General features: G+C 38.0%; 1 long non-coding RNA gene across 1 annotated transcript; it reads left to right on the top strand.

Annotated features, from left to right (window-relative positions):
* The first annotated feature begins 75,708 nt into the window (after positions 1 to 75,708).
* LOC128858413 (uncharacterized) lies at positions 75,709 to 127,155 on the top strand. The gene is made up of 3 exons (XR_008454006.1): positions 75,709 to 76,106; positions 83,383 to 85,300; positions 127,075 to 127,155. It is a non-coding gene; the product is annotated as an uncharacterized LOC128858413 (long non-coding RNA).
* Positions 127,156 to 144,179: the final 17,024 nt, after the last annotated feature.

Below are 144,179 nucleotides of genomic sequence, written 5' to 3'. Positions count from 1 at the left end.
TTTTGTTATGTTAGTCGCAATGGATTCCTCATCAGATGATGACCTGCTGATTGAGCAAAGTTTATATTTTAAATTAAAACGTATAAAAGTAAATAAAAAAGTACACCCTATAAATTTGGGAAGAGAAGCATTTGGTGAATTTCATTATTTGTATGATGAGCTGCGTCACGATGAAAAGAAATTTGTTTAATATACCAGAATGACAATTAGCACATTTGATTATATTCTAAATAAAATTGAGCCACTTATTATTAAAAATTGGACTCATTTTAATAAAACGCCAATTATATGTGCTGAAAGGCTAATTGTGACGTTAAGGTAAAAAATAATTTAAAATATATTTAGTTTTATGCCTTTTATTGATTATTACTTGTCATTTAATTACTTGTTTATCGACTGTCTTAACTTAATTAACGTGCCAAAGCATAGACAGAACAAACAAACAAAAACCACGGTAACTAGTAAGCGATTCGTCTTCAAATTCAGTACAGCAGCGTTTGAAGCTGATTGCTTGCGTTTCGTCTTCATCTTCGTCTTCGTCACAGCGCGCACTATGTGTACGAGCGAGCGAATTCATACGATTTGTTCTGCACTGTTTTTCGTCTTCAGCTTCGTCTTCATCTTTGTCTTCATCTCAGCGTGCACTGTGTTTGCAACCTAAGAGTCTTTGTCTTGCAAGGCTCACATTCGCAGTTAATATGCTCTGTAGTTTGATCAACCAGTTCGCAAAAACAACAAACACTTGTTGCTACTAAATCTAATTTTCTGAAGTGATAAGAAAGTCTTCATTGCCCCATGTAGTGTCCATTGAGAGTTCGTAAGCCATTTTTACACAGATTTAGGAGCCTATTTGATAGTTTTCTGGGGGGAAGAAAAAACTATTTAGCCTATTTGGCCTGCCTCCTTTGAGGAGGAATCGAGATAGGTATAGGCATATGCTATATAATAAAATGCTGAGAGTGAAGAGAGAATTCTAATTGGACGCGTCTCTCCGCCTGTCCATCCGTGCGTATGAAAACTCGAAGTAAAATTATTAAATTTCAATGAAACTTAGCACGGAAATTACACTTTGTCGAAGGTGATTTTTTAGGAAAAATGGGCGAAATTCGTCAATAAAGGCGCCCACATATCAAATAACGCTAATTAAAAAAAAATGGTGATCTATTCTTATGAATTAAGCAAAATTACTCGCATTTAACACAAATAAAGAACAAAAAATAGGATTCGGTGCCACGCCTACTTTTTGCTAAATGTGTCTGTTTCTTAATAAACTCGCCTGCACTTGTAATATGTACTGCTTTCTCTCGGTAGGTAGGTAGAAGTGGCAGTCGGTCCATTGATCTGTCTGACACTTACGAAGTTTGTTCAGAAAATAAGGTGACATTTTAAATTTTACGGGCTACGTGCATTCGACTTTCGATTATTATTTCTTTTTATGTTGGCACACACGCCTCAAAAATATATTCACGATATTAGCAGTATAGCAATTTTAGTTTGTTTGTGAGGGGCTTAACTAAGGCAAGTGTTTTGCGTGCTCGGCGATTTTCTGCTATCGAAAAAAATGGATCAAAGAAATTGCATCAAATTTTGTGTAAAAATGGAATTAAGTGTTCAGAAACACTTGAAGTGTTGACAGTGGCATGTGGTGAGAGTACTCTGAGTCAAAAAATGCTTACAAGCGCTACAAGCTTTTCACAGAAGGTCGAGAAGATGTGAATGACGACGCTTGTTCCGGACGTTCCAGCACATCAACAACCGATGAAAATGTGAAGAAAGTGCTTGTGGAGAATCGTCGAATCACAATTAAAGACGTTGCTGAGGATGACGGCATATCGGTTGGCCCATGCCATACAATCTTTTCGAAAATTTTGGGTATGAAGCGTTTGACAGCGAAGTTCGTTCAAAAATTGCGGAATTTTTACCAAAAACAACGTCGCATGAGCATCGCTCAGGAATTGTTGAATGACGTCAACGATGATCCAGATTTGCTTAAAAGGTTATAACTGGTGACGAATCCTGGGCATTTGGTTACGACATCGAAAGCAAAGCCCAATCGTCCCAATGGAAGAGTCCAGGAGACCCAAGACCAAAAAAGTGACACCAAGTTCGATCAAATGTCAAAGTTTCGCTCACTGTTTTCTTCGATTACCATGGCGTAGTGCATCAGTAGTTCTTACCACAAGGTCGTTCGGTAAATAAGGAGTATTGCCTTGAAGTTGTTCGCCGTTTGCGTGAAGCAATACGAAAAAAACGCCCGGAATTGTGGGAAAAAAATTCATCGCTTTTGCAACATGATAATGCACCTGCTCACTCATTTTTGCTTGGCCCCCAGATTTGGCCCCCATGCGAATTTTTCTTGTTCCCATCATTGAGGAGACCCATGAAAGGGTTTTGCGTTTTGCGATGAGCTCAAGGACATACCAAAAGGTGCACATCAGAACTGTTTCGAGGATTAGAAAAAACGCTGACACAAGGGGACTTCTTTGAAGGAGGTTAAATAGAAATTGATGAATAAATAGATATTTTTTGAGAAAAATGTAAATTCCTCTTATTTTTTAACACACCTCGTATATCCCTAAGGTCATTCGTATCATTGAAGAACAGTGGGCTAAAATATCTAAATCTAGTGGCATGCCACGAACGTCAGTGATAGAGAAGATGCTTGACAGACTCTTCCTCCCCCTGATTCTTGCAGCTTCTGTGACCAAACTGACCTGTGATCAAAGAAACTAACATAATGACGTTTTTGCTTGACTGATTAAGTACGCGGAGGATGGTTCCATGTGTAGAAGTCCACGCAAGTGGGGAAAGTTACTGATCGCCATTCACTTGGGAGTGGCCAGGACGATTCTTCTACATATGGTTCAAGCAGCTCACAACGGCCGGGATTAGCCCACGTATCCTCTGGGTAGCTTCCGAACACCCGTTCGGGAGTGAGCTAAAGTGAGAAGGCGAAACATTCCAGGATAGCTGGTTGTGCGTTGGGTTTGGGACCCGCCACTTAAAAATCGCCCCCAATGAAAACTTTAAAAAAGCCTCGGATGAGACCTCCCTATACTGATGACGACCCCTGCAAACGAACTAAGGACTATGATTTGAGGGCATGCACCTGGAATGTCCGGTCCCTTAATGGGGAGGGTGCCTCTGCCCGGCTGGTTGATGTCCTCGTGAGAGTAAAGGCTGACATCACTGCCATCCAAGAGATGCGATGGACGGGGCAAGGAAAGAAAACCATAGGACCTTGCGACGTCTACTACAGCTGCCATGTAAAGGAGCGCAAATTCGGTGTCGGATTTGTTGTGGGAGAGAGACTTCGTCGCCAAGTACTGTCGTTCACTCCGGTGGACGAGCGTCTCGCAACAATCCGCATCAAAGCCCGTTTTTTTAACATATCGCTAATTTGCGCCCACGCCCCGATGGAAGAGAAGGACGATGCGACCAAAGATTCTTTCTATGAGCGTCTGGAACGTTCCTATGAGCGCTGCCCCCGCCACGACATAAAAATCGTGCTTGGCGACTTCAACGCCAGGGTGGGCAAGGAGGGAATTTTTGGTCCCACAGTCGGAAAATTCAGCCTACACAACGAAACATCCGGTAACGGACAGAGGCTGATCGACTTCGCCGGGGCCCGAAACATGGTAGTCTGCAGCACCAGATTCCAGCATAAAAAGATACACCAAGCTACCTGGCTGACCCCTGATCGAAAAACGCGAAACCAGATCGATCATGTTGTGATAGATGGAAGACAGGCTTCTAGTGTATTAAATGTACGTACGATCCGAGGACCCAACATTGACTCGGATCTCTACCTTGTTGCAGCCAAACTGCGCACACGCCTCTGTGCAGCAAAAAACGTGCATCTACCTACGCAAAGAATGTTCGACCTCGAAAAGCTGCAATCACAACAGACAGCCAGAAGATTCGCCACTCGACTCTCACTCCTGCTCTCAGAGAGTACTGCCCAACAAACCGGCATCCACGAACAATGGAGCAACATTTCTCGTTCTCTACGTACCGCCGCCGAAGAAGAAATCGGATTCCGGCGAGCCCGAAAAAACAATTGGTACGACGAGGAATGTCATGCTGCCGCAGAGAGAAAGGATGCCGCCTATAGAGCCACGCTGCGATCGGGCGCAACGCGAGCCATGTGGGATCGCTACAGAGAGCTGAAAAAGGAAGAGAGACGTAAAATCCGACAGAAGAAACGAGAGGCCGAAATACGTGAGTGCGAAGAGCTTGAGATGCTGGCCAACAGGAACAACGCCCGAAAATTCTACCAGAAAGTTCGGCGGCTTACAGAAGGTTTTAAGACCGGGGCGTTTTCCTGTAGGAACAAAGACGGCGAACTGGTGACCGACGTACAGAGCAATCTTAAATTATGGAGGGAACACTTCTCGAACCTATTAAACAGTGACAGCTGCGCATGTCACCGAGAAAGTGAAGATCCCGATACCCCAATCGTTGACGACGGAATTGTCGTTCCGCTACCCGATCATGACGAGGTGAGAATAGCGATAACGCGGCTAAAGAACAACAAAGCCGCGGGCGCCGACGGACTGCCGGCTGAGCTATTCAAACATGGCGGCGAGGAGCTGGTAAGGTGCATGCATCAGCTCCTATGCAAAATATGGTCGGATGAAAGCATGCCTGCCGATTGGAATTTAAGTGTGCTCTGCCCAATCCATAAGAAGGGCGATCCTGCAATTTGTGCCAATTACCGCGGGATTAGTCTTCTAAATATCGCCTATAAGGTTCTAGCGAGCGTATTGTGTGAAAGGCTGAAGCCCACCGTCAACCAACTGATTGGACCTTATCAGTGTGGCTTCAGACCTGGAAAGTCTACCATCGACCAAATATTCTCAATACGCCAAATCTTGGAAAAGACCCATGAAAGGAGAATCGACACACACCATCTTTTCGTCGACTTCAAAGCTGCATTCGACAGTACGGAAAGGAGTTACCTGTATGCCGCGATGTCTGAATTTGGTATCCCCGCAAAACGAATACGGCTATGTAAGATGACGTTGCTCAACACCAACAGCGCCGTCAGAATTGGAAAGGACCTCTCCGAGCCGTTTGATACCAAACGAGGTTTCAGACAGGGTGACTCCCTGTCGTGTGACTTCTTTAACCTGATGTTGGAGAGCACGTCACTGTTGACAGTTATAATTTTGAGGTTGTAAAAGACTTCGTCTATTTAGGAACCAGCATTAACACCGATAACAATGTCAGCCTTGAAATCCAACGAAGAATCTCTCTTGCCAACAAGTGCTACTTTGGACTAAGTAGGCAATTGAGTAGTAAAGTCCTCTCTCGACGAACAAAACTAACACTCTACAAGACTCTCATCATGCCCGTCCTAACGTATGGCGCAGAAGCTTGGACGATGACAACATCCGATGAAGCGACGCTTGGAGTGTTCGAGAGAAAGATTCTGCGTAAGATTTTTGGACCTTTGCACGTTGGCAACAGCGAATATCGCAGACGATGGAACGATGAGCTGTATGAGCTTTACGACGACATAGACATAGCGCAGCGAATAAAGATCCAGCGGCTACGTTGGCTGGGTCATGTCGTCCGAATGGATACAAACGCTCCGGCTTTGAAAGTATTCGATGCGGTACCAGCTGGTGGTAGCAGAGGAAGAGGGCGGCCTCCTCTGCGTTGGAAAGATCAGGTGGAGAAGGACTTGGCTTCACTTGGTGTGTCCAACTGGCGCCGGTTAGCACGAGAAAGAAACGACTGGCGCGCTTTGTTAAACTCGGCCAAAATCGCGTAAGCGGTTATAGCGCCAATTAAGAAGAAGAAGAAGAAGATTAAGTACGCCCTTTGAGTGTCTGACACCAGACTATCAACCCATCTCGTGTTAGCTGAAGTGACCCTGATACTTGTACCACGCAGATTGTAGGTTAATATGTTGGAATTTGTATGGAAATATGTGGCAAATGCACCCCATTTATATTATGATTTATTTTTAAATATCGCCGGTACTTATTTTCAATTTCTTTACTTTTTCATTGCATTGAGCTACCAACAGAAGTAAAAATAATCGCTGAAAATATTTTGGTTTGTGAAAAAAAAAATTTGTTTTGATCTTTATTTTGGATTGACAAGAAGGTTGAAGAAAAAGAAGTTGAATGAAATTTATGGTAAAATATGATATATTATAATATTTATCTATGGATTCGGTGGAAGTCAAGAGATATTTGAGTAATGCTGCCATACTGGATTCTTACATGCAATGCAATGGAAACGAGTTTTCCGACGGAGGCTTTTGCCTCCTTATGAACAAAGACAATAATCACTCTTCGCTGTGAGTCTATCGGATCCGGTTGGTTGATTGACTACAATGTTCCCAGGGATAGTAATGGGTTTGTTGACAAATGGGTTTGATAGCCAAACGTGTAGTGGATTGAGAAATAACAATTGTTGTATTCACACGATTTCCAATGTTTGCAAGGACCAATCTGTTCCATAAAGTCGTCAAAACTTACGTATCGCATCACTTTTCTTAAGTCCATCAACATCCTTGCAAATACAAAACGTTGCCAATGCCATGACATCCAACATGTTTCAAAAGAAGGCAAAGGCGCATCGACATGCATGGCCGTTTTGATGTGAAATGTGTGACCATTTGATCCATGCAGTCGACGCCGGATCTGTGTGTATTATAATAGATAATGGGCTATGGGTGTTTTGCTTCGCCTTCGCAATCTTTGGTATAATGAACGGTGGAAAGTAAGTTAACCACCCTATTCATTGTTGATACATAGCTGCTGATTGTAATAAGGTTTCCATGAATATTATTCGTCTGCGAAGAATTGTGTGTCCATGTACTTTATAAACTCTTAACGTGGAATACACCTATTTATTAATTTGAGATGCTGATATCGGTGAAATCACAGAGATCCCATAGTCAAGTTGTGTCAAAGTATAATTACTTAAGCTGCTCTGGGCTATTTTCATTAACGCGATCAGTCAATGAGTCAATAAAATTTGGACTAGACAGATTCAACTACAGTACACAAATATATTAATATTCTAAAATTTTTTTATATCAAGGCATTTTAGAATATCAAGGCATTTCAATATCCTCAAACTTCCTGTATTCATTCTCATTTTATCCTCACTACCTTTTCTATTATTACAACTACAACTTTAATGTTATTTAGATTTCAGTTAATTACTACTAAAATTTTATCATGTGAAAATTTACTGGTATATAAGCTGAGGTACACCTAAAATACTATAGTCTTACTTTGTACTTCATGAATAAGTAAATGAATAAAATCCGAGTACTTTTTTTAACTGAGTCATATGTCAACTGGGTTAAATGCTTGCCAAACGACCACAAAGCAATAACAAAATATGAATAATAAGCAACAACAATAACACAATAATACAACATCAACATCAGAAAGCAAGCACCAGCAGCGCATTAGAATGCAACACCAAACGTGAGCGCTAAATAAATCCTAAAGTACATAGAGGAAAGGGACCGCGACAAAGTCCAACAATTGAAGGGGCCTTTAAGCAGCCAAAAATTATGCGTTGGCATCTCAACTCAACTCAAGCTAACAAAGCGTAGGATGATAAACAACTGGAAGGATTGAAACGGGTATCATGACATCCACCATTACTCTTCTTGCTCTCTACCCATTCATTACATAATATTTAAGTAAGTGGCAACAATGAAGGACAACATCAAACGACGCGCACAATGCATGTACATACTTGTCATACACATTCGTACTCGTATGTGTGTATGAAGTGTTGACTGCTGCGAGTTAGTTTAGTGAATAATGTGACAAAACCAAGATTTGTGTAAATTAGTGTAAATATTCGTTTTCGCACGAGCACTCATTGTCGCTGTACTTGTTTGTGTTCATCAGTGACAAGAGTGTGCAGCTAGTGCGCTGCTCCCCTCAGCCATGCTTTTTCTCCTTCGGTTCGAAATTTTTGCACAAAATATGTTAATCATATGACTGTTTGAAGTGTGCGTTTAGGCCCATTGAAAATCGTCATTGCTAAATGGTTCTTACATTATGCAAAACTGAAATGCAAATGAGAAATTTATATACAATATCCTTACGAAGGAATGAATAATGCGTTTAATGAATTAAGCCAAGTTGTTTGGCACTGAGTTCGGATACAAAGTTTATTACAGCGCTACATTTTGAATAAATTTAATATTTCTCTTTTTGTGGCGGTATTATTTCTTATATTTATAATGAAAGCAGATATTTTTCTTTCTAAAACGATTGCATTACTTTCGAAAATGCTCCCCTCGAAAAGCTATATTTGGATTTCTGTTTTGAGGCAAGTTGTGAAAATGTTACCGAGGGAAAAGGAAAATGTGTGTATTCAAGCGTTGAACGTAAACGGACGTGTTTTTCCAACCTCCCGCGTTAACTAAGTTTATTGGTAATATACCTAATCGTTCGTGCGACAGTGACTCGATTTAACCTATCGTTTTACTTGGACACTTTTTTATCCACAATGCCATGCATATGCGGTCAAAAGGTTGACCGTGGGCAGCCAAACAAAAAAATTCAGTGTGGTAAGTGCAGTGAATTTTACCACCTTACTTGTGAAAATTTATTACTTGCTGACATTGAGTACCTGCTGAAAATAAATAAGCAGCATTGTTGTAAACAATGCACAAAAGCGCGCCGTAATTCGATCCTACTGTCGCCTCGCTCAGTTTCTCCGCCAATAGATGCAGACAACAACAATGAAAATATTTCTGAGACCACCAATATTTCATCGCTTCCAGCTACTTCGGTACCCGTAAGCCCGAATCCAACAGCGGAGTGCAGCTCCATCAAATCAACCTGCAAGCTGTTTTCGACGAAATTAAATCTCTTAGGTATGCTCAGGAGAAAATGATAGCTGTAATTAGCTCTTTGCAAACCGACAAGAGAAATCTAGTTAAAAAGGTAGAAGAACTACAGTTTGAGGTAAAAGCCGTTCGTCACAAACTTTGCGATCTCGATGTCGCTGCTACTATTCCCCCTAAAGCCCTTCACAACAATTTGCATGTACTACACAACAATAATTCTGCAACAACAAAAAACAAGGATCGAGTACTTGTTTCTCTCTCCAAATATACTAGACGTGAGAAGACTTTCGAGGGATTCATAATTTCGCTAAAGGGCGAATTGTTACAGTAAAATCATATGTGGAAGACTTTTAGGAAAAATGTGCAAAAATTGAAGCCAGTTTCAAAACTCCTTGCACGACACATAAAAAGCTTAGATCGCGGTTCAAAAGAAAATCGTTCCACGACTAAGTTTGTCAAGTACTATGCATCAATTTTCTGATAAAAAAATTGAATAAAGAAGAGACCATTAAATACATCGAAACTAAAAGTAACACTATACTACCAACAATGCTTAATTATAACTCCACAATAGAAAACATTCCCACGCACATATAAAGGGTGCGCCATCTCGAGCTTCGGTATGGAAATATTGAATAACTTTGCTATCCATTGTCAGAAGGACTTGAGAAAAAATAATTTGGAAACGTCAATTCAGTACAATTTTAACGATAAATAACTTTACACCTAAAGAACGCGCGGAAATTGTGACCATGTATTTGGAAAATGGTCGTTCAATTGTGCTTGCTCAACGTGCATACCGTCGAAAATACCGCGGTCGTAAAGTGCCTTCTGTTAACACCATACGCAATCTGACTAAAAATTTTGAAGAATCGGGGTCTGTAGCAAATCATCAACGTGTTTCAGTTCGTAAAAGACGCTTCAATGACGCCACACGGCGATCAAAACGATGAACTTTTTGAAGCTAAAGTTCCCTGGCCGGTTGATGTCGAAAGGTGGCGATGTTGAGTGGCCTCCAAGATCGCCGGATTTGACGCCGCCGGATTTTTTTTTGTGGGGCTATTTAAAAAGTAGAGTATACGCCAACAAGCCCACTATATTGGAAGCGCTCAGGACCAACATTAGATCTGAAATAGAGGCAATATCACCCGAAATGCAAGCAAAAGTAATGGAAAATTCGAAAAAAAGAGCACAATATTGTGTGGCTCTTAAAGGTGGTCATTTGTTGGATGTTGTGTTCTAAGTGCAGTTGAAACAGATTGTAAAGGACAAAATCAAATAAAAAAACACCAACTAACATTCAATTTTGCTAGTTGCTAAAGTTATTCAATATTTCCATACCGAAGCTCGGGATGGCGCACGTAGCTGCAATAACTACAACAATACTTAACAACCAACATCCTATACCACAACATAATAAAGCATCTAACCCTGGAAAATGTAAGTGGGAAAACAAAAGCGGGGAAAATTAGGATGACTCACAAAAGACAAAATAATGGACAGCCATAAACAAAAACTTCAGGTGCGCGTGGCCAGACCAGCGCGTTATAAAGAATCTAACCAAATGAAGACTGATAACAAACTTTTCATAAATAACCAAAAAAAATTTTACAAAAATTAGCAACTACAGAAGAGTTTCATATAATTCCTCCATCCAATGAACAAATAACAAACTAGTGGAAAACATATGGTCAATGCCTGCTTAACACAATGACTCAGCTACGTGGATTCGCCAAGAGGAACACCGACAAAAAGATCTCCAACCACAACACAATATCCCACTGACAACAGAGGATCTAACTAACATAATCAATAAAATCCATAATTGGAAATGCTCAGGAATGGACAGCATTCAAAATTTCTGGTACAAGAAATTTACCTCAACACACCATCTTATTACACTAACAATTTTTTTCAAAATTCGGTAGTTTAAGTATTCAAAAAAAAAAAAGGATTTTTCAAAAATTCGAATTATTTTCGAAGTTAAAACTATTTCAGTGACGCGACAGCTAGACTGGTTTGAGCGGGCGGCGAACTTTAAACGTGTTTTTCTCGAAACTACTTCTTTCGATATGGTCGGCACGATATCTGTTGTTATTCCCTGACCAATTATGAAGAGAAACTGAGTTATCCGGTTAAAATATATTCATTTTCCAGGTTTTTACATGAAATCTACGAAAAAGTATTTTTTTCCCATGCAAAATACATGGGATATTTCAAAGCCCCGGCGGCACCATTAAATATGGTCTGATTAAAAAAAAAAAAATACGGGTCTTTTTATTTTTCATTCTTTACTATTTTGGGGGGCGGCAGCATACAAATTTTTTTTGGACCACAGTAATACACATAGACACAACGTAGTTACAAAAATAATATGGTACATAAAGAAATAACCAATAAAGAACATTTAAAAGAAAATAAAGATCCATACTAGCAATAATCCCCTTCAAGCATGTTAGACAGTGAAGAGTATACCCTATACTGGGACACTACAATACGCCCGGATAAAACTATAATGAGCAATAATGAGCAAAAAAAAAGAGGTTGTCTATAAAGTCGGTTTACTGACGATAGTTTAACGTGATAACGTCATAAGAAAATACTGATTGAATGGTTGCATTTTTCAAAAGAAAATGTTAATTTTATTTGTTTGATAGATATTTTGTATGGATATAGAGAATGAGTTAACATTAACATAACATAACATAACATAACATAACATAACATAACATAACATAACATAACATAACATAACATAACATAACATAACATAACATAACATAACATAACATAACATAACATAACATAACATAACATAACATAACATAACATAACATAACATAACATAACATAACATAACATAACATAACATAACATAACATAACATAACATAACATAACATAACATAACATAACATAACATAACATAACATAACATAACATAACATAACATAACATAACATAACATAACATAACATAACATAACATAACATAACATAACATAACATAACATAACATAACATAACATAACATAACATAACATAACATAACATAACATAACATAACATAACATAACATAACATAACATAACATAACATAACATAACATAATATACGTACATATATACGCTCACTTAAGTAGGAGAGAGCAAGATGTCGAACGTTGCCGTTCGTTTGCTTTGTTTGCTTTGTCGTTCGTTCCGCGCTTTCGCTTGCAGTTCATTCAATGCAATGAGCAAGGTAACGACAAATGAGCAAGGTAACGGCAATGAGCAAGGTAACACTAATGAGCAAGGTAACGACATATGAGGAAGGTAACACTAATAAGCAAGGTAACGACACATTTTTTCGTGCGTGCAGCCTGTTAAATCGAATTATAAGACGTTATCACGTCAAAAAATAAACGTAATTACGTACTCAGCCACCCAAATGATACCAACATACATGAAAAATATCTAGAAAAAATTTAAAAATGTAGTCAACTAACTCAAGAAATAAAACGAATATGTTAAACAATCACATTTGTGATCTCAGCAACTGAATTGCTCCACAAAATATTTATTAAAAACTTAAATGAACTCAACATCGAACCAGTTATACATCACAAGATGCAAATAGCAGTAAGTTTAAAACCACGCAACATTGTTAGAAAAACACTGACATACGTAAATATGAATAAAATAATATAAAATATAACAAAAGAAAAAACAATAGTCGTTGTGTTCGGTGGACCCCGGTTGGCGCGGTATGCTTGGGACAGCCTGCTCTGGCATAATAATAATAACATGCTTGCCTTATGCAATTACCTTTGATCCTACTGATCCAATCACTCAGTCAAAGAGTCATGGAAGTAATGAAATCGAAGGAGTGCTCATCAACTTAGAACATTTTAGACCGACACATGTGGCCCTAGTCGAAATCAATCAAACAAAATATATCCCCAACCATTTTTGATGTCTATCTCATTCCGGTGATTCATTAGTGAGGAAAATTATGACAACTTCTGCAATAATTGCAATTGAATAAAATAATCCCACAAGCATTAATTCGATATAGGTATACACTTGAAAAGTAATTACAAATACAACTTTCATGAATGTATATTCAACTGCTTATTTTTTTAAATAAACCTTCTTCTTTCACCTTAAGGTGCTATAACGCAGGAAATAGAAAAAAATGTACCATCAATGAAAATCTAATCAACATCAATGCAAAATTATTGAATTTAACGATGCGTGTGTCGTTTAAAATGTAAATATTTTCGCACAAATATTAAACAAATAAACGCCAAAATGATGTACAGAGGAAAGCGTGCAAACAGCGTAATTGCCTAGAAGTATTTGTGTGAGTGCCTGAAGGTGCGACGCTTACGAATGTCACAGGTACTCAAATATAATACAATCAAATACGTAGACATTTGAAATAAAAAGTTCAAAACCTGTCATCCATGTAAACAAAAAAATATTATACGAGTATACAGTAGTGAACAAAAGCGTGCAGCTAATATAGAAGTGTGCAAACATTTTTGAAATGCATCAAAATTATTTTCCCTAATATAGAATGAAAAAAAGAATTACTTGTACTTAATTTAAAAAAAATTAAAAATCAAAATATTTGATATAAATTACAAATTAAAAAAGGAAATATTTCATGTGTACTGAAAAGTGTTTTTTTATTCGATAAAAGGTGCAAAAGTGATTGGGTAGAAATGTTTAGTGTTTATATGAGGAATCTTGTACAGAGTTTATATACTATATATAGGTATATAATTGGCGCGTACACCCTTTTTGGGTGTTTGGACGAGCTTCTCCTCGTATTTGTGGTGTGCGCCTTGATTTTGTTCCACAAATGGAGGGACTTACAGTTTCAAGCCGATTCCGAAGGGCAGATATTTTTTTCTATGAGGAGCTTTTTCATGGCAGAAGTGCACTCGGAGGTTTGCCATTGCCTGTCGAGGGGCGATCGCTATTAGAAAAATGTTTTTCTTAATTTTTGGTGTTTCACCGAGATTCGAATCGGCGTTCTCTCTGTGAAATCCGAATTCTAGTCGCGTCTAGTCTAGTTTAGAGTGATATTATTTCGTGTAGAAATTTCTTAGGTTCAACTCTGGTCTACTTGTATTTAAATTTTCCCTGAGGATATTCACGCGCTCAAGCCCTTACGTCTATCTAATCTCTGCATTGGTTTCCTTTATATTTAGTTTTTGTTGTTGTACTTGTATATACTAACGATTAAGCGTAGTTTGATTAAGGCATAAAAATGGTCGCTTCTCTAAGTTAACAAAAACAAAGTCGGCCACCTTAGTTTTCCTGGTGTCGTTGACTTCACAGTCCTCTACAAATCGCAAATTAAATTTTACATATCCTGCGACCGAATTTACATGTCCAGCACCTTTTTGAATGTTCCGCATGATGATGTGTAAAATTTGTATTGCCGAAAGCGATAAGCGATAACGAAATATATGAACTCCTTCAGAATTCGTTGACAACGGAAGCTAATTCGTTGACAACGAAAGCTAATTCGTTGACAATGAAAGTTAATTCGCTGACTACGAAAGCTAATTCGTTGACAACGAAAGCTAATTCGTTGACAATGAAAGCTAATTCGTTCACAACGAAAGCTATTTCGCTGCTAATTAGGAGGTAGCGCAAAATTAATCATACATTTTGGCTTTTCAATAACTTTTTATTAAATAAAAAATAAAAATGGATCTCCGGAGCATAGACCGTTCATAATCTCTCTTAATGTTTGCAATCATTCGATATATCCATAGGTAGACCGTTTCTTGTAGATAAAGCAACACTTACTTCCGGAACAGTTACTTCCAGCGAACGCTTCTTCATAGGAGAATTAAAACATACTTACCTAATAAAACGGTGGAACAAAGATTAAATGATTTAGGTATCCCTAACATCTACAGAAATATAGAAGTTAAGAACGAAGATTTATTGAATAGATTGGCAAAAACAGCAAAACGCTTAAATATAACTTCGTAACTGCAATTTTTCCTTTTAAGGACGAAACATGAAAGAAATATTTATAATTTTTTCATTAAAAGAATTCATAAAATATTTGAAATATAACACGAAACACTTATTTGGTGAAACTGATTAAATGGAAAGAAAATAGGATCATGGAAGAATTTCGCTCTTGCTTTCAGTCGATGGTGAAAAGTTCGCATAATAGTTTTTGAGCTTTTGCTGGTTTTTTATATTCAAATATAGAATTTAATTAGCAGCCACAGCCAAACTATTTAACAGTGTTAAAAGTGAAGGGACATTCTGATTCTACTTAGCAAAGATCTTGGATTTCAGATGGCAACGCGATCTGTTCTGATGATATTGATCTGGACAACGTTTATTTTCAACAAGACGGCGCTACGTGCCACACAAGCAAGGAAACCATTGATCTCTTACGGGAAAAGTTTCCGGACCGTGTTATCTCCCGAAGAGGTGATCAGAATTGGCCACCGAGATCTTGTGATTTTCACCTCGTTATTTTTTTTCTTTGGGGCTAGTCTACGCCAACAGCCCAGGGTCAATTCAAGACCTCAAAGATGGAATTCGTGAGGCTATGGAGGACATAGGGCAGCCACTTTGCTATTCGTTTATGTTAAAATTCATGAAAAGGATATTGTCCTTTAAGCGTGGTCGTGGTGGTCATTTGCCTGATGTTATTTTTCACTAGTAACGGCATAACTTCCTCTTTATAATGAAATAATATTATTCATTTATATTATCATTTGAATATCAAAATAACATCTCTTATTGGAAAATCCTCTATATCAAGGGGCTTATTAATCCAACTTCGTGGGTATGAGATTCTATTACATATCCCATTAACGCTTCATACAGTTTTTTGCAAACTGACCATCATTTTCTTTTCTGCGTCTTCTCTGACAGTTTTGAACCTGCGATTTATACAATAGATTAACTTATATGTTTTAAAAAATGTTAGCAAGGCTAACTTTTCACTGGATTTGGTCGTTGATTGTAAGGGAATTTAGCACTGCGACCTAAAAGATCTATTGTGCCCTTTGAATTTAGAAATGAAAAAAATTATGTTGATTTTTGGACTGACGGACTGATTTTACATAGGAAGATTATATTAGTAATATTGGTTACAACATTTTTTTTAAATTATATGCTCGAACCAGAAATATGTAGCTTACCTATAAGAGGAACTATAGCAAAATGTGCCTTATGGAGAGCCATGGAGATGTTTATAAGCTTTTCTAAGGGTTTTGATAAAAAATTGCTTCAAAGACGTCTCCATGACCGAAAACAGAAACAGGTGCTAGTCGAAATTTGGAGGAAAGCTTCAGACTCTTTTATGAACTGGCTTGGACGCCGGATCAGAGTCTGCAGTGACTGTCAGACAGCCCTAAATACACTGGAATATCTCTTCAAAAATAATCTAGTAATATCAGCTGAGAATAAGTTTCGATGCAAAGCGAGGAAATTTAGTGCCAGTGGATTATGGGGTTCATGATAATGAAGGTTCTCGGCTCACCCTTGGGACCGGAGCTAATTATAAGTAAAGGTTTTGCCCAATTTCTGTAGTCGGATTTGGGGTCTGATGTAAAAAATACGGTCCCTGTGTTTTGTGTCTGTTGATACAGTTGTCGTATAGTCATAACAACTAATTGCTTCTTAAAAAGGGCGTTATCAAGCTGAGATGGAATGAGGTGTGGTAACTGGTTGGATTTATTATTAGTCCAATCCATGCGTACAACATACGGGCAGCACAGGCATCATTGACAACCCAATATTTGTCTTTTGTCGGGCGGAAGATGACAATTCAGAGCACTTTCTCAGTTTTTGCCCCACTTTAAGTAGCATAAGGAAGCTCGTTTTGGTCAAAGTGTATAGAGAATAGGACAGTTCTAAGAATCATCAACGAGCCAGGGAAGCTTGAAAGCAGTTAATGATGTCATGTTCTCCTCCTTCTCCAGTTTCTCTATGCATACCTCTCGTTTTTCATTTTAGGTCGTAAATATTATGCATAAACACTAATGTCTTGAGTTTTGAGTACTGGAGTTTTCACATATGTTCTCCCGGCCAACTCAAATCCGTCCAACTACAGGGTGGCTGATGAAAGCCGCTACCAAAAAAAAATTGAATAACTTTTTTTCTTTTTAAGTTATCTGTTCCATTTTTGTTTTAATTTGTAGATTGATCTTTAACATTTATTAAAATGGATAACTGGGTCGCGCAAACAAGAATTTGGATAGTCCGCCGCCATCACGCACTGGAGTCCGTAGTTTTGGTACAGAGAGAGTACAGGCGGATGTTTGGCGGCGATCCCCCGAGCAGATGGACCATAATGAGACTGGTGAATAATTTTGCTGAGCAAGGAACAGTCGCAAGAAGGCCTTATCATCGAAACCCACCAGTTCGGACGGAGGAAACGATCGCTGCTGTAGCTGCAGCTATACAAAGCAATCCAAGGGTTTCGACAAGAAGCTTGAAGAAGTTGAGCAGATAAACTTGGTGTCAGCCGATAGTCTTTGCAAACAATAATGCACAAAGATTTAGACTTATTTCCCTACAAAATTCAAATGGTTAACAAACTGAATGCAGCAGACTTGCCGATTCGCTTGGAATTTTGCCAGAAGATCCTGCAAATGGTGGAAGAAGACCAAAACATGTTAAACTGCCTTTTCATGTCTGATGAGGCCCATTTCGATTTAAACGGCAATGTGAACAAACAAAATTGTCGAATATGGAGTATTTCTAACCCACAGATACTCCACGAGGCGGAATTGCATCCTCTTCGCGTGACAGTGTGGTGTGCGGTTTCTTCACGCTGTATTGTCGGGCCTTATTTTTTTGAAGAAAATGGTCACACCGTTACGGTTACTGGAGACCGTTATTTGAAAATGCTGAAAGAATTTTTCTATCCAGAACTACGCCGAAAGAGAATTCCTTTCAACTCTGTGTGGTTTCAACAAGATGGGGCAACGTCTCACATAGCCCAGACTGTTATGACAGAGTTGCGACGAAAATTTCCCAATAAACTGATTTCAAGAAACTCCGAATTTCGTTGGCCCCCCAGGTCGCCTGACCTTACTGCACCTGACTTTTTCTTGTGGGGTTTATGTAAACAAGAAGTTTATAAAACAAAGCCAACAAATTTGGATGAACTAAAACAATCCATTCGGGCAACAATTGCGGCTATTCCTGTCGCAACTCTCAAAGCAGCAATGAACAACTTTTTACTAAGACGCCGCACTTGTGTCAACGAGCATGGGGGGCATTTAAATTAAATTATTTTTAAAACTAGTTAAGCTACATTTAATAAAATTTAATGACCTTCAACTTGAAAAAAAAAATGAATTCCACACACTAAAAAAAAAGTTATTTGAGTTTCTTAATGTAACAAAATTCAGCAGCCACCCTGTACCTCTCAATTCATGGAATCCACATTGTAACGTCGCAAACTTTTGTTTAGCACTGTTTATAAATATAAATCTATATGTATACATGTATATGTATGTATGTACGTATGCGCATGGTTGTGAATGGGTGTGAATGGGTGTTAATGTGAAATGTAAAGTGAAGCGATAAAAAGTTGTGTGATAATAAAGAAATAAAAGCCGCTTCGCAATGCTTTGCATTTACAATATTTAATTTCTTTCTCTGGTGGTTCGTACATTTTTCCGTGCCAATTTTCTTTCATACGCTGTATGGCAATAAAAAATCCAACAACAATTTTGAGCGCAAAAAATGTCACCAATGCGCAGAAAAAATGTTAGGCAGCAAAATAAAAGCAAGCTCAAATCGACAAGAAGCCACGTTTGCAGCATTTCCAGCGAACTGATCAAATCAAAGCTTCATGCGCGCGAGTATTGACAGACACATCACAGCGTTGCGATTTCGATGAGCCGTTGTGGGTTGCTGTTTACTGAGAAAAAGATAGCAGTGTTGGTGTAACGTTAAGAATAAACTAAAGCAGCGATGCTTACTACCTACTACCTACTACCGCCACTTAAGCCCACCGACTACCTGCCACTGTTGATTTAGATGTGTGCGCCAGACAAATCCATACACACACACACACACACACAAATGCAGAAAATATAACAATTTTAAGTGAATCAGCAAAACTCTGAGGGTACAGCGTTACGGCATATGCTGTTGGGGTTGCTCTTCCCAAACCCTGATGACTGAAGGTTGAGCGTTGATACGCTAAAGCTGACAAGGCCGAAACGCGTATTGCGAAAAGGAATGCGAAAGTAAACAAGCAAACGAAGTAAAGCGCCAAACGCAAAGAAGCACAGTTAAACTGAAGCGCTGATGTGTTGTGCGAGCTGGTGTAAAAAGAAATGAAACGTGATTGCCTCAAATTGAAAAATAGATTTTTTGATGTCTTCATCTGCCACAACCAACGGATAAGTCACCAACGATAAGCGAGCAGCAGGACGCGGAGCACCAAGGCATGATTCTCATCTCGAAGATATTTGCGCTGATTACACAATGTATACATGCATTCATACAAACTTCTACATGTACACACACACACAAGAAATAATGTAAGTGTAGTAAGCAGGATTCATAGGTACAAACGACACGTATGATATGAGCTGGAGTTGCTGCAACTGAGGCGCAAGAAAATCAAATAGTATTGCAAACTAAAATCTATCACATGTACGAGTATATACATATATATACGGTTATAAACATTAAGGTGTGTCAAACTTTTAAACAGCGACAACTGCAGAGATTAGAAAATTCCAAAAAAATTTTATAAGAAGCAAAAAAATGGAGCAGGTTTGTCAAAAAAATGTGATTTTTCAAATTTCGTGGGTTTCCGAATTTTTTTTTATGTAAGGTGCAGAGATATTATATCATTTCTGACATACACTGAAGAGCAAAAGTGGAACAATAAAATTAAGTTTGAGATATACAGATATGTTTTGATTCTATCCGAAAATTTTCGCATAGTTTTTTTCAAAATTTCTCTTTTATTTAGTTTAAGTTATCGTATGACCATCAAAAATAGTTAAATTTAATATGGCAGCACGGTCTAAAGCAGTTGGAAAAAAATAACTGCATTGTTCCAGTTTTGCTCGACCATAGTAACGGATGAATTTTTAATCTCATTTGACATTTTCGTTAATGTGCGGTGATTTTTTCTTTGCAAAACGTGTTAATTTTCCAAAATGCGTTCTCTTTGTGCAAATTTAAAAAAAAAGTGCTAGAAGGACTTTACGACGGGCCTTAAGGCAAGCAGGATACAAAGCAAAAGAGAAACAAAAGAAGCCTGCTAAATCAGCTAAAAACATTTCTGCTAGAAAAGCCTTTTTAAGACGTCAAGAGTATTGGACAGTTGATGACTGGAAAAGAGTGCGGACAAATTATTTTATTTTATAGGAGCTTTCTAATTTCTCATCTTTTTTTTTAAGGTAATTTGGTCCGATGAGACTAAAATTAACCGTTTCCAGTCTGGCGGGAGGTCCTGGTATTGGACAAATTCCAATGGACCACTTCAAGCACACCAAGTTAATCAAACGATTAAATTTGGAGGTGGTTGTTTGATGGTTTGGGGATGCATTACTCCCTTTGGAGTTGGTCCCATTGTGAAAATCGACGGTAAAATGAACAAGGACCAATACTTAAGAATGCAAACGAATTTGACGGTTGCTGTCGATATGTTACGTATGCAAGAGAAGCGTGTTATTTTTCAACAGGACAATGATCCAAAACATTCGTCAAAAGTAGCGCAAAATTGGTTGAGATCCCAAGCTTTTTAGACATTGGAGTGGCCGCCGCAAAGTCCAGATATGAATCCAATTGAAAGCTTGTGGAGTTTTTTGAAGCGTCTGTTGGCAAATTACGCAAACCCACCCAAAGGCATGCAAGAGCTTTGGGAGCGGATACAGGAGGAGTGGTTCGCGATTCTACCAGACTATACACAGAACTTGTATGAAAGCATGCCTTGTCGACTCCAGGACCTAAAAAAATCGAGAGGGTTGTGGACAAAATACTAAAACTTGTGGAGCATCTAGAAGTTTTCATCCAGAGCAAAACTGGAACAATCCAGTTAATTCCATATTCAAGCGATTTTTTTATTTTCATCTGTATACTTCACTCTTTTTTTGTGAATTTATGACAAGAAATATATTAAAAAACCGAAACAAAAAAATAAATTTGAAAAAAGTTAGTTAATAAAAACAATATACTACTTCGAAAAGAATTGTTTAATTTATTGTTTCACTTTTGCTCTTCATGTACACAAGTGTTCAAAATAATAGGAGCGTAACGAGTTTTTTCTTTAAATATTTGTTTTATGTTTGGTAAATTATAGTACAAAAACTAATATATATGACTCAAAGCTTCAAATTTCCCTCTAGTTATTTTTTTCATGAGTTGGCAGCACTGTTAGTAACATCTGGGCCAACTTTCATGTGAATGTCATTATAAGTAATATATTTACGCATGTATTTACCAAACGACCAAAAGTGCATTTTTCGATTTTTACAATGTCTGATTTGATTGAGCAGAGAAGTGCCATCAAATTTTGTTTGCGGAATGAAATTTCGGCTGCGGAAACGTTTAGCATGTTGCAGAAGGCATTTGGTGATTCCACCATCTCGCAGAAAAATGTCTATAAGTGATACAAAGACTTCAAAGAGGGTCGAGAACGTGTTGATGACTTGGAGCGCTCCGGACGACCATCGACGTCAACAGATGACCAACCCGTCAATAAAGTGAAGTGAAGTGCTCAAAAATCGTCGGTTGACTGTTAAAGACCTTACTGATATGACCAGAATATCAGAAGGATCTGTGAAAACCATTTTGAAAGACCATTTGGGCCTACGAAAAGTCAAATCTCGTTTGGTACCGAAAACACTCAATTTCTTCGAAAAAAGTCGTCGTGTTGGTGTGTGTGAAACAATGCTTTCAGACTATCAGGACAAGCTCAAATGCATCATTACGGGAGATGAGACTTGGATTTATGCTTACGATCCTGAAACAACCGACCAATCAAGCGAATCGTGCTAAAGGCGAGGCCAGACCGAAAAGAGCACGTCAAAGTCGTTCAAAAATCAAGGTCATGATGACAGTTTTTTTCGATTTTCGTGGTGTGGTGCACTATGAATTCCTTCCACCTGGCCAAACTGCTAATAAGGAATATCATTTGAGCGTTATTCGTCGTTTACGTGAAGCAATTCGTCTAAAAAGACCAGAATTATGGGCCAACAACTCTTGGTTTTTGCATCACGATAATGCACCGTCTCACACTGCACTCGTTCTTCGTGACCATTTCGCCAAAAATTCCACGCATATCGTTCCGCAACCACCATATTCGCCTGATTTGGCTCCGTGTGACTTCTGGCTATTCCCAAAGCTCAAGAGACCACTCCGGAGAACTCGTTTCGAGTCGATTGAGGAGATAAAAGCTCAATCGAAGAAGGTGCTGATGACTATACCGGAAATGGACTATTTGGTATGTTTCGGTGATTGGGAAAATCGTTGGCATAAGTGTATTTCATCGAGAAGGGATTATTTTGAAGGGGATGAAATTGATTTACAAGAATAAATAAAGATTTTTAATTTTACAACCAAATTCACCTTTTTGCCCATGCGATATAAGTATAACAAAGTGCAAGTTGGAATAAGCTCAAAATTCTCGTTCACATATTTTCTTTTGACAATTTTTTTCACAGAGGTTTGAATATTTTATTTCATATAAAAAAATTTCGAAATTGTATTTTTATAGAAAAAATCTCAAGCTCGTATGCAAAAACAAACACAAAAACAAAAAATTGTAAAAAGTTGATGAGGTTTTTGAGCGGCTTTCAACTTACGCCTTCTTATACTAAAATTTAAAAGGTATTGATGATGCTCTATACGCTGAAATTTTGATGAGAATTTTCTTTCTTTTATTGATTAAATTTTTATTAATTTTGCACAAAGTTTGGAGTTTGGATTATATGTTTTTTGTTGAAATGCATTATACTTTCCTAAAAAACATAAAAATATATATTAACAAAGAATTTCTTAAATTGGTGGCATGTCACACACCTTTTTGAATACTACTTTGTAATTTGGACGTGTTTTTGTGTGCTTGGGCGATATTTTTCACTGCACCACCATATATCGGTAGCTCACACCACATTGTTTGTTTGAGAGTTTTTGGCAAAAAGCAATACTGGCTGAAGTTTATTAAATTTGAAGCGAGAAAACTAGATTAGGTTAGGTTAGGTTAGCCAGGCCTAGGACAAGACACTCGGTGGCGCAAAGGTCCATTGTCATATTTGCATTTGATTTCCATCCTCTAACTAAGTTGCTTAAACCACTTAGATCTTTTTAAGATGGTAACTAATAACTACAGTGAGATTTTGTGTATTTCATTTTGATATGGCTTTTTTGAAGAGCAGCACATTCACAAAGGAGGTGTTGTACCGACTTAATTTCTTTATCATCTTCACAACTCTATTAGTCTTATCGTTTTTCTGCTTTGTCTATAGCGTAGGTCTCAGCTTGGAAGGCCCTACATTGGTTTGGGAGTCTCAAGGAGCAATTTAAGGATAATGTTCCCAGTACACTCACGATCCAGTACCATTTTCAATCTTTGAGCTGTCAGTATAAATATGGTGAACACTATCATCTGATTTGACTCTAACCTGTCAATTTTTTCTCTCGATTATTTGTATTTTATAGTCTTAGTTCAGATCTATTTAACCAGATCGACTGTTCTCGATGCGCCTTCGGATGCGTCGATCGGAGTACACTTGTTATTTCTACACAAGCTAATCGTTCGACTTTTCTAAGATTCTTTAGGTAGGATTGTGTCTCCACCGCCTCCCGCTATGCGAAAGCTTCATAAGTCCAAACGGTTTCTGACCCAATTTTTTGCCAAATGTCCTCTTACAGATGTAGGCATTACAATCCTTTCCTCAGTGACCCTGAGAAAACTAAAAACCATCCCCTTTTACTTTTTACGTATTGGTCATTGCTGATATTTTTCGAAATGGGTGTTTTACATATTGACATAATTTTTCCTGCCATAAATAAAGCCCGTGGCTCGATTTTTATTACAGTGCACTAATATTAAATAATTAACGTAGAAAGATCGCAGCGCAGAAAACGATTGGCCTCTAGAAGTAAAGTGCGGAAATAGCGTGTTCTAAATAATCAGGTTCTTGTAAATGTTCTTGTTTGTTGAAATGTTTCTCGTTTGCGCTATTACGCTAGGGGCTTGAAACTTCTACGCAATAGACTAGACTCTCTTATTATATATAAATAAAGATACATTTTGGTTCCAAGTAAATTTATTAAATGTCTCACTGCTGGTAAATACTCAAACTGTGGGACTGGGGACATTTTTCAGCTTTTAGCAGTTAAATTTCTTCCGTTAACGTTAAGGTGCTGTTGTCATTTCTGACGGTTTAATTATCATTATTATTATAATACTGAAAATACTTTGGAATCATTTTTTCCTTAGGGTATAGACTATAAATAACACAGGCCGACAGCATCTCAGACCCAGAAACCGGACTATATATTTTCTGTAGTGTAGTGATGAGGCAAGAACGGCAGGCAATGGCAAACCTCCGAGTGTATTTCTGCCATGAAAAAGCTCCTCATAAAAATATCTGCCGTTCGGAGTCGGCTTGAAACTGTAGGTCCCTCCATTTGTGGAACAACATCAAGACGCACACCACAATTACGCGCCAATTATTTATTTATTTTATTTTTAGTGGTGAGTCAGCACACTTATGGTGTGAAACAAAATTTTAAGAAAAATAAGATTCAATTCAAGAAAATTAGTAATCGACTATATCATGTCTATGTTATCTCAATCGATTTTCAGGTGTAGGAAAATTTAGAAACATGAAAATTTCAAAATGCGATATCTCAGCGAAAAAAAATGATATTTGAGCAAACTCAACGCCATTTGAAAAAAGAAGGCTTGTATTTAAAGATGCCATCCTTTAATTTTGGTGAAAGAAAACATCTGCAAGGCTACATAACCTCAAATATGGGCAAAAACGGTGTTTTTTGCACTTTTAGGTTAGGTTATCTCGAAAACCAGAGCTGATAGAGCAATTCTGAGGCCAGATTTGGATTCAGCGCATCATAAACATTCGGAAATATAAAGTCTAGTTTCTGGGTCGGAATGTTGGTTAAATTTTGTCGGCCTGTGTAATTTACGCCAGTTTAGGAAACTTTTGTACGTCTAATCCAAAATCTAAATTTTGCCGCGTCTACTTTGTTTGTGCAAATTAAAAATCTCAAATCAGTTTTGTTTGACTTGTAACAATGTTGCCACAAGAATGTTGTAGTAATATGGTATTTCTGAGTGTTTTTATTTTTCTTTTAAACCTTTTTTTAATTTTGCCTAATTTTAATGTTGTTTAGTTTTTTGAACTTGTTTTTAGCTTTTTTTAAATTTAAAGTTTTGTATAAATTTTATTTGCAGTTTTTTTTAATTACAAAAATTTTTTAATACAATTCCTTCAGATTTCACCATTTCAGTACAAATCACATAATTTCCAAATTATACGTGTCCACCATGAGTACGTCTACATGTCGCCAAATCCGCCAAACAATCGATTCACGAATGCCTGATTATTGAGAACGTTGAGATATCGATGTTGAAGGTTGTTCGGCAATACTTATTAGTTTGAATATTACAGCAGCTAGATCATAAACAGAGGGAGAGGGCTATACCTACAGTTTAAATACGTCAGATATTGATGTGGAAGCACAATACTCGTAAAACCTCATACGCTTCCATTGGGCCTAGCCGATAGGCAAATGGTTAAAAAATAGAATAAAAAAACATGAAAAAGGACTAATTTTATGTAAGTAAAAGTTTTTTAAACAAAATGGTAAAGTCAATGCGAAGGAATTCAGGGATTTGCAAAATATTATTCCAACGTTTCAAAGATGACACCTACTGTATATTTTGCGCCTTTGTAGGTAGAATCACACAAAGATATTTTTCTAAATATTTTTTGTTTGAAAACGGTGAAGAGGTTTGTAAACGAGACATTTCGGAAGGTAAAAAAGGCAGAAAAAATCACAGATAATCTAAGAGAAAGAGATAAAATATTCTTTTCATTTTTGCTAAAGATTGCAGTAATGAAGACCACACTTAAATTCTTGGATTCAAACGAAAGACATAAGTTGGAAGATATAGAAAACGAAATATAAATTTTAAGATTCTGTAGAAATCACTTATTGCAGCAGCAGTAGCTTCGCCATACTTACGAGCTATAGCAGTAATCAAATCTGACATCATGTTTAATAGATCCTTTTCTAAAAAATTGTTGAATTCCAAACCTACAAGTTATAGGTCCTTAAAAAATTCTTAAAATTACCCAATGTACTAAGAATTTTAAATAAAAAAAGATAGCGAAAGCATGCTCCAGAAAATTTTAGCCACCCTATTATACATTCCTAAATACGTATTTAGTATGCACAAATACTCGTATGGTACGCGCGATAAATCGCTGCTGTCGTAGTTTGCAATCTGCCTTCAATTATTTCGCTGAAAAAAGTGGTTTCTTGGTTTGCATTTGGTGTACGGATGATGTACCTTTTTAGTGAACTAATGTAAAATTAGAAAAATTAAAGTGTGCCATTTTATGAGAAAAAAATCTACTCTTGACGTTAAACTACTTAGAGAAACCCAAAGGAAGCTTTCATTGATTAAAAGTAATTACCTAAAATTTTACAAAACTATTTGGTTCAGTTAGGATGTTGCGGGTGTCCAATATGGGACCTGGTACCCACCAAGCTGGGATCTTCCAACTCATTCGAGCTTGGAACCTGAATAGTAAATCTGCGTCTGGATAGAGACAGACAGCAGCACAGAAGGTGTTAACTCGTCTCTTCCTCTTCCTCATCTAGACAGCTTCGGCAGAACGTGTCACGTGTTACAACTCAAAATCATCCCTTTTCAGAAATTTCAGTTACCTTCCTTTAGTGTACTCGTTAAATAGTTTCTGATGTTCGTGTACGAGGAATCCATGCCCTCCTTCGATATCCACTACACAGACAGCGTTGTCTGAGTTCCACTTTTCCTTCAATTCTTTGAATTAATACATTTCGAAACCCAGCCATATTCTTACCCCGCATATGCTAATAATTAAACAAATTGATAACCAAATAATATCTAAATAATTAAATATAAAATTTTCTACGGTTTTAAGTTAAATCGGCTGTAATCAGAAAATAACTAAAAATATTTTTTAAATTTTTATCTACCTGTCTGAATCTATAAGCACATTTCAATCATTCGATCAAATAGGTGGTACCACCAGCTAAACACATTTTTTTATTAAACCTTCTTTAAACTATTTTGTTCTGTTGTTCTGTATGGATACAAGTTTCCGCCCTCGTAAAAGAGGTTTCACTGCTGATACTATTTTTGTGGTCGTCCTAGTAAATACTGGCGATTTGAAGGTGTATATGTGAGGTCTCGATCGCAGTAGTTGACATTCATTTGAAGTGTGAAGATGCCTTTTTATCTGACGCCAAAAATGTCTACGTTCGTCCCGAAAAAACAGCCTTTTTGGGGAAGACATGTTTCATTATTACTTTTTAAAGAAAAGCGCAGCTGAAACGTGTCGATTGTTGAACAATATTTACGGTAATTACGCTCCATCAAATACAACATGTAAAGAGTGGTTTCGACGCTTCCAAAGTGGCGATTTCGATGTGAGTGATAAAGATCGCGAAGGGGCACCGAAAAATTCGAAGATATCCTACTACAACAATTATTGGATGAAGATACATGTCGATGATATGTTTTAAGAGTTGGATGTTGAGAGATCTACCGTCGGTAAACATTTGCACGCTATGTGAATGGTCCAGAAAGCAGGTAACTGGGTGCCAAATCAATTGAAAGAGAGGGATATCGAGAGACGTTTGGTGACGCGTGAGAGGCTTCTTGAACGGCAGAAAAGAAAAGGTTTTCTGCATCGCACCATTACTGGCGATGAGAAATAGATCTATTATGATAACTCTAAGCGACGAAAATGTTAGAGCCTGCCAGGTGAACCAGGTCCATCGACAGTGAAAAAAAATATTCATGATTCAAAGGTTATGTTGTGCATCTGTTGGGATCAGAAGAGTGTCATCTATTATGAACTCCTTAAACCATCTGAAACTATCACTGGCGTTCGTTACCAACTGCAGCTAATGCGTTTGAATCGAGCGCTTAAAAAAAGCGGCCGGAATGGGACGGCAGGACGGTAGACAGGACAAACTGATTTTGCTGTTCAGTCAAACCACACGCTGCTAAATCGGCCCATAAATATTTAAAGGGACTGAATTAGGAAATCTTGCCCCACTCGCCGTATTCCTCAAATATTGTGCCCTCGGACTACTATCTGTTCCCGACAGTGCAGGCAGCCCTTATTGTAGAGCGGTTCACTTCTTACGAGAGCATCGCATACTGACTAGTGAATGGATCAAGTCAAAAGAACTCGAATTTTTCGTCAGAGGAATTCGTATGCTGCCTGAAAGATGCAATAAAGTTGTGGCCTCAAATGGCACATACTTTTTATTTATTATTTAATTATTTAAATAATTCGTAATTTTGGCTAAGAAAGAAGGGAAACTTATTCCCATACCCAATAAATCTGTTAAAATTTGAAATTTTTGCAATAAAAATCAGATGGCAACACCATATAAAAATAAATATTTTTAATGCTTGTTCAAACACTTTTCATTGGATACTTATTATATGATACAATATACAGTACAAGCCCGATAAGTACAATTGGAAAATATCAGCAATGATTGCACTTAGCGAAAAATTGCACTTTTGCGAATTTCTCATGTGGATCGAGGAATACCTAGGGAAAAATATTTGAACTCTATTCAATGCAATTAATGAACTCAAAAAGTCGATATTCAAGAAAAATGAACACATATTTATTGAAATTAATACAAAGAGATCAATGCGGAAGGACATATGAGTGTGTGCTCCAAAATTCAATTCTTTTTTTTGGAAAACTTTGTTATTTTCGATTGCGTTTTCTCGTAACACTTTTCAAGTGCTTTTGATCGGATATCATGCAAACAAGCGATCTGATTGAATAACAGTACATCGTTCTGTTCACCCCATTTCAAAATTGTATTGACACAGCCAAAAATCGATTCATGCTGGAATTTTTTGGTTGTTTCTTCTTGGGTAGTATCTTCGGGCTCATTGGCTTCACTATCACCTTCATCTATTCCTAATTCCAAAACCCAATTGCGGATTTCATCTGTGTCTGCTTCACCCACATAGTTTTCGACCATCTCATTTAACCGTTGTTATCCTCCACAAGAAGGGGGTCGTCAATTTCGATATCCAATGGCATATCGTCTGGATTAGATTCAATAATCGCGTCAACTGTTGGGCTTGTACCCAATACGCTTTTCCAGCATTTAGCGATCGTTTCAGGGAGCAATTTCCCCCATGCTTGGCTCAATATGATCACGGCGGTTTTCAAATAAATTTTCTTCAATAGTTCATGTAATGAAGAATCTTTTTCACTAATTATGGTTTCCATTAGCAATGTTTTGTATTGAATTTTTGTCAAGTTAATAACACCTTGATCGATTGGCTGTAAAATCGCTGTGCAATTGGCCGGAAAATACATCACTTCGATCTCACCACAAACTAATTCTTCTTCGAGCGGATGAGATGGGGCTTGATCCAGCAAGAGTAATGCTTTGGGTGGAACATCATTTTCTTTGGCGAATTTTTTCACTTCTTCGACAAAATTATCAAAGAACCACTTTTTGAAAATATCCCGCGTCATCCAAGCAGTCTTGTTGCTAGCATAATTCACCGGTAGACGAAAATTTTTAAAACAACGCGGATTCATAGATTTGCCGATCGTTAATGGTTTTATTTTGTGGCTGCCATCACCATTTGCACACAAAAAAAACTGATTCGATCTTTTGAAACTTTGTGGCCTGGAGCACTCTTTTCATCTTTCGAAACGTAGGTTTTATTTGGCAAAAGTTTCCAAAAGGGCCCCGTTTCATCAGCATTATATATTTGTGATGTTACATATCCTTTTTCAGCGATTTTCGCCGTCAATTTTTCCTTAAATGGCTCAATGGCTTCTGGATCACAAGATAATGATTCACCAGTCACAGTCAAATAGCGAAGTCCGAAGCGTTTCTTGAATCGCGAAAACCATCCATTACTTGCATTGAATTGTTCTCCATCCTTTTTTATATTTTATCAAATATTTTTAATGCTTTGCTTTGCAATATCAAGCTAGAAACAGGAGCATTTCGTCGCCGCTGATTCATGAAAAACTGGCACAAACGCTTCTCGAGCTCTGGATGATTGCCAAACCGCAAAGTTTTCCGTCTATTCCCAAGTGAAAATGAATTGTATGCATTTTCTTTTAATGAACGGGATTGTTTTTTTATTCGGCAAATCGTTGCGCAATCAACTTTGTATTCGAATGCAAGATCTCGTTGTTTAACGCCTTTTTCAATTTTTTGGAGAATCTCATCTCTTTCTTTCAATGTAAGAAAATGTAGATTCTTTTTCACTTTTCCCATGATTTTATTTGATGAAAGCAAAAAAAAAATGATTCAAACTCCGAACGATTGTTTTACTCTCAAGAACCAGCTTGAAACTAACGCGTGTTGAATGTCACAAACGATTCGATGCCATATTTTATGATATCAATTACAGTTATTTGTAAAAATCAAAAATCACAAAGCGTGAGAACAGTGTTTTTGGTCGCAATAATTCCGAGAACAATAACTGTGCACAGCTATAAAGCAGTGTCTTCGCGCGTGATGAACGCAAATACATTGCCGTATTAAGTAAAAAATTTCTTCGAACAAGAATTCTTTTGCGCCCGAAAATTGCAATTTTTTATTGCTCTTTTCGAGTTTTCTATGGACTCAAAATCGAATTGCACTTTCCGCGAAATTGCAGTTATCGGTATTGCACTTATCGGGCTTCTACTGTATTATTATTCAATTGATGTTTGTAATAAGTTGCTATTTTTGCAATAAAATTCAGGTGGCAAATATTGTTTTCGGGTAGCCTTGGTACTCCTAATATAATGCTTCCTTTTTTTAACATAAATAGGTGGCAATACTCTGCAAACATGAGTGATACACAAAGCATCTTCGACCCGTAGATGAAAATATTCCACGGTGCTGCAGGAGGTAGAAGAGGGGAAAAATGTTCAATTGTCCCAAGTGTACCAATATTCCTAGTGGCCTACCTACCTTCTTAGAGTCTACCCTTAAAGAGGACTAATGGTAAATCGGCAGAAGAAAATGTTTCGATTCCAAGAATTTCTGTGATACAAACAAACCGATTAAATAAAACCTAAGCGTTTACAGTTCCGTCAGTTTTACTTTTTCAAAGAAGACAAATAAACTCAGCAACTAAAATACTTTTGATTAATTCTGGGAAATGAATTATTTTTCAGAAGATAGAAAAACAAAATTTAATATATATACAATTTAATATATCTAAAATCTACAATGGAAAAAATGTCGTAGGTCGAGTTTTATCAAGTATAATTGCTTCTCTTATTTCAGCTCTTAAAATCAATGCTAAAATTTGATGGGCTGTAATAACAACAAGAAGTTTCGATGTTATTTTAGCATAAAATAAAAAATTATGTGGAAAAATTTGTTACTGGTTTTAAGTTGCTTAAACAATTCTTCAAAAAACTTCTGAAAATTATTGATTAATCTTGCATAAATTAATCTTTAGACGCCTTTTTTTTAAACTATGTAAAAAAATAACGAACTTAATGCACCATTTCGATCCCAATAGCAAAATTTTAATCTCATTTTAGCACTTATCGGATCCGCCTTACTACTGTGGGCAAAAAGTAAGATGAATTTATTTGTCAAACTTCGCGGGATTAAAATTTCGCTCTAGTTATTTTTTTCATGAGTTGGCAGCACTATTAATAACATCTGGGCCAACTTTCATGTGAATGTTATTATCAGTAATATATTTACGCTTGTGTTTACCAAATGACCAAGAGTGCATTTTTTTGATTTTTACAATGTCTGATTTGATTGAGCAGAGAAGTGCCATCAAATTTTGTTTGCGGAATGAAATTTCGGCTGCGGAAACGTTTAGCATGTTGCAGAAGGCATTTGGTGATTCGACCGTGTCACAGAAAAATGTTTATAAGTGGTACAAAGACTTCAAAGAGGGTCGTCACGTCAATAAAGTGAAGGAGTTAGTGCTCAAAAATCGTCGATTGACTGTTAAGGACCTTACTGATATGATCGGAATATCAGAAGGATCTGTGAAAACCATTTTGAAAGACCATTTGGGCCTACGAAAAGTCAAATCTCGTTTAGTACCGAAAACTCTCAATTTCTTGGAAAAAAGTCGTCGCGTTGATGTGTGTGAAACAATGCTTTCAGACTGTGAAGATAAGCTCAAATGCATCATTACGGGAGATGCGACTTGGATTTATGCACTATGAAGCAATTCGTCTAAAAAGACCAGAATTATGGGCCAACAACTCTTGGTTTTTGCATCACGATAATGCACCGTCTCACACTGTACTCGTTCTTCGTGACCATTTCGCCAAAAATTCCACGCATATCGTTCCGCAACCACCGTATTTGCCTGATTTGGCTCCGTGTGACTTCTGGCTATTCCCAAAACTCAAGAGACCACTCCGGAGAACGCGTTTCGAGTCGATTGAGGAGATAAAAGCTGAATCGAAGAAGGTGCTGATGGCTATACCGGAAATGGACTATTTGGCATGTTTCGGGGATTGGGAAAATCGTTGGCTTAAGTGTATTTAATCGAGAGGGGATTATTTTGAAGGGGATGAAATTGATTTACAAGAATATAGTAAATAAAGATTTTTCATTTTACAACCAAATTCGCCATACTTTTTGCCCATTATCAATACAAAAATAGGCCAACATTTTTTTTAACTGCACACATATAATACAAAATTACCTGAATCAAAAAACAATACAGAAGAAAAAATCAAAGGGACCAAGTTTTTTTCAAAAATTTACGTATACAATTTTACATCAAAAATGTTATTTGTAATACAAAAGAAGGTTGAATGGAGCTTTCTTTTTAGTTCATGCTACTTTGATTAAATTGAAAGGTGATTTTCTTCAGGTAGTACTGTTATTATGCAATCAAGGCTTTATGAGTCGATAGCATAAAGCTATTTGCAAAAACAGCTAGCTAGCTCCTGGCAGCGACGTCTCAAAATGTATTCATACCTCGTAACCTTCTGGTTAAATACCTAACGCAAATATTATAGTCCTTGGAGCCCCATACTTTCTTGATTAAGTTCTGGCTATTTTACAAACTAAAGATATTAGTTCTAAGATATCGTTTCGAGCTCTTAGTAGTGTTTGAACGTAAAGCGCTGCGTAAACTAAAGAGCTTTCCGGAAATTGGTCTTAACAGTGGTTTCGAGAATCAGAAACAAACTATGAGAAAAAAATTTTATAAATGTCGTCACCCTTCAACTGATCACAGTGGGTATCGTATTTTAAATCCCAGTATACTTGTGACACATTTGCAATGCACAATTTATGCAACTAGCCGCTTAACAACATAAGAGTATGTATAGGAAATACTATATAAAGTAATTCTCATTCAGCTTAGCTCTGTGACAGCTAAGCGCAAGCAGAGTTACCTTTTTCGAATCGCGTAATGCTGCTCCCACGCACCCGCGAGCCAAGTACTTTCGCGGCGTTGTCGAGATGGAAGCACGAGAAAATGTAGCAAACGTAATCAAACACTTAAAAGGAAGCATATCGGCACATATAACAACCTACGCTTTATAGCCGTGCTGTGCTCTACAGCTTCCGGAGCGTTGCAGCAGAATTAAATACGATTATGGCTAAAGTTCTGCGGCGCGTTGTCGTTGCGTGATGGTGGTGCGGCGATGCGGCAGGGCAGTATGCCATAACCTAAGGGGTTACGTGCATATATTTGTATGTCTGTGTGTAGTTAGCTAAACGCATGCTTACTGCTGGCATAGTTGGCTATTACTTTAAACATTAGTACGCCCACTGCGAATACGTTTGCACATAAGCATGTCTACATACAAAAAGGGAGCTTTCCTTTTGCCGGTGTTTAAGAGATGGATTTATTCTCACGCGCTAACAAGCAGAGTTGGTGCAAACGCAACCTTGAGGGGTGGTTAGTAATGGCATGCAAATGGCAAAGCTGCTTTTGCGATAACAAACAAGCGAGACTTATAAGGATTTCAGCCGAAGCAGGGTATGGGAGGCTTAAAAGGGGAGCAGTGGCAAAGCATTTACTCGACTCACTTCGATTATCTTTTGGCCTGTGTGTGTATGTGAGTGTGTGGTGACGAGGTGCTAATAAAGGGTTGGCCAACTTGCTATAATCAGGGCATAGCTCAACCCAAGTAATGTTTACTTTGTTGTTGCCTCATCTTAGACTGAATTTACTTTGCTTACTTCAGTTTGAATACCCTTGATAAGATTTACCCATTCGACATTTACGGTCATAATGCTTTCAGAATATTTTCGTGCATTTTTTTATTTTTCTTGTTTGTTGTCTGATTTTTGTTATTTTACTTATTTCTGTACAAACAGATTTCGGGTTATCTTCAGTTTTACTGAATTCATATTGCACAGTCAAGACGGCAACGTAGGCGTTGGTGTTGAGGAGGGTGAAGTAATTCGGTAAATTCGGAAAAGGCGGTGAAAGCGATTTGCCAGCTGGCATTTAAAGGGTGGCTCAAATTATTTGCAACACCCGAGCAGCAAACGACGGCAGGGAGTATGTTGTTTCGAATGGTAATAGGCAAGCGGGTTGGTTAAGTGCCAAGGTGGGATTTAGTTTAACCTTCATGGATGTTCGTGCAAATGTTGCTGTTTTTGCTTCTGTCATTACTGCTGCAACAAAAGAAGAAAATTACGATAGGAATTGATTGCAAGTACGAGTGCGGCAAGTGGCAAGTGGCAAGCAAACGACGATTATTGACAATTGCGAATGATTTCTATTACCACAAATACACGAACACTGCTGTATCATTCAAAGCCACATCACCTCCTTGCCACACCACTAACCGACCGATAGCTTATTGAACGCTGAAACTCTTACGTGCGTGTGCGCCCTAACTTAAGTGCCGCGTATCAAATCAATTTTCAAGCAAAGAATATTGGTTGCTTATTTCCTTCCCCTGGCTTTGTGTTTGCCAAATCACCAATTCGTTTCACTTCCTTTTGCACACGAAAAGAAAATTGCCGAAAGAGTTAATGTCATTAAGCGTTTGCTATCGCATAAAGCGAAAGGATGCGGCGGAAGGAAGATAATAAAATTGTTATCGACGTGTGTAAGGCAAACACCTCAAGCGGCGTCTGTCTGGCTGTATGGTGGCTGAGCTTGTCATGCCCGCCGGCACGTCGTCAGGTGCACAACGCACCGCTTAATCGAAAATTTATGTCAACGCGTGCATATCTAATTTTAGAAGAAGCAACCAGTTCGTAAAGCACACGTTTTTCATTAAGTGTTGTACTCGGTGTCGCTGCTGGTATTGCAGTGCTACTGCTACGTAGCACCACAAATTGCCAATCATAATTTTTCGCATTTCGCAAACCCCAATAACTTGACGCTATGCAACAACAACACAATCACCAGCAATAGCAACAGCCGCCTATGCCTTCTCTAACACTACCAAGCAGCTAAATTGACAATATCATACGAATTATTGTTGTATAGGACAACCCAGCACAAGTTGAGGTTCATAGTTATCGTGGCATGCCTCAATGCGTAGCACATCATCTTAGTGATGTCGCATGTGTGCATCTGTAACCTTTTGCTTAGCAATCAAATAATTTTTGTCGTTCAATTCACTTATAGCCGGTACATTGAATTTAAACGATTTTTTGTTGGCGTTATTGAAATTTAGCGAAATGGTTCAATCAGGATATTTCTTATATATATTTTTATTAGGGTAAACCAATGTGTATGGAACGATTTCTATCGACAATATTACTAGCAGATTCAGACACCACATGTAATTCTAGGCAAACATTTCATTAGAGTGTAGCTGTAAATTCTATTTCGAGCCCACCATATTCTAAAAGAAAACTACCTATGTAACACATGGGCTGAAAAGTCCTGGCCCTAACACGTAGATGGCACTCGTTTTGTTGCATTCACTTCTTTTACAGTTATTATTAACTTTAAAAAGACAGTCGTTAAAATTTCATCATATTCTATCTATTAGCTCCGGAGTTATTGTATTAAGAGTGACGCTGCTTTTGTTATTTTCAAAAAAAATTCTAATGCTTGTATTCTACAGAAAGAACAGTAGCGCTTTTTCAATGCGATTAATTTTAAGAAATCTGAAAATTAAATTTGTCTATTTCTACTAGGATTTCCTAACTTAAGAAAAGTGGTGGAACTTTTAGATAACCACTCGTACCACACAGTACGATAAAAGCTACTTACCTCCCTATTTCAACATTCCATTCGCTTTACTTCTTTATCCAGTTTGGAGAAGGCAGAACTAACATGAATTAAATTTTTCAGAAAGCAGTCACTGATGTTTCCAGTGTGAATGATAAGTTTAGACTAAAAGTGGCAAATTCCCCTAAATGGTAAGCAGAATGCGAAATATAACGCTGATAATAGAATAAAACCTAAATTTTAGCAAAAGCTTACGGAATGGTGAATTTATTCAATAAAAGAAAATAAATAGTTAGTCAGATTTTGTCGGCCTCTAATGATGGTATATGAGTCACCGAAAGCCATCTTAAAGCAGAAGTGTAACATAGAGATATCAAACATATCGATAAAATTTTCTTATAAATGGTAAAGTATTAAATACTATTATTGATATGCCATGCTCAAATTGTTTAAACATTTTCGAATAATCAAAAAGGGCTTTTCTTACCGGATCCAAAATCTTGTATCTATTGAATTTACCCATTATATGCGTGGATTAAGGTGTTCAGTCTGTTTGGGAAGCTTTTAGTATGTTGAATATCTACAGTTAATCAAAAAACCATGTTTTCAGGAAGAATGATTCAAATTCAAGAAAAGCCAAAAGCCGAAAGCAGCAGATTTTAGAAATATCACAGATGGTAACATTGCTCGGTGAGCATTCGGAAATCTATAAATATTGGTTAAATATTATGCAATTGGCTTTGAATTATAGAAAGAGATAAAGGTAATTTTGATTGCGATTTAAATTCATGGGCCAGTAGATCCTGCTAAATTTCAAAGTGTTTGTGATTATGCTCTTATGATATGAAGAAGCATCTGAATGCTGAGATAAGAGCTATACAACTTCAGACTGAATCCCGTAAAACAACAACGAATCAGCCGTAAAAACAACAGAGAATCTCTTCTTCAAGCTGCTTTTTATGGGGCAAAGGATACATCAGATACAAAAATATCCAGTGTGGGTCTCAAAATACGTCCAAAACAAAAAAGTTGTTATCAATTTTTAAAAAAATTAGAGTTTTGCTAAGTTCTAGAATATTGAATTCAATGAAGCGGAAGATAAAGAGGAAGAAATCAACGAATGATGTTGATGAGGGAGAATAAAATATCACAGACGACTTATATCCGGCAGTATATGCCCAAAGCCGGAGCGCAACTAACAATAATAATCACGATTCACCACAATTTCATTGAACTGACTTAAATTCAAAATTAATTGGATGAATTACACTAGTCTACAAGGAAAAGTATCCGAAATAATTTAAACTAATATCTGCTTCTCTGTCCATGCAAAATTCGGATTGATAACTAAAATTAATTTATTAGTTTGAGTTTTTACGATAATCGTATCTTTCGTGTTTAATGGAACTAGGCCGACAAAATTTAACCAACATTCAGACCCAGAAACCAGACTATATATTTCCGAAGGTTTATGATGCGCTGAATCCAAATCTGGCCTCAGAATTGCTCTATCAGCTCTGGTTTTCGAGATATCCTAACCTAAAAGTGCAAAAAACACCATTTTTGCCCATATTTGAGGTTATGTAGCCTTGCAGATGTTTTCTTTCACTAAAATTAAAGGATGGCATCTTTAAATACAAGCCTTCTTTTTTCAAATGGCGTTTTGTTTGCTCAAATATCATTTTTTTTCGCAGAGATATCGCATTTTGAAATTTTCATGTTTCGAAATTTTCCTACACCTGAAAATCGATTAAGATAACATAGACATGATATATCAGGGCAAGTGGAACGTTTCAATGTTAGCGGATTACTGCTGGACTATTCATCGAGATACTCCAGAAGCAGAGTACAAAAGGGCAGCGAAGAAACCACGTCGCAATTCTACTAATGAATAAAATAACGGTATAATTTCTGTTATTTTTTCAAAAAACTTTAAAATTTTTTTTTTAAGAAATGGAAACTAATTAAAAAAATATAATTGTAATTTCGTATGCAGTATGTCAACATAAATAAATAAAGCTACTTACACAAGAAAATACTTTTTCAAAATCAAAATTTGTATACTAGTGTTATTTTAATACCTTCATATACTTTTTATTAAGTATTATTAAAACCCACAAAATTTACCTTTGCAAACTTGACTATATTGCCGGAAAGTCCTTGACCAAAACAAAAACTGTTTTTATTACACAAACGGCATGTAATGGAAGAATTAACAAATACAGTGCAGCCGCTAGGGGAAGCTTACAAACAAATAATGGGTTCACTTATAAATAGATTATCTACATTTTCAAGCTTAACTTCCAATCAAAACTGAATAAATAACTAGATTACCCATATACAATTTCTCTCCTAAAATTCGAAATTATAAACCAATCTTAGATTATGGCTACTCTTTTTTCGTATAACCCTATGTTTTCTGTGTTCTCGATAATTATTATAACGAATGTAAGGAGAAACGTCAAAGTAAAAACTACATAAAATGGGCGCCGTCAAGGAAAGGAGGTTTGTAAGGATAATTCTAATAAATTTTTTATTAAATATTATGCATCATGCGGCCTCGGTGGTCTAGCGTGAGTGCACTAGCGTGCCATCCCAGAGCTTGTGGGTTCGAATCCCACGTAAAGCATGGTCCTTGCACTTTTCCAAACTTACCTACTTTTCTAGTTTCAAAAAAAAAAAAAGATTCATTCCTCAACCCGAAAAACCTTTTCCCTCCAATCCTTATATAATATATATACATATAATTGACGCGTACACCCTTTTTGGGTGTTTGACCAAGCTCCTCCTCCTATTTGTGGTGTGCGTCTTGATGTTGTTCCACAAATGGAGAGACCTACAGTTTCAAGCCGACTCCGAACGGAAGATATTTTTATGAGGAGTTTTTTCATGGCAGAAATACAACACTTGGAGGTTTGCCATTGACTGCCGAGGGGCGACTGCTATTAGAAAAATGATTTTCTCAATTTTGGTGTTTCACCGAGCTTCGAACCAACGTTCTATCTGTGAATTCCGAATAGTAATCACGCACCAACCCATTCGGCTGCGGCGGCTGCCTTCCAATCCTTACGCCCGCACAAAAGTCACCGCATTACTTGCATTGTGGCTGCTAAAACAAGCAAAAAAAAAGAAGAAGACACTGTTTCACATTGCATCAGTGGCGCCTACAAGAGGGAGTGGGCAATCACGGTATTAGCGCAGACACACCAACATTTAGCGAAGTTCTCAACCATCTGCGAGATCCTTCTGCCAGAAAAATGTGAAACACAGATGGCGCTCTAAACAGTTAGAAGGTGTTGTTTCTTAGCAACGACAGGCGGGCATTCCCACTGTTTAGGATTAGTAGCGGCAGGCTAATCACCTACCCTGCCAGAAAGAAAAATAGATTAAAGAAACCAAGACAGGACTGAGTCTTGTTGAGGTCCTATGCTCCCGAGTGGAGTAAAAAAAAAATGTATTACAGAAAAAAGCGATCTCAAAGGCATAAAGAAGCAGTTGAAATTCTTCTGGACTTGTGGCAGGAGAAGCTGCCACAACTACGAGGCTGCAAAAGTAACTCTCATATAGCACTTTGAAAGATTTGATTCTCGGAATATTACTCAATAAACAGAAAAAAATGGCAGGGAGCCATATCGAGTAAATTCGATGGCTGTTGGATGGTATTATTTTCCTTCTTGATCAAAAATTCACAGATAATGGTGGAACTGTGCGACGCTGAGTTATCATGACGCAAAACCCACGAGTTGTTTTCCTATAAATTCTTTCATTTTTGGCGAATTGCTTCACATAAACGTCTCATTACGCGTAAATAATAGTCCTTATAAACTGTCTGCCAACAATTCATGGTGTACAATACCACTGTATTCTATAAAAACCATGAGCATCGCTTTCGCTTTTGACTGTAAAGGACGTGGTTTGTTTAGTCTTGGTTCATTCGGAGCTCAACACTCATTCGCCTGATGTCCGGATTGCGCGTCGTAATCATAAACCCACGTCTCGTCTCTAGTTTGATGAATTTTGGGTGGGATACAGCCTTGGAAATGTTGGAAATCTTTGGCGATATCAAACACAACCCCTTGTTTGCATGAGGTTCAAGTCTTTGGGACCACCTTTGCAGCAATACGGCGCACACCCAAATCATTTACTACAATGTCCTGAACGCATCCATACGCAAGATTCAAGTCCTCTGCAAGCTCGCTGATAGTTAATTTGTCGTTAATGATACACTTTTCTTTCACTTATTGATGTCTTTATGAGCTTTCGGTGTGAACGCTCAGTCACTATGCTTGCCATTCTCGATGGTTCTCTTCTGAGGCGTTCATACCACTCGAAAGCGGCTGTTTTCTTTAGAGTATCATTACTAAAATCGGTATCAAATTTTCTAGTGTTTTCACACCACTGAATCCATTTTTAACTCAAAATTTAATACCAACTTGCGAGTTGCAAATTCTAATCCATTTTTGGAACACGTGCAGAGGTAAATACAGGGTAGGCCATGTAAAATTTGCTTTTTGAATCGGCTATAAAAAAAAACTAATCAATATTTTTTCAAACCTTTTTTTTATTTTGAAGATTGAACATTGTCATTTATGAATGAAAAATAATATCGTTCAAATGACTGCCACGACTGGCTTTACAGTAGGCCATTCCATCAACCCAATTTTTAAGCACATTTTCGATTGTTTGGGCTCCAATTTCATGAATGGCAACTTCGATTTCGTGTTTTAAAGCATCAATCGTCTCTGGATGGTTCGCATAGCATTTGTCCTTAACGGCTCCCCACAAAAAATAGTCCAACGGGCTTAAATCACAGCTCCGAGGGGGCCCATTGATATCGGAATTTCGGCTGATCATTCGGTTTTCAAAAACGGTAGCCAAAAGTTCGAGTGCAACTTTGGCAGTGTGACAAGTTGCACCCTCCTGTTGAAACCAAATGTCGTCCATGTTATCCTCTTCAATTTTTGGAAGCAACTCGCTAAGCATGCCACGGTAACGCTCGCCATTTACTTAACCGCGGCTCCTCGTTAATTTTCGAAAAAAAATGGCCCGATGATGCCGCCAGACCAAAAATCGCAGCAAACAGTGACTCGTTGTGGATGCATTTGCTTCTCTACAGTAACGTGTGGATTTTCTGAGCCCCAAATCCGACAATTTTGCTTATTGACGTAGCCACCGATGTGAAAATCAGAAAAGAAGAAGAAGACTCACCACTTTGGAAATAGGTTTTCAATATTTCCCAATTTGGTTGAAGCGTATAGCGTCCCATTTCGTAAATGTCAAACCTTTAAGTAAATTATGAACACATTTGACATGTCATTTGTGTTACCATTCTCAAAAAATAGGTGGCTCAAAAAGCAAACGCTATATGGCCCACCCTGTATATCAAGGCGACGTAACTTTTATAAATCTCAAACAATGGTTAAATTTTGGTAGAAATATTAATCACCGATGTGGCAACCTGTCAAAAGAGAAACAGAAATCAAATCAGTTGACTTAGAGCGTGACCTGCGATTGTTCCGGGAACTCTTTTATCAACGTGGGCATGGCAGTGGAAGGGATCCTATTGCGGAACGGTAGGTATAATAAATTAAAAAGTATAGTCTAAATTTTTACTGTAACCTTCTCTTTGTAGGCTGCCGAAACTATCTTTGGGTAGATTAACTATAGGCGTGTTTTTTACGTAGGCCGTACTAGGTACTAGATCCCTAATTTTTGAAATCTAACTTCAGATTCATGATCAATGACCAGAAAAATACCAGAGAGCAAATTCGAATATTTGCCAGCTTTGGTTGCCTGCTACCTCATAGTGGAATACAGCAAAACGTCAATAACATTTTCCTTTGAATTTGTATAAGCCCTTTAAATGCGCTTTTGTACCACCGATTCTCGGTACTTCTTTGACAGGATATACAATACCAATCGGCATTGTCGTCTCCAAGAACAGATCTGAACTGTTGTATGTTGCTGTGTGCATGCACTTGCACTGGACAAAAGTGCTTCAGGCAACAAGGCGCAAATAACGGCAACAATGGAATGGCAACAACAGCAACCAAAGCTTTGCGAAGTATTCCAAGTTTCTGGCTGCCGAAGCCAAGTCCGAGAATCTCGTTGTCATGAAAGTGCTGCTCACACGCACACACACGCACCCAAGCAAGCATCCAGTAATGCAACCACAGCAATATGGCACACCTGCTGAATTGTACAAGTACTTTTGGCGGTGGGAGGTAAAGCAAACCACCCAACAAACCGACGGCTAACAATGCACAAATGTTGAAAACTTTTTGATTTGTGTGAAGGAAAAAAAAAACAAGAAACAAATAGAATAAAAATACACAATGCAAGTAAATGAAAAGTGTTGGCGCAATTAAAATTGTCAAATAGCAAAAGCAAAAACAACGGAAAAGTGTGGTGTTGACTATAATAACGCCACAAATAGTAATAAAAATCATGTGTAAATTAACAGCAATATTGATGAACGAAAATTTAAGCAACTGCAACAATAGTAAAAAACCATGCACACATACTTACACAATTCAATTGCATGAAAACATGTACGTAAACAAAGTGTAGAAGAAGGGGAGAAAAAATGCGCATAATAATGGAATACTTTTAATTAACATGATTTTTGGCAAAGTTGCAAACGGCAACGGCAACGACAACAAAAACAATAAACAACAATAACAAAGGAACAACAAGATAGTGACAACAAACATTGCTGTTCCAACTGTCCTAGGGACGAGGCTGAATGGCAGAAGGTGTTGACGGGCGGGCGCACTGTGGGGGCGTCACTGCTTGTTTGGTGCGTGTTGCAGCAGACATTTTTCGACAACAATTAATTTTAATCAGCAAAGTTTGCATGATTTTCATGGTAATTTGCCTCCGACGTTGCAACGTGTTGTCTCCCCTTCGACGACACTTCAACTGACTGTTTGTTTGTTCAATTGCTTGTTTTTGTTTGTCGCTAGAATAATTTCCCTATTTTTTGTGTCAAAGAGTTTTCGCAACTATTTTTACAGTTAGTTGCGGTGTGTTTTGTTGGCGGTGGGAGAGTTTGAATTTTAGTAACTAACATTTGCTTCACCATTTTTGTGATTTTTGTGTGATTGATGCTGTTGCCAAAGTAATTGCTGTTGCCACAACTTGTAGCAGTATTGAAGTAATGAAAGGTGACACAAATTCATACATTCATGATTTTTGACAGAAATTTTATTACTACAACGATTTCACACTACTTGCGTACACTTCAGAATTGTAAAGTGTATTTCAGAAAGCGTCAAATGTATGCCATACATTTTACATGTCTTTTGCCTGGTGATTGAGGTTTATCACTTGATATCTACTAATTTGAATTTAAATTTTTCTAGTTAACAGCTGAATTGGTGTTAGTTGTTGGAACTGCCTAGAGTTTGCTCTTTCTGTTGATGGGAGTTGTCGCATGTCAGTACTCGTATGGTTCGTAAACGGATAATATGATCTGTGCTACGTTTGCGGATGATTTCTGCTACTGTATCGATGTTGAGGTAGCGATGGATATCTTCATTTGAGACGTACTAAGGAGCTTTGGTTATTCTTCTCAGTATTTTCGATTGTAGCCGTAGAATACGTAATGCTAAAGTTAGTTTAATTTGCAGTTCCCCATATTTCTAAACCGTATGCCCAGATTGGCACAACCATTTAATAGTTATATATAATTGTATATACATAATTATTTTAGTCAGGAATGACAGTTTCGAGTGCCTGCCAAATAGCCGATTTACTAGTCGGAATCTGTTTTTCAACTCACTTCTCTTTAAAATGATATGTTCTTTCTAGAGCAGTTTAGATGCCATAGTCAATCCAAGGTATCTTACTTTTTTGTCTATCGGGATTTGTGAATTGAGATTCAGATTCTTATGCCCAACTTTAGTTTTAGAATAAACTACATGCATTGTCTTACCACTACCAATACGTATACATTTGTATAAAAGTCATGACTGGTAATTTTAACGCTGGGGTAGGTAAGAAATTTGCAAGTCCTGAAACTAAATGTCAAAACGCGGTAAAATTCTCTTTCCATGTAATGGTTAATGGTTAATGGTAGTAAAGGGTTAAGGTATGGCCTTTAGCACTGCGACCATATTGATCTATTGTGCACCCTTTGCTGTCTATTGACTGTTAAGTATGCTTATGAATTGTACCAGCCCTTTCTGAGGGAGTGATTGAAGGTCTTCATCTGTAAGCATGAACTTGTTTAAAAACCTTTTCCTTCTATGCGTCAACCCCGGATATTCGATGATGAGATGTTCACTGCATTGAAATCTTCTTTCAAAGTCTCTCATTTAATTTTTACTTAATTAAAATATTGTAATTTAAATTAATTATTTTGACGAAAGAACTAAAAAATGGGTATTGGAAAGTCGCAACTGTGCTCAAAATTTCTTTAAAATAAAGTATTTCCGCATAGTTTTCGCTTAAAATCAGTATTGAAGTACAAACTCAGAAAATGAGCCCGGCAAACACTGTTTTCGGGACCGAGCATGGCTCCGGCTCTGGGGTCTACGTGGAATCCAGCAGGACAAAACTGCACTTTGCTCTGTATGCGGTTCAAGAAGCGATGAACTTTGCTGTGGGAAACCGATGGAGAGGCAGATCAATATGTGTCTGCAGCAACAGCCAAGCTGCGCTTATGGCCTTAGACAGCCCCCCAAACCCCATCAGGGGTACTCGAGTCCTGTAAATCCAGGCCGAACTATGTCGGCCAACTTCTTTGGCCCAGAGCCCGTTTTGCCACTCCCTTCTGCGGCCATCAAAGCCATGGTTAGCTAATGCGTAAGTACATCCCACAATCGTGCTTGGCAGGCTGAGAGAGGCTGCAGATGGACTAAACTGATGTTACCTGTCATGTCCGATCGACCGTCGCAAACCTTTCTGTCATTAAGCAGAGGGGAGTGCAGACGGCTTGTTGGACTGATGGCGGGCCACTTTCTGTGGGCGAAGCACATGGAAGGGGTGGGCATCTCAGACAGTGTACTCTGCCCAGCTTGTGAAGAGGAGGATGAGTCGGCGGACCACTTCCTGTGCGTCTGCCCCGCCTTTGCTCGAATCAGGTTAGAGTTCTTTGGCACTGATGTGTGAAGAAGCGACCATCTTGGCTCCTTGGCACCACAAAATCTACTCAGATTTCTTCGGAGATTGGGTAGATTTAAAGAAAATTAAAAGGGAATCCAAGTGTAGTAATTAATTAATGTCTGAGTACTGCACTTGCTCGTTGTCCCGACAAAAAAAAAAAAAGTATTGAAGTACCTAACTTATCTAATTTTCATGGTTTATATACATGGCAACCCTATTAAAATATACTAGGTTACCAGAAAAGTCATCCTAGATACTAAGAACATTATTCTTTGGGTCATGATTACACTAAATGATATCCAAAACTTCACCGTTTTCGAGACTCGATTTTAAAAATTATTTTAAAAAAATATTTTTATTTTTTTCGTAGCACAATTTTTTTCTCAAATGCTAGTTCAAGGGACGAATTCGTTGACTGATTTTAATTTAGTAATATGCCAATTATCATGAATACAATTTTAATGGCACCGTGGAAGTTGAAAATGGCTGCTTGATAAAATTTTGAATTAATGATTTTTCATTAAGTGTTTCGTATTTCACGTCATTAAAAAACAGAAACAGAACTCTTTGATAAATTATTCTAAAACTAATATGTCTTTTTAGCTATCCAAAAAGGTATAATATTCTACGAAAAATGTAATTGAATAGATTCAGCAGGCAGTCCGACATAAATACACATCGATTCCTTGCCTGCAAAGGTTCATTGACTGTGACACGCTTGCCGCAAATGAGCGATATACAGTAGAAATTCGTTTCTTGCACATAATGAAAACCGGGTTCGGTGCAAATTTCGAGGATGTCGCAAGTACTGCGATTTTCTCCATATAAATTAAAATAGTTTTTTTACTGATAGCAATCCGAGTTTATTTGTTTTTCATATATTAATTAAAGCGAAACACTTTAAAGCGAAAAGTTTAATTTTAAATTAAAGAATTTCCGATTTTAGTTCGCTTGTTTAGTTACAGACTGTTTCTGAGCCTCAGCAAAGCCATAACATCGTTTAAGCAAGAATTATTTTGCTCTGCCCAATCCACGCATATATTGAATGCTGCTATTCTGATATAATTTGTTCGTATTTAGCATCACATCGTTAGTTCCTTCGCCGAATGTTTCGTTATCTGCATGAAAATATTCTTCATTTAAAGCTGTGGGCTCCAAATGAGGTTCATTAATCCATTGCTCGATTTTAGATTCGGAGACTTGCTGCGATGATTCTAGCCATCTTTATTTATTTACATAGATAATGTTTGTTAATACGCGGGTCGTTTGAAAAGTACGTGCAACATTTTTTTTTTTTTTGTCGGGACAACTAGCAAGTGCAGCACTCAGACATTAATTAAGTCCATTGTACTATACTAGGATTCCCTTTTAATTTTCTTTAAATCTACCCGATCTCCGAAGAAATCTGAGTAGATCTTGTGGTGTCAAGGAGCCAAGATGGTCGCTTCTTAACACATCAGTGCCAAAGACCTCAAACCTGATTCGGGCGAAGGCGGGGCAGACACACAGGAAGTGGTCCGCCGTCTCATCCTCCGCTTCACAAGCTGGGCAGAGTACACTGTCTGAGATGCCCAACCTTTCCATGTGCTTTGCCCACAGAAAGTGGCCCGTCATCAGTCCAACCAGCCGTCTGCACTCCCCTCTGCTTAATGACAGAAGGGTTTGTGACAGTCGATCGGACATGACAGGTAACATCAGTTTAGTCCATCTGCAGCCTCTCTCAGCCTGCCGAGCTCGCTTGTGGGTGGTAGTTACCCATTTGCTAACCGTGGCTGTGATGGCCGCAGAAGGGAGTGGCAAAACGGACTCTGGGCCAAAGAAGTTGGCCTTAGAGCCCATCTTAGCTAAGGAGTCAGAGGTCTCGTTACCCGCGATACCCACGTGTCCCGGGACCCATGTTAGCATCAGGCTATTATGTCTACCGACATAGTTCAGCCTGGATTTACAGGATTCGAGTACCCCTGATGTGGTTGGAGGGCTGTCTAAGGCCATAAGCGCAGCTTGGCTGCTGCAGACACATATATATCTGCCTCTCCATCGTTTTTCCACAACAAAGTTCATCGCTTCTTGAACTGCATACATCTCCGCTTGAAACACAGATGCATGCATTCCAAGAGCAAAGTGCAGTTTTGTCCCGCTGGATTCCACGTAGACCCCAGAGCCGGAGCCATGCTCGGTCCTGGAGCCATTCGTAAAAATTCGAAAACAGTGTTTGCCGGGCTCATTTTCTGAGTCTTCCCACAACTGAGCCTCTGGCAGCACTACACTTTATCTCTTTTCAAGTACGACTCTTGATGGCATGGAGTCAATGGGCATGGAGTCAAGGGGCATGGAGAGAATCGTTGGATCGATGTCCATGCCTTCTCTGTGTTCCAATGCCGGACAAGGGACGTACCAGTTCCCACTGTGTTTCAGTCTGCAAGGCCTCTCCTTGGATGAAAGCATCAAGTGATGGCAAACCAATCAGAGCATCTAGTGCCGGGCCTGAAGTAGTCGGAAAAGCTCCGGTGCAACAGATGGCCACAGTGCGTTGTAATCTCGATGAGGTCCTTTTGACTCCCACTAGAGAGAGTCTATTCATCCAAACCACTGATGCATAGGTGATAATGGGTCTTATCATAGCCGTGTAGATCCAGAGGACTTTGCTAGGAGAGAGACCCCACGTTTTCCCAAAGACACCTTTGCACTGCCAGAAAGCTGTCAATGCTTTGGATGCCTTTGTTTCAACGTGTGATTTCCATAGAAGCATACTATCGAGGACTACACGTGCAACATACTCTTATAGGTTTGTAAACTTCATTCAACGCTGGTCTAGTTATCTGATCCCTTCCAAATAATAGGATTTGTACAAGTCCGAAAAATGGCCATTCCTTTCTGCAAGCACCTCATCGTTTGAACAAAATCTTTTTCCCGCCAGCCGTTTCTTCAAATTGGGGAGAAAATAGTAGTCCGAAGTATCCGAGGCAGCCCAGTCTGGAGAATAAGCTGGATGTGAAAAAGGCTGCAACCCCATTTCCATTAATTTTACGACCACAACTGCTGAGGCTTGAGCTGGTGCGTTGCCGTGATGGAAAAGAAAACTCAGTCGACTTCATTAACTCAAACTAACGCCAAACACAAAGAAATATACCGATCTGCCTGAAACTGGGTGTGTTCTTCCGAGAGATGCAATTAACTAAACCTAACCTCAATACGCGCCTGTAGTGCCGTCTCTCTGGCTTTATGGTACACGGACTTTTCAAACGACCATCGTAATTTATATTAAATTATAAGATCAAGCAAATGAAAGAGTTAACGCATACATAAATACTTTAAAGTAAATACTTTAATTGGTGTGCAAAATCTATCTCAGCGTGCATAATTAATGTAAATATTCGAAAATTCAATTAAGTGGTACCTTTCGAAAAAATCGCGCCTAAATTTTAAGTCGATATAAAAACAAGCGGCGAGTTTCTATTGATCTCTAATTTAGTTTTCGCTCCAAGGCAAAGGATGCAATGACAACCGGAAGGAAAAGTCTAATAAATTGTTCAAATTTGTGTGCATGCATGCATGTACATAAATACATACACAGGCATTCATATGTACATTATGGATAACTAAATGAATTTTCCTACGTGTTAAATCGAAATGCTATACGACGTCAGCAGCTACATATTTACACATACAGACATATGCTCGTATATAAACATGCATATGTACATATAATATCCCATCAGAGTTGTAAATGAATACGAACAAAATATCTGTATATGTATACAAAAATATGTATAGACATACACCACGAATACATACATAAATTGTATGCTTCTGTGGTTTCAAGTGTCTAGCCAATAGTTCCACCAACTGCCATACAACAAGGTCCACTTTCGATATTTGCACTGCAATTTATACATAGAAAGTGCAATATAAATTCATATACACACATATGTATACGTGCCTATGTATATTTGTGCAAGTGATTGGCCGGGCAGCTTACACACTCGAGCTTACGTACATACTCGTACATCCAAGCGCTGCTTACTGACCGAACCGTGAACGAGTGAAATGAGGTGGTCGCCGTATCGCTTGCTCGCTACTTTGCTGCTGCTGTTGCTCTGTCCATTGCCAACCGGATTGGATTAATTTTAATGAAATTTAATGAAGGACAAATATAATGTTTTATTTATGCCACGAATTAAGGTCATTCACACACAATTTCTATGTGCACGTACACTTTCGTAACTACTCATTCACCTAAATAACTACAAACTCTCAGGGTAGCCACTTAAATAACATACTCCACTTCCAGTACTTCAACTTCCACTAGACTCGACCTCAGGCTTCCCTTCGCTGTTGAAGTAGCATCACAAACTTGCCTGCATATATATTATATTATATTTAAGCGTACATCCACCTAAACATTTACATATGATTTATGCATGTATGTAATGTGCGTGTGCAAACAAAAATACTAATTCTCACATATTGCTCATTGCACGCAAGATTGTGTATGTTTTCTTGCAGAGGGAGCTGTCGAAGGCAGGTCTTTTTATTATGGACTACTAGCAGTTGTTGCAATCACCACTACACTGACCAAGCCATTTATTTGCTATAACCACTTGACTTTGTTTTACATTCTCTCTATTTTCATTTCTAGTATTAATCCCTTTTTCGTAAATTTTTTGTATTTATTCACCACCATTCTAACTGTTTTAGTAGGTGTAGTACGAATTCCCTACTCTTTCGTGCTTATCCATTTAAATTCAGTCGGTATTGGTATTCATGAGGCTTGACTTGCGTCTGCATAAATACCAACTTATTTATATCCCAGCAGACAATAGGGATATTACTCAATTAACCATGAGCGCTTCTGGGATAGGAGCTGTAGATAGGAGCGATCTTTTACTCTAGGCACGAAAAATGGAACTAAATATGCAAAGTTAACTTCGATAATTTTCTACGATTATCGAGATGGATCGAATCAATAATAGTGTTCCGATCAGTTCACTTCGGCGTTGACTTTGATGATGAGGCACCATCTTCATCACGCCACTTTGTTTGTTACTTTTCATATTCAATCGTAGTTGCACTTCGTTGCAGGACGAAGTTCGTCAAAAGTCAACTAAAGGGTGGTTAAGTTTTAAGAGCCGGTGTTGATTTTGAATAAAATACAATCTTTTTAGGAAATTATTATCATTTTTCTTTATTATGATAATATTGGTTTGGCTCAATTACGTATGATATAAAATATTTGCCAAACGGCCTCGGCGGCACACCTCCATCTGATGGTCCAAATTTTCGATGACGCTGAGGCATAATTGAGGCTCTATGCCGTTAATGTGCCCAATTATCTCATCCTTTAGCGCTTGAATTGTTGCTGGCTTATCAATGCACCTCTTTTCCTTCAAATAACTCCAAAGAAAGAAGTCCAACGGCGTCAAATCACATGATCTTCGCGGCCAATTGACATCGCCGCGACGGGAGATTATTCGGCCATCAAATTTTTCGCGCAATAGAGCCATTGTTTCGTTAGCTGTGTGACAAGTGGCACCGTCCTGTTGAAACCACATATCGTCCACATCCATATTTTCCGATTCGGGCCATAAAAAGTTCGTTACCATCTCACGATAGCGAACACTATTCACAGTAACTGCCTGACCGGCCTCATTTTGGAAAAAGTACGGCCCAATGATGCCGCCGGCCCATAAACCGCACCAAACAGTCACTTCTTGAGGGTGCATTGGTTTTTCGGCAATCACTCTTGGATTATCATTCGCCCAAATGGGGCAATTCTGCTTATTAATGAATCCACTGAGGTGAAAATGTGCCTCATCACTGAGGATAAAGTGCGCGATATGCATTTTGATTTGAATGCCCGTTTTCATATAAGCCTGAATATCTTTAACGCGTTGCTCATTATGTATCTTTTTAGGGTTAAAATTGAGTTAGCCCTAAATTGAAAAATGTCAAATGAAATGCGGAAAAAAACTTAACGTTTAGATGTGGTTCACATTCCACATCGGTCTTTGAAATTTAACTACCCTTTATTATGCCAAAAAAAAAAAACTTGTTATGTGCGTGAGCTGATATTGCAAGATCGTCAAGTCACATACCACAATATTGAGCCATGTTTGGGCATTTAGTCGTCGAGGCACTTTACTCGCATTGTAAACCACATAATTTCAAAATCGCTTGCAAAACAAGGCTGGTGCAAAGATTGTTGCTAATATTAGTTAATATTCGCTTCAAATGCATAAAAAAGTATTTTTATATTCATTGTTGTCTGTTGGAAAATAACAAAACCGTCTTCGATTGCAAATATTCCTTGTCATTCACCTCTTTTAAAATTTTGTGGCATTCCTCGTATAATTCGAGATTTAATTTGGTACGCTCTTGTAGAAAAATATTCGTGCATCTTTCAAATGATAAATTTCCGATACTTTTTGAAAAGAATTTTCAATTACGAATTTAGTATCAACTAATAAAACTGAAAATATCGCATTCTCTGACAGGGGAAAAAATTTATAATAATACATATAGGTATATATATATATATATATATATTAGGCCGGGTCGATTTGTGGGAAGGCAAAAAAATCGCCCATTGCTCTGTGAAAATCATATTCTAGGGATCAAAATAAGAAACTTTGCCGAAGGAACCATACCTCTAAAACGAATTCTGATGTCAACCAATTTGGGTCGAACTTTTTAGTTTCTTTTCTATAACTCACTTAAATTAATTTTTTCATTTACATATGTTCTGACTAAATAAATTTCTTTAGAGAAAAAATAGATATTATTATAAATAAATAATAAATATTATTATAAATAAATAAAAATAAAGAAAAAACATAGCCATTTAGATGATTTTTTCATGTAAAGGCCAAAAATGGTGATATTTTGAAATGATTGTATGGGGAACCCCCCAGGGGGTATATATATATATATATATACATTCGTATAAGCCCGCTCTTAATTTTAGCTTTACTAATATATCTTCTTGCTCTCTTTTCACAATGCATTGCTCACAATAACTTCTAACTCATATTGTTTGTCAAACTAAAAAAAGTGTATGTAATACGGGCACAGTTTTAACTAAATAACTCTTTAAAGGGCAGGAGTAATTGGTGAAAGATACTTAAATCGATGAATTCATCCAGCTGGCGAAACTCGAATGTCTCCTGCGTTCTGTTGGTCGATATTATATCAATTCAATATATTTTCGTTTGCTTTACTTTCTTGAAGATTGTTACAGGAAAATCTACAGGCACTGAAGTTAAAATATTTAATTCTGAGATGGCGCAAACAAAATATTTAATTCTGATAAGGAACAAACAAAATATTTAATGCTGATAGGGCTCGCGAACTTAATTTTGCACGGTAGATTAACGATCTATGTTCCGTTTTTCCGGATCTCTAAAAATATTTTGATTTTAAGCTTGAATTGTCTCTAATTTTTCCAAACTTAACACTCAGTAGGCTACAACTAATTTTCCAACTTTGGGCAGTTTTTGATTTATTTCTATAAATTTGTTGTATAAAAATTCCTATCTCGAATTAATAAATTGTTTTGGATCGGCTGCTACTGTTCTCGAACACACTATTGAAATATCGCATCTACGACGAAAAGACTGTCCCCGTTAGTTGGAGATATGTAGCCTAATGGGCTAACAGGCAGATAAAGTAGATTAGGATATAAAAATAGGAAAATCATTCTGTCTCCTCACCAATAGAAATTCGGAAGCGTAGAGTCACATATCTTACCAGCAATTGCTATTTCTTTCATTAAAAAATAATATTACATGCGAATTATTGATATATCGCCTCAGAGATAATGTAACTTAAAACCTAAAAAATTTGAGAAAATATCCTGATACAGAAAACGAGAACACAGATCCATAATCTGCGACTGCTATTTAGATTTGATTTTTGTATTTCTTTCCGAAGTAAAAATAATTACTTTTATTAAATTATTTGAGTTGCTTAACAAATTTTTAACCCTTTGCGGTCGATGGCACCACAATGGTGGAACTTGCAAGTCGTCGCATGCCGTCGGACATCTTGGAGTCTCCAGTCTGGCGGCAATATGTCATTCTGAGATCAGTGGAGCTGGGATCAGTAGAAAGCTATTTAGGAAGCACAATAAATCCCTTTTGGGTGTTTGGACGAGCTCCTCCTCATATTTTGTGGTGTGCGTCTTGATGTTGTTCCACAAATGGAGGGAGCTACAGTTTCAAGCCGACTCCGAACGGCAAATATTTTTTATGAAAAGCCTTTTCATGGCAGAAATACACTCGGAGGTTTGCCATTGCCTGCCGAGGGGCGACCGCTATTAGAAAAATCTTTTTCTTAATTCTGGTGTTTCACCGAGATTCGAACCTACGTTCTCGCTGTGAATTCCGAATGGTAGTCACGCGCCAACCTATTCTGCTACGGCAGCTGCCAATATCCATATCTTTGCTTTAAATCACTAAGGGATATTCCCATCAGAGAAATTTGCCAATTGCAAAGGGTTAATTAGGACTTGCAAGTATGATTTTTGTTCGCTAAAAATGTGTAAACATTAGATTGGACTAAGCTTTCTTGCACACTCACCTTAACCCGCATGAGTTTCTTCTCTTCGGTGACCCGCAGTAGAATTGTCTGCTTAAAATTTTTGTGGAACCATTTAACCACTTTTAACTGCCTTTTTTATTGAAGTTTTATTAATCCTGTCTTAAAACTTTGAACTATAGACCTTTGCCTTCGGTAAAAAATCAGATCCTGTCTTCGATAAATTGATCCTGGGTATATGCTTCTTAATAATTATTAGTGTTTGTTCGTGTTTAGTAACATTTTTACAAAATTGTGCGGCTTTGTTATTTGCTGGGATAGAACATGATGTACATACAAAATACATGTGTGCGAGTATATATATGATGTACTGCTGTAGGTTGGAATATTTTTGGTTTATTTAGTTGGTTTATTTTCAGAAAATTTTGCCATTCCGAATTATTCCACTTTCCTTATTCAACATTCTACTCCATTGCATCTCGCATTTCTAATTTCTAAGAAATTCATGCTTCCTAAGAAATATACAATAGCAATTCTCATACCTACAAACTTACATATACTCACATACAGAAATATTTGCTTCCAATATCCCATTTTCAATTTTCATACAATGGAATTTTTACTATTAATACCTGTACCATTAATTAGATGGCTTCCTTCTCTTAAATGTTAAGCTTTCTTAATCAATTATCGAATAGTAGAAAAATGTAATATTCCTCCATATTTATTAAACACTTCAGAGATACATTTTGGCTTTGACTTCAGTAAATTTTGCAGCAAAATACTATCCAAATCTTCCCAAGCTTCCGTAGTTGCCAATTTGAGCTATAGTACAGTCTTATACTGGCGTATTTGTGCTTTTTGTCCATAAAGTTTGCGCGATATGCAACCCCACAGGTTCTCCAGTGGATTGAAACCGGGATTGCCTATGGGCCATTTCATAAGCGGTATGTTGTGCTTTTCTCTGTTTCAATGATTCTTTGGAAAAATCGTGGAGTTGCCTTCATCCATTTGACAATCCAAAAATGAGATGAGTGCATCGTCCAAAAATTCCCTTTGTATTTTAGAGTTCATTTTGCTCGGCACAAAGCAAATATTTTCTTTTTCCGTTAATGGAATGACGTCCGTTCTTAATGACGCGACCACCAAAGTTTCTTTTTAAATATCGGCTGGGATAGGACGCATAGCGCTCCACGCACCCACCACCGCTGGCTGAATAAGCGACGCCTGGCTGGGCGATTGACTCTTTCAAGCCCTTCAAGTCACCTGAGCCCGATGGCATTATACCGGCTCAACTGCAGAAATCTGCTGGGGTGTCTTGTCATTGGCTTCTTCCTATCTACGCGAGCTGCATAGATAGGAGCTACATACCTAGACCTTGGAGGGCTGTGAGAGTAACTTTCATACCCAAGGCAGGAAAGTTTTCACATGCATCCCCTAAGGATTTCAGACCAATCAGTCTCTCCTCGTTCCTGCTAAAAACCCTAGAGAGGCTGATTGATCTGCACATAAGGAGTGTTTCTCTCCTCAATATCGGGCGCTCCGTTGGTGCTCTCTGACAAGGTGAAGTACCTGGGACTTATCCTTGATAGAGGTCTTACATGGAAGCCAAACATTGAGGAGAGAATCAGAAAGACAACAGTCGCCTTGTATGGTTGCAGGGGCGCTATCGGCAAAAGATGGGGCCTCTCGCCTAAAGTCCCTTTTTGGCTTTATAACACGATTATAAAACTAATCTTGCTATACGGAGTCCTTGTCTGGTGGAACTCGCTAGAAAGGATGGTATCAGTTAAGGAGCTGGAGAGGGTACAAAGGTCTGTCCTCATTGGAATCAGTGGGGCTCTCCGTACCACTCCTACTCTAGCGCTTAACGCTATGCTGAATGTGGCGCCCGTGGACATTGTAGGAAAAACTAATGCTGCACGCGCTGCAATCAGATTAAGGTGTTCGGGCCATAGGCTAGACTTAAGTTACGGACACTCTAGCATTCTTAAAAACTTTGAGTTCATCTCTATAGTGCTGGACCACTGTACACCCACGCTAGGCCCGAGCGGACCTTTTTCTACTCGCATTCCCTCAAGGGATGAGTGGGCGGGGTGCAACATTCAAACATGTTCACGGATAGCTCGAAGTTGGATGGAAGGGTTGGTGGGGGAGTATTCTGTAAGGAGCCTCCCATCAAACTTAAATTTGGGTAGTGTTTTCCAAGCTGAGGCATCCGCAATTAAGGAAGCGGTGGACTGGTTGCTTAATTCGGTAATTACTGTTAAGGAAGTCAATATTTACTCCGATAGCCAATCGGCAATTAGGACCTTGGGCTCGCTGTTTGTGCGTTCGAGATTGGTCGGGCAATGTCTGGCTTCTCTCTCGATTGCATCCCAATACTTCATCATCAGGCTCATTTGGGTTCCCGGGCACAGCGGCATAGAGGGAAACTGCTGGGCTGATGAGCTTGCTAGACAGGGAACTTTGGAGACGGTTTCGTCGCGAAGCGAGAGAATTGGGGTTCCCCTGAGAACCTGTGGTCTGCTCCTGAAAAGATGGGCCTCGAGTCAGCTCAGCGAGCGCTGGGCTAGTGCGCAAACGTGCAAGGTCGTGAGATCCTTCTGGCCACGGGTAGATCGGCGACGCTCAAGGGAACTCCTAAGGCTAACAAAGCCGGACATTGTCCGTTAAGTGTTCACGCCGTAAGATTTGGGATTGCCTCAAGTCCGTTCTGCAGAAACTGTCTGGAGGACAAGGTGGAATCATCTCAACACCTTCTTCTCAGCTGCCCTGCTCTCGTCTGGTAAAGACTTAGAAATCTGGGCTCTCACTTTTTCGCTACGCCTGCGGATATAGCCGGAGTAAATATCATAAATTTGGTGAAGTTCATTAGTAGCTTGTTACGGCTAACTACGAACGCAAATCAGCCCCCGTCGGCGCCGTCGTAAAATGTATGGTCATCATCGTATGTAATCCCAAGGCTCCTTCTTCCTTCCCATCTCCTTTCTCCTCTCCAATGTATGGCACCTCAACGGACGAATTTCTTAACATTTGTCCAAGTGAGCCCTTTAGCTAGGGCAGCCATTTAACCTAACCTAGTTTGGAAAATCACTTTTATTCAATTCCAAGTAAAAGATGTGCGGCAATAATACAAATTTAAAAATCAATTTACTTTTGCCCGATATGACCACCTTTTAAGACGGTCCAAAAACGAATCGCAAGCTGCCCGAATGGGACTTGCAGGTATTTTGACCCACTCGCGGAAAATGGCTTTTTTCAGCACCTCGAGACTGGTGAATCTTTTAGTTCGGACCTTGCTCTCCAAAATGGTTCAAGGAGAATAATCCATCGGATTCGTGTCTGGTGAATCTGACAATCATTGTGTGGAAGTTATGAAGCTCAGAACGTTGTTTTTTAGCTATTCTTGGTTCACTCGAGCTTTGTGAGACGGCGCTGAGTCCTGTTGAAACGTCCAAGGTCTGCCACCGAAATGTTTGTTTGCCCACGTCTTCAAAGCAACCTCCACAATACTTTCCCAATAATATTTCTCATTTACCTTGATGCCAAGCTCGATGGAAACGATTGGGGAGCGCCTATCTGCGGTTACAGTGGCCCAAACCATTACTTGTGGCGGGTGCTGCCTCCTGGTGGCCAATCGATGACTCAAATTCTCATATGAACTGTCGGTCAAATAAATCCTATCCTTTTGGTAGTTTCCGAATTGCTTAATTTGAAATTGTCTCGTCAGAAAACACAATGCTCGGAAATTGATCGCATTCTGCTTCGGCCAAGCGAAGCACTCCTTCTCTCTCTCAATTTTTACTTGTTGCTGCTTTGGTTTGCGCCTTTTGGATCATGTAAGGCATGTCTTTGAGATCATTTTGCAGTATGCGGCGGATGTTATGGTCAGTTATTTTCGGTTCTTTCGGTATTAGATTGGGACTTCATCGGGGATTTCGCTCAAGTCGCTTCTTCACTTTTTGCACCATTTCATTTGACGTTGCAATCTTTTGATAACCACCTCCATGACGTTTGGCGATGCTGCCAGTATCCTTGTAGCAAGTAATGGTGCGATAAAGAAAAACTTATTTACTTTAAGGTGCTCGAGCTCACGAACAATCGCTGGTTGTGATTGTCCATTCAAATATAATGCAATCACAATATTACGTTTGAAATCCATTACTGATTTTCTTTTTTCGCGTTTACTCTTTGCAAAATGCTTTCGCGCGCTTGTAAACTATACTGTGGACTGTCATTTAGCCAACCAACAGACAGCTGATGCCTGTGTATCAGCTGCACGAGCGGTCTGAAGTAGGTTACACTTCGAGTGCCGGACTCTGTAAATCTGTTCGTGAAGTTCATAGAGCGAAGTGTTGAAAAAGACGAAATGTCGTTTCGCCGTCGCTTGTCAACTTGTTGGTCTTTGTCCTCCGACTACGTGGGGAATATTACGTAAGGATCTTGGATTACGTGCCTAAAAAATACAGCTCGTGCAAGAATTGAGGCCAAATGACCGCTTTTGGCGTCGTATTGCCAAATTGGACTGGTCGAATGGACCATGTAATTCGTAGCCATGGCAGACATATGCCAGATATCATTCAAAAAATAGATGCCATGAAATTATCTTCTTCCTCTTAATTGCTGCGATAACCACTTACGCGAGTTTGACCGAGTTTAACAAAGCCTTCCTCTGCTATCACCAGCTGGAATATTTTCAGTATTCAATTCCACTATCTACCAGATTATAATAAAAAAAATTCATTCCAACATTATTTCTGTTTTGTATTATCACTTTAAGTTCTCAAGCTCTAAAAAACTCCCTTTACATATTTAAAGGCTTAATCTTTTTTATACATGCATGTAGACATATGCAGATATGCATAAAACGTACGGAAAGAAAATAAACTATTCACTTTTGATTTGAGTTCGTTTTTATTTATTTTCGCATCAGCTGGCAAAAAAGCTAGCCAACTCAGAAAAAAGACGATTACGAGAATCTTTAAACTTTGCATTTTTTTTATATATTTATAAACCGTTCCACAAGCTATTAAACTCACAGGAAACTACTATATAAATAATTCAGCAAAAATATTTGTCAATTTTCATTTAAACTTAAATATATGTAAAGAAATTAGAACTCATTGCTCCCAAAAGTATATTGTATTCCTCTATTAGTGGTGTGCAAATATACGTGCATGCTATTTGATATTTCGTATGAAAAATATTATGTTTTTATTATTAAAATGAACAGAGATTAAAGCTGCAATATTTCTAAGCGGCACTCATCAATGACGACCACTATTGCTGAATATAATCACTCAATGGACTCGTCAAATTCACATAAAAACCAATTGAATTCCAGAACGACAACCAAATAAAAGAGTTTGTGATCGAAATTGGGGACGTATAAGCATTGAAAAGGATTCGGATACATACGAGTGATGGAAGTTGCTGTTGTTAATACATGAAGCACATTTTCGTATATTATGATCAAATCTTACATAGTGGCAACAGTAAATACCCTACAGAAAATGCAATTAGTCCGGACATGTCCAGGATTTGTCGAAAAGGAACCCGCAACTACTGCCTCTTTTATTGTCTTTATTTAGAATGAAATGTTCCCTACTGTTTGAAAATACTACGAGAGCCTAATTGCATTCTTTCATACTCGAATGAGAGTAGTCATTTTCGAAATCCAAATTTAATATGAGTGTAAGACTAAATTGAGGTTTGGCTTAGTAAACTGTTACCCATGTAATAGTTGATAGTACCGTGTATTGAGCATGTAGTACGCATACGAGGTCTGGAGTTGAAGTTTAGCCACAGGCAAAGATTTAAAAAATGTTAATTTTTATTTTTCCGTTGAAAATGCTTTGTAAATAAATTTTATTAATTCAAGTGCAAGGTATATTTATATTCAATTAATTTGAAATATCTACATGCCCGTTAGCGTACTAGCACCATCTAACAGTGTGCTGTTTCGACAATGTTGCTGGACGAATTTTTTTTTCTTTTATATTTTTGGTTATTAAATGAATCGTTTGGGGTGTAATGGTGTGAGTTCATTTTTAAAGCGCAATGTACTTCGAATAGTTTCTTTGTGGTGAAGCGTTCCAAAGACGAACAGCAAAAACGAAGAACTGACATTCAGAACTAAATAGGTTAGGAGCCTGGTTTATGAGGTCTAAATATTGCATCCCTTTGCGATTTTTTTTTAAAGAAAAAACTAATTTAGCACTGCAAAGATTTTTCTATCTTTTAATGAACATTCAAAAAGTATAAAAAGTTTTTGTACTGGTTAAAATAAGTTGAAAAAAAAGTTTAACATAGAAATTAATAGAGCGCTGCAACTGATTTTTTATTCTAGATGAACTAAGAAAACTGAAAGAAATTCCAAAAATTTCAACTTTTTGGAGGTTTTAAAGAAAAAAATGTCTGTCTAACGCTCGCCTACCTTTGGCTTTGTATCTACGGAAATATTCAGAATTAGGCTCTATAACTTTGTGTGAATATTCTGAAATATATTAAGAATCACTTAAAATGAAAAAAACAAAAAAAAAATTGATTTTTTTGACCTTATAAACCAGGCTCCCCCCTTAAGTGATCGGGACGATCTAGTGAGTTAAATTTGTTTGGCAAGATATTTGGGCTCACTAGAACTAATAACCTTGTGAAGCAGCATTAGGCATTTTACTTTTAATAAATCACCAAATTTTACACAAAATATTTTTAAGGCAAAAACTGATATGTGATCACGACGTTTTTCACAATACTCATATCTGGCGATGTTGATGGAGAGGACATTAAGTTTCCTACGACACAGATTATCACAGTTGGCATATAATTCTCATCCACACAATAAAGTTGGTAACAGATATGTTTTAACTAAAATCAGTCGAATTTGCATTGTACTAAAGTGCTGAATAGCTCAAAATGAACGGAGCATACCATAGACCTTACCTGTCGCACAGTTCATGTGGCTATGGAAAATTGTTCCTAGATTACTGGCAGTGTTAACAAATTGTATAACCGTATTGTTCACTGTAGTGTTCGAGTTCGAAAGCCTTCTTGTAAATAACGACACACTGAGTAAAAGTAAACCATTGTCACAGGCCTACTTGCTGACGCGATCTAAGTGTTGCGATTATTAATGCACTTATTGACCGATATAAAAGGGCAACTGACAGAATTATAATCTAAACACTTTGTAGATCATTTAAATATAACTCAAGCTATAGAGGGTCGAGGATCGAGCCTAGGGAGAAAAATACCTTTAGTTACGGGTAAATAGTTAGATATACTCGTATTGTCACCGGCCCAAACAGCTTGTGAGCGATCACTAAAATATGATTTTATTAAATGTAATGCTGTCGATGACAAACCTGTTTTGAAACCTTCAGGAAGGCCAAGGTTCAACCCGGACCATCCCGCACACACTAGTGATGATGAAATGATCGATTATAATTATAATTATAATTAGGGGTTTTCAATAAGGGCGGGTAGAGATGCAGAATGTCAATCGTGGCGTTTGCTGTGTGGCACGTAGCGCCGTCCTGCTGGAACCACATGTCGTCTAGGTCCATATGGTTCAATATGGGCCATAAGAAATTGGTTATCATCGTTGTGTAGCGCTCGCTGTTGACGGTGACCGCCTCACCAACGACGTTTTCAAAAAGGTACGGACCAATGAAGCCGCCGGCTCAAAATCTACACCAAACGATAACTTTTTGAGGATGCATTATCACCTGGTGAACCTCGTGTGGATTGGTGTCGTCCCATAGAGGGCAATTTTGTTTGTTAACACAGCCATTCATCCAAAAATGAGCCTCGTCACTAAAGATGATTTTTCGGCCAAAACTGGCCCAGTCAGCGAACAAACGGCGTTGTCTATAGTCATCAACTTTGAGCTTCTGGGTCAGTGGGATCTTGTACGGGTATAGGCCCAAGTCCCGACGCAAAATTCGCCAATTTAAAGTCTGCGAAAGGCCAAGTTCTTGTGCACGGCGAGGAATAGACTGCCTCGGGTTCTGCTGTACACTTTCACGGACCGCGGCCATGTTCGTGGCTGATCTTACGTTCCTTGAACGTACGGGTGTTGGCTGATTGTTTACTGACCCGGTCGTCTCAAATTTGGCCACCAAACGTTGAAGAGTCGACTTTGAAGGGCCACCACGTCTACCGAAAAATGGGCGCAATGCGCGCAACGTTTGCGTTAATGAACACTCATTTTGATAATAAAGTTTTATCATTTGAATGTGCTGTTCAATCGTGTAACTTGCCATGATAATTTGGCATGAACAACTGAATAATAAACAAAAGATTTGACAGATGTCACCAAAACAAAATGGCTGCCACAGGGCGCCAAAATCGACCCGCGCCAATTGAAAAACCCTTTAGATAAGAAAAATTAAAGATATACGATTAGTTTTATTTGAATACATTTCAGAATAATATTGATATTCAATACATTTCAGTTCAATACTCGTATAAAAATATTCTAAATGTGAAGAAAGTCTAAAAGTACGTTCACATATGCATTCATTACCAATAAATCCACAAAATTAATCTACCCGTTCACATATCGCAGATTACCTGCACTGACAATCAGCTGTCAATACTGCTGTGAAAGGTTTTTCTTCATAGGTACGATTTTGGTGAACTATCTCGGTATTTTCGGTTTGTTTAATTAGTACTAACGATATGAGGAAAAGGCAAGGAGAAGGAATAGCTAATTGAATTGCGCAATTGGCTGCTAATAATAAGGTAGGTAAGGTTGACATGGTTGCCTAGGGAATGGGCACACTTGGACGAAGAAGGATTCGTCCTTTGTGATGCCATTATGGAGGGGTGAGGCGGGAGAGAAAGACCGATGGGATACAGGGCGAGGGCGGGGAGAGATGGTGCTGGGATGGTTAGGAGCGTGCAGATTACGAACGATGACTATGTTTGCGTCGACCGCTTAATGCTGCTTATGAAATTCATCATGTTTTTAATGTCAGCACCAGCTATATCAGCAGGCGTGGCGAAAAAGTAGGAGCCAAGATGCCTAGATCTTAGCCCCGCCAGAGCAGGGCAGCTAAGGAGAAGGTGCTGAGATGATTCCACCTCATCCTCCATACATCCAGCGCGGAAAGGACTCGAGGCGATTCCAAGTCTCACAGCATGCATTCCTCGCGCATTGTGTCCTGTGAGAGAGCCCACGAGATTAGAGAGCTGATATTTTGTCAGCCTCAGAAGCTCGCCCGAGCACCTCCGGTCCACACGTGGACAGAAGGATTTCGCAACCTTACACTTTTGTGTACTTGCCCAGCGCTCGCTGAGTTGGTGCGATGCCCATCTTTCCAGAAGCAAACCGCTGGTAGTCAGGGGGATCCCGATTCTCTCCCTTCGCGGGGAAATCACCTCGCATGTCCCTTGTCTGGCCAGCTCATCTGCCTCACAGTTTCCAGCAATGTCGCTGTGACCAGGAACCCAGATGAGGCTGATGTTAAAGAATTCGGACGCAGTCGAAAGCGAGGTCAAGCATTCCTTGACCAATTCCGAATGCACCGTCATAGACCCGAGGGCCCTTATTGCCGCTTGGCTGTCGGAGTAAATATTTACTTTCTTGACCGTTAATATGCATTTGAGCAGTCAATCGCCTGGCTCCTTGATTGCGGCTACCTCTGCCTGGAACGCACTGCAGTGGTCCGGTAGCCTGAATTTGAGTCTGATGGGGGGGAATTTGAGTCCTCGCAAAAGACTCCTCCGCCAACCTTTCCTTCCAACTTCGATCCATCCGTCAACAAGTTCTGCTAATAATAAACAGTTGGAGGAAATCCGTAAGCGGCGTTTACTGAGGTTTCAAAAAATTATGGCAGTAATACGCATTCGAAATTCGACATTACATTTTATAATAAGTAATAAGGCATCCATTTTATTTAGTTTTTACTTTGACGTTTTTCTTTACACGGGTAAAAATAATGATCTATTACACAGAAAACACAGAGTTGGATGTCAAAAAGTATGGTTATTATCTAGGAATATTTTATAATCTCAGATTTTGGGAGGGAAATTTTGTAGGGGAAATCTCGTTTTTTCATTACAGATTGTTAGTTAAGCATGAAAAAGTAGATCATCTACTTATATGTAAACGTATTATAATACTAACTTACGAAGAATCAACTAATGAGGCAGTGATATTTTGGCAGTCTAGATGGACAAAAATATCTTCATGTTTGTTAAGTAAACATACAGGTATTGTGAAATACTCAACAAGATAAAAAAAATAGTTTATTTTTATTACTGTTGCACAAAGCTATAAATAACTGAAAGATACTCTACTGGACTTTTTAATTGCGGTTCTTTTAAGAAATTCAATGAGGTGTGATTTGAGTAAGTTGAGGATTGACTGAGGGTAAAGCGCTTGCAGGGCCTTGCCAATATGTTCCACTTGGCTTGAAAGCAAAAAGGCCGAATTTTATGTTTTATGAGTGATGAGAGTAAAATTGGGTCTGATACTCTTTTATGTAAGTAGAGGCATTTACTTTTTGGAAAATTGGGGTATTAACCCATACATAAAATGAAATCCGATTAGATATTTTTAGAGCCATTTAAGCACCACTATTTTCAAAGCACCGGATTTTTTCTTCAATTTTTAATGGAATGGATAAACACAGCTTTTGCGAAATGTAAAATCAAAGTTTCACAACGCTTAATACCTATTAAGATTTAATTTTTTGTTCACAATAACAAACAAAATTTTATCCGATGACGCAAATTCACTTATCAGAAGTTATTTGAAAAAACTACAACACTCCTCAAATAATTGAAGTGCACATAAATCACATTAAATTGCACTAATGATTCGCATAAAAAGATTTTGTTTTAATGAAAATTTTTGAAATATCTTATTTGCTAATAATCAATAGATTATTTTTATGTTAAATATGCACATATATAAAAATTCAGGGTATACTTTTTAGACAAGTTTCTCCACCTAGATTGTTGAAATAACGCACTGTGCTTTGCCCTTAGAATCGCAGGCTGCACTCTTCATACAGGTATTATACCATTGTCGGTATGCGCGAGTGGATTTAAGTTTTCTTCTCAGCCTCATTACTTTGAATTTTCGAAGAAGTGGTTCAAAATTGTCCAATTACTACCCAATCACCCAATGGGTACTAGAACCGGGATACTCTCTTTGAGATAAGGCTCACAATTTTTTGGCAGGGTATAAATGTTGGCTGCTGCGGGCGACAAATAGTTCGTAACGAACTACTTACAATCCAGGTATTTATGGGAGTGTGTGTGCGTGTGTACGCGCCAAGTGGACAAATTCTCTGTTGCCATTTGGGCACCCCGGGAACTGCACGGCACCGCAATACTCGAGTAGTACAGTTTGCAATTGTAGTTGTTGTTTGGTGTTGTTATATGTGTTGTTGTTGTTGTACGATGTTGCTCCCGCTCAGCGCATTTATGTATGCAAAATACACGCACTCCAAAAACACTTGTGCTGACACGAAACAATTACAACATACTACAAAAACCAACAAAAAATGTGATAATATTTCACTATGAGAACAACAGCAATGAGTGGTAAGTAGCATCAAGCAGTAAAGTTGCCACATGCCATAACTCTTGCTATGCGCACCACTTCACCAGTGTCATCGCTCTTTTATTACAACTACATATGTATGTATGGATGTGTGTACATAAGTACGCATTTGAGAATGCATCGGTGTATACGAATGCTATATGTGGATGTGTGTCTTGTGAGGATTTGTGCTAATGCAGCCAGGTGTGTGTGTGTGTGTATGTATGGGGTTTGTTGCAACATGCGCTTAATATTAAAAGATTTATAAAATCACGCTCGCATCTAATAAGTTGTCGTGATGAGATTTCTAGTCATAAGGCGAGTAATTGTGCCAGAGCTCACAATTGTATTGTCAGTATACTGTAAGTTTGGAAGAATTTTGAAACCAAATGAATAAAATTAAATAATAATACTGGTTGGTTGGTTGGTTAGAGTGGTGATTCATCCAGAATACAACTAGCGCTTCCGCACCATTTTGTTGCCACATCCTCGTTACCAACTTGTTTACGAGTTATTTACAGCATGGCTATATCCAGTCTGTGCGGTTTAGGAACCTTATCAGGCTGTCGACGTCTATGCCAGACAGCTGTTCCAGACACTCGAACAACGGTTTGCCCAGGGTTAACATTCTGTCCTTCCATAGGGCAGAGCATTCACAGAGGAAATGGAAGACTGTTTCCTTTTTCTGCGGTTGTTTACAACTATGACAGTATGTGTTGTGAGGGATTTTCCATTTGGCGGCTTGTTCTCCGATAGACCGGAAGCCAGTTATGACTGCCATTAGTCTACGGGCGTCCCGTCCTTCATCTACAATCTGCGATTCGAAGGTATTTTAGGGAAATTGCATTCTTGACTGCACCTAATGGTGTGAATACCTATTCTGCAAGAACGTTATTCATGGCAGATCCCCCTCTTGCCAGTTAATCGGTTTTTACCTTCGTTTCCTTCTATGTTCCGGTGTTCCGGGACCCAAATTACCTGTAAGGTTACTTTATGGTTTTCATTAAAGTTGGTGAGGCTATTCCTACTTTGCTCTACCACTTTAGAGGTTATTGTAGCCGATTCCAATGCCTGGATTGCTGCTTGGCTATCCGAAAGAATAGCGATATTGCCCTTAAAAGATTGCCAGTACTTCCGCCTGGAAGATACTGCTGGTATTAGGGAGACGCACAGATTTTTCAATTCTAAGTCTGTGAGAATATATACCAGCTCCAACACCACAATTCATTTTACTGCCATCTGTATAGATTGTGGTGTCGAAGTTGTTAAGAGAGAATACCTTATTCCATTCTTCCTTAGATGGAAAGAACGTGGCAAAATTCCTATTGAATGTTACCGTCGGCACGATGTAGTCAGTTCTCACCGAGTTTAACTGAGTTTGTTGCAATGATAGACTAGAATGACCATATGTTTTTTCTCTCCAGCGACCCGTTTCATTAAACCTAAATGCACTCATGGTTGCCGTCTTCTTAATATGTAGGTCAATTGGAATAACGTGTGTCAGTGCAATGAGACCCTCTCTAGGACATGATCTAATTGCACCGACCGTTATTGCACAGGCTGATCTTTGTATTCTGCCAAGTAGTTTGGTATTGTACTCTCTCCCTAGAGCCTTCTTCCAAACTACCGAACCATACGATAAAATAGGTCTTATAACCGTCTTATACAGCCATAATGCATGCTTAGGTTAAAGACCCCATCTTCTTTCAAGCATACGTTTATAGGCATATAGAGCAATTTATGCCTTCCTTACCCGTTCTTCAACATTTAATTTCCAGCTTAGTTTGGAGTCCAGAATTATCCCGAAGTACTTTGCGCTGGATGATAGTGAGAGAGTTTGTCCATTAATATTATATTCGGTAGGGAAAAAGTTGGTACCTTATATCTGGTGGTAAAAAGCATAAGTTCTGTTTTACGTGGGTTTAAGCCTAGGTCACAGCCTGTGGCCCAAGAGTTAAGCTCGCTTAACGCCCTTTGGATGATCCTACTGATCGTATTAGGACACAGTCCTGACGCCATTAGCACCACATCATCAGCGTACGCCACCACTTTCAGCCCACCTCTATTAAGTTTTATCAAGATTTTGCTGATTACACATAGCCAAAGAAGTGTAGATAATACTCCCCTCTGTGGACCTTCTTGGTTGTGTTGATATTATCCATATTAGCTTTGATGATTCTGGTTTCTAGCATAGAGATGATCCAGTTACTAATGCAACTGTCCACCTCTAGGTCTATCAACGCTCGTTGGATGGCATCTGTACTAACATTGTTGAAGGCGTCTTCTATATCCAAGAATGCCGCCATGCCGTATAATGTTTGCTCTCTTGAGAGCCCTCTATTGTTCGGATTACCTCGAGAAGCGCTGTCTCCGTAGATTTGCCTTTAAGGTAAGCGTGTTATGCAATTGATATACCAGACTTATTGGCCTGAAGTCCTTTGCAAAAAAAAAAAAATATATACTGAAGTAAAATAAAAAAATTTTAAAATAAAATGAAAAAGAATACAATAAAATAGAGTAATATTAAATAAATAAATTAAAAGATCGGAAATTACACAATATAACAATTAATAAAATAAAATAAATTTAAATTAAAAGTGAAAAAATTCAATTAAAGTAAAAAGAAATAATTAAATTAAAAAAATACAGAACAAATAAAAATAAAACAAATTAAAATCAAATAACATAATATGACACGAAATAAAGGAAAATAAATTCATTTAAAGGAAAATAAAAAAACAAACAGTACAAATATAAGGAAATTTTAAAATAAAGTAAAATTACTTAAAATAAATTACATTGACGTAAAACAAAAGGAAATGAAACAAAATTAAATGAAGTAATTTTAAGATAAAATTAATAGAAATACTATAAAGCAAAATGAAATGAATTAAATTAAATTTAAAAAATGCAATAAAAATAAAGTAGAATAAAATAAAACGAATAATTACAATAAGAAATTTATATTACAATGAAAGAAAAAAAATTAAAAATAAAATAAAATGAAATAAACCTATTAAAAAAAAACAAATGAAGTAAAATAAATTCAGTTAAAGCAAAATAAAAAATAGGAAAAAATTAATTAGAACAAAAATTAAAAAAAATAATGAGAAATAACAAAAATAAAATAATATGACTTAAAATTAAGTTAAACATAAGCAAATAAAATTAAAATAAAACAAAATGAAACAAAATAATGACTTGTTCGTCCGCACTTCGGGTCGTTCTTTCATTTTCCTATATACTCAGTGACGGTTAAACCTTGCCAAATGATTTTGTTTTTCAATACAGGCATACCTGAGCTAAGCAAACCTTGTTTAAGCAATACAAAACATTAGTACAAAAACGGGTTTACGTTTCAGGATTACAAAGAAAAATGTTTGGACATTTATTTTTCGTTTCAAATAATAAAAAATAATATTATAAAAATTAAAAAAAGGAAAATTACTTTGCTTTTATTCAGCTCAGTAAATACATTAAAAAGCTCTAAAGTAATAAATAATGAATACATTAGGGCGGGTCGATTTAAAAATCGCTCATTGCCCTGTGAAAATCGTATTCTAGGGATCAAAATAAGAAGCTTTGCCGAAGGAACCATACCTCTAAAACGAATTCTGATGTCCCCCAATTTGGGTCGAACGAAAAATCCCACTTTGACCCATTTAGAGTGCTCCAATCGAGTCCAAATGTATGACGGACCCCCACTAACTTTGGACGGCCGATCCATCCATGCCAGTGGCACACACCCTGGAACTCCCCTGGGGGGTTCCCCATACAATCATTTCAAAATATCACCAATTTTGGCCTTTACATGAGAAAAGAAACTAAAAAGTTCGACCCAAATTGGGGGACATCAGAATTCGTTTTAGAGGTATGGTTCCTTCGGCAAAGTTTCTTATTTTCATCCCTAGAATATGATTTTCACAGAGCAATGGGCGATTTTTTTGCCTCCCCACAAATCGACCCGGCCTAGTATACATATATACACAATATAGGTATATGTATGTAATACCTCATATTCTTCACTACTAACATATAGCGTGACCGTATTTGAGAAGCCTCGGTGCCACTTTTGTTATAGAAAAAATCTGTTCTCTGCTTAATTGTTGGAAATTGCGTCGTAAACCTCCTTTTAAGGTAACAGATTATTCAAGGAATGCCGATCATTTTCGACTTTCGTTGGCACAAACAGTTGTAAATAAATTAAGGAACTCCAGTAGCAGCTTTTCCCATTTTCAAGTGCAATTTGATAAAAACCCGCTGCTCTATTGTTTCACATATTCAATGCGATGAAGTCTATGGGATATACTGATTTGCTACAAATGAGAGAGATCCATCATTTGAAAGAGAAAGTTTCATGCTAAGCAATTGGTTTTTAACGTGTGCCTACTATCAGTTCCTTCGAGGCTTGTGGATGTGGTTACTGTGTCTGATCGTATGTTTTGTTATTTTTTTTAATAAATAGCAATATATCAATATAACAGTCATACGTTCTACCACTTGTAAGTACCCATTGTGCATATATTCATAATTAGTATCTTTTTTAAATAAAGAACATAACATACATACTACATACATACATACAATAAATTGTAAAATGCCATTCTGGGTCATATATAAAAGTTTGGTGTGCTTGACATATGAAATCGATAGCATAAATATTTTTCTAAAATTTTAATTTGCGTTGCGGAATTCCCCAGATTTTTACTTTAATGTTGCCCCATTCTAAATTTTAGTCTAATTTATGCCATTACGCATGCTAAATACGTGAAGATGTCAGTTTTTAGCCACCTAATCACCAGCAGTTAAAAAAACTAGAGCACAGGGACTTATTGACAAGTTTTGACAATTTATTTGATTTTGGCTTAATAATAGAAATTTTTTTAATCACAATTTTTTGACGTGATAACGTCTTATAATTCGATGTAGCCTGCTGCTCGCTCCAAAAAATGCGTCGTTATCTTGCTCATGCGCCGTTATCTTGCTCATGCGTCGTTATCTTGCTCATTCGTCGTTACCTTGCTTGAACTGCAAGCGAGAGCGCGGAACGAACGACAAAGAGACAACTATGGTTTGATAGCTTAGAATGACAAACTGTCCAGTTAGGGTTGGTAAGTCATCATGCATTGGTTAACGCCATTTAGGTGTACAGGTGCATTTCAAGCATTGTAATTAATATGGATGCATTGGTAATACTTAGTATCCTCTCAATCAATAAATGAATTAAAAAATTGAATATATTATAGAAATATCTGCTAAATGATAGTTGAGAAAGTTATCTGTCCAATTATGAGAGTAATTGGAATAAATTGGAGTTCGTTATATCTTTATTTGGGTGCGTCTTATATTTAACTTTCAGAGAGTTACCACATTTCTATATATGTACATATATGAACTGTAGGCCCCTCCATTTGTGGAAAAACATCCAGACGCACGCCACAAATAGGAGAAAGAGAAGCTCAACCAAAAAGGGTGTACGTGCCAATTATATATATATATATAAGTTAAACTTCTACATAGTGTTAAGATTAAAAAAAATTAATTTTAGGGGAGCTATGCTCCTTTATTGAGTTGCATTAAAATCGAACTGAACTTAATACTTATTTCTACCCTACTTATATCTAAATGTAGCCGATGCCGCTCGATGACTTTCTTTGCTGCTCTCGTTGTTCCCACGGGCGGAGTTGTTTACTTCAACGTGACCACCTTCTTCGTTGTCCGTTCTCACAGGTGATATTCAACGTGACCAAATAATTCCGAATGTGGGAATTGTAGGTGCAATACGTTGGCTTTTCGTAAGGGTGTCCTATGGCCAGACGTATCGTCAGCAGTTTTTGAAAATGCGCGATCGATAGAGTTTGGTGCTTGGCTCTGCACGCGCTGCAACATCAGCGGTTTTGTTTGTAGATTTATGTTGTCTGAGATTGTAGATTTGAGGCTTATTTATATAACTTAATTATGGAGTTGTTTATATTGGTTATTTAAATGTGATAAGGTGTGAACGCCGCAGTAAGTTATTATCCCTTCCCCGCAAACATTGACATGCTGTAACCTGCGGTAGGTAACCTTTTACTGGGCACGTGGGTGTTGTTTTGACGGGCATTGCGTTTCATGATTTTAATACGAGGAAATATACATCAATAGCAAAAATAACTTATCTTTTCTTCTAGTAATTTTTTGGTTTATGTTACATTGCCCTTTTAATCAAAATCCTCAAAACAAAATTTTTTTGGTAATTTTTCGTTTGATGGCAGCGACCCTTAAATACTACTTTAGAAATGCGAAAAAAATACTACGCCTTAAAATTTAATAAAAGTATCGCATGTTTTTATAAGAACTTCAGAACTTGAGGTGATAATACAAAACAGAAATATTATTGAAATATATTTTTTATTATCTGGTAGATAATTTGATGACATTTGTTTTTTGTAATATTATATCCGTCATATGCCCACTGCGGCTACGAGTTACATGGTTCATTCGATCAGTCCAATAAATCGATTGCTTAGTGGGATGTAGGACAAGTGGCGCCTCCTTCTTTGAATCAAGTTTCCTCGGGGTTTAGCTCTTTAATTTTTGGAAATAAAAATTCAGTCAGCATGGCTCTATAGCGCTCACCTTTCACCGTAAATTTCCATAATTTGTAGGCACTGTTCTAGCGTTAAACGATTCGTGATGACTTGCCAGGACTTACTGAACAGAAATGTCAACACAGTTTGCCATTCTCAGCGGTCAAACCGCAGCTATCGTTATCGAAAGTTCTCATGCAGCTAAAGAAACACCCGATTTTAAAAAAGTCATTAATGCTTAAGTTAATCTAAACACGTCTCTTCAAAGATCTGTAACTTTTTATTGGATTTTATTTATTCGAAATATACAATTTCTTCACTTCCTTTCTTTTGGTGTATTTTGCCCATAGAATTTCCCACTTTTCTTGTCACCAAACATTGCATGCACCCCATACACTTTTCTACTCTGCTCTCTTTCGAAAAATATTCTCTTCAACCTGTCTCGTCCTGTTCGGCTTGTTCCACTTCTGACTGATAACAAAATTGTGTGACGTTTGTAGACTTGCACCTTAATGAATGGAGACTTAACCAGTCCACCCACCCTTTCGGACAAGCACTTCACAATCCAGCTGAAGTTGGCCCACTTTTGTGGTGCTCGTGTGATGCTGTGCCTATGACAGTGGTTATGCTCAGTCGACGCAGTTTTAACACTCACGTCACAGTTACACAGTGAACGGTGAAAAAGGCGTGTGTGTTTACTTAGCGCTCAGTAGAGCTGAAGCAGCAGTGACAGCGGCAGAGTGTTCTTTGCGCAGCTCGCAAATTTCTGCAGGTGATAAGCTCTTGCTCTCACTGAAACACAGAAATATGCTCCCGTTCAAATCATACTACCCTCGTAAAATCTCTTCAGAAACAGTTGCTCGGTTAACACGAATGCTCAACTACTGTTTCCCATTCATATTCTTCTTCTTCTGCTCGTGCTTGCTACGGCTATCGACGCCACAGCCGCTGCTGTCAAATGCGAGTATGTGTCACTGTGTCAATTGTCTGCGCGCGGACCGCTACTGGCTGCATCGTCTTGCGGAGTTCAAGAATTCGAACATTCCTAAACAGCAGAAGCAGCAGCAAGCAGCACGGCCATACCACTTATGCTGCAGACGATGTCGATACTTATTGTGTTTTGGGGTTGGTTGATAGGCTAGGAGTAGTGAAGAAGGTTGAATGTCATAATGATGTTGGGATGGTTTGAGGATGAGGTATCCTTTTTTTGGTTTTTCCTTGTGTGCTGTTCTTGACCGTTCAACATTTTTGAAACTTCATTTAAGTTTAGTGGTATGGATCGACTTTTCAGCGAGCACCATTTTTTTTAAATAAATTAATTTGAAATTAAATTGGAATTAAAAGTTAGAGACTTAAAGGTAAAGTAAATTGCCGTTAAATGTTGCTCTAAGTACATCTTTGAAGGCCAGAAAGTGATACTTTTTACTTACCACTGCGTTTGGAGAAGAAAATATGTAAGTTGACTACTACTCCATTTTAGCTTATTAACCCCACTCGAGCTCTAAATTGTGCTGATGTCTCGATTGGTGTATCTTCAACTGAATGCTTTGGACTTTCTGCATTTTTTGGACACACTTTGCAATTACATTCAATGAGAGAGAATTTTCAAAAGAAGTTTTCACGTTTCCGAACTTTTCCACTCACAGCCGGTCTTTTAAGTTAAGTGTCAGTTCGGAATAGTTTCACTTCAGAAGCTTCATTAATTCAGAAAAATATTCAGACACTTTCACCCTTCGACACCTCTTCTAACGTGTGCTTGAGGGCCGCCCATCTTCCACCCCAGTATTAGATGTGGGCGAGCATTACTATCAGCGAGATGGTGGTATGCTGAACTGATGTGGATCTACCAGTGGATCTTCTGAGCACTGACTTCGATAATCTTCTGGTCAGCCGATCTAGTGAGGCCAGATGGCCCTTTGAATGATGTTAAAATCAAGAATCTTTGAAAAAAATAAAAAAATCTTTGAAAAATATTGAACAGACTCTATAGGAATTTGAATTTTTTTTAAAGAAAAATCTCCTAGGCATTAAATATGTACATATTAATAGTGGCACAGCATAAGCGAGCGTTTCCACGCAGGAAAAAAAAAATATTGTAATTGGCGCGTACACTTCTGTTAGGTGTTTGGCCGAGCTCCTCCTCCTATTTGTGGTGTGCGTCTTGATGTTGTTCCACAAATGGAGGGACCTACAGTTTCAAGCCGACTCCGAACGGCAGATATTTTTATGAGGAGCTTTTTCATGGCAGAAATACACTCGGAGGTTTGCCATTGCCTGCCGAGGGGCGACCGCTATTAGAAAAATGTTTTTATTAATTTTGCTTTCAACGAGATTCGAACCAACGACCTCTCAGTGAATTCCGAATGGTGATCACGCACCAACCCATTCGGCTACGGCGGCCGCAGGAGCTATTTATATTTTCATTCCACTTAGTTTAAATAGATCTCGTAAGTAGTATACACATTATTCTGGTCGAGACCTACAGTATCTCTTAGAAGCAGTTAACGCCAATAATTCGCTTTACTGCAGCAAGGGTGTGGTTGTTTTGGTACTTTGGAATATTTGTAGTCTTTCGGATAGAAGAAAACGTTTTAGAAGTTCGTTTTGCTCACCGTGGTAGGTTTATTTTCCATATAAAAATATTCGAGCAAATACTTTGGAAGAAAAGGCGTCACAGCTCAGCCGAAAAAAAAAAAATTAACGGTATTTTATATTCACTTCCAGCTTGCTGGTTATTGTAAGCGTTGCAAAATTCAGTGAGATATGAAACTGCATTCCCAAAAAACTTCTAGAAATACTGAGAGGAAGGATCCCTTATTTGATTAGTGGCATAACATGACAAGCGATACGGGGAATCGTGAGTAGCACATTTGCCGCCCACAGTTCTAACGCTTGGGGAATTATAGCATTTTAGTATAGAGTGAAGAAGATTACAAGTCATAAATAATTTTGTTGCCTGGTTTTTGGGACAGCATGTTTTAGACCGACACAAGACAGTCAGTTGTAGTGGAATCCGTGTGAAAGGTTCTTGCTTCGCCAAAAATATATTGCAAACCGGGTCACTTGTCATCTCTGCTGTTGTCGAAGTTGCAAAGTTGCCTCAGCAATGATAGAAGGGTTACCAACTCACCAAATAAAATACGACTGAGTGATAATGAGAGTTAAACAAGCAAGCAAGTGTCTTGTAATGAACGAGTATGTGTGTGTGTGTACGATAATGTTGTTTGTGTAGAATTTGGGTGCGACGCACTCGACACACAAATACATTGCAACAAAATAGAAGATGTGAATTGGTCATATGGAAAAGTCGGTTAAATGAGAAAATGAAAGATGACTTCTGCGTGGAGATGAAATTGAAGCATTTCAAATTGACAGCACGTGAGCGACGAAAGTGAGTATGAGAATGAGAAAACCAACACGTTGCTGCGTTGAAACTTCTCTTCATTGCGTTGGCTTTGGACAGAATCTTTGACACTATTTTACACTGTAACTAACTTGTGTAAGGATGCTCGGCATGTTCATGCTCCCGCTCTGTCTCTCTCCCACCTTACAACAAGTTAACCGAAGGATATGGTTTATATTGAGAGAGATTTTGGAGTCAGCAGCAGCATCTCAGCTGAGCAAGATTGGAGCATTTCAAATGAAAAACTGATTTTGGAAGGCTGAGCAGTGAAATTTCCCAGCTGCCAAAGCAGAAGTGTGTGGCAGACGTACGCGACCGCTTTGCTAACACTGTTTGTGGCGCGGACAGTGGCGGATACCAACTAGAAGAATAAAAAAAGAGGAAATTTTTACACAGAAGCATTGAAGAAGAAAAGTTTAGCTAGAGATTTCATTGTGAAAATGGTGCGGCAGTGAAAATTGAAAATATTTAAAGCCTAAAAAATATAACAGAATTATGGAAACTAATGTGAGCAGATAGTTTAAGGCGCGGAGGCATTAAAGAAATGCTGCAAATCGCGAAAATTTTGAAAGTGCAAATTCAGTGAGAATTATAGTGAAAAATTTGACAGAATTGTTGGTCGGTGGCTGTTGTAATACATAGTGGGTGTGATAAGCGTGTGCAGCAACAACAGTACAAAAACAACGTCTGCGTCGAAAGCGAAGGTGCAAAATATACTTAGAGCTAGCTGCGAATTCATAAAAGAAAGGATAGCAAATGCGAAAGCGTGAATGCTTTGAAGGAAAATTCTAAAATTAGCATTTTCCTACAACTCATACCTTTCTGGCTTCATGGCTTACCAAATTTTTTTCTATGTCAATTTCGTGCGTTTGTGCTTACTTTTTTCCACTCGTGGCGGTTTGCGTCGTCGATAAGGGACGCGGTGGGCGGACAAAAGGCGAATTGGTGAAAGTCTCCATTCTAAGAATTAGCAGTCGCCCCTTTTCAACACAGTAACAAACAGCATAACACACACACACACACGCATATATACACCATCAAGTGTACAATTGCAATTTGAAAATCGTAAATCTACACTCAAATTAAGTTTTTATAGTTTGTTTGTAATTTGCTGTCAAATTTGACTTGAAATGCACACATAGTCACATTCCCATACACATACACGCGCACATACATTCCCTCACGCACCACAGTTATGAACATGCGCAATGCAACAACAACAAAGAGAGATTTCAACACAATTGCAAGAAGTCTCCACGATACGTTGGGTATACTCGTACATGCGTTGAATGAATGCAGTAGAGATTGATGTGGCGGGAGTCGGCGGGGAAAGCGAATAGAAGCACTGAGAGTGCTTACAATTTGACAGCTGGCACTGGGTGGTTGGTTGCTTGCTATACTGGCTGATTGCGAGCGAGCGGGTTGCGTGCCGTTATTTGACAGCACTTGCGTTTCTATCGAAAGGGTTTGCTAGTTGCGTGCTAGTGGCAACTCTGGTACGCGAGAAAAGAGGAAGTATTAATATAGAGGGGAGACACGTTTGGCATTCCGGCGCAGGGGTATGTGTGTATGCTTCTGTCAAAAATTCCAATTTTTATTTCGATGTGTAAAGGATAAACAAAAGTGGTGAAACAACTGCTTTGCGAGGCAGTGATAAGGCCATTAAAAAATGATAACTAAATGCAAGAGGAGATAAGGTAACCTATAGCTATTTGGGTTATATTATGCATATTGTCTTTGGAAAACATTCGGGAAAAATAGCAATATTTAGCAGTAGTTTTTGGAGTAAAAACAGAATTTTTAGTTTTACGTGAAATATTATTATTTATTTACATGAGGTAAATACTTATGAACGTAAATTTGGCAAATGTTTCACATTTTTTAGCTTCTGCCTTGAATTGAATCATGGCTGATGCGTTCTATTGGAAACAGAGCCTTTATAGGGCTTTAAATTGCGTTATGAGAAATAAAATTTTCAGTAGAATATTACCAAAAAAACAATCATTTTATTCACGTTTAGAGAGTTTATTTGATGGAACTTTTCAATGATAATAGTTTTGCAGCAGGTTAACTTTTATAAGACTTAAACAAGATGAAAATGTTGTTGTTGTGTTATTTAACATGAGGTATGTTGCTAGTGGCGCCTCCTCGCTATCTTTAAATATTTAAAAGCCGCTTTCCTCCTTCCGTGGAACTACCTCTAAAGTCTAATTTGCGGTGGCGTAGTGGTTGATTGCCTTCTATGAATATCCGCAAACTTGTATTGTGTGACGAAATTTTATCAATAAAGTGTATACAGGTATCGAGCTACCTACCTGCCTTAATGCCCAATCGTTTCTTTGCAAACCAGGCACTGGATCTGCCATTAATGAAACAATCTTCACGGAAAGTTCGCCCTCACTATCTGGGTTTTGTTCAAATTCTCTTTGAGTCTATTAAGCCGTTTGCTTTTAGCCGGAAAGGTCTGCACGTGCAACGCCCGGTAGTTGCACGGTTTTCACAATCTCACCATTACTGCGAATATGTCATATCTCGTGAACTCATATTTCTAGGTGTATCATCCATTCCTCTGCCCACCAGGTCAGCAGACCATCTATGCCTCGCTTTAGATGTCAAGCTAGAAGGTATAACGGACGAAACTTGTAAGGTTCTAGGCGAATTACTATAAAACATCACCCGAGCGATTTCACATCAAGTGATTTATGTATTTTGAACTGTAAATTAATAATGTTTGAAACATATTATAAAATTAAATTTAAAATACTCTATGCCTATATTTCTAGAATTGTTCTCAAGACTATTAATTTTTTTATCAATATTATTTTAGTGTACTTTATATTGGTTTGCCCATATTCGACGGACCCATGTGTTTTTTTTTTAAATCAAAGAAAAATAAATTTTTTTTGATGTTGACGATAATAATCATTTTACTTGGTTCAAGTAGATTTGTTGGCCAGTCAAAATCACCATTTTTCGACATCAAACGACGAGGAAACAATTTCTTAAAAAAATTGATTGTGGTGCGAGCTGTGTGTGGTGAAGCGCCGTCTTTTTGAAACCAGAACTGCCTCATATGCTTTCGACGAATAATTGGCATCACAATTTTCTTCTTTTCTTCTTCTTCTTTTCACAATTGACTTCTTTTGTTGAATGTAAATTTCAACAATTTGGGAGCGCTCGCGTGGCATGTACTGTTCCATGGTAAAAATCTGCTTGGACTGTCGCTTCCAACGCGGTATGTTATTAAGCGATCTGACGTCTCTGTCAAAAGATACAGGGTTACCAGATGGGTCTGTCGAATATGGGCAGCCCTGTATTGCACTGCCAACCAACAAATACACAAATTTTCAGAAAAACTTACGACATTGAACATTATACCTAGAAGATTTGCATCATTTCGCATGGGAACACTCACCTGTATTATCCACCAGACGTTCCGGCCAGGATCTAATTGTGCTATTCTTCAAAACATATTTGGAGTATTCACAGATGGGATGTAAGCGTCGTATTGTTGTATATCGGTAGATATTTCCAAATCATGCTGTGAAAAAATACATTTTCATACATTGAAAGAAATAGTTAGTTGTAAATAGTGTTGGTCTAACACTACCTGCCGTGGTGAATTTCTGACTCAAGAATAGCTACGGAAAGGCACTCACTATCGCGTAAACTTCCAAATCGCCACAGTGAGAAAAATGAATATCCAAATATCATACAGTATATGATGTAAAATAGTGTTGATCGACCCATCGCACTTAATAGTATTAACATAGGAAAACCATCAATAGATAAAGTTAATTAGGACAAGTGCAACAGGTAGCTTCAGTGTTTGTCATAGGACAGGTGCGGGTGCACCTTGAACATCAAAATTTCCTTTCAGTAGGCATTAAAGGTAAACTTAAAGCTAATCACAGCACAACAAGAATGAATAGAACTCAGTTCAGGAGAGGCCTTAGCCTTTGATACACAAAAGCTCTGAACTTCGTTTCTAAGACTTTTGCATATATTTTTTTTGGCTATCATCGATGCTGCACAGGAATCACTTAAAGGGTGGATTTAAAAAACGTCACATAATAAACTTAAGATCCATTATCAAGTGAAGACTAAACAATTGGGTAGATAGTACAATAGAATTTACCAGAATTAGTAGAATTAATTTAGTAGAATTCGGGTATGGATCCTAAAGCTATGGAACATTTTATTTTTAGTGAATTCAACTGCTGAAGCAATTATTTATATGATATACTAGTATAAGCTCGATTTGATAATTCGTCCCAAAATGCGGGCATTCCATTACTTTGCTGTAAGCGTTGGCTTAGCTCGTGGTAAATTGGTTGTGGGTAATTGAATTCAGATTACTATCGCAATCTGGCCAATGAGCAATGAAAAAGGCCTCGGTCATCTTTTCATAGATTCAATAGTTGGCATTAAAACAGTAGAGTATTTAATGAGTGTACGATAAGAAGGCGAGCTACCCTTCCATCGAAGGGAAGAAGACCTTAGACGTAGTCCATAGGCGAAGAAATGCAGTAAGCCGAAAATTTGTTGTTGCTACTCATAACTGGACCGCATGATTCAAACCACTTCTTTACATGCGCACTACCGTCTAACACTACTCTCCTTCCAGTTTTACTCCGTCAACGTAGCCCGTTTCCTGGGTTCACCGCAAGCTGATACTGACGATGATGACTGAAAGTTCCATTGGTAGGTGAATTTAGTAGCTTCTACAATAATAAGAACCTAAGTGAGCTAAAGGCGGCCATCGTAGCCGAATAAATTAGTGCGCGACTACCACTTGACAGATATGAAACTCCAAATGGTAGAAACCGTGGTTTCTAATAGCGGTCGTTCTTCAGCAGGCTATGCCAACCGCCGAGTGTATTCCTGCCATTAATAAAGCCCTCATAAAAAACCATCTTCCATTCGAAGGCGGTATGAAACTGTAGGTCCCTTTCTTTTTTTGGAACAATATTAAAATGCACACCATAAAAATTCGGCAAAAAATGGTATAATCGCCAATTATAGATGTTTACGCGTAAGTGATCTTAAACGAGCTTTGCCACTTTTTTCACAGATTTCATAATCCTCATAAGTTTTTGAGCATGAGCTGTCTTCTGCCGCAGCTGTCTCTTTAATTTCTGACAGCTTCTTTCGTTTTCAGGTAAACACTCGTATTCGTCATATGCTTCACTAATTGCAGAAAATGTATAGTTTTGCACCACTTTCGGTCTTTCTATCTCCAAATAATTTTTTCTCTACTAAAATAGCTTCTGAACTTCTTAATTAGGAATAAAATTAAACGTTTCTATAAATGTTGATTGCTTAATTAATAATAAAATAATTCGAATTGTGAGCTAACATTCAGTTTGTCCCGGATTTCATTGCTGATTCGAACAGATAGCATCGAATGATAGAAAAAGTTAGTTCTAGAGTGGCCTTTCAGCTAGCAATGTCAAGCCGCCTAGTGCTTGTCAATCAAGCAAAAGTTTCTCATGAAAACTATCTGTATTTCAGAGGCGGTATAAAACAGCAGGTCCTCGACTTACGAAAAGCAAATACGAAAATGAGCAAATATGAAAAAACAACAAAAAAATGGAGAAGAAACTCTGTCAAATACATCGGTAAAAGGTGTATGATACAGACTGTGTGCAGTCTTCTATGTATATTATTCCACCATTTGCATATAAGCACTTAGTTAAGCACAACACTGATAAGGTTTTTGCCGAGTTTTTGTTGGTGTTGAATTTATGAATTATAAGAAGTAAAAAGGGAATGCATGGAAAATGTTTTGATTCTTTATTCTCTTTTCTCATGCAAAATTAAGCGAGTAGTTGTGCCACTCTTTTTGTTTGCCTTAAACTCTCCAAAATCAACGAAAAGCTGGTATAGAAAAGAGTAGATGAAATCAAAAAAGTTGTATCTAAAAAAGAGTTTACATTAACCATTGACACTTAAATTTAGTTTTAGTATCTGATGGATGGCGGCCGCCGTAGCCGAATGGGTTGGTGCGTGACTACCATTCGGAATTCACAGAGAGAACGTAGGTTCGAATCTCGGTGAAACACCAAAATTAAGAAAAACATTTTTCTAATAGCGGTCGCCCCCGGCAGGCAATGGCAAGCATCCGAGTGCATTTCTGCCATGAAAAATCTCCTCATAAAAAAATAAAATATCTGCCATTCGGAGTCGGCTTGAAACTGTAGGTCCCTCCATTTGTGGAACAACATCAAGACGCACACCACAAATAGGAGGAGGAGCTCGGCCAAATACCCAAAAACGGGTGTACGCGCCAATTATATATATATATATATATATATATCTGATGGATTTTTCGTTTTTGGCTTAATTGGTCGTATATATAATATATGTACGTTTTGAAATAATATAACTACAGCTGATATATCAAGAAACCGGGTTATGCCACAACATTTCATTTTGCCTTCGGCAGCAACTGTTAATGAATGATTTTGTGCCCTACCCTCACTCTCTGCACTCTGCTGGACTGATAACACAAAATTGTAGGTAGTGGGTGGTCTTACTAATGCTTCTGCAGACATCCAAGTAAGCGCGTGTTGCTATCACGGCGGAGTCGTGTCATTGCAACTGTGTATCGAGCAACATTGTTGCTCAACATTTTCAATTAATTCATACGTGATGGGAGTTGTTCTCTTGAGAGCGGCAGCGAGAGCAGGAACGTCGTTACAGAAAGAGCAGAGTGAGTAAGAAGAAAGTACAAGTGGCGAACGAAGTTTTCAATACATGCGACGTATGCGATAGACTCGCTTGATAGAGTGCGAGCGCGTAATTCGCCTACTCCACCGAGTTGCGTATACGTGACGCTGTTCAATAAGCACCTTTGCTGTTTATTATTTGCTTTCCTGTTTTTGGTTTCGTCCTCTCACCGTTCTCGCTCAACGGATGCTGTATGCGTAGGCACGATTCTTGTAGCCGACGCTGAAGCTTATAATTGTAAGCATTTGAGAGCTGGCGGTTGCAAACAATAACAACAACAACAAGTTAATTAACAACAAAATGGACAATTCGCAAGCACGAAATTTCGACCGAAAATCTCAACTTGAGATTTCGTGCGTTGTGTGTCAATGCCGGTGGGTGTGTGTGTTTGTGTACATGTATGCATGACTTTGTAAGCGTGGCTGCTTCCTTATAGGATATCCTTCGTGTTAGCGGTGGTATGGGCAAAATAATAAAACGAAAAACTTTCCACTACCTGCAAAGGACTAGCGATGCTTATGCTGCGCTGTAACGATGTGGCGCAAAGTGATGCTACGAGCATTTTATCGTTGGCGTCGATGTTAAACATCGTTCGCTCGTAGTGTAACGACACGCCGACACAGAAACGATGACGACGATGAGGGTGACGAAGTCTATGAAGGCGACTGTGTTAACGGCAGCGGCGTTAGCGTTGGCGAATGTGTCCGCTGAGCCTCTGTATGACTCCAGATTCGAGCAATCGAGGTGGTGCGTCTGTCAGTATACAGACTTTCGTCCGTTTTCTTAGATGATTAAACATTTTTACGCGCGCGGGTGTGTGTGAATTGCGGAATGCTGAAAATTATTTTATTTTAAGAAAAAAAGAGGAGCGAAAATATTTAATCGGGTAAAATTAATGAAAAATTGTAGGAGAGTGCTGCCTGATGAAAAAGTATTCGCCTCAAGTTGATGATTTTTTGTATACAAAATGGGAACAAGTGGCTTTACTCGACTGACGCTTTGAGGCTGCCTTTTGTGGCCGTAATGGCTGGCTGTTTGTATACGCAGCGCGTCAGTGCAGTGTGTCAGCGTACGCGCTCTGCAAATGTGCTGGAATTTATATCAAAAATAGGGGGTTTTTACGTCCTTAGGCTCGCCTTTGTCACGCGACGTCTGGAAAGGAGTAAGCAAACAAGTGATATTAATTTTTTGTGTTATGAAAGAGTGCATTTTTTGAATTTTTTCTCCACACTTTTACAACAAAAATAGTGCATATTAAATATAAGCAAAAGTAAAAGTTAGCAAAGGCAAAATGCAACACGTTTCTGTGAAGAGTTAAGCGCGCCCGCAAACCGCAAATGTTCCGTACCAAATACCGACCCGAATGTACATAAAATCACAAAAGAACTGTTAAAATAACAGAAGCAGCAACAACAACAATTATGAAAGTGACATCAAGCAATGTGCACCGCAGTATAGAGTTTTAAAAATAGGCAGGAAGCAGAGAAAAAAAAAACAAGGCAAACGCGAGTGTTGCATGTCCGCAGTAGAGTGGAGATAATAGTGTGCGCGCCTGTGTGTATACCTCCTTTGTTATTTGCGTGAAACTGTTGCAAGTGCATTATCTTTCTTTACGACTGTCCGCCGCTGAAGCGAGTCACACGAAATGGGCATTAAAGTTCAACATTCGCTGCATTTCATCTCCTTCCATTAGACACAAACGTCTCGCGGCACCCTCAACATACATTCTTACACATACACCAGCACATACACATGCCCGCATATATTGAAATACTTTGTAGCAAATTATGTGGCATAAAACGTGCAACAAATCACTGAAATTGCTCGTATCGAGTGAATTGAGTTGAAAATTGCGAAAAACAAGCTGGTCGTAAATTGTGGAGTAAAGCGCAACAGTCATGCGACAGAAGCCAGCAGGCAACAGTAGCCGTAGCAACAGTAATAGCATCAGCGGGGAACAGAGAATATGAAAGCTGAAATAATTTATATAGCAGATTTGTGACGGTGAATGCAGTACCAGAATTTAAATGAAAATATAAAGAAAAAAAATATTTAGCCAGTGTTGTGACTGAAAAAGAAAATAATTAGGATCTATTGAACTAAAAAATAATTAAAATTACACAAAAACAAAAAAAAAAAAATTATTTAATCACCAACTTGCAGCAGCAGAAGCGCAGTTGTTAGACCCAGCATTGCTATTGTGTTCATAGACTTAAGTTGAATTGTTAAGTTCAATAAAAAGTAAGTAAAACGAAAAAAAAAAATTACTTCAAGAAGTAACAACAATAGCGAATGAATTTGCACAGGAAATTTAGTTAAAAGTTCACCAAGTAAATTAAAATTTTAAATATTGACTAAACGAAACAAATTACAATTAACGCTAAACGGCAGCAAAACAAAACAAAAAAAAAACATAATAACAAATAAAAAAATTTAAAATATAGAAATAGAAATAGTAGTAAATATTAGTAAATGCAAAACACAGGAATTAATGTTAAACGCCCCAAAAAGCCAGAAAAATTTAAATAAGATTTATTAAGTATAAAAACTACTAACTAAACCGATACTAACTATATACATACATACCTAGCAAATAATACGTTTGTATACGTCAGTCACTTATAATTCGCGCACTACCCTAAAGTAATAAAATTAAAACAAGAAACAACCTAACAACAAAAACCAGCAACCCATTAAAATTTACCATCAACTACAAAAATACCAATAACTAAAATTACCGCAAACAAAAAAAAAAAAAACAAACAAATCGCATCGAAAATAAATCTCATCATTGGCAATTATTTTTTAAACTCATTCGTCTCACTCAATCTTCTACAACAACTAGTCGTGCGTGTTACATATTACAATACTACAAACATAGATTTGTGTTCATATTCCTGTGTGTAAATTTATGAAAATTGCCTCAAAAAGGGTGCTGAGCTAAGGCGCATTACAGTGCAGTTGTTTTTCTAACTAACAAAAGCAAAAAACAAAAAAATCAAAAAAACAAAATTACTACTACTAGCATAAAAAAAAACTACTACTCACTCGCATCAACATACTTATACATTTACACATACATTTCTGCGTATGTGGCTACCTAAAGCCGCCGAGTAACCAAGAGCAACTTCAGAACTGAAGTCATATTTCAGAAGGAGCGTTCGAAGTAAGTTTCAATTTGTTTATGTGTATACCTGCTTTTAAGGGGGTAGTATGGTTAATTCGGTGTAAACCAAGCATATTTTTCGAAATTTTTTTTGTCGACACAGTTGATTTATTCAAAATTTTAAAATTACTTCATTATAAAGTCATATTTAAAGAATATTGTGTGAAATTCTCATTGATTTTTATGAAGAAATGAGTTGGTGGCAGCGAATCTTCGCGGACGTCTCATAAAAAAGTTTGTCCCTCAGAACTCATTACTGGATCAACTAAAATCAAAAAACCAAATTGATTTCATCAGCTAATAAAGTTTCGCAGGTAACAACGTCGAATTTTTTTTTTTTTTTTTAAATTTTTTAAAGCGCTTTGAAGTCAAAACACCGATTTTTCATAAAAAAAACTTGAAAACTTTGTTGTTTTAAAATATGACAAAACTAAAAAAAAAAAAAATACTCGACGTCATTACCTCGTGAATAAAGTAAAGAAACAAAAAAACCAAATTTGAAAAGAATCGGTGCAGTAGATATGAATCTACAGTGGACACCGACCGTAAAAAAGGCAAGTGTGAGAAAAACGCGTTTAAAGATTTTCGGCAGCGTGAAATCCGGTTGGAGAGGTAGATACTTAATCCTTTGTGTCTTTGTCAATTTTACTCTAATGCACTTCAAACTTTCACACAATAATCTTAAGATGTTATATAATAATAAAAAAAAAAAAAAAAAAAAAATAAAAAAGAGAGAAACTTAAGAGAAAAACTATGCTAAACTTTTCCAAAAATAATCGTGAGACTTTTGAGTACAGCTTTGTAGTGTAGCGTTAGAAAAAAAGCTTATACTAATACGTGAACTATATTTTGTTCTGTTCTGTTTGTGCATAAGCACTATTCGGCTAGTCCAGTTGCGGTGCGCACTGTGGACATGAAAAACTAGACTTTTTATTAGAATTTTCAGAAAGGTTTTTGGTACATAGCTTTGTAGCTTCTTAATTTCTAGTATAATAAAGTGCAAGTTTGATTTTGCTGATAAATCCCGTTAATTTCTTATAATCCTTTCCTTTCACTTTGTTGCACATTTTCTCCAAATTTAAAAAAGGCCGCAGATTTGTTAAATGAAACAATTCGAGGAAACAAATTATAAAAACCAACGGAATTTTTCTCGCAACTTGAAATTTGCACTTTGTAATACTATAATTTAATTGTATACCAAAATTCTTACTGGAAATTATAATTAAAAGCCATGAAATTGTATAAAAAGTTTATGAAATTTTTCTATTTTTTTTGGAAAATCTGAAAATTAGATTTTCATGGTTTTTGTTAGACAATGATTTTTTAAGTTTATACAATAACAATAAATATTCTAAATATCTAAAGAAAAATAGTCAAAACTGGTCGAAGTATTAATGTAGTATCGACTGTAGGATTGACTCTTTGCGGGCAATGAAAAACCTCCAAATGTATTTGTGTGATGAAGAAGCATATTAAGAAGTGCAAAACATTTATTTGGCCACTGAAGACAGTCGTCATTAACCTTTAACCACCGGCAACAAGTAATTTATTAATAAAGTAAACTATTATAATAATAGTAAGAAACCATTGACTGACAGTCGAAGACGTCATAAAATGATAGATCTCCAGAACAGTTGGTTCAGAATCGAATGCTTAATTTAAGCTAGCCAGAAGTAATTTTTAATGCTTTGTCTATTCTATGTTTATTTATTTTATTTCAAAGTGTATCTCTGCAAACAGCCTTTATAAGAACCAGCATTAAAGGCTTCCTTTCTAGGATTATTCTCTACTCCCATTTGAGTTTTTAATACTAAAATCCTCTATTTTGATGACAACTGAATTTGAGTATAGCCTCATTATTTCCAATCACTTTAATACTTTTGATGTTCCGCAGGATTGGAAAAATACATATTAAACACTAGCAGTAAAAGGGTGTAAGCCAACAATACTTTTTTTTATAATTATGCTGAAATTGAGCTCCCTTCTTGTGTTGTGTAAAAATGAATGAAGGTATCTATTAACAGTATCTCACTAAACAAAAGTGTGCCTTTACTTTCGCTCAGGGTGGTCTAAAAATTTTAAAAATTTTAAGCAATTTTCCCTACATTTATTCATTCCCTCCTTCATTCAATATGCTAGATTGTTCAATAAGTTTGAAATACATAAACTATAAAATAATATATTATTCAGTGTAGTCTCCCTGAACATCAATGGTACACTTGTTGCAATGCTACTCAAATTTACGAACTCCATCCCTGAAGTAAAAATCTGGTAGGGCTGCAAAATCCGCTTCGACAGCTCCTATGGCCTTATTATTTGATAAAAGACGCTTTCCACGCATGCATTTTCTGGCAAAAAATGGAAGTCACTAGGGATCTGGTAAATACGGTGGATGCTCCAAGAATTCAAACTTTAATTCATCAATTTAGCCACTGCAAAAATGCTCTTGTGACACAATGCACCTTGAATGTTGAAAAATTATGTTTTTTCTGGGTCTTTTTTCGCGAATGTTTTCTTTCAGCTATTCTAAACGGTTACAATAATATTCCAAATTTATTATTTTACCTGTTTGCAAATAGTCCACAAACAAAATTTCTTTCGCATCTCAAAAAATTTTGATTTGAGTTTTGATCCAGGATCATGGTAATAGATCTAAGTTTCATCCGTGGTAATAAATCGACAAAATCCAAAAACCGAAAACGCTCTAAATTTTGCTGAGAAAGTCGCACTCGAAGGTGTTTTTGTTCCATTGTTCCCAATTGCGGCACTCATTGTGCACACAGCTTTCTGTAACCCAATAACCCAGTCAAAATATTGCTTACACTACCCAATGAGATGCCTAGGACTTCCACTAAATCTCTTTCAGTCCTCGACGATTTTCCAACACGATATTTTATATTTATTCTACGATTACTGTTGTTATTGCTCTTTTTGGACGTGGATCTTCTTCAAGATTTTTACGACAACGTTTAAATTCAGTAACCCACCAACATTCGTTCCAACGAAGAATGAATTGTCAGATTGAAATTAAACTTATGTGAAGTTAATATGAAGAGTGTACCAACATAACAAAATAAAAGTTGGGTTAATAGCAACGTCCTCTCCTATTGAACTGCAAAACTTCTTGAACAATCTAATATCCCTCAAACTATTGTACAATTTCACTAAAACTCATAAACAAGAAATCTATACTTAGCAATGACAACATAATTTCATTTGCTAAAGTTATATTTCAACGATAATTCTCTAAGGAAGTCTAGGCTAGGGTATTTGTGTATTTCATAAAATGAAACTGCAAGCTCGACAAAATACATTATTCAAATTTCAACTTAATTTTCCATGACACTTTTGTACCACAGAGTTACATACCAAAAATAATGTAATTTTTCTCTCGAGTCATATCGATAAAATTAGTGGTAAATTTAAGCGTCTCTGTGATATATCGACAAATCCTTTCGTTAGTACTTTAAATGATTCTTAATCCACAACTTTACTTATAAAGGGTCAGAAGTGACGCCTCGATCTCAGTAGTGAATAATTCCTAGACGCTACCTTTGCTCCATGTCATCTTTGGCATTTCTCAAGTAGACAGATGTACAATTTTACAGGATAGAACAACGTGTAATTAAAATTATTGAGACTTATTCCGAAAACGGCCGATTTTTAAAAAGAAGGTTTCTAAAATAATTTGAAGAAACTGGTTCTATCGAGGACAGATAAAGGACTGCAGATCAAAAATTGGACGTTCTGTTGAGAATATTGCTGCTGCAGCGCAAAGTATTGCTGAACCACCTTCAACATCGATATCTCCAAGTTCTCAGCAATTAAGCATTCATGAGTGGACTGTTTGGCGGATTTTATATAAAGGTATGCATATGCAGTGGCAGGCAATGGCAAATCTCCGAGTGTATTTCTGCCATGGAAAAGCTCCTCATAAAAATATCTGCCGTTCGAAGTCGGCTTAAAATTGTACGCCCCTCGAGTTTGTGAAACAACATCAAGACGCACACCACAAATACGAGGAGGATCTCGGCCAAATACTCAAAAAGGGTGTACGCGCCAATTATATATATATATATATATACGTCTTCAGAAGAAGTTGCTACCACAAATCGTTTGATGGTCGGCCCCAAGTACTGTTTAACGCAGCTACAACTAGTCTATAGTTCAGTGAATCAGATTATGATGCTCCTTCATTAATAAATCAATGGCATGTGGCTCGCCCACCACTGATTTCATGAGAAATTCACTGGCTTAAAAGGTTTTAAATTTTATGGATTGCCTTTACTTTTAGTTAGTTTCCTCAGTATTTAGCGTAAGCTCGACATAAGCGTCATTGTTTTTCGCAGTGCTCACAACACCAATCGCACCACCAACACAATCGCAGTTTTTTCATGCACAAACGTATGTCAAGCCCCTGTTACGTCAGCCAATCAGCTGATTCTTTGAAATTCCCTAAGAGCGGCTTAAGGGGGAAGTCTACTGTGACAAGGGAAAAAACAGGCTTATTTTCCGGATTTTATTTCTAACAAAATATTGCTCGTACATAAAATCTATTTAAACTCTTATCTTTATTATATATTTAACTTTTTGAAAAAAAAATTTTAAGTCAAAATATTCAAAATGGCCGCTGTGGCACTTCTGCAAGCGCAGGTCCGCTTTTCTTAGGTGCCTAAACGGTGTACATGAAATCTTACGTTTCGGTGATCTAAAACAAAAAAACAAAATATTGTTATCATATACATAGTATTGACTCTCGTCTGACGTAGGATTATGTCGATAAAAAATTTTGGCGTTGAAAAAAAAATTCTTGAAATTTTTTTCTTTTTTTTTTGCCTAAAATTGATGTTACTATTGTTTATAACAATTTAACAAATAACGATATCAAAAAAATCCTATGTCAGACGAGAGACACTATTACAGAGAATATATAATTAAATTTTTAAGCTGATTCAATTATCAGAACTCGAGATATCGTGTACACCGTATACAAAAACTTAGTTTCGAGAAAAATGCGTTTAAAGTTTCAGTATAGCAGGTACGCGCTTTGGAGCGCTTCGGGAAAAGGTCGAAATTTCAACGAAGAAAAATTTAGCCAGCTGTAACACATATTGTACCTTATTTAAGAGGGTTCAAAGTATTTTTTAAGCTAATAAAAAAAAAAATCGATTTTTTGAAAAATTCACAGTAGACTTCCCCCTTAACGATCTGATCCTGGCCACAACTCTAAAATTTTTTCACCATGCCTTGCAGGTATGTCAACATACAATAGGTGGCCTATATTAGTATTAAAAATATCAATATCAGTTATCATAGTACAACTTGTTTTGAGTAAATTTTGTTCAAAGATTTGAATAAATTTATAAAAACTAACACTTGCTGCTCAAAAGTTGTGCAACACTTTTTCTAAGTTGAACTGCGTATACTCTTTTCGACTGAGTACCATACCAGTACAATATCCATTAAAAAATCACAATTGGTGATGCCATTTTTTGTATCACTTGCAAACAACTCATCGTCAATTCAAGCTTGGAACTTGTCCAATTTTCGAAAGTTCATCAAAATTGTTTTGCGTGATAAGCAAAAAGAAAATGTAAAAACAAAATAAATTGGAGAATATACACGCACGTACAAAATAACGCAAGCTAAGCTAACAAAACTAGTAAACCAAAACAGATCAATCAATTCCGGCACACACATACAGGCACATATTTGATCCACACATACGCGTGGAATACTAACCGATTTAATCTGCTATTGTATGTTGTTATTGTTGGATTACAGAACGTAGACTGAATTTTAATTTTCCGAAAATTGGAGAATGATGAGTGAAAATGGAGAAATAGTTATACGGTGGAAAATATAAAAAACAAGGAATTAAAAGAATATAATAAAAGAAAAACAGATTAAACAAAATTAATTAAAATATAGAATAAAATGGAAAGCTAAAGTAAGCTAGTAAGAAGAGAGTTGCCACATAAACTGGACACGTCAAAATAAATATTTATAATCAAAAATGCTGTTATTGTTCTTCAAAATACTTGCCATCAAAGGCAATATACCTTTTCATGCGTTTGAACCTATTATTCCACTAATCGTCGGCAGATAAATTATGCGCTATATAAAGCGAACAAAATTTGTCCATGGCCAAATATTAATGCAATACTGCCTACGCGAGTGGAACTAATGCTCACACGTGCCTCAATGACGCTGAGGATCTTGCAACATTAGCTCAAGCAGAGCATTAATTTGTTCTTTTGGACGACCTTCTTGAAGGTCATATCTTTTAAGCCGAAAGGCATAACGCGTAACATTATTAAAAGCAACATAAATTTTGTGAGATAAAATATAGTACAATCTACTAAACGAGTAGCTCACAGCACTTAAAAGATACTACAATATTTTGAAACTGGTAAAACAATTCATTTAGCAAGACTTTGAAATAGTATTTTGTGGGAAAAAATCGATACCAAAAAGATTTGACAGCGCATTAAAGCATCCTACATTTTCAAAATGAAAACCTCACCATTAGAAGAGTTATAATTTTTAAGATATTTGATTTCCAATAATTCTCCTGTTTATTTGGTCAACATGCAGAAGGAATACCATTGAAATTAATAAATGAATAAAAATACTAAATTTAATGTTTATGTCAACACTAAGTCATGGACCGGACCTAACACATAGATGACACTAGTTTTACTGCATTCACCCCCTTTTCGGGTACTACTAACTTTAGCTGTTAAATTTCATGATATTCTATCCATTAGTTCCGGAGTTATTGTATTAAGAGTGACGCGACTTTTGTTATTTTCAAAACAATGGGTCAAAAAAAAAAAAAACGTGTTTTAATTTTACACCAGAGACCTGCATGGCTCACTGTTTTCTTGAGTTGTTCATACGCTAAATTTCTTGCCCACATTCAGTCAATTGCACCAAAATATTTGGTCAAGTGCAGTCAGCTCATGCAGCCGAACGCGTAGTTCAGCTCAGTCAACACGTATTATCTAATGTCTTCGGCTCAAATCCAATCATTGAACAAAAAGCAGCAGTGAATGAAATTAGCATCGGCCTTTGCGATCAAACGATCAAACTAGCACATGTTCGAGCAAACGAGCGTTGGCGTACAATGTACGCGGTAAATTGCGTTTCGTATTTGAAAGGATAGTTGGTTTCAGCCGTTGAAAAAATGAATTGCAATGTTTTCCTTATTTACATTATTTTCTTTCGTGTTTTATTATAAGTTTTAAGAAAATAAAACAAATATGAAAATATAGTGCTTTTGCTTTAAAATTTTGCTTTTACTTTGCTATCGTTACATGCAAAAACTCATGCGGGATCATACGTGTTCAAACCGGCTCATTTGGCTCTATAGCCCTTTTATTCTTGCTCAAAAAAATGAATGTGCAGCCGAACGAGCAAATACCCGAAACGGCTGCTATGAAGACGATTGGTGATAACATCGGAGAACTAAAACGCAGCACATGATTTGATTGAGCTGAAATAAACAATGGCAATAACTTATTTGAACAAGTTCGATCGTTTGAACGCAAAGGCCTGTTTTTTTGTTTAAGCGGAGCGTATGAATGTTTTACACTCAACCGGTGCAGTTCTCTGTTTTACACTTAATGGGGGAAAAATACAGTTCAAGTGAGGCAATGTCGTGAAAAGTGTTGAGTGGACTCCACTCCATCAGAAACAATATTAAAAAAACGAGGTCGAAGAGACACCGATGATGCACAACGCAGTAGGCGTCCAAATGAGCCGGCAACACCAGAAAACATCAAAAAAATCTACAAAATTTTGAATGGTTGAAAAGTGAAGTTGCGCGAGTTAGCTGACATCGTAAAGATATCAAAAGAACGAGTTGACTTTACATTGCATGAAAATTTGACTATGTAAAAGCTTTGTTCAAAGTGGGTGCCGGGTTTGCTCATTCTTGATCAAAAACTAGACAACCCACTGTGCTTCAAATCAATCAAAACAATGGCAAGCCTACATGAATTGAATTTCAAAGCACTCCTACATCCACCGTAGTCGCCAGATTTGGCTTCCAGCGACTACTGACTGTTCGCAGACCTAAAAAAAATGCTCGTCGGTGAGAAATTTTGTTCGAATGAAGAGTTTATCGCTGAAACTAAGGCCTATTTTGGGGCAAAAGATAAATCGTTCTACAAAGCTAGTATTGAAATGTTAGACCAGCACTGGAATGATTGCATTGGTTTTGATGGAAATAACGTTGTTGAAAAACTCTTGTGTACAAGAGTTTACATATATATACATATTAATACTTGATTTGTAGTAAAGTATGATTAATTGTACGCATTTTGAGTTCATGTATATGCATTTGATGGGTATATTTAGATTTATATTAAAAAAGTGTTTAACTAAAAAAAATATATATATATTAATATTTCAAACATACAAAAATGCTTGATAAAAAAAAAAGAATAGGGCCGCGGACGAAAATTTGGAGTAAAAATTGAGATACGATCGGCCGTGCTTCAACATCATAACCCTTATCAGTCCAACACCGGCTACCCTACAGTATTTTTACGTGAACTTAAGTTTTAGCTATATTTCGAAAATATTATCAACATTGTATTTAAATATACTCGTGTATACACTTCAAAGGTTGTGAGCCCCTATCTCCTCATTATTCTAACAGAAAATAGTGTGCGGAAGTTGTATTCCTATGTTGACTTGTTTTAATTCGCATTCGAAATTGAAATTGAAATTTGAAAAGGTCGAGCCACGGGGCACCAGGAAATTTGGTGGCTCCTAAAACACTCAGGCTAAAAAGCCCATTATATTTAAAGCTCTGGAAAGGGGGTAGATAGTCAAGGAAGGAAGGAGAAAGGTATCAGAGAAAGAGATAGGATCATTCGCATTCAATTTGTTTTCTTTGCTTCTGGCAACTCTCCATTTCGGCTATGCTTTTCAGTGATTGTTAATTTGGCTCGCAAGTCAGGAGTTTCGCAATTTATAAATGCAATTTGAATTGTGAATTTATTGTATATATACTATACAATAATTAAAAAGTGTTTGTGAGACGTGTGTGTATGTTACACAATTGTATTAATGATTGAAATAAATGTGATAACTGCACTTAATATAGCAAAATTTAGTGAAGATAAAAGACAAATTTTACAAACAAATAACTTAAAACTCTATTATTAACTGAATAGTGTTGTTGCTAGTTTTAGCAAAATAAACCCTTTCCCGTGAGTTTCATTGCACAATTTCTAATATTTCTCACAAAAAAGCGCACGGGCCGTCGTAAGGGCACCTAGTCTAAAATCATTCAACAGCGAGCAAACATATTCGCTGTTCACTGTGAGTTCACCGGCGAAATTCGGGTAAGCCGATCAACAGTTATAATGCCAGAGAATATCGCTATTGTGCCCGAAATGATTGAGCAAAATCTTCGTGTGGAAATTGTGGCAAGCTTGGTTATTAATATGACGAGTATTAATAAGATTTTGCATGATCACCTAGTGGTAAATATGCCTGTTCACTTCGATCGTACGCCATTTAAAAAACGGCCTGGGAATGCGATTGGGCAAAGTGCTCTGAAAATTGAAATGAATCCAAAAATGTATTAATCATTGTGGAAATATTTTGGAAGAAACATAAAACCGTTTTTAACAACCAGTGTTAGGGCCGAAAGTTGGTTAGGGACAGTTGGTTCAAACAGCTGATGCACGTTTCGTGTTTTGTTTCACAGTCAAACATCTTCAGTTTGGTCTATAATTTAACCATGAATCGTCTTACAAACGAACAAAGCTTGCAAATCATTGAATTTTATTATAGAAATGCGTGTTCTGTTAAGAAAGTTTATCGCGCGCTTCTTCCATTTTATGGCCAATTAAATCGACCCACTAAGCGGCTATTCGAGCTATTGTGACGAAATTTAGAACCAAATTTACATTATTGGACATCAAACCACCAACTCGCTTACGTAGAGTGCGAACCGAAGAAAATATTGCAGCTGTATTGGCCAGTGTTAATGATGACCATCAATTATCGATTCGTCGCCGTTCGCAGCGATTTGGCCTCTGTGTTACTCAACAACGTGGAAAATTTTGCGAAAGGATTAAGGTGTGAAGCCTTTCAAAATACAGCTTGTTCAAGAAATGAAGCCGAACGACTTACCGCAACGCAGAATTTTTGGTGAGTGGGCTCTTGGAAAGTTGGCCGAAGATCCACTTCTTCGAAAAATTGTCTTCAGCGACGAAGCTCATTTTTGGATCAATGGGTACGTAAATAAGCAGAATTGTCGATTTTGGAGTGAAGATCAGCCAGAAGAATTGCATGAGCTACCAATGTATCTAGAAAAGGTCACAGTTTGGTGCGGTTTATGGGCTGGAGGCATCATTGGACTGTACTTCTTCAAAGATGCTGCGAATCGTAACGTAACTGTGAATGGTGAGCGCTACCGTGAAATGATATCCAACTTTTTTTTGCCCAAAATGCAAGAGCTTGACTTGGATGATATGTGGTTTCAGCAAGGCGGTGCCACATGCCACACAGCACGCGTAACAATGGACTTGTTGAGAGGCGAGTTCGGTGAACATTTTATTTCACGTTTGGGACTTGTCAATTGGCCACCCAGATCGTGCGATATACAGCCTTTAGATTATTTTTTGTGGGGCTATGTTCAAGCTCAAGTCTATTCAGACAAGCCTGCTTCAATTAACGCATTGGAAGACAACATTAAAGCATTTATATGTGAGATACCGGCCGAAGCATTGGAAAGCGTATGTCAAAATTGGACTAAGCGGATGGACCATTTGAAGCGCAGTTGCGGTCAACATTTGCATGAAATAATCTTCAAACATTAAATTATATATCGATTTAAATAGAAATTTCATGCATTTTTCTGAATTTTACGTGTGTGTTTTTGAAAAACTTTCCTATAGCTCTTAAAAAATCACCCTTTGAATACCAAACAAACCCTTGTGCACTCTGTTTAGTCACACAACGAAGTTAATAAGTATTAAAGAAATGTTGAAATAATGATCAAAAACATACTGAGATCTCTATACATATGTTTCCTAACCCCAGAACCAGATTTTCGGAGTGTATTTGGAATATCAGGTATTATATTTTTATTACTCAACTATATTCACAACCTGTGGCTATGTGGCACTCCAATTTTATTTCCACTGTCATGTAGTGTCACCTTCATGAATGTATGAATGAATGTATCGATGGTTTGGTTATTGGGAAATGTTCCTAAACTTCACTTTTCAACCCATCCCTCATCTACACACAAAAAGTTATCAAAGTTGCAATGTTGGCTGCATTTTAAATTAATTAAACCGATAAACATTTGAACTTATGCGGCAAGTGCATGCTGCAAAATAGAAAGAAAAAAAAAAAAAATACAATGCAAATAATGAAATATGTCATGCAACAAACAAAACAAAGGGCAAACCAGAAAAAAGTTTCCCATTTAGAAATTCTATGCTCAACGCTTGGCTAGCGATTGACGTGCCGGCCAAAGTGATAAGCGTCAAATCGATGAAATGGGGTGGTGGCAAGCATCAGGACTCCGAGCGATAATTGGTCGCAAATGTGCATACACGCATAAGCGTGTCTGTGTATGTCTAAGTGCTGGGGGGAAATAACAAATAGCGTTCTACATTACTTGCCACTATTTACCTTTGTGTCTGTAAATCTTGTCATTTGATTAAAGTGCACCAAGTCGTCCTATGTGTGATGGGTATGAGATTGTGGTGGTAAATGAATTGCGTGCTCACGCTTAGACCCTTTTAGAATGCCACAAAAGCAATCAACAGAAACTGCTGTACATGTTGCATGACTTGACACATACGACAGACTGGCAGACAGACAGTCAGTTAGGGGGAAAAAATGGGTTGGATCCCTTTTTGAATTACAGAAATACATACTTACTATTTCACCTGAGAGTATTACACACACACACATGCATGCACACATATATATACCTACATGTTCACAGCTTTAATGTTAGCAAAAAGAAAATTCCAAATAACAAAACAAAAAACTATGCAAAAAGTAAAAATTCAGAATATTGTAGATAATGAAAATCACTGAAAAATTACGCTCCTTCCTTCACCCCAGGTACTGGTAGTCGCCGCCACCGCTATAGTCACTCAGCGCCAAGCATCCATTTAACCAAGTAATCAAACGTTGAGCTAACCGATTGGCTGGCCGACCAACCGACCGACCGACAGACCTGCAAACCTAGCAGGCATTGCGCCAACGTGTTGCAAGTGTACCGTGCAGCGTTATGTGAAGAGAGAGATTTCGTTTATTGCTCGTACATCTTACATTGACACGGCCATTGGCTTCGTCGCTGCCGTTGCCGTCGCCGTCGCCGCCGCTGCCGCTGCCAATGCTGCTCATCATAAAATTAATGATTATGAAGCTGCTGCTGTTGACTGCCGTCTTTTGTCGTTATTTTAAAACGTCTTTGTTTTTTGTTTGTAGGCACTTTTCTGTTTCTTATTCGCTTTCCTTGCTTATTCTTCTTATGGTTATTCTTCAACATCTTCAGCCACTATATAAATATGACAGTGATAATTACACTTTGTTGGATAGGTAATGTTGGCTGCAGTTGATGATATTATAACGTGTATTGACATACTTAAGGAAAAGGCTGTACAGCCATCAGCATCAGCAAACGAAAAAATAAAAAAATTAAAATATAAGAAAAATATACAAAAGAAGAAATCGATTTTCTTGCCTGTTTTTTGTTGCGCTGACACTCTTTCTTGTCCCTTTCGTTTTTTATCTTTTCACTGCTGTGCCTCGATTGTCTTTTCTTTATCATAACGGGCTTGTAATCCTTGCTATTTTTTATGCACACTTGCGTATGCGTGTGTGTGCATGTATGTTCGTGTGTGTGTTCAGCGACCGTCCAGTCGAGTGTCCATTGCCGGCAGAAAATGCTGATTGCAATGTTGGCGCTGCTTGTGCTGCTGCTGCTGCTGCTGATGTTGGCCTACTCTACTTTCTCGCTTGGATTAGAGGTTTTCGCTGCTTGTGATCAGTTTTTGGTCTGTTTTTCAGAATGTTAATTAAAGCAAAAATGACAAAAGACGTACAATGAAGAGTGATTAAATTTAAAGCTTGTGGATTTATAATAAATATTGCCATATTTCAAATTTCGCATACCTTCTTTCCATAAATATTTATGCAGAACGGAAATTTATATATACCAGACAAATTCTAAGCAACTAAGACACAAAATAAATAAATCTCTCCAATTGTGGTAAATGCGAATATTTATTATGTTTTACGTGTCCGTAAAGCAAGATGAGTGTGTATTTAATATTTTCAAACCTACACTAGGGGTTACGAGTCTATTTTATAACAACGTCGGAAGTGGGGCAACTTAAGTACCACAAAGAAAAAAATTGCCTTATAATTATCATTAAAATAAAATTCATCTACCTGAAGGGAAAAAGAGAGAAAAAATTATTTGCAAAGCTATTTATTAGAAAAAACTAATCTTGAGGGACCTAAAGAACCCCATTCCGTACTCTGATGGTTAAATGTAAGTCGGGAGAATTGTATACATTTACGTTTGCCGTCTTTAAGTTTGGAAGTTTTAGAGTGATTGATTGCTGAGGTACTTGAAATCGGCCGGACACTGTACGAAGAACGTAACTTTTTTCTAGCTTCCGAAATCGAGATATGCGTCTTCGAAGTAAAAACTGAATATATACACAAAAATATGTCAAGTTTTTAATATTTTTAAGATCTGATCAACTTATTAAAATAAATAAATAATTGGCGCGTACACTTCTGTTAGGTGTTTGGGCGAGCTCCTCCTCCTATTTGTGGTGTGCGTCTCGATGTTGTTCCACAAATGGAGGGACCTACAGTTTCAAGCCGACTACGAAGGAGGTTTGCCATTGCCTGCCGAGGGGCGACCGCTATTAGAAAAATGTTTTTTTTTTATTAATTTTGCTTTCAACGAGATTCGAACCAACGACCTCTCTGTGAATTCCGAATGGTAATCACGCACCAACCCATTCGGCTACGGCGGCTGATCAATTTATAGCATCTGTAAAATATGTACTTATAACCATTTAAGTAAGAGGAAAAGGTGTACCACGCACATATTTCTGCTTTTTTGGCTGCTTAATTATAGTAATTATATAATACTTAAGTTTTTATCTAAAGCATACTTTTGAACTTTGAAAATTGGGGCAAATTTCCTTCTTACTTATTACTCAATCTCTTTAAAAGAGAGTATGTGGTTCAATAGGTAGTAACCTTTTAATCAGCAGCCTTCTAATTTCTTTTTAACTTTTTACATTAGTCCAGCCAAATAGCAAAATATTTTGGAATACTTAATTAAGAAAGATTAAAGAAAATACTATTTGCTCGGGCGGCCGCCGTAGCCGAATGGGTTGGTGCGTGACCACTAATCGAAATTCAGAGAGAACGTAGGTTTGTGAAATACCAAAATGAAGAAAAACATGTTTCTAATAGCGGTCGCCCCTCGGCAGGCAATGGCAAATCTTCGAGTGTATTTCTGCCACGAAAAAACTTCTCATAAAAAAAATATCTGCCGTTCGGAGTCGGCTTGAAACTGTAAGTCCCTTCATTTGTGGAACAACATCAGACAAATAGGAGGAGGAGTTTGGCCAAACACCCAAAAAGGGTGTTACAGCCAATTATATATATACGTATATTTACTCGTACGTTCAGAAGATTTTTTGGCGTCCATATCGATAAGAATTCGCTAAAGAGAGTGGCGACGGGAAAGTTGCGAGAGAGAGATAGGGAGCAAACAGCTAGTTTTATTTGAATCGGTGGGCCACTTAAACCTAACAATTTTATAACAAATATTGCACCAGTAGATATTCTTGAGCAAATAACTTAAAGAGAACCTAACGTTTTTCATACCATTTACTTAAACAGCCTGTAAAGTCTCAGAAGTTTCGAATTCATTCTTTATAGAACGGATCACTACACACCAGCATCACACTAGAGATATGTTTTTTTTTGTTTGTACGAGAAGGAAGCTTCAAGGTCTGTCCCTTCGTCAGTGCGGGACTTTAGACCGGACTAAACCATCTGGAAGTATCAATATCTTACTACCGATCACAGTATTACTGTAAGTAAATCGCCAGGAGTCTGTTTCCGCTCGTCAAAAATTACATGCCCCCGGTCAAGACTGTCTGTCTGTCGACTACCACCTCCGTCGCTTTTGATTTGCTTTGTTTACAAGTTGTTTTAGCTACGGGCTGAATTACGGTAATTTTTCAAAAACTGAAAGTTTGGGTGTTCTTTAAATAACTGCGCGCTATTCCTGTAGAGTTTGACCTCACGCCAGTTCAGGTGTATGCATCAGCTCTTATGTAAAACATGGTCGAATGAAAGCATGCCTGCCTATTGGAATTAAGTGTGCTCTGCCCAATCTGTAAGAAAGGTGATTCTGTAATCGGTGTCAACTACCCGCGGGATTTACCATGTAAATGTCGCTTATAAGGTTCTAGAGAGTGTATTGTGTGAAAGTATGAAGCCCACCATCAGCCAGCTGATTGGACCTTATCAGTGTGGCTTTGGACCTGGGAAGTCCACCATCGACCAGATATTCACAAAACGCCAAATCTTGTAAAAGACCCAAGAAAGGAAAATCGACACACACCACCTTCTCGTTTACTTCAAAGCTGCATTCGACAGTACGGAAAGGAGTTACTTGTATGCCGCGATGTCTGAATTTGGTATCCCCGCAAAACTAATACGGCTATGCAAGATGACGTTGCTCAATACCAGCAGCGCTGTCAGAATTGGGAAGGACCTCTCCGAGCCGTTTGATACCAAACGAGGATTCAGACAGGCTGACTCGCTATCGAGTAACTTCTTTAACATGATTGTGGAGTAGATCGTGCGAGTCGCAGAACAAAATAGCTCAGGCACAATTTTTTATAAGAGCGTACAATTGCTGGCGTATGCCGATGATATTGACATCATCGGCCTTAACAACCGCGCTGCTAATACTGCCTTTTTCAAACTGGATAAAGAGGCAAACTGAATGGGTCTGGTAGTGAACGAGGACAAAACGCCGTTTTACACAGCCGTATTAGTCTTTCGCCATCGCTGTAACTGCTTTCCTGTCACCAAATATGGTGTGGGTCGGTTATCATTTCGTGGGCTTATCAATTGTGTACTTTCCAGGTTTAAGGCCTCGCTGAGCACCACTAGGTGGTACTGGTGTCTAGGTATTTGTAAAAATCTTGTTTATGGTGCGATTGAATTCCTACGGAGGATGTATAAAATATATAACAATACTTTTGTAATCAAATCAAAAATTAACGAAATAGTTGGCGCGTATACTTTTGTTAGGTATTTGTCCGAGTTTCAAGCCGATTCCGAATGGTTAATTTAAAAAAAAAAATGAGGAGCTTTTTTATGGCAGAAATGTACTCGGAGGTCAATTTGGTATTTAGCGGACGAAGAGTAGATATATAAAATTTTTAGTTGCTAGTAGTTACAGGGTTTGATTGAAAAGTAATGAGCCTTCCCGCGCGTAGCGTCTGCCAAGCAAACAACCGAATCGGCTGCTGGGGGAAAATGGTCGTTGGATCTTCCCCTTCCACTAGAAACCGGTCCCAGTTCGCTGGCAACAGCGGCGCAGTCAACATCGCTCCGCGCGTGAAAGCTGTTTTAAAAGTGTGTTAGGATTTTGCAGTGGCGAAAATGTAGCGAACGTTGGAGCAACGTTACTCGATCAAATTTTGCGTAAAGCAACAGTTTGTAGCTCTAGAAAGCACTGTGAACGTGGCATTTAATAAAGAAGTGCTCCTTCGGCTGAAAAACCGCATCGCCCGGGTTCGGCCCGACCTCGTCAACAATTGGTCCCTTCATCTCGACAATGCGCCGGCGCATTCCGCCTTCCTTTGCACCTCTGCATTGGCCAAGATGGGGGTTAAGGTGCTTTCCCACCCTACCTACAGCCCAGACCTGTCCCCTCCGGACTTCTTCTTGTTCCCGCGCCTGAAAAGAAAGCTGCAGGGGAGGCGTTTCGACTCCATCGAGACGATCTAAAAAACTGTGACAGCCGAATTGAACGCGATTCCGGCGCATGAGTTTAAAAAATGTTTCCTGCAGTGGAAGGACCGCTACCAACGGTGTATTAATGCTAAAGGGTTCTACTTTAAAGAATTTTAGTTGTATAAGCCAAAAGGTTTAATAAAAGTGCTTAAAAAAAATAAGGCTCATTGCTTTTCAATCAAACCCTGTAAATCGTTTTAATGGTTCGATTTTATGCAGAGTTTGTGGTGAGTACGATAAGGTTTAACTCCAAGTTGAGCGACCACCGAGAGATTTAGTACCTTAAAAGGAAGTCAGAAATTTCGCGGAGAATATTTCTTTCGTAATAGAACTAGTCTTGTTAAAAACCTGCTGCCTAGCATTGAAGCAACCATTTTCTATGGCAAATCGGAAGGAAATAATGCCTTAATTCTGATAATTTCCATGATCCAACCAAGATGTCATTTGAATTCTAGTGCTATGGTTTCCTGTGTGCTTTACTTTCTCCATAAAAATAAACTAACGTTTATTGATTAAATCCCAGAAATCCCTTTTTGGGCATGATCAGTTATAGATCGCCTATTTTGAAGTAGGAAATATGAAATTCTTTATTTTTACAAAAGATAAAAAAACAAAAAGTATAGCGTGTCTTGATGCGTTTGAGTAAAATGCTTTACCTTAGCGGCGCTTGTCCGGTATTTACAGGTTCTATAAACAACTTCAACAAATAAATAGGTAACCAATTATTTGAGCTAATATAGCAAATTCCCACATGTCTATGAAAAATTTACCTGCAAGTATTTTATTTCTTCACTGTTATTATACAATCAAATATGTAAAATATGTAAAGGGATGCTACCTCTCTCGTTTTAAATAATAGCTGCAGAATCTTTCAGTATTACAACTTTTGTAATGAATTGTCTAACATAGCATGGCGTGGAAGGAAGAAAAACCCTAAAAAGAAAACTTAAAAATAACGCCCCCAAAAAAACGCAATGCAAATTGGCTGCCAAACGCCAGCAAAGTCATCGTTGTCGTTAGTACAACTTTTCGCATGATTGGTTGCTGCATTGAATCGTATTATAAAATTGAATACTTTTGAATATATTTATGCATGCAAAGAAATGTCAGCAAAAGGCTGCTAAACTGTGTTACAGTAATAACTAATGCTGCTGCCAGTGCTTCTGGAAATACGCAAAATCTCTGCGTAAAAAAAGTAAAGGAAACGAATTTGTAGAAGTGAAAGATTCATGCGAAAAAATATGGAAAAGTAACGAAAACTTATAACAAACCAAAATCGTGCAAACAAGCGAACGAACCTTCTGCAGCATCAGCTCAGCTCTTCACCAGCTACTTTTTAGTCCACTCTGAGCTGTTTGTGAGTGTTACACAGCGGCAGGGCCGGCGGTTGCGTATACGTAACATAGGAAATGTTATTGAAACTTTTCTCATATCTCTTCGATCGATTGTTATCTCTTACTGCAATGTGCCACTGTGGCTTAAATACGACTACCATAGTCGTGCTAGTTTGCGTGTTGTCTTTTTTATAAATTTATTTTCTTTTGGTATTGTTTTTCAGCTTAGTGCGCAAAAGTGTGTTTGTGTCTCAGTGAAATTTTTGTTTTTAAAAGTTATATATCTTTTGGCATTGTTGCACTTTGGCGTGTTGCAATCCATGTTGCAGCTAGCTTCAAATTACAATGCCATTTCGCTGTGTGCGCTTTTCGTTTTTTGGTTTCGGTTTCAAATTTTTTCCGACTTTATAAGGGATTCTGGAGTTTGTTGCAGCAAACTACAAATTTTCCAATTTTTTACCTCCTGTTTCTCATTATTTTCATTTTGTAATGGATCTAAAGTTAACATCATTTAAAAGCAGCATAAAAGTGAAGGCAAGCGTGTCTGCTTTGTTTTGAGTGTAAATTCATAGCTGCACCAAAAAGTTAAAAGTTCTAAGATCAACTGTAATTGATGGTAAGCATATCGCTCACAAAATTTGAAGCAGTCAAAGCAATGATTTTCGAAGGGTATCCCTTCTGGATGCTTTAAAGTAAAATAACCTTTTCCAAGCAAAATTATTTTTAGTATTTTATATTTTATTTTATTGTTTTATAATTTTTTACTTCGTTTATTTAAAATAATTTCAACCTTTTAAATCTCCGCAAACTCTAAAAAGATTCGAGTAAATATGAAATATTTATTGAGGTTGGTTGGCAATTTGAAACCTGTGATCAAAGTACGTCAGCATGCCAATGAATATGGTGGATTCGATGCGGCCCTTGCCATATTCCGGTAGCGCAATCTCTACTCTTATTATATTTACCTACCATTTACAATTATTCGACACGTAGTATTGCGATTGCTGATGACTTGTAGAATTTATCGGCTGCCTTTATTCCCTTTAATATTTGCAATATATTCTCAGGCCTGACTCAATCACGTTTTTTTTAAGATCGGCAATGCACAAAAAAAATAATTATTAAAATTGATTGACTTTTCCATAATTTCTTCTGACGAAAGCCTTGAGAAGCACTCTTGTAGTTGCAACAATATCATCTTTGTGAAAATCGTTTATAATACACTTTTTAATATCAAAAATTAATTATTTAATTTTGTTTTTGAATAACTTTAAGTGTAGGAAATTTTTGTTTAGACCTTTAACTGCTCCATTGCTTGTCTGTTTGTATGCCGCAATTTATTAGGTTTGTGAAAAAGTCTGATTTTGAGCCGAATAATCATCATTTGCGGGAAGTGTTGATTTTCTGTTTCATTCGAAAAAAATGGCGGCTGAAGAGTATCGAGAGCTACAAAAAGTTTATGGAGATGCTGCTTTAAGTGAAACAACGTGCCGAAATTAGTTCCGTCGCTTCAAAGACGGTGATTTTAATGTTTAACACCGTCCAACATTATGAAGTGTTAAAACCAAGCGAAACCATCGACTTCACTTGATACGATTGAGCCGAGCACCGCGCGAGAACCGGCCGCAATACGCGTAGAGGCATGAAAAAGTGATTCTACTGCATGACAACGCTCGGCCTCAGGTTGCCAAACCCGTTGAAACCAACCTGGAAACACTGAAATGGGAAATCCTACCCCACCCGCCATATTCTCCAGATATTGCGCAGGCCGATTATGACCTGTTCCGATCGATGGCACATGGTCTAGCTGACCAGCAGTTTCAATCATATGAAGACATCATAAAATGGCTTGATCTGTGGATAGCCTCAAAAGATGAACAGTTTTACCGCGACTTTATACGAGGTCTACCAAAAAGATGGGGAAAAATAGTAGCAAGCGATGCGCAATATTTTCAATGATTCAATGATTTCAATGAATGTAACAATTTATTCAGTATAAAGTTGATTTTTCATCAAAAAACAGCGAGAACTTAGCTGCGCACCTAAACAAAACTTATAAATCTTTGGATAGGGGGATTAATTTTATATATACCAAGTGAAGTTGAATTATCTAACACAGCTGAGCCAATTGTACATTTTACGATCAGCATAACAGCTGATGGTGAACAAACTACAGTTGAATCTCAATACACTTTTATAAACGCGGAGAAAATTGACATAATCTTACGATTAAAAAATAATAAAAAGAGCTGTGGGGAAGACGGTATCTCAAACTTTTTGCCAAAGAAAACAACAAACACTTTCTGGAGATTCTTAGCAATTATCTTTAATAACTCACTTAATATAGGCTATTTCCCACTGGAATGGAAAACAGCAAAAATAAAATGCATTCCGAAACCAAACACTGACCCTAGTTCTCTTGTTAATTACCGCCCAATATCTCTTCTTTCAAATATTAGTAAATTATTGGAAGATTTTTTGCTTGAAAAAATAAAACAACATATTGAAGACCGACATGTCTTAAAAGACTATCAATTTGGGTTCCGGCCATATCATTCAACATGCCACGCACTAACTTTACTCTCTGATTTTATTTGTATATTAGTAATTTAAATGGACGACAGGCAACGATATTAGTCAGTCTAGATTTGGAAAAAGCATTCGATACTGCTTGGGTGGAAGGAATCTTATTTAAAATGTGCAGGAAGTTCAATTTCGAAAAAAATCTTTGCATAATGTTGTATAGTTATTTAAAAGAGCGATCATTTTATGTTAGTGAAGGTATATTTAATTCTTTGACAAGAGACGTTAGCTCAGGTGTGCCACAAGGTTCTTTGTTGGGGCCAATTCTCTATAGCATCTTCTTAGCTGATTTCCCTGACCCACCATTAAGTTCAGAAATTAATAATTACGATATCAAAGTGCTCATATACGCAGATGATATAATTATATTGGGATCTCACCAACGCATAACCAAAGCTAATGAAGCCGTTAACTCATACCTAAATGAATTAAATACATACTTTCACAAATGGAAGCTAAAACTAAACTTCAATAAAAGCGAAAAAACTATTGTTAAAGGAATACGTAAAAACTTATATCCAAATGCTCGTAAATATGAGCCTCAAATTAAAATAAATGGATTTAACATAAGATACGAAGAACAAATCAAATACTTGGGCATAATTTTGGATAGCAAATTCACCTTTGTAAGACATATAGATTTAATTTTGACAAAAGCAAAAAAAGTGTTCTTTAGCTATTGTAATTTATTAAGAAGGCAGGGTGGACTATCGAACTGTATTAAAATAAATATTTACAAACAAATAATTGGACCAATCATATCTTATTCTCATCCGATATGGTTCAACATTTCATCGAGCCAAATGGAGAGACTCAGACGATTTGAACGATATGTTTTAAGAATTTGTAGCGGTCTTAACCGCCAACCTTACAGAAGTGGTACTTTTCGGAAAAGAGTTTCTAATAAAAGTTTATATGAAAAATGTAAAATATCACGCATAGACTTTTTCTTAATGAAATCGTCAGTAAGATTTGTTGATAAACTGACATTCATAGAAAATGAACTGATAAACAAATATCTGTCAAAGGCAAGGGAAATATCATTACCTCTAACAGAAAAACATTTATCACCAATATATTTAAAAATACTAAAAAATAATAATATGTATGTTACATAAAAATAGTAAAGCACTATATTATCATAGGCGATACAATACTTACAACTTCAGCGATGAAAATTTAGTTTATAACATTGATCAATTTAAAGCCAAATAAATTATAGAAGTTTAATATACGTTATCTCCTTTTTAAGCCCTTTTTGGGAGAATATAAATAAGTTTTAAAATTATACCAAAGACATACCAAATAATAATGATAACCTATTGTATAATCAAAAGAAAAATAAGTTTTAAACTCCTAGATAAATACAAATGTATGTTAGGATAATGCTAAATAATCTAATTTTATCATAACTTTGTAAACTACTATGTTAAAATGATTTTGGGCAATAAACGAAATGAAATGAAAAAAAGTGAAGTTGTAAACGAAATGACTTCTTTGGAATTTTCATAGCACAACAGCGCATAGCTCTATTAATGTTATCATCATCTCCTTGTGAGCTTTGGCCTGCTGCACGTGGGATTATTAATGTTATCAGAATAATTTATTCTTAATAATTTCATAGTAAATAATCCGAAAAAAGTTCGAGACCATAGTTGCGGGCACTCCTATTAGAATTTCCGATTTGGTATCACCTCTTGACAATAAGGTTTTGATGTCTTTCCAGATTTATTGAAAATAGTTTATTTATTTAACAATGTGAAAAATAAAAATAGCCGTACAAAAAGCGGATCAACTTTAAATGTAAAAAGCAACTTCGGACAAATCAATAGGAATTTTTTTAACTCTTGCTACAAACAATGGTTATGAATAATAGGTATGTAGAATGACTCATAATAATATTCGATAAATTCGATTAAAACCCACACTCTTAAATTTGTACTATGCTGCAAAACTCACCGGACTAAAGCTTCTACTGTATTACGGTTTTTAGCCTGCGCTATAAAGAAAAGTAGTTTGCTGAAGCGTCTTCTGAACTTTTATACTTTAACTTCATTTACAGTCATTGTCTTTTAATCACTCTTTTATTGACAATTTCTCACACCTTGCGTTTCACTTTTCAACTGCTGTTGCCCTTGTTTATTGCATGTGTCATGAAAATAGCGTTATATGGTACTGGACAACGTGACGTATGAGCAATTTCCTACATGCACAGACTGAAAATGTAAAAAATCCGGTTACTGCATATAAAGCAGGATGAGAAAGGAACACTTAACAATACAAATTATTGCTGCAATTTTCTTTGGAATTTAATTTGCTCTACGGTGGCGTTACATAAAAAGTATGCGTTTCAAAAGTCTCTCATTCTTTCACATGAAGGGAGTGAAAGACAAAGTGCAAAAAAATATAATTGCAAGCCAACCACATACTCAGTTTTAACACAGACCTACAAATCCATGTGTACACATTTACAAGCACATACAAATATGCTAGGACATAGCAATAAAAATGGATGTTACTTTGACAGCTGCAATCAATTCTGCACATCATGCCAAGAATCATAATTATATGGATGATGTGAATGGACTATAAATGATGTGATTCCAATAGAGATATCAACGATGGCGAAGCTGTGAGATTTCATGAAACAATGATATATTGTGTATTTGGATATATGTAAAAAAAAAATGCAATTGAGCGAGGTGATTGCACTCACAATTAAGTCTATACAACTAAGACATATACATAAAAAGGGAATGGGCATCTGTTCGGAATGATAACATAACAACGCAAAGGAAGAATAAAAAGAAAAATAGAAAGAATAAATAAAAAAATTAGAATTCCACTAAAACTTCGAAACTTGACAATATCAAACGATTTTAAGCCCCAAACCCGGTACCACAACGACTCTTCAACTAAGTTCCTAATCCCATTAACTAACCGTAAACCTCTAAATCTACACTTTTATAAACTAATAACCAATAATAAAAATAAAGAAACAAAATCGCTCAACTTCTTACCTCGAAGCAATTCTAGTAAAATTGCCCTTGGGTTTTTTAACCATGCTGATGGCTTCTTCTAATACTCTTATTGCAAAGAACATTCAAATATTGGCTTGCGGAATTAGTTTACGTACAAGGTGGCGCAAAATTAATCTAAACATAAACAAATTATTTTCAGGGATGGAAATATTTATTTTGACCTTTTCGCACTCCATTGCTTGCTTGTTTACAAACTGCAACTGTCTGCAGTATACTTCAGCAAAACTAATAATATTCTTATAGGGTGATTCATTTTGCGCCATCCTCTATTATTTCAAATCTGTAAGTTACATAAACTGTTATTTTACAAAATATATATAAATGCTTTATTTTTACAATACACACAAAAACATCAAACGAAATTTCAACAAAAAAACATAGAAATATAATATGAAAAAAAAAAATTAAATGAAGCTGTTTTCTTTTTTTTTGTTTTGGTCGGGACAACTAGCAAGTGCAGCACTCAGACATTAATTGAGTCTATTGTACTACACTTGGATTCCCTTTTAATTTTCTTTAAATCTACCCGATCTCCGAAGAAATCTGAGTAGATCTTGTGGTGCCAAGGAGCCAAGATGTTCGCTTCTTAACACATGAGTGCCAAAGACCTCAAACCTGATTCGAGCGAAGGCGGGGCAGACGTACAGGAAGTGGTCCGCCGACTCATCCTCCGCTTCACAAGCTGGGCAGAGTACACTGTCTGAGATGCCCAACCTTTCCATGTGCTTTGCACACAGAAAGTGGCCCGTCATCAGTCCAACCAGCCGTCTGCACTCCACTCTGCTTAATGACAGAAGGGTTTGCGACAGTCGATCGGACATGACAGGTAACATCAGTTTTGTCCATCTGCAGCCTCTCTCAGCCTGCCAAGCTCGCTTGTGGGTAGTAGTTACCCATTTGCTAACTGTGGGCGTGATGGCCGCAGAGGGGAGTGGCAAAGCGGGCTCTGGGCCAAAGAGGTTGGCCTCAGAGCCCATCTTAGGAGTCAGAGGTCTCGTTACCCGCGATACCCACGTGTTCCGGGACCCATGTTAGCATCAGGCTATTATGTCTACCGACATAGTTCAGCCTGGATTTACAGGATTCGAGTACCCCTGATGTGGTTGGAGGGCTGTCTAAGGCCATAAGCGCAGCTTGGCTGTCGCTGCAGACACATATAGATCTGCCTCTCCATCGTTTTTCCACAACAAAGTTCATCGCTTCTTGAACTGCAGACACCTCCGCTTGAAACACAGATGCATCCATTCCAAGAGCAAAGTGCAGTTTTGTCCCGCTGGATTCCACGTAGACCCCAGAGCCGGAGCCATGCTCGGTCCTGGAGCCATCCGTAAAAATGCGAAAGCAGTGTTTGCCGGGCTCATTTTCTGAGTTTCCCCACAATTGAGCCTCTGGTAGCACTACACTGTATCTCTTTTCAAGTACGACTCTTGATGACATGCAGTCAAGGGGCATGGAGAGAATCGTTGGATCGATGTCCATGCCTTCTCTGTGTTCCAATGCCAGACAAGGGCCGTACCAGTTCCCACTGTGTTTCAGTCTGCAGATGGCCTTCAAGGCCTCTCCTTGGATGAAAGCATCAAGTGGTGGTAAACCAATCAGAGCATCTAGTGCCGGGCTTGAAGTAGTCGGAAAAGCTCCGGTGCAACAGATGGCCACAGTGCGTTGTAGTCTCGATAAGGTCCTCCTGACTCCCACTAGGGAGAGTCTACTCACCCAGACCACTGATGCATAGGTGATAATGGGTCTTATCATAGCCGTGTAGATCCATAGGACCTTGCTAGGAGAGAGACCCCACGTTTTCCCAAAGACACCTTTGCACTGCCAAAAAGCTGTCAGCGCTTTGAATGCCTTTGTCTCAACGTGTGATTTCCATAGGAGTTTACTATCAAGGATTACTCCAAGATATTTAATTTCCTTGGATAGCTGGATTGTGACTCCTTTTAGCTTAGGCAGAACGAGTCCATCAAGCTGCCTCCTTCTGGTAAAGAGGACAATACCAGTCTTGGCGGGATTTGCCGACAGCCCGTTCGCGCAGCACCAAGTGTCAATCCGATCCAAAGTTTTCTGCACTTTCCTGCAGATGTTCATAAGCGAAGAGCCTGTTACCAAACAAGCAACATCGTCCACATATGCTTATGCGTAGACTCCCGAATCGTTTAAGGTGGAGAGTAGAGGATCGATTACCATGCACCAGAGTAATGGAGACAGCACACCGCCTTGGGGGCAGCCTCTATTGACCCCAGATAACACCAGCAGATCTTCCTCTGCTCGCACCGAAACGATTCTTTGGGCCAGCATCGAACGAGTCCAATTTACTAGCACCCGGTCTACGCCGTGCCTACTAGCAGAGTTACACATACTATCAAAAGTGGCATTATCAAACGCCCCCTCTATGTCTAAACAGATACCCATAGCGTAGACCCTCCTGTCGATGGCCAACTCTACCCTAGCAACAAGGTTTTGCAGTGCCGACGCGCAGGATTTTCCACTCTGATAGGCATGCTGAAATAGAGACAGAGGGTGAGCCTTCAGCGACTTCTGACGTATGCGCAGTTCCACCAGTCGTTCGAGACTTTTCAGCATGAAAGAGGGCATGCTGATGGGTCTAAGGCTTTTGGGGCTGGTGTAGTCGTCTTTTCCAACCTTTGGGATGAAAGCGACCCTCACCATCCTCCAAGAGCGTAGTATGTAAGCCAGTGCCAGGCATGCCGAGAAGATTTTCTTCAGGGCTGCTGTCACGTACTCTGCACCCTCCTTCAGCATGGCAGGATATATGCCATCTGGTCCGGGCGACAGATCTGGCAACGAACCAGTCATGCCGAGAAGGTGTAGCAGCTCTGACAACTGCCTCTATCAATAAGGGCTGTTGCCGGCTGATGCTTATCTGATTAAATGAAGCTGTACAAACACGTTATTTTAAGAGGACTTAATTAAAGCGGTTTTCATAACTTTCGAATTTCCAACCCACCCTTTGAAAACACCCTGTGTAAGATATGTTTGAGTATTTTAGAATCCAGGATGTTTAGAAAATATCCTCAAAAAATCGGATGCAAAAGAAAAAAGCACGCATCTGTTCAAAAGTAATAAACGATCCAGCACTCAGAGAGTCAAAAAAGCACACTGTGCAACGCAGATTAAGATGCAATAATACTTAAGTGTGATAGATATCATTAAAGCTTGAAAGGCTTGAAACTGTAGGTCCCTCCATTCCACAGACGCTACAAATAGGATGAGGAGCTCGGCCGATCACCCAAGAAGGGTGTACATATATGTATATAAAATCTGTCCTTAAAATTCTGATGCCAAGATTTGGCCAAGTTGCTAGTGTTGTTAGAATTAGAGGCATACAAAAATTGCATTGCTTAGGATAAACAGGCAACTTTCAAAAGGACTAAAGAATATCCCAGTTAAAGTTCTATGAGCGGGAAATTAAGAGTTCATTAGTCCGTTAAATCAAAGAGTCTTTATAAGATATTTGCTTTAGTTTCTTCTTCATTTTCTAGTGCGCCTTTTGGCGCTATCATAAAAAAGGAGAGCCTTGTCTGCCATGTGCCGAGTGTTACCAGCAAACTTTTTATGTCTAATTTAGTGTTACATTCCCACAATGGGCCTTGAATGCGAACCTATGAATCCTAGTTACGCAGAAACGTATTCAGCTACTACTTAGCTGCCCCAAATATAATCTTATTTTATTTTGCATAAAAATTAAATTTTCTGATAATGTTTTTTAGTTAAACGTTTGATCCAAACTTGTACGGCGAGAGTAAGATTGCTTCGGTTTTTCTTGAAATTTTCAACATCCGCATGTGAAAGTTCGTAAAAATCAATATCGATAGCTACGCTTGATAGCTGAGATTGGCAAACTGTGCTGGTATTTCTGTTCAGTAAGGCTTGGCAAGTCATTACGAATCGTTTAAAGCCAGAAGAATGCTTCTAAATTGTGGAAATTGAGTTTGAATAAAAAAAAAAATAACAATAATAAATCAGTTCACGAAGTTCATAGAGCAACGTGTTGAAGAAGACGCCGAAATGTTGATGTGTCGTCATTCTCTACTTCTTGTCTTAGTCCTCCGACTGGTTGAGGAGAATTTTATGTAAGGATCTTGGCTTACATGAGCATGAAATACTGATCGTGCAAGAATAGAAGCCAAATAACCATCATTTGCGTCACATTTTTGCTATATTTCTATTTTGTTTTATAATTTGAAGTTCGTGTGCGCTTAATAAAACATAAAACATTATACTACATGTGTACGCATATAGATATTGACCTAACGATTCTCACAAATTCAATAGTATAAGAAATCTAATTTCATTTTTTTAAGTAAATATAAAATATGTATATGAAAAAGCAGTAAGCTCCTCTTTTCGTACCGTTCACCACCCGCATGCAATTAGCAGCACTGTAAATTCCAACCCAATTTTAAAAGCTCTACTAAATGCCCTTTAAGACCGTAATGGTCATGCAGCAACGAAACTATACAAGACGAAGTTCTTGCTACTGGCACATTTGTTGCCTCAGTAAGGTGACCCTCAAGGAGCGCACACTGTCTTCGGCATAAAGCAAACCTAATTATTTTCAATATCGCTTTTATCGTGCAATGCCGCCTGTCAGGATGTTGCTTGGCAGCTGTCCGTAGCCGAGCTCTGACGACAACATGCACAGAAAGAGATGGTCTTAAGCAAGCTTGAAATTAAATTTGCGATATTGCTGCTGCCGTCTCTGTTGCAGCTGGTGCTGCTGTTGTTGCTGTTGCTGCCGCTGTCTGCCTATTTGCATTGGCATTGCCAGTGGTCGTGTGGATTGCTCTTGTTGACCGTTGTTGTTATTGTGGCATTTACATGCACTCCCGTTTATTGTAAATTACCATTGCGCAAGCAGGCGAACTACAAAAACAACAATAATACATAATGCGCACAAATACATGCATAAGCGGTAATAAGATAAGTTGCTGTGGCAATCAGCCGTAGCTGTTTTGCCCGCATCAGTGCCTCGAACAGCGACGGGCATGAGGAGTAGTGACATGAATACACGTATGTACACACATGTGTATGTGTGTATGTATAAATATGTATACGAGTGTGTATAAATTTGTCAGGCCCAGCGCGTGTTCGCTCTTCTGTTGCTTGTTTGCTTTGCCGTAGTGTTGATTCTGTTTACGTTTACACACATACACACAAACACACATATCCATACATAAACACGCACTAACCTTCCATTTTTCATTTTGCATAATATAAATTACAGCAAATAGAAGTGTACTCTGCGAACGCATTTATATCAATATACTCGAAAAGACATTTATTTATATACTTGTATTCTACATATTTATACATACATCAACATATGTACGTAAGTATTTTTGGCCGTACTTTCGCTCGGTGTGGTACATAGATACATATGTGCAAAAGGCGCATTAAGTCCCGTGTTTGTGGGCGTTTGCGGAGCACGGTTCAGCTCAGTTGCTAGTGCACTTGTATGCCACCTTGCGCCTTCATATCCATTTGTTGTTTTTACCAGCACTCACTGCGGTTCCGCCCATGTCGCCTCTTCGCAAACAAACCGTCGCTAGCATTGCTGCTTTTGTATGTTTCCTTTGTGTGTGCGTTGGTATTTGTTAGTGGCACAGCTGAACGCTGGTTGATCGACCGTTCGTTCGTTTATTTTGCCCTTTTGCCATGCAACTATATCCATCAACCACATCAGGCCGTGGTGTTGTCAACATCATTATTGCACGGTAGATATTTCCATTGTATTTTGATAAAAGTAATATTCGCTCCAATAATTGTGTGTCATTGCTGTTGATTTTGTCATTGCCGTTGTTATTGTTTTGGTAGACTTTTTTGTATGCAAATGTGCACTTACTCGTATCATGATCATGACCGCATATTAGGTGCTGTGGCAGGAAGGTGTACGTGACCCTTTTAAACTATTGCACAGTGTATTTGAGACAAATGAATTTAGTGAGAAGAAAATACCAATAAAGTTAGTGTTGATAAAATAAATGATTAAATACAATGGGCTCTTTAGCCTGAGTGTTTTAGGAGCCACCAAATCTCCTGGTGCTCCTTGGTTTGACCTTTTCTTAGTGTTGATAAGATTATTTTTCGTTGAAAAGATTCATCTTCACGAAAGTCACAAATGGATTTTTATGACAAACTTAAAACTTTGCCGCTGATAGAGGAGGAAGAGAGTAATGAACATGGAACTCATGGATCTCAGGCGTGTTAGCTAAGTCTGAAACAGCCATCCTAGAACAGCCATCCTAGAACAGCCATCCAAGAATTAATTGCTAGGGTGATGCAGTTGTGAATCTCCCTTGCCAACAAGTGCTACTTTGGACTAAGTAGTAAAGTCCTCTCTCGACGAACAAAACTAACACTCTACAAGACTCTCATCATGCCCGACCTAACGTATGGCGCAGAAGCGTGGACGATGAAAACATTCGATGAAGCGACGCTTGGAGTGTTTGAGAGGAAGATTCTGCGCAAGATTTTTGGACCTTTGCACATTGGCAGCGGCGAATTTCGCAGACGATGGAACGATGAGCTGTATGCGCTTTACGACGACATAGCCATAGCGCAGCGAATAAAGATCCAGCGGCTTCGTTGGCTGGGTCATGTCGTCCGAATGGATACAAACGCTCCGGCTCTGAAAGTATTCGATGCGGTACCAGCTGGTGGTAGTAGAGGAAGAGGAAGGCCTTCTCTCCGTTGGAAAGATCAGGTGGAGAAGGACTTGGCTTCACTTGGTGTGTCCAATTGGCGCCGGCTAGCAAGAGAAAGAAACGACTCACGCGCTTTGTTAAACTCGGTCAAAATCGCGTAAGCGGTTATCGCGCCAATTAAGAAGAAAAAGATGCAGTTGTGCTTTGAGCAAAGTGTGTGAAGGTAAAGGCATATAGAATACCACACGAGGCATTGTACGGACTCTGCGCATACAAAACTACCTCGGACGAAGCTGCAATAGTGACCGCCCATCGATATATTGGCAGAAGAGCGAGCCAGAGTGTACGTGCTAAAAGAACAGGTCGAACCAACATAGCAACGATCGTGAAACAGAGAACGTTGTAACCTTGCTCAAGTGGCATGAGCGTTGGGAAAACTCCACAAAGGAAACGTGAACCTACACTCTAATCCCAAATATCGAAAAATGGCTAAATCGAAGTTATGATGAGCTTAACTTCCACCTAACATAACTCTTGACAGATCAGGGTTGCTACCAGAAGTACCTACACCGCCTGAGGATAGTGAGTCGGTGTATGCCTACGATTTGAGACACAAAGGATAATAACGGAGAAAATATCATTTGGGATTTGAGAGGTATGATGACATTTAGCATAATATATTATGAAAAAAATCAACCTCACTAAGCTCAGGTAAAATGATAGGTGTATTAACTGGTCATTGTTTAATAGGCAGTCGCGCTAGAAGGTTAGGGCTCCCGTACTTCGATTTCTGTAGAAGCTGTCTTAATACAGAAGAAGAGGAAACAGTCAGACACCTTTAATGTGAGTGTGAAAGCCTAGCTATGAGAAGGCTGCGCACTCTTGATACAGTATTTCTAACCGATGTAGCGGACATAGCCCATCTGAAACTAACGAAGCTCTGTTCGTTTATTAAAGCTACCGGATGGTTTGAAAAGGAACACGTAGAGTAAGTATAAGCTCCAGTGACATCACAATGGACCTGCGAAAGGTCTAAGTGTGTCTTTATGACAACCACCCCACCTACCTACCTAAGCTCAGGTAGAAAAAAGCAATTTCTCTAAATATATTCCTAATATGCGGCTTCTTTTCTCTGTAATTATATTTCCTTGATACCAAATAGTAAACTTGGAAAAGTATCTAGTTAGGAAATCACTTGTTTCGGGAAGAAAGTATAGAGTTTTTACTTGCAGGCACAGATAGCGGAGAATCACTATAAGTATATAGACAGGCTGCTGTGACCGAATGAGTTGGTGCGTGACTACCATTCGGCATTCAGAGAACGTAGGTTCGAACCTCAGTGAAACACCAGAATGTATATTAGAAAACGTTTTTTCTAAAGGCGGTCGTCCCTCGGTAGGCAATGGTAAACCTCCGAGTGTGTTTCTGCCATAAAAAAGCTCCTCGACTAAACACCCAAAAAGGGTTCAAGCGCCAATTATATATATATATACGAGTATATATTCTTAAGGCGCAATGTGACAATTCGATTCAAAAGACACGCACATTTTGATCTGGAGAAATTTTAAATAGCAAAGATTATCTATCTCGTTAACATACGATCTACAAGCATAGGGTTGAGGTTTTTGTAAGCAATCACTTTGACTTAATAATTTCTGTTCAAGATGTAAGTCTGTAGATAACTGTTTTCACGAAGAGAATGCCATGGAAGTGGTATACTCAGATTGAAAATTGGTTTTTCTTAATAATGTACCACTCTTGAGTGTTTTATTGAGCAATCACTGAAAATTTTGTGTCAATAAAACAATTATCTTGAATAAGAATTTTCGAGAAAAAAATTGTTGCTCTTTCTACCAAAGTTTCAATCACTGTGCAACTGTTCCGCCTCAATAATCAGTCAACAAACTGATCCATCAAACATTCAGGCCACTAGCCGGCCACATACAAAGCCGCCGACGCTACTGGGGCCGTCGGTAATCGTTTTGCCCATAGTAATACGTACATACAAGTATATATGAAATAAGTGAATGAATGGAAAAGTGAATAATGGATTGAGGAAATTTCGGTGCAAACACTTTGCATGTACAATTGAAGCACTTTAGTATAATAAACTTATATTTACATAGATACTCGCATTTACTTAACGTTTACTTATGGGCCTCATGGATTGCACACGGACATGCTCAAAGGCTCACGCTCAAATGTCATGCAAAATACTGTTGCATGTGAAATGGCCAAAGCGGAAATGGTTGTGACCTGAACAATTGGTGGCAACACGTGAATTACATTTAGTTTTTTCCGTAACCCTTTCTCTCTTTTGGAAAATGTAATTGTATGTTTGGTCGGAGTACGAGTACGAGGAGCCTATAATATTTTCACGGCAGTTTCAACTTCCCTTCAAACGGCAGCGTTCACTTTGTTTACTTATTTCTAAGTGTTTGTTTGGTAAATGTTGCTTTTGATGAAAATGTAAAATGTATGCTGATTTTTATTTTTCTCTATTTATTTATTTCTTTTTTATTGATTTTTTATTACAGCCTTGGGCTCGATGGTGGTAGGCACGAAACTCTTGGGGGAATGATTGATTTCTCTTTGGATTTTATCTGAATTCTTTAATACATATACTCATTTGGGTATCTGTTCACAGGGGCATCAGGACATAGAAAACAGCTGGATGGATGAGCCAGCTAGTCATATGACCGGAAAATGAGAGAATTGAGATCCCCTGACTACCTGTGATCTGTGACTTGAAATGTGGGCTTAGCGTCAACTTACGATAGGAAAATACTCGAACTTGTAAGACCGTGAAATATTTAGAGCCACTTGTGAATCGAAGACGCTCGATGGAGCTTCTAAGATTAACAAAGCGTCAATTCTCAAATTTTGTGGGTGCGCTTAACGGACATTGTCTGCAGGTATGCATGTTGTGAGACGCGGCATCTTTTTGAGTCTTTTCTGCACAAGCTATCCGAAGGATGACGCCTTCTCAGCGCCTTCTCCTTAGCTAACCTGCTCTAGCGGGACTAAGATTAAGGTATCTTGACTAACACGTCTTTGCTACGCCTGCTGACATAACAACCTTCGATAAATTTCATCAGCGGACTTAAGCGGTTAACGCAAATGTAATTCTGCCATCGCTCGGTCAAAGTATTGTAAATTTTACGAATGTTTTCTGTACCACTCACGACCTTTTATGTGGAAATTATAATAAGGTCTCCATATAAATACTGAATATTCTGGCATAGAACGAAGTAGTGAAGCAAAAAGTAATTTTCATATTTGCGGGTCAGTGAAGTCTGTACTAAAACGGAGTATGAAGACAAGCATGGATTATGATTTTGAAATAGTTTGACTTAGGTGACTATGAAATAAGAACCCAGAGTCGTAGATTACGCCTAGGTCAGATATTTGAGCTTATAGTTTTCCATATAGTAAGTAGAATAGATTTGATAGCGAGATTTAGCAAAGAATACATGAAATCGGTTTCTTACAACAATCAGTTGCATTGGTAGACACAATGTTTTAGAGATTTAAAGCATCGGAAAGACAAGGCAGCAATCTAGAGAGACAGACACTCTCTTGGGAAGCTCGGTAAAAACTTTCTACACCGACAGCTCTAAAACAAAAAATACCATTGCAGCGCAACGCCATTTGGAAAACAGCTTCAATTCCTTTACTGCTAACGAGATGATGACAACGATCATCACAGTACTTTAAGTAGCAGACTGTATAAATGGCGAGAAAATAAAATCAGGGTCTTTATTTGCAGCTAATCTGCTCTAAACACCTTATTGTTAAGGAATGTAAATTGATGTTAAACTCCGAAGGCAAGTGGAAATGAGGTTGAACTTACACAACTGGGTGTTGCAACACTGTCGTGTTCAACGAACTAGCTGATGAATTGGCAAACTGCGGTCTCTTGATGGGTCAAATTCGACTGAAGCAAATTTAGTCGAAAATGGCGAGGCTTTCCTTAATAAAGGTCATGAGAGCCGTTAGCGTAGTATTGACACTTGCAAAAAACCATGTATTTCATGAAAATACCGAGCGGGAGTTATCAGAGAGGATGAAAAATTTATGCCATAAGTTTTATCGACGATCTTTTTTGGAGAATGAGGACAGCTTAGAACATTTTATTTGGTGCTGTCCGATAACCATCTGGCTTTAATCAGGCTTAGATGGTGCATTTTTAGGCCAGGTGTATTGAAAATGGGCGAGCTACATTATTTTGCCTTTGACAAACTGCAAGGGTGCATAAATAAATCGGTTTGTTGAGGGCTTATGGGTAATTCCTTACCCCACCTGTTCCTACCTATACTTTAGATTCTGTCTGTTGGCCTTAAGTGCAAAGGGCAACACTTTCAGAGTGTTTGCAAAAAACCTCCGCCCATCCACAATCTCGTTTCATTTTAGTTTAGAGTAGATAGATGAAATCACTCTGAATACGATCATTGTAATCAGCCATGCAGAATTCGGTGAAGAACGCTAAATTCAAAATTGTTGACCGGCCAGACACGAAACCATTCTGGTTACTAGAGACTGGCCGAGTAAATGTGACGGTATTACTTTTTAATCAATATCGTCGAAATACATATTTCCAATACTATGTTTTTTAGAAAAAACACTTTGAGAGTCTCAGTCAAGAGAATATACTTCGCTATTAACTAAGTTCAAGTAGCAGCTGTTAGAGTAGAAACCAGAAATTTGATTAAGATATAATAGAATGTAAAAATCTAGGGTGTGAATAAGCAGAATATGGCTGCTGCTTTTTCCTCCTTTTCCTAAGTAGGGTTCTTTGGTTTAAGTAAGGTAGTTCATTAAGATATACTTATATACAATCCCAATTGCAAATTGAGAACTTCTTTTAGCTGCGCCGAGCTAGAAAAAAGGGCCAGCCCATTTCTGTCTCATCTTAACTTGCTTAGGTAGTTTCTTTCTCACAGAGAAAGTGCTCAGTGATCTCTGCCTTCTTCAAGCAACGCAGGCACATCGGGTCCTCAATGATTGCAATAGTGTCATATGCTAAATCCATGGGTTGTTTCCTGTAATAATACCGACCATCAACCGAACGTGTTTCCTTCCAGGTTTTAGTAGAATCCGTTTCCCGCCCGCCTCCTCTCACTTCATTTGGCTACTTTCAGTATAGCAAAAATTTTCGTTTAGAAAACAGTTGCTATTTCCTCCATAGCATAGTGATACTTATCACTATCGTTTAAGTACCATACGTCTCCAGACCCTATTTCATTCTTGGACCTATCGCTAAAGAAAATATCCTTCAAGCCTCTCTGAATGTATTCTGGATAGCTCGATTGCTCACGCAATGGAAATCTGACATCAAATTTCCTTCCAGCTGAAACTGTGTCTTTAGGTGCCAACAGTGGATCAGATAGAATCTTAAAGATTTCTCTGTGTCCCTAAGCTCCATCTTTGTGCCAGATATCGTATTTATGGAGTCTACACATTGCTTTTATTGCTTCCTGTTGTATCTTAAGATCCAAGGGGAGCAGTTCAAGCAGTTAGATCATAGCATTTAGAGCATTGCCGAAGGTTGTACTCGTGGCACGCGTAATGTAGGGGAGAATGGGGAGTTGTGAGACATAGGGAGTTGTGAGACATTGTTACCGTTCGGCATTATTCATTTGTTTACATTCGATTTTAAGTGCCAACAAGTGTTCTCGATGAGATCTCACTTTTCAGCTAGTATTCGTCATATTTACACGCATTCGACGCGTCTCTCCAGTTACTGTGTTTTGGAATTTCTCAGTAAGTTTCTTCCATCATTTGTTTTGCGATACATTCGATCAGTTGTTGAAGCAAATTGCAAATGTTAATATATACAAATTATTAATTGTCCGATTAACTTTGAATTTACACATTCACTTGGGCATGAACGTTCGATGTGTTTATGACTACGCGGCCATTTATAAAAAAAACGATTTGGGGAGTTGTAAGACAACAAATGTGGGGAGTTGTGAGACACCGTTTTTTTCGCCGTTTTAACGCATCTTTCATAAGTACCTCGCAATATTCATGCATTGTTTGTACATATATCATGAAATTTTTGGTTAAATTTGAGTTTTTATTGTTTTTCCGCTTTTAAAGTTAAGCAGAAAAAACTCCATTCATTGCAATGTATGCGATCGAGCTGTGCACCTAAAGTGTGCCAATTTACGAACTGGTTATTATACATGTTCTCCCTGCAAATCATCAGATTGATGGCATTGCATTTTTTATACACTTTTTTATAACAACTGTCTTTTCTTTTTTATTTTTCATCTTAATAAAGAACTAACAACTAAAATAAGTCATTTTTATTGATTTAAACCATGGTGTCTCACAACTCCCCACATTTTTGTATTTTGTATTATATTTTATATTATTATATACAATTTTAATTTTAAGGGAAATTGTAGTTTTGTTAAATAGGCCATACCAATAGCTTCCAGTATTCACTGACTAAAGATTCCATCGTTGACATATGCAGAATATTAAGATTTTGAGTAATACGGGTCCAAAAACAAAACCCGTCTCACAACTCCCCATTCTCCCTCATAAACATACATTTCTTTGCAGCCTGCATAATTCCCGAAGTGTGGCCTTAAACATACAGTGAAGACTGTAGTTTGCTCGATAATAAACACGTATCAAACAATTATTCCATCTAATGGGTTTTCGCAGCAGTGGAATAAGAAAAAACAATAATTATTGTAATATAGGATTTTTTCTACATTCATTATTTAAACCTAATAGCTTGTGCTGCCGCCTTGTTTATAAATTACTTCGAAAATATGGAAAAAATGGATTTGTAGAAATTCTCCAGAGAGCCGAATGAAATTTTTGACCAGACCATTTGATTTAAATTAAAGCATTTTTGTCTTGAAATTCTTGTCTATTCTCATAAATCTTACGAGCAAGTCATCCTCATATATTTTTAAAAATGTTCAGATCTAGATCCATGTTAAAGTTTGAACGTTTTGGGACGCTATCCAAGTTTTGGCCATACTTGAAGTCTGTACAGGTGCATTGCCCTGCTGAAAGATCTAATTAATAGGTGCAAATGTGTCACGAATCTCGGGAAAAGATAGTTTCAATAAGCTTCATTTTGTAGTCTACACTTTTCAAGTAGAACGAGCCATAGTATGATATTGCTTCTTATACTATAACACCACATGCATAGCTGTGATGTCGACTCAAGTACCTTTCCTTCTTACATAAGTCATGGAAATATTAATTGTATGCATCCGGCCCCTCCAGATTGAATTTCTTTTCGTTACTCAATACAACTTTCATCCAATCACCGGGGTCTTTATTTGAAACAGAACTTCAAGCCCTGTGTCCCTGTGGTCCTTTGCAAAATCGAGGTGGAGCTCTTTGCGAAATTTATTCAAAGCTGGTTTTTTTCTATTTTTTTAAGCTTCAGATGTGGCGTTTTTAGAATAGCTCTTCCAACGGTGGATTTTCTAGCTGCTACATTTGCCGTTTCTTTAACTTTTTAACGCAATGGAAAGTTATTTTTCCCACAGAAAAAAAATAAAGCACTACTCAACTAATTAGCTTAGTAGCTTAATTCAAATGAATCTTTTCAAAGGTAAATAAAATTAATTCTTCAAAAACTAATTTAAAAACATAAAATCTCATATTTGCTTAAAAGATCACACATACGGAAATTCAATAAGTTACAAAAATAAATAAACAATAAATAAATCGAGGCAATTTTGTGTCTGCAAAGTACTTAATTAAATTAATTAACTAACGTTGAGGAAAATTAAAGAAAAACAATAAAATATTACAAAAGATATTTGAGGCGTATAATTGCGGGGTGGAAATGGACGAACAATACAACGAATAACAGGCAGTCCACATATACGTACGCACATATGAATATAATTGTGTTAACCCAGCTCAAAGAGAGAATCAGTCAGAGTGCATGGTAAAGCAGTAGTAACAACAAAATGGAGGAAAGCAAACCGATGCTACAAACAGCCTGAGTAATCAACAATAATGAAAGCTTCCCAATAATTGCGCAAAAGTTTGTTGCCGCCGCCAACGCTGTCGACGCCACAACGTCGAGCCGCTGGAAATGCTGATGCTGCAGCTATGAACAGTCACATCACCCCATACAGCTGATTTATCGCTCCAGTCTTAGCTACCTTACATACATACCTACATACGTAAACATTCACACAGATGTACTCACATACATAGTTGTACGTGGAATTACTTTGGCCCCATATTATTGCTTGGTGGCAGCTTGCTGTCAAAAGGTCTGTAGCAAAGTAATTTCAATCAACAACATAACCACCAGCTGCGCCAAAAGGCTACACCAAAATAACCAGACAAGCCAAGGCAAGTCAAGTTGAGTCAAGCCGAAGCAAACGCTCTGCCTCTGCAAAAGCAAATTTTAGCAAAATAAAGCAAAATTTTGTAAATAACCAACGTACAACGGCAAAGTCAATACAAATTATTTTCAGCCTGTCTGATATGAGCGAAGTTTATTTCATTTGCTCAACGCTCTTGTACAAATACCCGTTTGCCACGTATATGTGTACGTGTGTATGCACTTTCCAATGAGGGCATTACTCATACGCTAAGTATGCCATTGAAGCCACGAGCATGCTGGAATGGGTGTTGCTGGTTGGGCCACATAAATTTGTGCTCAAGCGTGAAAGAAAAAGTTTCAAGTGGAGTAGTTAGTTGCATATAACAATATATACTCGTATATATGTATGTGTGTATGCAAAGTGCCGACATTACTCACATAGTTTATTTTTGAATGCCGTTACTTATTTGTTTAAATACCAGTATTTGCTGTTTTACTGCAGTTCAGCAATGAAAATAGCAAAAAAGGGTGAAACAATTATTTTTAGTTTTGCCCAATTTGTGCGGAAATTACAAACGATGCCTGATAGAATTTTTGTGGTTTTAATAAATGCTTGCGAAATTTAGCGGTTGAAAAAGTTTGTTTATGTTGGTTTGTTTTCAATTTCAATGTAATTTCAGATTCAAAACAAAAATAAAAATTCAAGTAATGCAGATGGATGAATGTGTATATAAATTCAATTAAAGCACATACATTGCAAATATCTGGTATTTCGTAAATACTTTCTGTTTAGAATTTTTCTACAAAATTGTTGTTTGTCAGGTGTGAACATTTGTATTTTGCTTAGATTGAATGATTTTGAATCAGGATAAGAGGACCTGAACGTGAATCTTGAATTTAAGCTGCTAGCGAGTAGGTGCTTAGATGAGCTGAGTCTCCATAAAATAAAATAAATAATTGACACGTATACTTCTGTTAGGTGTTTTGACCGAGCTCTCCATAGTTACCGCAAAAGGTACTCAAAGTAATATGGGTGGGCCATATAGCGTTTGCTTTTTCAACCACCTAGTTTTTTGAGAATGGTAACACAAATTACATGTCAAATGTGTTCATAATTTACTTAAAGGTTTGACATTTACGAAATGGGACGCTATACGCTTGAACAAAATTGGGAAATATTGAAAACCTATTTCCAAAGTGGTGAGTCTTCTTCTTCTTTTCTGATTTTCACATCGGTAGCTACGTCAATAAGTAAAATTGTCGGATTTGGGGCTCAGAAAATCCACATGTTATTGTAGAGAAGCAAATGCATACACAATGAGTCACCGTTTGGTGCGGTTTTTGGTCTGGCGGCATCATCGGGCCATTTTTTTCGAAAATGAACGAGGAGCCGCGGTTACAGTAAATGGGGAGTGTTACCGTGACATGCTCAACGAGTTTTTGTTTCCAAAAATTGAAGAGGACGACATGGACGACATTTGGTTTCAACAGGACGGTGCAACTTGTCACACTGCCAAAGTTACACTCGAACTTTTGGCTACCGTTTTTGAATTCCGATATCAATTGGGCGCCTCGGAGCTGTGATTTAGGCCCGTTGGACTATTTTTTGTGGGTAGCCGTTAAGGACAAATGCTATACAAACCATCCAGAGACGATTGATGCTTTAAAACACGAAATCGAAGTTGCCATTCATGAAATTGGAGCCCAAACAATCGAAAATGTGCTTAAAAATTGGGTTGACCGAATGGCCTACTGTGAAGCCAGTAGTGGCAATCATTTGAACGATATTATTTTTTATTCATAAATGACAATGTTCAATCTTCAAAATAAAAAAAAAAAAACAGTTTGAAAAAATATTGATTAGTTTTGTTTTTTTATAGCCGATTCAAAAAGCAAATTTTACATGGCCCACCCTATACTAAGTCTCATTGCATGAATGCTTATCAGACAATGTCCGGTTGGATGCTTTGCTCACCTTAAGATTTCGCTCTGAACTCCTTCGATCCCCGCGTGGCCAGAAGGATCTCCTGACCTTACAACTTAGTCGTGCATCCCTTGACAAAGTCTTGAGTACACAAATAGCGAGGCAGTGTCCTAATCGCTTCTTGACTCTCGTAGATTTTTGCTGCTTAAAATACATTATTGTGATTGATCAGCCTAAACTTAATTTTGATGGAGAGCTCGTGGCAAATAGCGAGGCAGTGTCCTAATCGCTTCTTGACTCTCGTAGATTTTTGCTGCTTAAAATACATTATTGTGATTGATCAGCCTAAACTTAATTTTGATGGAGAGCTCGTGGTAGAAGACTACACCCCCAACCTTAACAATATCGGCCCATCTGCTAAAAAGCTCACTGAGACTCGTTCCCAAATGCTGAACCTCATCCACATCACAAGGGAGTTCAACTTAAAGTTGCGGCGAAAGTGATGATAACAACAGCATGGTGAAAGCTAAAATTTTGTTCTGGGCGGTAGGTCACACCTCCTGGCAAAGATCCTCCTGCAGCCATGCACGGCAACTGATACTTCTTGCTCCACCCACCTTGTCGGAAAGTAGTAGCGGAGTATCCCCTGTTGAAAGAAGATGGGCTCTGCGTATCATATGGCTCATCAAATATAAGATGAATTCTGACTGAACATTTCAAGAGTTCAGCTTACATGGACGCTAGTTTCAAATTGATTGCATAATTTTGTCTGAATAGATACAGACTGAAGTGACTTCAGTACTTCAATCTTGCAAGTAATATTTGTATTTCTGTTTCTCTTTCTAGGTAAGTGCATTGCATCTCCACTGCAACTAAAAGGATTTCTTCTACCTCAAATATAGTAAGGCAACGCAGTATATACTATATAATTAAATACTTTTTTTAATATCAGTCTGCCGTGCGCAAAATATTTTGTAGGTTTATAGAACACAATCGATGGATCTTCGATTCGATTTCACCAGAAAATATTAAACCTCTAATAACATTCTGTTTTCAGCGATCGCCCCTCACTTGGCATTAACAAACATTCGGGTGTATCTGTAGCTGTATAATGACGATTGTGTTCGCTTAGCACGTTGTTGTTTTCCCAGAAAATTTTTGGGAGTGGCCAGTACAACTCTTCTGCATATGGTCCCAGCACCTCACAACTTCCGGGTTTAGCACAAGTATCCTCTGGGTATCTTTCGAACACCCGTTCGAGAGCGAGCTGAAGTGAAAAGGCGGGTCCCGCTTCGTAAAAATACCGTTAAATGAAAACGAAAACACTTCAGGTTCGCCCAAAATCGCGTAAGCGGTTATCGCATCAATCACGAAAAAGAAGAAAAGGGATACTGCAAAATGGAAGGCACGTTTGTACTAAAACTATTTGAAGGATGCTGTTGTCTCCCAATGAGTTTTAGAGAAAATAAGTACCAGCTAAAGTTGAAGACCCTGACTATTTTCTTGACCTGAGTACTATTCCATTTTGGTTCAACCCATTCCAGTCAGGTAATATGGACGTTGAAGATTTGGTAGGCCAATCGTTAAAACTGTCGATAAGATTCCAGAAACTAAAGATTAGCCAGAAAACTGTGTGGAACCTCTTGGCTGCCCCCAGAAAGAGGCTCGTTGCGTTGGTGCCACACAAGTCGATAGAAAAGAAATACGTTAAACAACAAAGCGGGAAAATTTTTGAAGTATATACAAAACAAGCAGGTGGTTGGTGTAGCCGAGTGGGTTTGCGCATGATTACAATTAGGAAGGCCAATGTTCGAACCTCACTGAAGAATGAAACTTTAATGAAAACAAGCATAACAAAAAAAATTTCTACTAGCGGTCGCTCCGCTGAGTATATTTCTTCCATGAGAAAACTTTTCATTCAAAAAATTAAGATCAACAGATGCGTAGCAAAATAAATAAATTCAGAGTAAACAACTTAGAGTTTTCTAGCAACTGTAACCTGATCAAATGTACCGCGACACACAGAATGATGACCTAATATATGTCCGGACACAAAGAAAAATTGAAGGAGTTTTTTAAATTTTGCAATTTTACCAAAAAAAAATAAATAAATAATCAAAAAAAAAATACACACAGTTACGCACACTATTATATAATCACAAGAAAACTTAATAATAATTCCAATAAATATCCATTGGATAGGCGACTTATGGAAGTCATATAGGGATGAGAACTTACCAGCATTAGATGGATAATATCTGTGCTTGGTATAACTCTATCAGGCTACCTGGACATCAACCCGTACTTTCTGTAGATGCTAAAGCAGCAGCCCTAACACATTTAGCACAATACTCTTTCTTTCTCGCTTCCACTTCAAATTTAAGAAATTGGAAAAATTGAAAAAACCATAAAAATTGAGCATTTTATTATGTGATTTCAAAATATAACTTTAAGTCAAATTTCGTTCTCTGTAAAAGAAAACATAAAATGTTTCTTTGTAAAACATTTGAACGTCTAATAACCTAAAAATTGCTGCTAAATGTTTTCTTCCCCTATAGTAATTTTTTCACCGGTAGTGAACTCAGATTTCGACCGCAATTTTTAAGTTATCCACTTAATTTCTTATAAAGCATGTCCTTCCTTTATCAGCTTCAAAAATTTCACAAGCGACTTTTCGTCTTTTAAATCAAGGCTCTGTTAAAAGTAGCAAACATGCGAAATTTTATGTTTCAGAAATGAGATGAAAAGGTTCTGATCTTTCAAATATAGGAATTGAGTGTGCCCAAAAAGTTAGGTATTCTTTTGATGAAATAATTCAAAACTTACATTTCAGCAAGCAAACATGACAAAATTAAAAAATTGTTTTTTTGGTTTTCTATGTTACATAGATACGAGGGGTGCCTTTTATATGTCGGGATTAGAGAACAAAAACAAATTCTAATCATCGAAAATCACTTTATTGTTTTTCAAAATATTCTCCATGAGGATTTATATACTTTTGCATGCGTTTGAACCAATTGTCGAAGCATTTTTGCTACTCTGAATGAGGTACCTCCAAAACATGCATTCTGAATGCCGCAACCGCTTCTTCAGGTGTCGAAAAACGTTGACCTCTCAGTTTGTTTTTTACGTACGGGAATAAAAAGAAGTCATTCGGTGCCAAGTCAGGACTATACGGCGGATGACCCATTAATTCGATGTTTTGGGTGCTCAAAAATGCAGTTGTTTGAGCCGATGTGTGAGAGCTCGCATTGTCCTGGTGAAGAGTGATCCGTCTTTGGCGATTGGTTTTCCTAATTTCTTGGAAGACAACTGGCAAACAAATGGTTGTGTACCACTCAGAATTTACTGTTCTGCGTGGTTCTAGTGGTACGATTGCGACATGTCCAGTTTTTCCGAAAAAAACAGGCGACCATTTGCTTGGAAGTGCTTCGTGCGCGAACAACTTTTGTTGGACTTGGCTCATCTTGAAACACCCATACAGTCGACTGCTGTTTACTTTCGGGCTCATACGCGTAAATCCATGATTCATCACCTGTCACGATGTCATAGACGTGTTTCGAAGCCCCGCGATCGTATTTTTTGAGCATTTCCTTCGACCAATCGACACGAGCCTTTTTGTGAGCGATTGACAAATTGTGTGGGATCCAATGCGAACAATTTTTTTTGACAGTCAAATGATTATGCAATATTGAATGTATGTTGGTCCCACTATTGCCTAAGATTGTCTCAATCTCACGATAGGTCACATGACGATCTTGCAATATCAGTTCGCGCACAGCATCAATGGTTTTCGGAGCAACAACTGATTTTGGACGACCTTCACGAAACTCGTCTTGGAGTGAACTCCGACCACGATTAAATTCACCATACGATCGATAAACACTGGTCCTTGATGGAGCTTCATCGCCAAAAAATGAATTAAGTTCATCCATGCAATGTTGCTGAGTTAATCCATGTCGAAAGTTGTAAAAAATAATCGCACGAAAATGTTCACGATTTAATTCCATTTTTGGACCGAGATGAATCTTTTAAGTTACTGTAAACAACACAAATAGCGCTGGTATTTCAAAACGTTCTGAGTACGTAAAAGCCAAAAAATGTCAAACTTTGCGATACAGCTGTCAGTTGCCAGATTGCAACACCAGGGTGGCCAAATCCCGAAATATAAAAGGCACCCTCGTATTATACAACTACATAAATAATCAATTATCTACATATACTTCCGAATGGTAGTTACGCATCAACACATTTGGTTTCGGTGGCCAACATTTAAATAAATTAAGGTCCCGGTGATCGGCGAACTCATGCCATAGTAACAAAAATTAATTACTACTGTAATAAAAGAAGGGATTTCAGTCGTAGTTGGCATTAAAGAAGAATTCTTTATCGATAAATAAAACCTATCATCTTATCCTCTGTAGTAAAACAACAAAGTTGCTTGGATGATAACTGTAATACTTAAGAAGCGGTGACCTTTGAGATCATTAATAGAAAGCTTTTACGGGAACTTCAAGGAACTTTGCTTATTGAGGGCGGAAAGTCTAAAGTCTTTTATAAAATGGTGGGCTCAAGTGGGGATGGGAACAGTCTTGCTCATCACTGTAAATGGACAGAAGTGGACCCGTAATGTTAACCACCAACTGGCGTCATTAATGGAGAAGTGGGCATGAATTTCGCAAACAACAACAACTTAATTTCTTAAATAATTATGTAAAAATTAATTTCTCACTTTGTAACGTTCAAATGCGACAAAAAAAATAATATTCGAAAGGTGTTACATTACAACGATATTTTCACTGCTCTTAGCAAACTAACAAAGATCACACAATAAAAGTGGTTGCAGTAACAAGCCAGCGGCAAAGTCTCATGCTCGCACATATTACATATTACATAATACCACACTTGGGAACATTTAACTGTTTAGATAAACATAAAGAACGCACGTAAAACGCTTTTGGCCACATTTGTCTCTTCGCACAACGTCTAAGCCCATTCGCTGTCATTTGCGTTAGCTTTAACCGAAAGCTACCGTATCCTTACACCAAAATGTATATATTTCTTTACAAAACCATGTATGTGTGTGCTGTATGTGGCATACAACATTTAGCGCCACTAATCACCATAAGAAGACGCGAGTATGCCACGTTTCGTTACGCATAACAAAGCGTGACAAAATACTCGTAACCACAAAAATAAAAATAAAATGAAATTCAAAAAATGGAAACATCAACCAAATTCTTCGACTAAAAATAGCAAAACGCTTGTATGACAGCTTATTTCTTAGAGTCACTGTACCGCTTCATACCATTCCGATTCGTATGCTGCTGCATGTTGCATGAGCAATTCAACCTTTTTGTAACTCCTTTCCACCACCAAAATACTATTCCAACTACAAATTGTGGTGTCTACGGTGCGTCGTTGTAACTTTCCTGCGTCGCATATGATCGTGTCTTACACGCTTGTTGGCATTGTACTCTTCTCTGCTCGTCTGCTTGTCTGTTTATCTACTTGTCGCTTCCTACATAACACTCTGTATCTGTCACTGTCACTTCTTGTTATTGTTCCTATTTTGTGTGTCACACATTTATTGTCGACATGCATTTCATAAATCACAATAACAATATCCTTTTCATTGTACATTCCGTGTGGACGGTCAGCATGTGCGCGAAGTACACGAAAATATATATTTATACTTACAGATTTATGAGGGTATATTCCACTCACACGCACACGAATGTAAGTAGTATAATTGGTGTGTAAATTCCTTTTGTGGTTGTGTGCGTGAGCCCTGTTTTCATACGTAATCCTGCGTGACACTTTTCTGTCTGCCTCGTCCGTTGGCGTTTGTAATTTTTGATGTGACTTGACTAATGAGTGGGTCGGAGTACACAAAAGGAGGCATGTGGATGTGTTTGTATGCGTGTGTATGGTGTGTTTTCTTTTCTGTCATTCTCTCTTGTGCATCTGTATGCGAATTGAGAATGCTGTCGGTTGGTATTGTGTGTGTACGATTTATTTGCCTATGCATGTGCCACTTTGTGTTTAACTATCCAGAATAACATTGGAAGTCGTGGGAAAAATTGTTAAGATTTTTTTTATTCTATACATCTAGCAATTTGAAGAAAGCACACGATTGGCGTCAGCCTGCTAGTACGAATATGATATTAACTTGCTATGCGAATAACGCCAAAATGAGACACTACTTTTCTAACGTTACTCTGACATATAAGCGATATTTGCTTAATTTTAAATGCTTGCAAATTTTGACTTTGTACACAAATTGGCGAATGTCAAGTGAACGTAACGGCGTTAGAAATTTATCTAAATTATTTCCTCTGTCGACACTGGCATCGAAATTTGGATTACCTCGATGAACATGATTTAGCCAGTGCAGCAAATTGCGTATCACATTATCAAAGAATCTGTGGCACTTAGCGGTACGAACCAATATGAAGCCTCTACTTCTCTAAAGTTGCAGTTCTCAATAGCCAAAGTTCGAATCGGCTCTTTGCTTTTGCGTTTAATATAAACATTTTTTTCAAGCTTACCTTCGGAATCAACCAGCGAAGTTCCTTATTGATAATGCTAATTTTAACGTTCCATCACTCGATTAGCCTCTGATGCTTAAAGGATTTGCTTGACCTAATTTAAAGAGTTTTTTAAGTTAAAGATGAAACTTCAAAGGGAAAAGATTATTAAGAAGTGGCAGGAGAAGATACGTAGGGAAAGAAGGCAAAGAAAGAAAAGGTAAGGAAAAGAAATAAATATTTTGAAAATTTTATAGGAGAACTCCGCAGGTAATTAATATCCAAAAAACATAAAAAGCTGCTGCGTATTTAAAGGAAGCAAACACTGTGTTAGTTCTGCCTTCTCCAAACTGGATAAAGAGGCAAAGCGAGTGGGTTTGGTGGTAAACGAGGACAAAACGAAGTACCTCCTCTCTTCAAACAAACAATCGGCGCACTCGCGTATCGGCACCCACGTCACTGTAGACAGTTATAATTTTGAGGTTGTAAAAGACTTCGTGTATTTAGGAACCAGCATTACCACCGATAACAATGTCAGCCTTGAAATCCAACGTAGAATCTCTCTTGCCAACAAGTGCTACTTTGGACTAAGTAGGCAATTGAGTAGTAAAGTCCTCTCTCGTCGAACAAAACTAGCGCTGGCAGAAGCTTGATGACAACATCCGATGAAGCGACGCTTGGAGTGTTTGAGAGAAAGATTCTGCGTAAGATTTTTGGACCTTTGCTCGATGGCAACGGCGAATATCGCAATAATAATGTATATTTTTTCTCAATGAATTTATTACAAGAGCCAGAGATATTCCGTTATATATTTTGTCATAAATTTTCACATTACTTTGTATTATACTCAAGCCTGCAAGTAAACTAATTTTCAGAAAAATTTACAATGTCCGAAACACCTGGATCATTTGACGTCGAGCTGCTTAGTAACGATATGAAAAGTTAACTTTTACTTTGACTTTTTTACTTTACCTTTACTTAACACAAGCCGTAAGAACATCAGCGATTCCTCGTATTTCATATCATAAAATGGCACAAACTCGAAGCTTACACAAACAAAGAAAAAGAAACTGACATCTCAATCATCAAGAATTAATCGGATGATATTGCGATAGAAGCTACCGGGAGAAAATAAATTTTTGTCTAGGTAGATCAAACCGCAAGCAAACGCATGAATCCTCAGGTGCCAGCTACATAATTGAAATACTATCTATGTACACTATTGGGTTAAGTTAAATAGACTGCTCTTAAGTGTGGTGCCCAGGAAATTTCCTAATTCAAAATTACTTTAAACTAACCCGATCTTTCGTCGAATCCAATCAGTTCCTCTAGCGAAACCGTGCCTAAACTGTTCAAGTTCTAGTAAAAGTATTTCGCCGGAAATTTGCAGAGCATTCTTTGAAGTAAGGAAGATTCGCAGAAGTAGTGCTGGCAGAGCGTACCAGCTGTACATATCCTACATAAAACGTTATGGTATGGTAATACAGAAGAGCGTTGATTATCCGAAAGCCGGTCAACCGAAACGTCGGTTAACCGAAAGGAAACATGACGCCTTTTTCGGATATAAAGAATAAAAACAAGTATGTACAAATGAAATATATTAGAAACGTTTAATCGAAATGACTCAGAGAGCAAGGGAACGTAATGATTTTGGCATTTTCCGTGCCTTCATCGATAGCATGTTATATTTAGAACATGATTCATAGGTATTGACAGCGTTGTACATATGTACATACTTGCTTTCTGTCACGCGCTTTATGAATTTAAGTTCGTATCGCAGTTCCAAAATATAACAGCGTCGGTAGTGTTATCGTGCCGCGAAACGAACGCGCATCCGATGCCGACAGTTTTGTTTGGGCAATCTCTCATTAATTTCAGGATTGACACTCAAGTATTTATCGAGTGGTATGACGCTGTATTCATTCCAGAGGTTAAAAACCATCAGATAGAAACTGGAGACACTGGAAATGTTTTATTAGTGATTGATAATTCTCCACGTTATCCCTCAAACCTTTCACTTGAGAGAGAAGATGGAAAATTTAAGGTGATTTTTTTGCCACCCAATGTTACCTCAGTCGTTCAACCTATGGACCAGGGGGTGTTCGAAGCCTTCCAACGTTACTACAGAAAAGCGGTGCTTCGTAGTGTCCTAATCGGCCAAGAGGAAGGTAAAACAATTCTTGAAATCTACAAAGGTATTAACTTGAAGGATGCTGTTTACATGGCAGCAGAAGCGTGGGCTTATGTCAAAGCGACTACTCTAAAGAAATTCTGGAATAAGCTTTGTCCAGCAGTTGAATCCGAAGCTAGCCTTACATCTGAAGATCCAACAAATGAAAACTTTGCTTCAGAAATGGTTGAGTTGATGAAAAAGGTTTCATGATTTGAAGAATGTGACCAAGAAAACGTGCATGAATGGCTAGACGACGATATAATAGCACAGGTTCAAGTTTCTGAAGATGACGACGATGAAGACGAAATTAGTTATGACATCGTCTCAGCTGAAAAATGTCCGTCCAATGAAGAAGCCTTTAAATGATTTGAGACTGCTATTAAATGGTTGGGACACCAAGGTGAATGCGATTCTGTGCCGTCTTTAAAACGCCTAAGAGATTTGGCGCCAAAAAATGAGTCTGAAAGCTTAAGCAAACAAATATGTTCGACTTTTTTTTAGATTAGTTTTGTACTATTAAAAATTGTTTACACATATGTATTTATGTACCGTGTGTGCAATCCTTACTTAAATGTGACTATTCATAATATGTACTGTATTCTAGTGTATCATTAAAAAGCATTACATTTTATTACCCTACCCTCACCAAAGAACTGGAATTTCGCAAATGTTCGTTTATCCGAAAAATCGATTATCCGAACATCCTCTGCACCAATTGTTTCGGATAATCGGCGCTCTACTGTAGTATTCTTTTGAGGTGTTTAAAGTATACGTCCAGACTAGTCTGCTACTACTAAAGCTATATCTCTTTTATAAATCTCGAAAACAGGAGACTTTGCGGGGCTTGTACACCACACAACAAATGATAAAATATCAAGGTTCTGATCAGCTTTTGTGAATGTTCATTATTTTTCTATAGATCCTTTTTTCGTACGGAAATTTTAAACAATCATTTATTATATTACATTACATTAAAATTTAATAAATTATTAAAGTGCAAATATTCGAGCATGAACACTAAAATGATGGTAAGCGGTTTTTCTATTAGCGGGCGCCTCTTGGCAGGCAAAGGCAAGTCTCCGAGTTTATTTCTGCCATCAAAAAGCTCTTCATAAAAATAATCTGTCCTACGGAGTTGGCGTAAAACTGTAGGCCCCTCCATTTGTGAAACAATATCCAGACGCACGCCACTAATAGGAGGAGGAGCTATATAGCCATACATTTGTAACCAAAAAAAAATAACGAACATTAATGAAGAAAATAGTCAAAGCTAGTTGAAGTGTTGATATGTTATCACTTCTGTATCAGAATTTTTCATTTTTCTGATTAGCTCTTTCTGAAACACCATTATTTCTCAGAACACAGAAAAGTGAATGTCGAGTTTGTGGGAAAAGTAAAATTTCGTGATCAGTTTTTTTTCATAGCTTCTTTCTGCCGTCCACATCCGGGTTTTTGTTTAATAAAAGTCTTACCAAATATTTACCATACTAATTTAAATTTAAAAATTTAAAAGACTATTCAACAAAAATAAAATAATTTTCACACAACCTCACATCCGTTTAACTGCGATCAACAGCAAGGTTGAAGTAAATTCCAACTCACTATACCGTTAGAAGTGTGCGTGGCAATTTAAGAGTACTGCAGGCGGATAGGGAATGAAATTCATAGAACTACGTAGCAAATCTAAAAAATGTCCAAATAAACGGCGAGCGTTTAAGCGCACAATGCAGCAACGCACTAAAATTGAAACAACTATTACAATAAAAAACTAAAGCAACAACTTCTTGCCACACATAAAGTGATGTGGAGTAGCAAACAAAAAAACAAAAACAAAAAGCACTTAAAAAATGGAAATACCTAACGGTATAAGAGAAGCTACAAACAATTAAAGGAAGTAGTTGGGAGGTGAGCGGAAGTACGTTGGCATGGCTTTGTGGGCAGCTATTAAAACACACACACACATGCATGCATGTACATGCTTTAGTGCCAGCACATACAATGGCAAGAGATCAACAATGGGCGTTACAATGGTGAGATGTGCTGTAATGAACACACATACGCACATTCGTCTGTATGTATGTATATAGTGCATTTGATAGCGTTCTGCAACAAAAGTTGAAATGAAGCGAAAATAAACGCTGCAATGCAATGGAGTGAGACGAAGTTTACGAAGTAAGTAAGGGAGTTGACCAACACATTCAAACATACATACACATTTGCCCATCCGAAAGCACTTCAGATGAAAGTATATGCCGTGCACATTTTTTGGTCCCGAGTCCGTTAGTCCCGACCTGTTTCTATTTAACTATTAACTTAGATTTTATATGTTACAAAAATTCTTGGGAAAGTGAAATTTTTAAGATGTATTGGTTATTACCGTTAGTTGGAAATACTCACCTCTCATCGAAACCTGAATTTGTGTTTTTGTTTTCGGTCTGTTGGAATAATATTTATTAGTGCTAGAACTTTCAAAGAAATATTTCCTAGTCTTTGATTTAATACCCAGCAGAAGACACTGTATTCAAGAAATTGGGTCATTTTGCTTTTATTATAACAGAGATACCACTTTTTGGTTTTTTTTTTTCAAAATTACCGTTATATGCAAGATGGGCATGTTTGTCCATATAGCAATCTACCTTCATCAAAGAATAATACAAGAATAATAAGAGTAATTGAACTATAATAATTTTTGCTTGAATTATAGTGCGTACAGCGAATGAACGGACATATATGGCTAAATCGACTCTTCTCATCATTCTGAGCACTTTGATTTCTATACATTTATCTATACATACAATCGCATATTGAATTTCAGAAGGGTTTTCTAGTAGTTTGAAACATAGAACTCCTCTTTCATAGACTAGGTTATGTGAAATTGCAGTAACTGTACCAGAGACAACGCTACTCTTTGACCAACGTTTGTAATAGAGAAATTTTTTCTTTCTCCCCGTCATTCTATAGCTTCTGTAGCGTCTTCTGAAAGATACGTCAAACCTTTGAAGATGGTTTCTTCTATTCTCTTTCTATGACAGCATGCACATTTTCTATCTCCTCGTGATATTTTTCCCGATATCCTATTCGTTGTGTTGTGGTTTGATCTTTCACAACCTTGCCTCAACTTTCCTAATTTCTTAAGAAGTGGCATACAATACCATATATCTGTTTTGCAGCTTCGTTCTATGTCTTTATGAACAGTGTCCTAAGTGATGTGGGTTCATTCTGCTCATCTGTCTGTTCTAGAGGCCAGTTGCGGTTCAGGGAAAGCTTAGAGTTCAAATTGATTGGACTAACAGCCTGACGACTTCTTAGGTTGGTATGGTTGCCCAGGGAGTGAGCACACTTGGACGAAGAAAGATTCGTCCTTTGTGATACTATTACAAAGGAGGTGAGGTGAAAGCGAAAGACCGATGGGATGCTGGGAGAGGGCGGGGAGAGGTGGTGATGGGATGGTTAGGAGCGTGCGGATTACGAACGATGACTATGTTTGCGTCAACCGCTTTGTGCTGCTGATGAAATTCATCAGATTTTTAATGTCAGCACCAGCTATATCAGCAGGCGTGGCAAAGAAGTAAGTGCCAAGATGCCTGAATCTTAGTCCCTCCAGAGCAGGGCAGTTAAGGAGAAGGTGCTGAGATTAGTCCACCTCATCCTCCATACATCCACCTCGAAAAGGACTCGAGTTGATTCCAAGTCTCACAGCATGCATTTCTCGCGCATTGTGTCCTGTGAGAGAACCCAATAGACTAGAGAGCTGATATTTTGTCAGCCTCAGAAGTTCGCCCGAGCGCCTCCGGTCCCCACGTGACCAGAAGGATTTCGCGACCTTACACGTTTGCGTATTTTCCCAGCGCTCGCTGAGTTGGGGCGATGCTCATCTTTCCAGGAGCAGACCGCAGGTAGTCAGGGGATCCCAATTCTCTCCTTTCGCAGGGAAATCACCTCACATGTCCGTTGTCTGGCCAGCTCATCCGCGTCACAGTTTCCCGCAATGTCGCTGTGGGAACCCAGATGAGGCTGATGTCAAAGAATTCGGACGCAGTCGAAAATGAGGTCAAGCATTCCTTGACCAATTCCGAATGCACCGTCATAGACCCAAGGGCCCTTATTGCCGCTTGGCTGTCGGAGTAAATATTTACTTTCTTGACTGTTAGTGCGTATTTGAGCAGCCAATCAGCTGCCTCCTTGATTGCCTGCCTTGATCTGCCTGGAACACACTGCAGTGGTCCGGTAACCCGATTTTGAGTCTGATGGGGAGCCCCTCGCAAAAGACTCTTCCACCAACCTTTCCTTCCAACTTGGATCCATCCGTCAATAAGTTCACCAGGCCCTTCCCCAAGTGTAGCCCTCCGTCCACTCTTCCCTTGACGGGATGTGAGTGGAGAATGTTCCGGTTGGACTAAACGAGGGTATACACTGATCTGTTGACAGAAGGATGAACTCGAAGTTTCTAAGGATGCTTGAGTGCCCATAACTGAGGTTGAGTTTAAAGCTTCAGCCCCTCAGTCTGATTGCGGTACGTGTAGCGGCAATTCTGCCTGCGATGTCTACGGGTACCACATTTAACATTGCGTTGAGCGCCAGAGTAGGAGTCGTTTGAAGCGCCCCACTGATTCCAATGAGTGCCGAACTCTGAACTCTCTCTAGCTTCTTCACCAATGTCGTCTTCTCTAGTGAGATCCACCAGACTATGACTCCAGATAACAAGATAAGCTTTACAATAGTATTATATAGCCAGAAAACAACTCTAGGCGAAAGGCCCCATCTTTTGCCAATTGCGCCCTTGCACCCATATAAGGCGATTGTTGCCTTCCTCACTCTTTCCTCAATATTGGTCTTCCATGTAAGTTTGCTGTTAAGGATAATACCTAGGTACTTCACCTTGTCAGAAAGCATCAGAGGAGCGTCCGCTAGTGAGGGAAGTTGAGTTTTGGGTATTTTATGTTTCCTCGTAAATAGGACGAGCTCCGTCTTAAGAGAATTCACCGACAGTTTGCATGATGTCTAAAGCTTTAGCTTGGAAATCACGACGTATGTGGTGTGGCAATTGCCTCTCTATAGTCCTCTGCTTGAAATTTTGCGTTAAAATTGGTCTGAAGCTTAGGGCAGCAAGAGTTATCGACTTCAAAATCGAAGTGAGAAATATTCATAAAGGCGCATAAAGCTGCACGTGGTGCGGTTCTGAACTCCCCTTTAATGTAAATCATACCAAATTCGTATACACTAAAAAGTGAGCTGAGATCACCTACCTTACCCAAAGCATATAAGAGAGGAGCTCTAATTATCGCTATGTTGTTCCAGTGAAAAATGTTAAAACTAAATTTCGCTGATTTTCCATTACTTTTGCACAGATAAAATAGACAATATTGGTTATTCTCATATTTCTAAGTTTTGCCGTCTTTAGTAATCAGCTGAAAAAGAGGGAGAATAGTGAGTTGGTTTACTATAGCTCGATAACACATGACAACAACTATAGCTCGATGTCTCATCAACAATTTCACAAAAATGTTACTCAACACGAAACAACGCGAATAATTATGAAAGTGAATATGCTCAGGATCAACTCTGCCGAACACAGTATTAATCTAAGGAATCTGAGTGTTTGTTTGCAGAAGCTTAAAATTTCTGAGCGACTTCGGTAACAAAATTTGAATGGAAATTTTTGGTATAATGGAAGTTAATTAAGAAAAGCAGCTGGAGGGTTGAATTGTTCCACAGAAATTTTAAGCAGACAATACTGAGGGCCACCGAGGAGGAAAACTCGAAGAAGTGTAGGAGGGCATCGAAACACCCATCAAAGGTGTACATTTTATATAACAATTTTACATATAATTGAAGAAGTTAAAGGCGTTAAATACAATTTTTAATTTAGGACTAGCTTTTCACTTTATTTAGCGAATAAGAAAACAACATTTTGCGTATTAACCGTCTGTGTGGAGAAGTAGGTAGGGCATTCAGTTAAGCCAATAAATTTCTCAATTTTTGCCCAAATTTATACAGAAAATCGCGGCTTCGCTTCACAACACCTTTTTCTCACGCTCTTGTCGAGGATACCGAAATCCCGTGCCTACATCAAAAACACTCAAATAGGAACAGTCACTGCCGCCGCTGCCAAAGTTTTTATTTCTTTTTTGTTTCTTCCGTCTTCCGTCAATGGCCAAGTCTCTCTTCACTCGATTGTCTGGCACTGCCACCTTTGAACAACAACAACAATGGCCAAAAATGCAATAATCATTGTAAGCGAGCATGAGAGTGTGTGTGGGTTGACGTTAAGACGAGTGTAGAGCGCAACTACTGCGACGTTCTTTCCGCTTCCGTTCCAACTTGAGTTGTTGGCATTAGAGCTGGCGCTGCAATTCTACACTGTAGCTGCTGCTGTTGCTGCCGCTCTGGCTGCTTAAGTGCAGGAAATCATGAAAACTCTCGATTGGAACTGGCTGACGGAGTGGAGCGCATTGTTGCAATATGCAACGTGCCACATCCGCTCCTGCAATGCACTATTACTATCGTAACCACAGCAGCAGCATCGACAACAGCAACGGCAGCGGTAGTAATGGCGGCAAAGTGTAACTGACCAATTCAGGGCTGGTAGAGTGAAGTGGCAATGGCACTTGTAAATAGTAGAACTTCATTGCTGTCGTATGGCCTCTACCCTCACACTGCCGCGTACACATACTCATGCAGCGTTTACTACTAAAAACTTGCCACAAACAATTGTTTACTTTGAAGTGTCTGCAACTGCAACTGCATTTGTTGCCGCTGCTTCTGCTTTTGCCGCCGCCGCCGCCGCCGTCGTCATCGTCAACGTTTTTGTTCCTTCTTGCCACAAAGCTATTGTGTGACGCTTCTATTATTGTTGTAAGTTGTTTTGAACAATTGTTGTTGACAATAAGGATGTGCCAAGAAATAGCAACAGCAACAAACAACCAAAGCAAATAGATGAAAGTAGAAGCAAGCGAAGAGAAAGAATCAGCAGCAGCTCAAGAAAACAATAAATAAAATGTCAGAAAGTGTAGAGAGAAAGAGGGACGGCGGCAGCCAAGTCAGGCTGAAAAAGAAAAACTTGAAATGCGACAAATAAAAAGTAAAAACAAATGGCAAAGCAGTATGCATATAGTAAAAAGGAAATGATAAAAGCCACGAAATGAGAAAAAAAAATAAATAAATAAACTGTAGCAACTACAAAACTAGTTGTAATAGCAGTTGCAGTAACAATAAAAGTAGAATGAATGTACTCGACGCACACAAACACACTCAGGCGCATATACACATGCGCACATTTACACTGGCTTGTCGCTGGAGTGTTGCACATACATATGTACATAAATGAAAAATGACGACGTCAGCAGCCGAGCGTGGAGAACAGTGCCAGCCAACGACTCGTGGTTTCATTGAAGATTTAAGAAGGTAGTTTCCGGGGTAGCAGAGAGAAAAGTAGCAGTAGGTACTTAAGCAATAGTTATGGAAAGTTGTAAACAGATATAGGTAATATACAGGGCCGTCGAAGTAAATCAGAAAAACATTTCGAAAGCTTTGGAGCAGTAGCGTTAAGTCTAAAACCGCTGATAAAGGAATATATTTTTAGTGTATTGTTTCCTGATTGACATTGGAGTGACGGAGTAAGTGCTAGTGAAACGATGAGTCGAGAGCAGGACAGAAGAGCTGCGATACTAGAGTCACTTCGCGCCGGAAAAAACCCTAAAGAGATAATTGAGTGGTTTGGCTACAAAAAAAACGCAACCCTGGATAGACCGCGTGGCTGCTGGAAGAGAATATGTGTTTCAACAGGACTCCGCACCTGCTCACAAGGCAAAGAAGACTCAGACTTGGCTCAAGAACAACCTACCCTACCACTGGTCATCAGATTTTTGGCCACCTTCAAGCACAGACTGCAATTCTCTTGATTATTACGTGTGGGGCACAGTTGAATCAAAAGTTAACGCGAAGCCTCATAACACTAAGGACGCTCTGAAGACAACCATCGAGGAAGTGATGACCACAGTGGACAAAGAGGAGGTAGCTCACGCATGTGGGCGCTTCAGGTCCCGGCTGGAGCAGGTAATTGCACGAGATGGAGGTTACATTGAATAAATTTCAACTATGATATACAAAGTTAAGTGCAAATAAAATTATTTTTGAGTAAATATACAATAGTTTTGTTTTTAAGTTCAACATTCCGGATTTACCTCGACGGGCCTGTATATATATATGTATAGGTGTTTATGCAGGATAGCCTAACTAAACTGCTCCTAACTCAGAACTGCTATAAGTTTCGATCTGCTGGCTACTGTGTACGAGTATATAAATTTCAGCTAATGACAGATAAGGATACTAACGGTGTTAAAAGAACACCTGAACTGATTAGCGTCAAGGAACTGTTGCGCGTGCACCAACGTGACCAATTGCCAACAACGTTTTGGGTCTTTCGAGTTCGAGTTTCGTTTTAGCAATCTTTTACTTTGACAGCTGTTACGTGCAATTAGCGATTTTTCACATATGTATATACTAGGGCGGGTCGATTTAAAAATTGTTCATTGCTCTGGGAAAATCGTATTCTAGGGATCAAAATAAAAAACTTTGCTCAAGGAACCATACCTCTAAAACGAATTCTGATGTCCCCCAATTTGGGTCGAACGAAAAATGCCACTTTGACCCATTTAGAGTGTTCCAATCGAGTCCAAATGTATGACCGACCCCCACTAACTTTGGACGGCCGATCCACCCATGCCAGTGGCACACCCCCTGGAACTCCCCACTGGGGAGTCATTTCAAAATATCACCATTTTTGGTCTTTACATGAGAAAAGAAACTAAAAAGTTCGACCCAAATTGGGGGACATCAGAATTCCTTTTAGAGGTATGGTTCCTTCGGCAAAGTTTCTTATTTTGATCCCTAGAATATGATTTTCACAGAGCAATGCGCGATTGTTTTGCCTCCCTACAAATCGACCTGGCGTAGTATATACGGTATGATATCTTCGATTTACTAATATGAGCTCGATTGCAATCGAGAGCTGTGTAAAAATAATCTGTGGAAAGCTATATTAGCAACAGAGCCCGGCCTAATATAACTTAATTGAAAGTTTTTAGATAAGGTGCAATACACAGGAATACTGGCCGTCTTGGCCCAAAGTGCTTCGACTCTATACGAACAATAGACAAAGATAGAAAAAGTGGTCGGAATTTATTAAAACTTTACTCCAAAAAGGACTACTACGAAACGTGACTTTTTTCAATTTCTAACGTTTATTA

The sequence above is a fragment of the Anastrepha ludens genome, chromosome 3 (genome assembly GCF_028408465.1).
Source record: "Anastrepha ludens isolate Willacy chromosome 3, idAnaLude1.1, whole genome shotgun sequence".
Taxonomy (NCBI): domain Eukaryota; kingdom Metazoa; phylum Arthropoda; class Insecta; order Diptera; family Tephritidae; genus Anastrepha; species Anastrepha ludens.
Note: the sequence above shows the minus strand (reverse complement) of the source record. Positions and strands in the feature narration are given on the sequence as shown.